Source organism: Haliotis rubra, unplaced genomic scaffold, assembly GCF_003918875.1.
Source record: "Haliotis rubra isolate DU_JTF1 unplaced genomic scaffold, ASM391887v1 Scf167, whole genome shotgun sequence".
In the NCBI taxonomy this organism is placed as follows: Eukaryota; Metazoa; Mollusca; class Gastropoda; order Lepetellida; family Haliotidae; genus Haliotis; species Haliotis rubra.
In genome coordinates this window covers 870900-976486 of record NW_025765636.1, presented here as the reverse complement: position 1 = coordinate 976486, position 105587 = coordinate 870900, and the positions used below count along the sequence as shown (strand labels likewise).

The following is a 105587-nucleotide window of genomic DNA, read 5'->3' as shown; positions in this document are numbered from 1 at the left end:
CAAACATACTGCACAAGTACTACCGCATGAGAAACAGCTGAAGCGTACGTACAAGTGAAATAAGGGAGATGACTCTTGTTGTCATACGCTACAATTTTACCTGTGCGTTGCCTGGAGCGGAGTCTGGTTGTCCCATTACCGCCGAATGTCCATCTCTTTCTGATTCAGTGGCGTCGGTTGTCGTCATAGTAATGCACTATATGTGCACAGTTGGATGATGATGTAACAGTGAAATAACATTGTCAAACAAACGTTGTTTCCCAGATTTCGTATCTATGCTTGAAACACTGCCAATGTTGTTTGTACCTGGGGTATGGCAAGCATGGTACGTGCCACAGGCAGATCCAGACGGTGGGGTAGGGTGCACAGGGGTACGCACCCTCCCTTTTGTCCTGAACGTTTGTTAAATGACCATTGAAAATCTCGTTAAAACGAAGTGTGCGCGCACGCACGCACGCACACACACACACACTTTTCTCAATAGTGCTATTATTTCACGTCAACTTCTTCCAATCAGAAAAATTGTTAAAACATCCAGATCGACTGCTATGCTTTCGATTCAACGAAATATACCGGCTAAGTCATTAGTTCTAATCCACGACCTGCGGATCCTGCCACTGTCCTGCCATTACGAGTTTCGTTCGGACTATCCTTACTCATTGTTCGACCTTCAGCACTCGTGAAGATCCGGGTTAGAATTGATCTTCAGTAACCCATGCTTGTCGTAAGTGGTATCCCTATTGCGTAGATCGATGCTCATGCTGTTGATCACTGGAGTGTCTGGTCCAGACTCGATGATTTACAGACCGCCGCCATACAGATGGAATGTTGCTGAGTGCGGCATAAAACTAAACTCACTCGTTCAATACTTATTGTTCAATTAAGGAAAATGTTTCTTTAAATGATATTAGCATGGGATCTTTCGCGATGACAAAGAGTCTAAAAAACGTCTGTAAGAATGTGATCACCTCTGTCACCTGCAGTTTATTATCATACTGAGGCTGCAGATTTCGACAGCGATTTTACAGTTCGTGACCATTCGTATGCCTTCCGACAGAAGCCGAAGGAGATGCTTTACAACTGTACCAACATCCGTGTTAACTGGGGAAGAAGGTTGTGATGAGGAAGTGTGAGTTGTGTGTGTACTGAAGCAGTGTCATACGTCGTGCAACAATGTTTCAACGGTTATACAATGTACCTGTAGATTCTGTAAGGGGCAGTAGTATAGTGTGTAGCATTTAGACTTGTATTAGGTGTACACAAAGTGCCACAACGAGCTTATTCCAGAACACACGAGCAACGAGCAAACTCTTCATCAAAGTGACAGTGTTGTTCTCAACGAATGTTTCTCACCACCAAAATATTTACCTGCACCAAAGATACAGAAATTCTCATATTGCCCACCTGCACCAAAGATACAGATTCCTTATTCTCATAAATGCCCAGTTTGCAAAAGTTAACACACACATACACACACCCTGCCCCCCTTCGCAGGTAAGTACGTCGGATATTACGTTACGGCATAGAGACCGGGTGGTGGTGCACGGACCTGCATCTGTATGTAAATATATCAGCTGTTAGATAAGACCGGGTGGTGCACGGACCTGCATCTGTATGTAAATATATCAGTTGTTAGATAAGACAGGGTGGTGCACGGACCTGCATCTGTATGTAAATATATCAGTTGATAGATAAGACCGGGTGATGCACGGACCTGCATCTGTATGTAAATATATCAGTTGTTAGATAAGACAGGGTGGTGCACGGACCTGCATCTGTATGTAAATATATCAGTTGTTAGATAAGACAGGGTGGTGCACGGACCTGCATCTGTATGTAAATATATCAGTTGATAGATAAGACAGGGTGGTGCACGGACCTGCATCTGTATGTAAATATATCAGTTGTTAGATAAGACAGGGTGGTGCACGGACCTGCATCTGTATGTAAATATATCAGTTGTTAGATAAGACCGGGTGGTGCACGGACCTGCATCTGTATGTAAATATATCATCTGTTAGATAAGACCGGGTGGTGCACGGACCTCCATCTGTATGTAAATATATCAGTTGTTAGATAAGACCGGGTGGTGCACGGACCTGCATCTGTATGTAAAAATATCAGTATGTAAATATATAGATAAGACCGGGTGGTGCACGGACCTGCATCTGTATGTAAATATATCATCTGTTAGATAAGACCGGGTGGTGCACGGACCTGCATCTGTATGTAAATATATCATCTGTTAGATAAGAGCGGGTGGTGCACGGACCTGCATCTGTATGTAAATATATCATCTGTTAGATAAGACAGAGTGATGCACGGACCTGCATCTGCATGTAAATATATCAGTTGATAGATAAGACCGGGTGCTGGTGCACGGACCTACATCTGTATGTAAATATATCAGTTGTTAGATAAGACCGGGTGGTGCACGGACCTGCATCTGTATGTAAATATATCAGTTGATAGATAAGACCGGGTGCTGGTGCACGGACCTACATCTGTATGTAAATATAATAGTTGTTAGATAAGACCGGGTGGTGCACGGACCTGCATCTGTATGTAAATATATCAGTTGATAGATAAGACCGGGTGCTGGTGCACGGACCTGCATCTGTATGTAAATATATCAGTTGTTAGATAAGACCGGGTGGTGCACGGACCTGCATCTGTATGTAAATATATCAGCTGTTAGATAAGACCGGGTGTGGTGCACGGACCTGCATCTGTATGTAAATATATCAGTTGTTAGATAAGACCGGGTGGTGCAAGGACCTGCATCTGTATGTAAATATATCAGTTGTTAGATAAGACCGGGTGGTGCACGGACCTGCATCTGTATGTAAATATATCAGCTGTTAGATAAGACCGGGTGGTGGTGCACGGACCTGCATCTGTATGTAAATATATCAGTTGTTAGATAAGACCGGGTGGTGCACGGACCTGCATCTGTATGTAAATATATCAGCTGTTAGATAAGACCGGGTGCTGGTGCACGGACCTGCATCTGTATGTAAATATATCAGTTGTTAGATAAGACCGGGTGGTGCACGGACCTGCATCTGTATGTAAATATATCAGCTGTGAGATAAGACCGGGTGCTGGTGCACGGACCTACATCTGTATGTAAATATATCAGTTGATAGATAAGACCGGGTGGTGCACGGACCTGCATCTGTATGTAAATATATCATCTGTTAGATAAGACCGGGTGGTGCACGGACCTGCATCTGTATGTAAATATATCAGCTGTTAGATAAGACCGGGTGGTGCAAGGACCTGCATCTGTATGTAAATATATCAGTTGATAGATAAGACCGGGTGGTGCAAGGACCTCCATCTGTATGTAAATATATCAGCTGTGAGATAAGATCGGGTGGTGCACTGACCTGCATCTGTATGTAAACATATCAGCTGTTAGATAAGACCGGGTGGTGGTGCACGGACCTGCATCTGTATGTAAATATATCAGTTGTTAGATAAGACCGGGTGGTGCACGGACCTGCATCTGTATGTAAATATATCAGTTGTTAGATAAGACCGGGTGGTGCACGGACCTGCATCTGTATGTAAATATATATGTTGTCAGATAAGACCGGATGGTGCACGGACCGGCATCTGTATGTGAATATATCAGTTGATAGATAAGACAGGGTGGTGCACGGACCTGCATCTGTATGTAAATATATCAGTTGTTAGATAAGACCGGGTGGTGCACGGACCTGCATCTGTATGTAAATATATCAGTTGTTAGATAAGACCGGGTGGTGCACGGACCTGCATCTGTATGTAAATATATCAGTTGTTAGATAAGACAGGGGTGATGCACGGACCTGCATCTGTATGTAAATATATCAGTTGTTAGATAAGACCGGGTGGTGGTGCACGGACCTGCATCTGTATGTAAATATATCAGTTGTTAGATAAGACCGGGTGGTGCACGGACCTGCATCTGTATGTAAATATATCAGTTGTTAGATAAGACAGGGTGGTGCACGGACCTGCATCTGTATGTAAATATATCAGTTGTTAGATAAGACAGGGTGGTGCACGGACCTGCATCTGTATGTAAATATATCAGTTGTTAGATAAGACCGGGTGGTGCACGGACCTGCATCTGTATGTAAATATATCAGTTGTTAGATAAGACCGGGTGGTGGTGCACGGACCTACATCTGTATGTAAATATATCAGTTGATAGATAAGACCGGGTGCTTTTGCACGGACCTGCATCTGTATGTAAATATATCAGCTGTTAGATAAGACCGGGTGGTGCACGGACCTGCATCTGTATGTAAATATATCAGTTGTTAGATAAGACCGGGTGGTGGTGCACGGACCTGCATCTGTATGTAAATATATCAGCTGTTAGATAAGACCGGGTGGTGCACGGACCTGCATCTGTATGTAAATATATCAGTTGTTAGATAAGACCGGGTGGTGCACGGACCTGCATCTGTATGTAAAAATATCAGTTGATAGATAAGACCGGGTGGTGCACGGACCTCCATCTGTATGTAAATATATCAGCTGTGAGATAAGATCGGGTGGTGCACTGACCTGCATCTGTATGTAAATATATCAGTTGTTAGATAAGACCGGGTGGTGGTGCACGGACCTGCATCTGTATGTAAATATATCAGTTGTTAGATAAGACCGGGTGGTGCACGGACCTGCATCTGTATGTAAATATATCAGTTGTTAGATAAGACAAAGTGATGCACGGACCTGCATCTGTATGTGTAAAATATATCAGTTGTGTAAATATATAGATAAGACCGGGTGGTGGTGCACGGACCTGCATCTGTATGTAAATATATCAGTTGATAGATAAGACAGGGTGGTGCACGGACCTGCATCTGTATGTAAATATATCAGTTGTTAGATAAGACCGGGTGGTGCACGGACCTGCATCTGTATGTAAATATATCAGTTGTTAGATAAGACCGGGTGGTGCACGGACCTGCATCTGTATGTAAATATATCAGTTGTTAGATAAGACCGGGTGGTGCACGGACCTGCATCTGTATGTAAATATATCAGTTGTTAGATAAGACCGGGTGGTGCACGGACCTGCATCTGTATGTAAATATATCAGTTGTTAGATAAGACCGGGTGGTGCACGGACCTGCATCTGTATGTAAATATATCAGTTGATAGATAAGACAGGGTGGTGCACGGACCTGCATCTGTATGTAAATATATCAGTTGTTAGATAAGACAGGGGTGGTGCACGGACCTGCATCTGTAATTATATCAGTTGTTAGATAAGACCGGGTGGTGCACGGACCTGCATCTGTATGTAAATATATCAGTTGTTAGATAAGACCGGGTGGTGGTGCACGGACCTGCATCTGTATGTAAATATATCAGTTGATAGATAAGACCGGGTGGTGGTGCACGGACCTGCATCTGTATGTAAATATATCAGTTGTTAGATAAGACCGGGTGGTGCACGGACCTGCATCTGTATGTAAATATATCAGTTGTTAGATAAGACCGGGTGGTGGTGCACGGACCTGCATCTGTATGTAAATATATCAGTTGTTAGATAAGACCGGTGGTGGTGCACGGACCTGCATCTGTATGTAAATATATCAGTTGTTAGATAAGACCGGGTGGTGCACGGACCTGCATCTGTATGTAAAAATATCAGTTGATAGATAAGACCGGGTGGTGCACGGACCTCCATCTGTATGTAAATATATCAGCTGTTAAGATAAGACCGGGTGGTGCACGGACCTGCATCTGTATGTAAATATATCAGCTGTTAGATAAGACCGGGTGGTGGTGCACGGACCTGCATCTGTATGTAAATATATCAGTTGTTAGATAAGACCGGGTGGTGCACGGACCTGCATCTGTATGTAAATATATCAGTTGTTAGATAAGACCGGGTGGTGCACGGACCTGCATCTGTATGTAAATATATCAGTTGTAAGATAAGACAGGGTGGTGCACGGACCTGCATCTGTATGTAAATATATCAGTTGATAGATAAGACCGGGTGGTGGTGCACGGACCTGCATCTGTATGTAAATATATCAGTTGTTAGATAAGACCGGGTGGTGCACGGACCTGCATCTGTATGTAAATATATCAGTTGTTAGATAAGACCGGGTGGTGGTGCACGGACCTGCATCTGTATGTAAATATATCAGTTGTTAGATAAGACCGGGTGGTGCACGGACCTGCATCTGTATGTAAATATATCAGTTGTTAGATAAGACCGGGTGGTGCACGGACCTGCATCTGTATGTAAATATATCAGTTGATAGATAAGACCGGGTGGTGCACGGACCTGCATCTGTATGTAAATATATCAGCTGTTAGATAAGACCGGGTGGTGCACGGACCTGCATCTGTATGTAAATATATCAGTTGTTAGATAAGACCGAGTGGTGTGCACGGACCTGCATCTGTATGTAAATATATCAGTTGTTAGATAAGACCGGGTGGTGCACGGACCTGCATCTGTATGTAAATATATCAGTTGTTAGATAAGACCGGGTGGTGCACGGACCTGCATCTGTATGTAAATATATCAGTTGTTAGATAAGACCGGGTGGTGCACGGACCTGCATCTGTATGTAAATATATCAGTTGTTAGATAAGACCGGGTGGTGGTGCACGGACCTGCATCTGTATGTAAATATATCAGTTGTTAGATAAGACCGGGTGGTGCACGGACCTGCATCTGTATGTAAATATATCAGTTGTTAGATAAGACCGGGTGGTGCACGGACCTGCATCTGTATGTAAATATATCAGTTGTTAGATAAGACCGGGTGATGCACGGACCTGCATCTGTATGTAAATATATCAGTTGTTAGATAAGACCGGGTGGTGCACGGACCTGCATCTGTATGTAAATATATCAGTTGTTAGATAAGACAGGGTGGTGCACGGACCTGCATCTGTATGTAAATATATCAGTTGTTAGATAAGACCGGGTGGTGCACGGACCTGCATCTGTATGTAAATATATCAGTTGATAGATAAGACCGGGTGGTGCACGGACCTGCATCTGTATGTAAATATATCAGTTGTTAGATAAGACCGGGTGGTGCACGGACCTGCATCTGTATGTAAATATATCAGTTGTTAGATAAGACCGGGTGGTGCACGGACCTGCATCTGTATGTAAATATATCAGTTGTTAGATAAGACCGGGTGGTGCACGGACCTGCATCTGTATGTAATTATATCACATGTATATAAGGCTGGAGGTGTGCGCCCATAAAGATGAAAAGTAGGGTGTCTTCTCGTGCCCGGTAGGTTCAAATCACAGACTTTGTTATTTCATGAAGCAATGCCATCACTATAAGAAAAGTATAATACTTTATGGATGCCATCACTGGTTATCGAATTGCCAAGTCCGATCTGCCGGCCTCACTCCATTGTTTCTTTTGTCGAACCCAAACCTGTCCGACCAGTCACTGTGATATTTCCTTTACTCCATCGTTAGGCGGGATAACAACGATTACCATTTTGTAACGTCTCATGGTATGTCATGGTCGGGCATCGAACACAGACCTTTCGTTCTCCATACAGTGAGTGAGTATATTTTTGCGTCGCTTTCGGCATTATTCCAGCATAATCATGGCTGGGGACACAAGAGATCGGTTCCACACAACTTTTCCGTGTGGGCATTCGAACCCCATCCTTCAGCGCGACGAGCGGACGTTTTAACCATAAGGCTATCCCACCGCCCCACGCTCTCCATAGAGATGGTGGACTGGATGCAGCTTGTGCCAACCGTCATCATGTTACAGTGAGCATACGTGTTGTATAGGCATTTCAATATATGCTGACATATTGCATAGCTGGCATGAAGTCACAGGCCCTCGTATCTTTACGAAGATTAACGATTAAAAAATTATTTTTTTGAGATGACCCCTGACTCGAAATGCTTCACAGTACAATACATTATGACCATAATGTATTGTACTGTGAAGCATTACGAGTCGGGGGTCATCTCAAATGTTTTGTTTTCTTTAAACATCTTTAATCCTCGCGCAGACACGAGGGCTTGTGCATGAAGTCCCCAGTTTAACGCCAAGCATCAATATGTATAATGTTATTCATAATTGGAAGAAAATGGATAACAAGATAATTCATAATAATAGGACAAAAAACCAAAAGTAAGATTATTTTGAGATCTATTTATTTGCACGTCAACTAGACATAGCGACTTCAACACAAATGCCAAGTAACGCTGTGAAACAATAAATTAATAAACCATCTAGCATTTCAGATCAATAACCAACACAAACGCCATACCGATGTAGGGAGATAGACGGGTACATCTACACGAAGCTTCTTCAGAATTACTTCATAACAGTTAAAGCCTCTTACAGGAATGTGACAATTCCGAAACAATTGCATTTATTTATTTTTTTTACTTTTATAGAATTTACTTTTGGCAAGATTGAAATTACAATGTCCACGTATTTTACACATTGACAGTGGTAGTTACAAGTCTCTTTCATTGTTATTGGACTTTTTTTATTTATTGCCCTAATCAATTTCAAGTCAGGTGATATGTACACCCCTGTCAATCAGGCATAATAATAAATATCGCACTCTCAATTTACAGAAAATACAAATTTATACAAAGGTGGTTTGTGATAGGACGCCCAATACTTACACTCCTGTACACATTGATATGGTGTTTTATTTTGAGGAATATGATTTGTTCATCAGAAATATTACTGTGTATAATTTGATTAAAGGTTTATCTTACTTTTCAATTTGACAGATTCGTGTGTTAAAAACAACAACCAACCGGCCTGATGCTGTTGGCCGCAGCTCCAAATTAGAGTTACTTCCCTTTGACCGTTTCTTCAATGTGCCACTGCGTTCATTTCATCGTCAAGACTGATACATGATCATCACAATAACGCATACGCCCTATTAACACGAAGAAAACTTATGAATGTATTTGAAGTTTACAAACATTCATTATATAAAGTAGTGATAATAATTACCTTTGGTGGGTTTTACAAATATTTGGCACATCGAATCTCACTACCGCTAAGTAAACAACTGTGTGTGAAATTGACATTTGAAATAGAACGCTTATTGCATACAACATGTACATCAAAACATTACAGTCACTTCAAGATGAATCTATCAAACAATGAAATCGACAAGCTTTGTCAAGTCTTTGTTTTCGAATAAGATACTGACATCCAAGCAATGAACATGAAATATGCAGTAAACGAGTCTAATCCAAATGCAACTTTAGTGGTTGAGAAATGACAACGATAAATATTGAAATGCATAATGAATGACAAATCTATGACGACGGGGTATAACTGTAATCACATTAACATTATAATACAAGACCAAGTCAACTAACATATACACTATAACAGCCGCGCACGCAGACAAATTGTGACCGCAATGGGCTTCCATATTTTATAGAGACTCACGTCAGCACCATATAGCTATACGATATATGCAACCAAACTAACAGGAATCAAAAATTTCAAATGTATAACAATCAGTTTAAGAAATGAAAAGAACCACAATCGATATCATTTTGTTCAATTCGATCGAGGAGTTATCTTAATTGCAGTTCACCACACAATGAACCCCCCAAAACAAAACAGTCATTTCATTGTCATTTAATCGTGTCCGTAATCACATACATCTATGACAAAAGTAACAGTGAAGATTGAAGATACATAACAATTTGAAATGATTCCAAAATAGTGAAATTACTACACCGCTGTCAATTTCACTGATTTGAACAATTATGTGATATATTTTATCCCCCTGGGAAAATCCCTTTCAGAGGTATACGTAAAGCCCACGAATAAACGTTTACTGTAAACAATACTGATAGTCTAAACTCGTGCAACACGGGTCACGTTTTAGCGTCACTGCTCAGACCACGGAGATGTGTTGTGGATCAAAAAGAGCAACACGCCCAAAATACAATAAATTGTTTAAACTGCCATTTGTTCAAAATACCAACGACAAGAAAAGAAATAGACAACGATGTCAATTTCCAAACACATGGAAAAGAGAAAGAGATCATGCAATGCAAGGGACAAAGTTGTTGTGATGATAACAAATTACGAATCAAGAATAAGAATCAGAGACAAACTAGGTCATATGAAACACATACATGTATATGTCTTTTACGTCCATATCCATGGTAACCAAACCGAAAGATGGAACAGCAATTTCAGTTTTAAAAAGTGTCAAACTGAAATTTACGAAAACGATGAACGCAAAAGACACCGAAACGAAAATGTATTTGTCGAAATGAAGACACGAGAATGACAGAATTCATACATACTAACTTCATCTAGATATAATAGATGCTTCTGAGAGTTGACATATTCAGTTAATACAAGTAATATATTCGTCAATAAAATTCATTATTGTCTCTTCTAGCCCCGTATTGTTAACATATCGGAAAAAATCTAAAATTCATAAATTTATAAGCGGCATGCATAGCAAATTGAAATTTGTTTCTATTATGACGTAGCTGCATTCGAGAATTAGAATGAGTGCCGTTTTGTAAAATACAACAAATTATGTTGAACCTGAAATTATGGAGAAAAGAAAGGCAAGACTAATTCTGTTGCTTTTTACTTTAAACAGATTTGTACAATTTCAAACAGAGTGAAATAAAGCACTCCCTTTAAATTTCAATCGATATTTTCAAATCTGGCAAGTCGCACGGCCAGGCTGTCAAATGAGCCAAGCGGCAGGATGCACGACATCCACGTGGACATTTTGACAGGCGGTTAAATGATTGGAAATTGACATTATTGTAAACATTGCACAATGACTCACCATGTCACTGGTGTCCATTTCGGTCATAAATACCACAGCGTCATTAACATTCCTCCTTGAGGATTCGGTCTAAAAACAATGACTTCCTGAAATAATTCATTTCTGTTTCCTCATCTTTGAGGTTCATCGGTAGTTCTTTTGATGTCGCTGGTATACCTTGATTAAGTGATCAATCACCACGTACGTAAAAATACATACATTGTAAAACCGATACGATATTCACCATAAGTGCCACAAAGACTACACACACAAATGCAGTAAGACTTTTTAAGTATCTCATCTTGAAGAAAAACCCGTACAACTGTTTCACAAATGTCTCAGTTTTTTCTCGTCATGCTGTTTTTCGCCGTCAACTCGTCAAGCAAAAACACGTCGTTTACCACTGCTATTATCGACATTCGGTTAATCAAATAATGTCAAATGTCTGCTTTGCCACGGTATGTACGTCTCGAGAACAGAAGTACTTAAAGGCCAAAATACGAACAGCCATGTAACTGGAGAATTGTCAAATATGTGGCCAATTCTTGGAAAATTGTCAAAGCATCTTTACAGTTAGCTTATGAGAGCCAAAAACACAACCTATGTTTACGTACGGTTATAGGAAGAATGTATTGCCACCTGTTTTCATTACAGGGTCGCGACAGGTACACGATATCGCCAAACTGTTAACACCAGACACCTAAATTGAATTTAGAAGTTTCATTGCCGTTTCGTCTGTTTTATCGCAAGGTTTATGTTATTTGAAGTCTTTCCCTTACATAAATGTTTCCCTTTTTCACTTCGCCAGCTGTTTGATGACTTTATCATATTTAGAATACATAAATTACACTCCCAATGAGTACAATTGCTATTTTTGTTTTAGAAAAATATTCCTTCATTATGAATGATTTAGAGGAACGAAGTAAGAACCTATATGAATCTATTGCAAGTTATTTTAAGAACCAATGTTGCAAGGTGGTATAAACATGTTGATATGAAAATTGTGTTACTTCTTTCTTTATGTTACACAATCTTTCAGTTGTAGAACCTCCAGTTAGTAGGGAAAACAAACCGCTTGCAATTCAGCTGAAATGGCAATGTTGATGAGGTTTTGTTATTCTTCCTGCACTATCACTTTCAGAAAAAACAGTATATTCATGAACCTCAAGCACCCATCAATAATTTGCTGTCACAAATGTACACGTTGTACACTGTCGCAGCTGTCATTGCACACGTCACTTCCGGCCTCACTCTCAACAAAGCGAACCGTGCAACTCTCAGCTTCGTGTAAAAACAGCTCACTTCCGCTCCGATCCATTCAGCACTTAAGCAATGTAAAACTGCGCTCATACAACTAATGATTTGGATTCAATGACACCGCTCAACTAACACAGCTCAAAAGTAACGTAGCACTCAAAATCTCACCAACATTAACAGACGTCAGATCAAAATTACGACCACAAGATCCAAATACTTTTGATTCAAAATGGAGGACATATCCTTCAGTCACACGTATCAGCGCTGATGATTGGCTGAACCGCTAGTCACGTGGAAGAGGAAGCCAGAAGAAGAAGCGGCGAGTTTCTCTGGGCAAACCTCTTTTGCATTGTGAGCACAGCACTGTAGCTATCCTGTAGACGTTCACTCTGACACTCCAGTTTCGCTTTGAGATCATGAAGGGTTTTGAGCAATATTTGCTTCCTGTGGATGTTCAGTTGACGATGGAATCTCATCTTTTCTTGCTGTCGTATTTTCTCTTCCTCCTGTGCCTCCTTGATCTTTTGCTCAACGATTCTCTTCTCTTGGCGAAGGAGGAAGACCTTCTCTTCCAGGCTTGTTTTGATTTCTTGCAGGGTTCGACCTGACGTTTCCTCTGGATATCGGTTCGTCACGTAACGCTCTTTCTCAGTGTCAAGGTCGTCCTCGACGGGAGGTACCTCTGGTGTTGGAAGAGCCTCGCAGACACACTCTGTTTCTGAAATACTGGTTAATGTGGGAGTGATCTTCCCTTGTTCTGGTTCCGAGGCTTGGCAAGGCTCTGTTTGCTGATACTGATCCGGCTTGATAAACTGGAACTCATCATCAAGTTCCGTTTGTCCATCTCGTCCTAAACTCGAATATCCTGTGTCAGTCGAATCCTGCATTATATCTCGAACACAACAGTATTTTACACATTCTCCACTGGCAAGATCGGTACTGCCTTCATCAGAACTGCCGTCAATCAGCCAGTCCGAGTCTTCATCATAATCCTCAAACTCAGTTTGAACGGCAACATCTTTCAGAGCATCATCATCCAGAAGATCTTGCAAAGAAATGTCTCTCTTCACAGACCCCTTTTCAAGCGTATCATCCAAAGCTTCCTCATACTCGAAACTTATATTATGTTCAGGTTCGCCAATATTTTCGTTACAGTTGCAGTTCTCCGTACAAGGGGAGAGATCAGTTGAGGCGTCTGTATCCCAGGCCGTGTAGGAATACGCCCCATCCTCTTTAAACGAGGGTAGATGGGAAAGATCGAATCTGCCGCTCCATTTGTCACGATCCAATACCCCAGCTGCCTCTGCGACGTCCCCCAAAGCCGAGTCCGGGGACGATGCTGACTGGTCTGTATCCATGAGGCTGTCGGAGGAGGTTGTAGACAGAGTACAGCTATCCTTGATACATAGCGACCTCAGCTTGTGGTGGATAGGGCTCAGGGGGGATGTGGTGACCGAGGAGGTGGGGCTGGAGGACCCCGAGGAGTTAGACGGGGTGCTTCTGGGAGAAGGTAGCCAGGGGTTGGTGCGGATCCTGGACCTGGTTTTGGGAACAGTGTTGAACTGTTTCTCACTATCGCTGCTTATGTTGGCCGCCTCATTTTTCTTGTCGGCCTCTTCTGTTTTCTGATAAGAGGAGAGGTCGTTGTAGCATGTGTATTGATCCTCTCCCAGGGAATTATTAACACGGTAATTGTAAGTGTCAATATTAAAGGTATCGATAATCTCTCCGCACACTGTTTTCACGGCCTGATTTAGGGCATACTCGCAGCTACCTTCTGGTGGGCACTTGTTGTTGTTGTCATGGCTACATTCCCACGATGCGTTGGCGTCTGGAACCTTGTTCCTGTTCTTGTTGGCGTCATAACGCTCGTTGTTCAGTGTACGCTGTACCTGGTTCTGTTTCTTCTTCTTGCCGCGGACCCTTGGCAGGGAGTTGGCTACAAAGTCTCGCAACTTCATCGTGCCGGGCGTCCCATGGGGGTCACGTCACCTGACCAGCGTCCACTACACTTCACCTGCAACAAGAAGAGATAAACATATATATACATGGAACCAACCTTGAAGAGTGACCGGTATATCGACACATTGTTCGTAACGATGACACTATACAATACGTCTATATGAGGTCAATGCCGTTGTACAAAGCTACAGTCATGGGACATAAGTATTCGTCAGTCGGCAAAATTCTCATAGACTTGTATGCTGTTTTAGTGTAGCTGTAATAATATTCGCTGATTCAGTTTTCGTTATTTGGTTGTCAAATTTTGCAGGTTGTTAGGAAATCATCTCGGTCACAGATACATAATTTCCGTGAAATGTTCCTTCGAGTATATTCCACACTGTGGTTACATGACCAACATATATACAACATTCTGTATTCTTTCCCCATAGACCACCATGTTAAAAAATGTCATAACCATGACACGTATCAATCAAAGTGTGATCATTCTTGAAATACTGAATGGAAAATAAAACGGAAATTATGTCTTTGCAGCTGAGATGATTCATGACACGTGTGCAAAATATGAATATGATCAAACGAAAAATAAATTCAAGATAATTTTTCTAGCTGCACCTAATTAACATGCAAGTCTATGGAAATTATGCACAGTGACGAATACTTATGTCCAGTGACTGTATCTTAGCGCTAAGGTGACCGTAACTCCCATACCTTAACATAGACTTAAGGTAGTCTTAGCGCTAAGGTGACCGTAACTCCCATACCTTAACATAGACTTAAGGTAGTCTTAGCGCTAAGGTGACCGTAACTCCCATACCTTAACATAGACTTAAGGTAGTCTTAGCGCTAAGGTGACCGTAACTCCCATACCTTAACATAGACTTAAGGTAGTCTTAACTCTAAGATTGTTTTGTTCAACAGCCCTAAGGGCCCCATTTCACAAAGAGATCGTAACTCCCATACTTTAACATAGACTTACGACAGTCGTAGTGCTTTGTACAACGGCACCCTGGTCAATACCTAAAAAGCAGTACTGACCGGGAAAAATAGGTATTAAAAGAATATAAAGGATATAAGTTTTATTGTGTATGAATGACAGACACAAGGACGATTCAGTACATTAAGCTTAGTTACCTAAAAACAGAATTAGGAGGTTTCACTAAACTGAGACACATGATTGGCTAAGACTTGAGTTACTAAAAATAGACGGGAATTACCCGCAGGTGTTATTCCAGTCTATTTTTAGTAACTCAAGTCATTACCGTAAATCATCATACCAAACTTGAAGTTCCCAATGAGACCGGGCCAATGAATATGGCTGAACGTTTGTAATATATTATAAGCCTCGTTGAGCTCTTATAATGAGTAACGAACTTGTTACCGTATATATCGCACAATGAATAATTGAGCATTCGTCCTCAAAGCAACAAAGGAACCCCATTGTCAAGACATATTATTGCAATTAGTGTTTTGAAACTTTGTCTAGAATCCACATTGACGGTACATGTTCAATGTTCCGTTTGATTGGGTAATTTTGATGGAACCAGTGTTCATCTCAAAGTAAAATCTACGTCTCCGATCTCAATAAATAAAGAACAACAAAGCAACCATCTTTAGGAATACTCCGGTATTTCCAATTACCTGTGGATCTCGGCAACGCTAAAACGGGACTATCCTGCTCTATACCTTTAGAATCCTAAAGCCTCTTGTTACACAGTAGCCCACACTGGGCATCACTGTAAATACACGATTCCGCTGTGGCCGGAAGCAAAATAACAACTTCCCGTATATATATATATACCCAATGTTTAAACCTTACCTCAGTGGTGTAATTTACGAAGGAAGAAGTCGCTCCAGAAACAAATTGGATTTAATAGAACCCGACTGTCATTTCATCACATGTACTGTGTATAAACGTATATACCTCCGTCAGTCGACGTCACACAGCGTCAAGTCACGTCAGAAGCAGCGACTACCGTCAGACTCCTCTTGAGGTCGCATAAACAAGTATCACAGAGTACGGAATAGCAGCCACAGACTACTGCCGTGGAAATCCGACCACCGACCGCATGTATCAGACTCATGATATTTCCAGCTACGTTTGACATTTGGAACAAAGGTTCTGGAAATCGCAGAAACCTACTCAGTCGATATCAAGGAAGTTAATAAACGAATGTAATTGTACACTGCATGTGTATATGTCTCAAGATGCGTGGTTGAAACCTGAAAGGATCATCAATGCGTTTTTCCATCAGAATGGCTCGTGTAACGCAGAGTATTCCGTCAACAATTGTTGTTCTTTTCCTTCCATTTTAAGTTGGTACTGGCAATTAACATGGATCATATTCTACAACGAAGGATCAGAACTTTGCCGAGGAGTAGTGTGTGAGTGGTTTGTGAGTGGGTGAAGTGAGTGAAGGATTGAGTTTAGGAGTGAGTGAAAGAGTGGGTGAGTGAAGGAGTGGGTGAGTGAAAGAGTGAGTGAGTGAGTGAAAGAGTGAGTGAGTGAAAGAGTGATTGAGTGAGTGAGTGAGTGAAGGTGAGTGAAGGGGTGGGTGAGTGAGTGAAGGGGTTGTGAGTGAAGGAGTGGGTGAGTGAAAGAGTGAGTGAGTGAAAGAGTGAGTGAGTGAAAGAGCGGGTCAGTGAAAGAGTGAGTGAGTGAAAGAGTGAGTGAGTGAAAGAGTGAAGGGGTGGGTGAGTGAGTGAAGGAGTGAGTGAAGGGGTTGTGATTGAAGGAGTGGGTGAGTGAAAGAGTGAAGGAGTGAAAGAGTGGGTGAGTGAAGGAGTGGGTGAGTGAAAGAGTGAGTGAGTGAAAGAGTGAGTGAGTAAAGGAGTGGGTGAGTGAGTGAAAAAGTGAGTGAGTGAAGGAATTGTTGAGTGAAAGAGTGAGTGAGTGAGTGAAACAGTGAGTGATGAGTTAAGGAGTGAGTGAAGGGGTGGGTGAGTGAGTGAGTGAAGGGGCTGTGAGTGGAGGAGTGGGTCAGTGAGTGGGTGGATGTTACAGAATGAGTGTGGTTACGTAACTGTAATTGAATGTGTTAGTGAATGAGGGTGTGAGTGAGTGCTAGTGTGGGTATGTTAGTGACAAAACCTTTTTCCAAGATCATAAGCAAAAGGACTCTTTTGGAAGGGTCAGATATAGCTAAAGTCGGTTATTACTAATCCATTTAAAACAAGCTATACATAACGAACTTAGGATACGGCGATGTCAACAGCGCTTGACCTTCGTTTTAGTCAGTCTGTTGATTACAGGGAAGGTTTAAATATAGAAGCTGACGGCTATCTAATATGCCAGCACTGACTTAGCTACTGAACACATCAGCAGTATTTCTACAGCCGGGCACAGCTTGACAAAGGTGAGTCAGTCGGAGGAACGTATGCGCAGCTCATTGTGCCTACCTTAAGTAACAAGACAGAGGTAATGAGAATCCTGCCCCATCTGTTCATCCCATGAGGAAGTAAAACTACAGATGGGGGCTGAGGTGCCTGTTTTCTCCTGACGGTCTTGAATTACCGTAAGATCGAGGCAAATGGATTGTACACCATGCTCATTAACAATGATGTATCGAGGGTGGTCGTGCAAGGCCGTTGGATTGTTTGTTCCCTATTAATCATAATTGTATTCTTCAACGCGAAACCATAGAAGCAGTTTCCGTTGCTACTTGACACTAAGCTCTCTATAATGATGATACAGGAAAACACATTATAACAGGCTAAGGAAACCATGCTGTAACATGGTCGATAGATCCATACAATGAAAAAGTAAGATGTGTAAGTGGGGTTAAGAGGTTACAGCCGTTCCGTTCGTGATGGACAATGTTAGTTTGATTTATCGCCGGATTGAAGAATGGTATAGTTGTCTTCTGGATGGGATGATAATACCAAGATCACAGGTCGTACATATGTACCACTTTGGTGATACATGCATAGGCAAAAGTTCAAACTTGTTCCGAATGTGAGAACTGGTACCAACAGTCCTTGGAATATATGGAACGACATTTCTGGAGTACCACCAGCTGACCTTCCTTGACCTAAGCAAACAGAATAAATGTTCCTCGTCGATCACTGATATTCCACAGCAAACTTTATGGATAACAACTTCTTTATTTCGTGAGTGCTGGAAGTTACTAAGTTCTTAGCACGTTCTAGCACTCAGGAAGTTGTTATCCATAAAATTTGTCTATATTGCAACGAACCTATATATAAGTACCAAGTAGGAGCAACACGGTAGCAATAAACCCGTCCCAAGCATTGACGTCGGATTAAGGTAGGATTACTGCCTCGCGTGAACACCCTTTCTGGCAGGCGATCAACTTGAGCAGACGACACTCATCGTCTGCAAGCAAGCATTTGGCGGGAAAACGTCAAACCAGAAGGTGAGAAGGTGCTAATATACAAGGATAACAAATATTACGGAAACGACAAGAGTTGCTGTTGTATACACCTTGTCTAGGAAAGTGAGCATTACTTCATGTTTGTTGAAGCAGCCAAAACCCCGACAGCAGAAGTCAACAACAGAAGATGGTTTGGACATGTGGCTAATTTGATTGGAAGATACATGTCTAATAAATACATTATTGATGAGACTAATAAAGCAGATACTCAAATGTTGTCCGTGTACAAACAACACTTCTGGGATAGCAATTACTGCATCCTCGACCATCAAGGGTATATTATCTTATATTTTATTATGAGATATACGCGGCACCAATTCATCAAGTCTCGCTTCGGAAGTGACACCAACATCTTAATTGTTGCCTCTCTTACAGACGCAGAATTGCACTATTGTCCCCCCCCCCCCTACCAATCTCTATCACCCTATTTCTTGCATCACATCGGGCTTTCCTTTGACATGAATACCCAAAACGGCGTTAAGCACAAATCACTAACAATTTTTCTCACTCTTTTCTCATCTGTTAAATAAAGTGACGTGGTTTGATATTACTTTATTTTATTTGACTTTATCTTCGGAGGCTATGTATCTACATCCATCAATCCCATCACAACTTCGCACAGACGTTACTAGTCTGTCTTAGACCCTGAACCGAAATATTTTCCCTTCAGCCCTTTCGGCAATGCTAAATCCCTAAATGAAGGAAATCTAGATTTCCTCAGATTCTGAAACTCCCTTCTCACTGGGGCTTTTATCAGCTTAAATGGAATTGTTTGTTTTTATCAAAATTATATATATAAAGAGACTTAGCGTTAGTCTAAGACGTTACCTCCAATCTATCTGATTCTGTGGGTAGTTTGACTGTACGGTCGTTTCTTTTCCTTTATGTATTTCGCCAACTACACGAAACTATTATTTTTTATGGATCCAGGGCATTTAAGAAAAGAGAAAGGAAGTATATTACAATGAGGATGTAACTTTGTTGAATATTTGGCACGATCCATACTGGCGATTTGTTGCCTCGTAGTACGAGTTAAATATGACAAACTGCTTCCCGTCTAGACCAACAAGATTATGATGCGAATAAGAATTGGCATAAGTCACTTCTATGGGATACCAAAGCTCAGACAAAGGACTCGTACAAGCATAAATACATCAAAAGCCCACATCGATAGACTTTCGTAAAGTGTATAACATACAATACACTGAAAATCTCTTAGATACATGTTCAAAGATCTTCCATCGCGTCTGCCGCTGTTAACTGGCTTCATATTTCGGCGAGGAGATAGACAGTCTTATTCGTGACTACAAAGGTGACCCAATCAACATTGCTCTCTCCGAAACATTTCCCTACAACTATCGACAGATTCTGATAGATGAAAGGGGTTAATTCAATGCAGATATTCCTCCTAGACAAATAGGTCGAGACACTGGCCCTTCCGAACGTTGATGCATCAGCACAGAGTAATTCCAGTAGCACTTAAAAGCAAGTGGTCTGGTAAAAATCGAAGAGCATTAATCACATATGATACTGTTTGGCAAATAACATAAATTGGGGGCGTCTAGAGAGATGGAATCTCGACATCGATATTCAGAAATTGGAGTCTGTAGTGACAATATCAAGAGGGCTATTGGGGCAGAAGAGACTTGGATTTAGCGGAATTACGGAATCACGTCTTGAGTTGGATAGATCTGTAGGAGTAGTATTGATACAATGTATTTCTACCCTACTGAACTCTTGTCTGGAACCATCTCTGCTTCTGTACTTATTTGGGCTGAAATTGCTTTGATGGTTTTATACTAAGTCTTTTATGTTATTTACCCATTTGGTCGGGCAGCCTTTAACCGTTCTCGTAACATCGCCATCCCGTGAAGCAGCATGTATTTTGAAGATCACGACATGTATCTTTTATGAAGATCACGACGACCCGACACCGGATGTTGGTCTTGAAAGACCAAATTTTGAAGCATCAAAATCTTCTTCAATAGCAGGGGCAGAAAGTATAACTATAGGGTAACTCTGGTTCATTTAAAGGTCCATTTTGAAGCATCACGACCCGACACCGGTCTTCAATAGCAGCCTTATGGAAAGGTCTTCATATCAGAAAGTATAACTGAAGCATCACGACCCGACAGCCTTATTGAAAGGTCATTCAGGTGTCCATTTTGAAGCATCACGACCCGACACCGGTCTTCAATAGCAGCCTTATGGAAAGGTCTTCATATCAGAAAGTATAACTATAGGGTCATTCAAGTGTCCATTTTGATGAATCAGGAACACGATACCGGTCTTCAATAGAAGTATATGAAAAGGTCTTCATGTCAGGAAAGTATAACTATAGGTTCATTCATGTGATATTTTGATGAATCACGAACTGGTATTTGTCCTCACGAGTAACATATGAATAGGTCTTCATATCAGGAATATTAACAAGTACCGTTCATTCAAAAGTCTGTTTGGTTAATCACGAACCGATGCTGGTCTTCAAGAGCAGTATATGAATAGGTCTTCCTAGCAAGAAAGTTGAAGTACTTGTTCATTCAGGTGGTTTGTTTTATGAATCACGAGTAATATATGAATATGCCACATATCACAGTATTAACTAGTACTGTTTATTCAAGAGTCTTGTTGGATTTATCACCATCTTGACTTAGTCTTCATAAGCAATATATACTACCCATCAAAAGTTTAGACTCACTTAAAGCACTCACTATATGTTATGTATATGTATGTGGTTACATCGAAGATGAATTTCTCCACCAACTTGGGGGAACCAACTGAAAACCTTATGCAGATGAATTGCACAAGGATGATGCTTCAAATTGCGAAAGGCATGAGCAAATGTCGTGCATGTGAACAGATTCGTTTTGGTGTAAAGTTTTGTTAAGAATTCGCCAATTTTCACAGATTTTAATCATTTACTGAACTCATGACAATAATCTTTTCAATGTTACGAATATGTTTTACAATACACCAGTTCATAACCAAACAGTACCTTTAAACAGTATGGAATATTTTGCAAAAAGCTAGTTTAGAACAGTGGACAAGTAAGTGGCTACATTTACACTAGTGAGTCTAAACTTTTGATGGGTAGTATATATGAATATGCCGTGATATCAGGAAAGAGTAACTGCTTGTAGTGATGATTCATCCAGGCGTCTTCATGAATAGTAAATAAATAGGTCTTTATATGCAGGTTCATTCAGGCGCAGTTCAATAACACACATGTTCGACCTATACGTTCCATACCAATTGTTCAGTAAGTTCAGCTCCTGACTAACCGGGTACGGACTACTGGTGGTCGAATTCGGACAAGCGTTCCGGACAGTGCCCAATTCATTTGGACATACATTTGGACATGATATGAAAAACACTGTTGTCCAAGAGCCCAAAGCTTATATCATTAACTAGCAAACTTACTTGTCTGAGAAATGTTTTGATTTAAAACTTCAAAACAGCAAAGTTGTTAGTCCTTGCTTCCAAAATGGAACAATGGAACTCTCTTTCTTTGACACCTTTGATGGTTCAAAACATAATGTAAAATTCGCGTGTCAACTTTACCTTAACCCAGCTCAAAAAAGACCTTCTTGAAAGAAAGTGCCACTCTTTCCAAAGGGACTTTTCTCTCTGTGCAAGGTCTCTGCCACAATACCATGTTCGTGTCAAGATCTGTCAGCGTGTTAACAAATGTCTTTTTTTCTTTCCCAAACCCCCAGGAACCAAGCTCTTTTAATCACGTGATATTACCGAGAGGAACAATCAATTGATTTCTTTTCGTCTGCATTTACGTAATCGGAGGCCATCAGCTTAAGACCCACAGCGGGAACGATTCCTTCCGGGTCCCTCCAGGTTGATGATCCAGTATGGCCTCACTTCGGTGTAATGTCATTTGTGTGTTTTGAGAAACTAAGACATCGTCCTTCAGGAGAGACAGATTGACAGGCGAGATTGGACATGTTGATGGCCCCAGTGAAATGATGCAATAGTCGTCGCGGGCGCCAGACGTTGACTGGGATAATGGTAGAGAGTGGTGTCTCTGATTCCTGGATTCCTGGGCCCCGTTCAACAAAGCGACCTTAGGTCTGGGTTGATCGTAACTCCCATAACTTAGCATAGACTTACGTTTGTCTTAGAGCTGAGGTGGATTTTTGGAACGGGGCCTTGGGTCTATAACTTTGTGAACTTTGGAACAAAGATAAATGGTTTTGCCTTCTTGAGATAGTTATGCCTACATACATGTATAGTTACAATGCTAGAGAATAATCAGTCTTGGATATTTTGGCAACAGATCGTAAACAGGCCAATATGATAGATGAAAATAATGTGACAAGAAAAATGAAAAAAAAATGGCGATGTTGTAAAAACCGTTAGTGTTTTGTCTTCAGAAATGTTGCGGACATGCATTTGAGGAATATTACCTACACATCAGATATCTTACTCTGCTTTTAATGAGATTAGGCCAGCTATCATGCCAGTGTGTATATCTTTAACGTACAGTTACACCTTCACAAACACACAATGTCAACCTTTTCGGTTCCAGTAAAACGATAGCGACACTCCCATCACACCGCTTATCACGATCAACGGAGAACTCAAAGTTGTATTGAGTTGGCGACCTTCCATTGAATATGCTTGTCTTCAAATGATATAATCACGCGCAAAGCAAGACTCGGATATAACAAACTGACGAGAGGAGAATGACTGCAGTTATGTTGAAGACTCAACCAGTGAAGAACTTTGTGATGACAGAAATCCAACATTCCTTCATACGGAGAGCCACTCACTCACTAACAGCTGGATGCGGCGGTCTAAACATCTAAGATTCAGGTTCAACTTATTTAGGTTGTTGACTGTCATAGGCGTTCGAGAAATCTATGGCTGAAGGTTCGAATCCAGTATTCGTCCAGATTCTTCTTTTAGGTTTGTTAGCATAATAGCAGTGCTCCTTGATTCACCGAAAAATGGTAACTGTCTGATAGTCGCCTCAATTCTGATTTTTCTCCCCCAACCAAGTCGACACAACGTGGTGTAATTGAAATGCTGTTTAATGTGTCTTTGGCTTCGTAATAATCAATAATCGCTTAAGCTGTTATATTATCTTCGAAGCTGGTCATTGCTGAATCACACATTAACCAGAACCTTTGGACGATAACACACATAGCCCAAATTAATAAATTCAAATCTGATCGACAAGGCGTGCATCCAGGCTAAAAAGCTATGCTAAAGTTATGATTTATATAAAATATTCACCATCTGTAGGCGAACAGTTCACATGAGCACGTACATAGCACAAGCTAAAACAATTTACATTTCGCACTGAATACACACATTTCTGTTGCTAGGTAACATCGGCAACCCCGATCCATCGATCTTTGTCGTTATTTGATACGATTCTCATAAACCATCTACACTGAAACGCTCGATTTATTAGCAATTTAGCGTTGAAGGGCTTGTCTCTGTGGGATGGACAACCATTAAAGAATGATATCTCTGTAGATGATGGATGAAGATGGAGCAATTTGCAGGAACTACTTCATAGAAGAGGAATCAATTACAGCGCCATGCTTCATTAGTTTGGCCGCAGCTCTCACTTATACAACAGGCTATTAGAACTACTGGGTTATATAACGGTAATGGGTGCATAGTACTACCTTCCTAAGAGCTTATTTTGACTTTGTCTCATATTGAAGTTACAGGAACACTATTAGGCACGTAATGCAGCACTCGTCTGACAGAACATTAAGGTTGTCGCAAGGAAAAGGTTATAAAGTCCATATAACTATAATTGACATCCAGTAATATACCGTAGTTGATGTAGTTGGCACCCATCCCATGATAACAATCCATTACTTCCGTATCCTAGAGTATACATTATCTCGATGATGTGTTTCAAACCGTAATACCTTATGGCGGCAGGGGTTTTCTCCTCGACATATCTATAGTCACATGTTCGACTTGAAAATCGCCAAATGATGCCTTGGACACAGATCATTGCTAATGTTCTAATTTCGACTTCTGCTGGAGGTTTTCGATGACGCCAGATTATCTTGTTGCTGATTAAGATTTTGAAGGAGTCCTACTTTATGTTCTGGCTGGGATGTTTGATTAAGTGTTCGGAGATAGATGAGTTTATGTCGGAATTATTTTTATGGAAGCCAAGTGTTTTTTGTCTTATTATGTCTTCATACCAAGTCTCCGTTTGATAGGATGGATGGATTTCTTTTCGATAATAGCTGTCCTTGACATGCAATTATGATAATTAGTTATAATAAACCAAAATCATTGAGAGCATCACAACTGTATTTCTAAGCTGATGACATTCACACTATACAACGTGTACAGCCCCAGGTTGAATACTATTCATATGAATATGTATTCAACAACATTTATTACATTGTTTCTCATCTTGCTCAGTCAATATAGCCACCATGATTGTCCTGAGAATCTGAAAATTGTATATATTTGGGAGTTTCAGGACTCTGAGTAGTCATTCTTCACTGTTACTCTCTCCAACAAACGTACTCATGATCCACTCATATCTGCAGAAACGATATACAAGTGATACCGCGAATGTATTTCCATGCATCTAAAAAACACAAAAAACTGAGGTATGGCAAACATATTTGTACCCCCTTTCAAACATTAAATCCACAAGATACAGAAACAGTAAGGGGGAAAAACAACGCCCTTGGCGCAGATTAGTTTAACGTGCTAATTTCCAAACAATATTCGGCAAAATTAAGGCAGGGAAAATCTGTGGCTTCCTTGCCTCGGGGAAATGACGAGGCGATTGTCGCGGAATCTCAGAAATGTAATAATGAGAAAATGAATTGCAATCATTAGGCTAAAAATCGATTCCGAAAGAATAAGGCTAACGAAGCATGTGCTGTCATGTTGCTCTGTGGGCCTGCTCATCTCGTGAAGTCTCGGAGGTGGATGAGAGCCGTGTGAAGGGTCCAAATGTCACTTTGGCATAATATTTCTTGTTTAAAAGATTTTTTTGGACACTTGTAATCATAAGAGTAATTTGTATTTTAAATTACGTGTTTCGATGGAGTCAACAGAATAGCATAAAATTATAATTAAACCTAACACATCATTCGCGAATGATTAATTCTGTATCGCCAGATAACGTCCAGTGAGGCGCAGGTTTGAATAAAATGAAAGGTCTGATTAAATGACTGACATGGAAGTGAATGAAATTCAACAGATAACAACTAAATTTCCAAAACTTTGAACGTCTGACATGAAAACAGCCATCAATGTAGTTGTTGACTGTACCAGCTATGCTGATATTCGTCATATCACTTCGTTATTTCAATTTGACAAAACCGTCCTTCTCCACACGATATAACGAATGGCAATTGTTAAATGAATGTACAGGGAATTCGAATCTGGTCCTTGGAGCAGTTCCCAAATGTTCAGACAACAAATGATATCGGGGATATTAAATGGGTTGCCACAGAGAAATTTATGATTATTGACAGCATCAATGTGTCAATCCGTTTTTCATTCTTCGTGAGTCATAGCGCAGTATTTTGAATCATTCATTGTATTCTGCCACAAAACAGCTCAAACCAATTATTTTATATCAAAAGAAGAAACCTCACGTGAACTTCACACCAGATTACTAAAGCCATGAGAACCGTTAAGATATATTTGCTCGGTTCAATGGAAATACTGCATGGTCCTCTTTGTAGTGTTTCCGTGATATGACTGATTTATTGCACGGTAATTATCGACGGCTCTATCAGCAAATAAAACCATTAATCGAGATTGGATATTAGTTCTTTCGGTGTTGAAAAGTCGATAACACTATCTGATACTGGATGATGGGAAATCGATACAAAAATACATCAGTTTCTTTGAGTACAATGCTAACGTCAAAGTTGGTGTTCTCTTGAGACAAGAAACTTTACATTTAAACTGTTATATTCGATAGTTTAAACAATTTAATGTGAACATTGTCTTAAAGATATAGTTAACGCCTAGTATACAAATACACTACAAAAGTATACTTATGGTGCGGAAAGTTGATCTATATACACAATACAGCGAGAAAAAGCACAACACACTTCCGATTCAAATTTCATACAACCCAATAGGTAATAATCTCTCTAATATCGATACATGTACTTCAAACTAGGTGAAAAGTTGGAAATGTGAACGTGACGTCAAGACAAATTGTGACGTCATTGTGCACATGTTAACAATGATGTTAGTATAATGTGGAACTTATTTACAATGCAGTATCGGTTAGTGAAATCTGGATTACACAGACGATTCGTTAGGATTTTCAGATTTCCAACTCGCTTTCTCAAGCACATGAATATTAAATTAGTATCAGTATGATTTTACGCCGCTTTTAGAAACATTCCAGCAATAACAAGGAAGGGACACTAGAAACTGGCCTCAGACAGTGTATCAATGTAAGGAATCGAACCCTGGTCATGGGTGTGACTAGACCTCTAGGTTACCCTACTGTCACGAGACTGCTATGAGAAGTATGTAAGTTACATCAGTTGGTGGTAACAGGTTATTACAAGTGCTAATGAGGTCTTGAGTATGTATGATTTGATGATTATGTCCACATCTCTCGTAACAAAAAATGAGATGGTGTATAACGCTTCCGTTAGTTGTCCGTCATCTAATCTAACATATGTTATATTACGGACTACATTTGACCACTTTCTAAATGGCATTGCGTACTCACGTCATCTAGTCTGGATCACCCGCGTGGTCAACACTGCGAAAAATGACCATGACCGCTGACCGCTGACCGCTGACCATGTCACGCAATCGGTTTAGAAGGTCAAATCTTCGTAAAGAGATTGCACCCATCAAAGTATTATTTTATAGAGGTTAGGCATATGGAACACAATATATTCGCATCCGACCCACCTTTTGTACGTCTTTTACGACAGTCAAGTGCACTCGGATTTTTTCAGCTCTGTAAATGGCTTCGCACTTGGGAGCTTCCCCACACAAGTCACAGAGGTGTGTTTATCATCAGATTTTGCTGTCAAGGTTTTAAGATGCAATCAAAGAATCCTTTGATGTCACCATGATCCTGTGAGATTCCATGCGGTTTAATTCCATTACTTCAAGCATTGGTTGGCTACGAGATGTCACTGACTGTCGCTCCAGTCAATGCATGCTTATCTAACGTTATATAACATGGAAGGAATTATCCGTGAGCGGGTAAAGAACCTTAATGCTATTTGATAAGCCAGAGAGCCACTTGACAGATCGTCAGTGCTTGCTCATTTCATTGAAACTCACAAGGCAATTGACATATTACAATCAACAGCTGGTCCACGTTCCCTGTATTACATCAGTGTTAGCGCTCTATGAAAATTAATCATTCATCTTGCAGTCACCAATGGAGAATTTACTCTAGCAACCAACATCGTAAGCAAACTATCTCAATTACGCCAAAGCCGCTGAGAAAATTGTTGTGTAACATTTGCAGCGAGTTTGGGGGAAGTTGCCTGGCAAATGACGCTTTGTCACGGCATCATTGATTAGCTGTGGGGACGAGGAAGCTGACGTTCGCGCAGCATCTGAAAGTGGGTGTTTAAAGTATCAGTGGGAAGTTAGCACTGATACGTGAAACATTATCCCATATCACATAAATAAACCTTTCGCTTTTTAGAAGGATGACGGTTTAGGGGTGTGAGTCTTCTTTCTCCTGTTTCTGTTTGCGGTATAACGTTGCATGAAAATTTGATTGAAATGGTTCGTGTCGATCGAAACTGAGTCATGATTTCCCAAGAAAATTGAGGATAATCATAAAACCTTCTGATTCTGAAGATGGAAACAAGTGACGTGGCTATAGCTGGCTCGCCTTTAACGTAATGAACTGTGTATATGTCGAAATTGCCCCCACTGAACAACAGCGTTCAAGCAGCGTATCTTCATCGTCTTATGCAGATAAGGGTTGAGGATGGTGACGTTGGGCGAGATTGCGCTGAGAGTGGCTGGTTGTTGATAGACGTTGGGACGAGGTGATGTTGAGTACGGTTTGTTAAAATGGTGTTGGGCTGCGTTGGGGCAAGGAAAGTTTAGACTGCGTTGGGGCAAGGTAAGGTTCGGGTGCATTGGTGCAAGGTGAGGTTGAGTACGGTTTGTTAAAATGGTATTAGGCTTCGTTGGGGCAAAGTAAGGTTCGGCTGCCTTGGGGCAAGGTGAGGTTGAGAACGGTTTGTTAAAATGGTGTTAGGCTGCATTGGGGCAAGGTAAGGTTCCACTGCATGGGGGCAAGGTAAGGTTGAGAACGGTTTGTTAAAATGGTATTAGGCTTCTTTGGGGCAAGGTAAGGTTCGGCTGCCTTGGGGCAAGGCAAGGTTAGGCTGCCTTGGGGCAAGGTGAGGTTGAGAACGGTTTGTTAAAATGGTATTAGGCTTTGTTGGGGCAAGGTAAGGTTCGGCTGCATTGGGGCAAGGTAAGGTTGAGAACGGTTTGTTAAAATGGTATTAGGCTTCTTTGGGGCAAGGTAAAGTTCGGCTGCATTGGGGCAAGGTAAGGTTCCAATGCATGGGGGCAAGGTGAGGTTGAGAACGGTTTGTTAAAATGGTATTAGGCTTCTTTGGGGCAAGGTAAGGTTCCAATGCATGGGGGCAAGGTGAGGTTGAGAACGGTTTGTTAAAATGGTATTAGGCTTCTTTGGGGCAAGGTAAGGTTGAGAACGGTTTGTTAAAATGGTATTAGGCGTAAGGTTCGGCTGCATTGGGGCAAGGTAAGGTTCGGCTGCATTGGGGCAAGGTGAGGTTGGGCTGAGTTGAGGCGTGGTGAGGTTAAAATGCGCTTGGGCGTGTTCCCAGCTAACACATAACGTTTTCGCAACGTTGTGGGAGGGTTGTAGATTGGTAACGTCATGACACAACGTTAGTATTACGTCATTTTATAACGTTACGTCACAACGTTATAACAACGTTGCAAATTTACGTTGCAAATTTGAGGTTGGGCTGCATTGGGACGTGGTGAGTTAAGATGTTTAAGGGCGTGTTTAGGATGTGTTGGGGAGTTGTTGGGTTATCATACTTTGGGATGTGGAGAGGTTGGGCTGCGTTGGGGCGTGGTAAGGTTAGGGCAAGATGATGCTGAGTGGGGTTTGTTTAAGTGATACAAGGTTTGCGTGGTGGATACTACTGTATATTGGTACAGCGGCTGAGTAAGCAATGATTCAGAAGTTAACTCCCTACTCACACTAAAATGTCCGCACACCACATTTAAACACCCACTTTCCAAAACCAATTTTAAAGTCACATAAATCCTGCTTTCAAGTCCTAAAAACATTCAGACACCCAAATTACAGTAAGTCTTAGATCTGAGTATTTCGAAGACATTAAACCCTTCTAAGCAACAGTATTTCAACCATATTTCTTCAAACCTCCGCATAGAATATAGCTCCTTTGAAGATAGGAGCTCTTTAATTCCTTCAAACATGATCATATTATGTATTAACAACAGATGGCAGAATCCCTCCGTTTGATGTCCTGGTTCGTAGGAACAGATACGCTGACAAAAGCATTCGGATTTGATCGGGGGAACACTGCAGTATGTTCGGAAGTCTTAGCCGCGTTGTAACGGCAGTTCGATACGTACTTGAGGCCCCACAGTCAACACTGCGGGCGATATTGAGACGTGACGGTACAAATCATACGTTCATCAAACAGAAAGATTGAGATTAATATAGAAACGAAACCACTTTCATTTTGTTGAAATTTTGACACAGGTTATTCAAATATGAAAAGGTATTATCACATTAATGGATTTTACAAGTAATATTTCCACGTAATACTACGATTGTATTTACTTTACATCATTGTCTGCAAAATTATCAATTTTCGTCGTTTGATGTACATCCTACACATTCGGATTTGTTGATTTTGGTTTTATTCCCACTCTATGATGACGTGACTGAAGTAGAAATGTAACTTTACTGAAGTCTTCCAGTCTTTGTGCCTCTGTGTATAATGGATTTGTTATGAAGCAAGTGAGTTCAGTTTTACGCCGCTTTTAGCAATATTCTAGTAATAGCACGGCGGGGGACACAAGAAATGGGCTTCACACATTGTACCCATGTGGGGAATCGAACCCGGGTCTTCGGCGTGACGAGGGCACGCTTTGACCACTAGGCTACCCCACCGCCCCTTTTAGCTTCAGAGAGAGGACTCCTAATCATTACTTGGTGGAACATTCCACAAATTTATTGTGTCAGGAAGAAAGGATTAAGTATAAGCAGCAATCATTCATTAAATACATTGTACCTGAGAACTGTTTCTCAGATTTTAAATTTAGAAAAGAATCCTATAAACAGATCGCAAGGATAACATGCGGACAGATGATTAAACATTTTAAAGAAAATAGTTAGTTTATGACAGTACCTTCATCGGATAGCTACAGAACATCCCACAGCCAACCAACATCAGTACCGCAGAGACAAGGAGTGTGTTGGAATGAAGCCATATGACACATGGTGGAATACTGTACATCAAATACCTGCATGGGCTTGGGAAGGTACAGATTGAGCAAGACGGAAAATACTAAACAGATTACCTCTTCAATATGTGTATGTTTGAGTACACATGCTAGTCTCATTATTGTGAATTGCTTGTTGCCACTCTCAGCAATATTCCTGCTGTGTGACGGTGCTTTGTAAACAATTGAGTCCAGTGACTCATATTATGTGCATTGACCTACGCAGTTGGGACACGATGACATCTGCCAACCAAGTCAGCGAGCCTGACCACCCGTTCCCCATAGTCGCCTCTTACGACAAGCATGGGTTAGTGAAGACCAATTCTGACCCTGATCGTCACATGCCATCTATTGCATGGGAGTTTTAGCTATCAGTGACTTCACACATTATCACAGAAAGTACAAATAGAATATTTATGTCCCAGTCGGGAAATGGCTTGTTGAACACTTGCCTTGCCTTTAAATGTGTTTGTGATATGTGCCACCTGTGTGGCAGGATACGCTCACATTTTCGAGAACATCTGGTTTCATCACTATTTGATGAAGATTCTGAAACACATTTCCATGATCTTTTTCGGAATAGTAAAATGGATTTCACAGATGTGATGGAAAAGGTATATTGCTAAAAGCGGCTTAACCCCTTCAAGATAGAACTTTTTTCATATATAACTTTATCATAATTTGGGTGTGTGTTTACTTAATTTCCCTTACACTTGGTTCTCGCCATCAAAAGACGTGGACTAAGTGAAACACACTTCAAAATGATGAAGCATGCGACTTAATGGATGACAACATTTGTTCATTGCATAGAGTCAAGTTTCCGTTCAGATTCTTTCTACGGTATCAAGCTAAAGGTGCTTTCTTCCACTTTGAGCTTGATAACGGTGTATCACGGAGTATTGATAACGGTGTATTGATGACGTCGCTCAATGCAATGAACAATAAGTTGTCATTAATAAAGTTGTGTTCATTATTGACTCAACAACTTCTGGAATGTCGATCAAAGAAACAGTCCATGGATTCACTAGAATCCATCACTGTTAGATTAATGGAATTATACCAGTTTAACCCCTTGATCTAATTGAAACAAATGACTAACAGATATATCTTACTAATTCGTTTACTCCGGAACACATGACAAACCAGTCATGGTTAACCTTGTTGACTAACCACCTCGCCAAAGGTCACAAAGTTACTCATGGACTGTATACACAGTGTGTACACAAGATGCCTCTGAAACGTAATTAGAGGTCCGCAACCTAACTAGATTATCCACAAGTCAGTAAGTAGCTCCAGGCGATCCGCTGTAGACAGCACTATGTTGCAATTAACAAGTGTCAATATCAGTTGAGTCATATATGACGAGTGGTGGATATCGCCCCTTTTTGGTGTGAATAACGGCACACGTCACTCAAATAGATCGCTATCGTAGCAGTGCTATGCACACACCATCCATCAACAGTCAAACGCTGGCTCTTCCCTGATGCTAGAGGCTGATGCCTGCTGCGTCTATCGGGCGGTGGATGTCAGTATTATGTTGTACATTACATTTTAACAAGTTGTTGAAATGAAAGATTGACATGCAATATACATTGGTGAGGGAATCGTATCGTTGTACGAAAGAAGTGAATGAAGGGTATGGTAAACCATTATGTTCTTCAAATTAAAGTGTTTTTTACTTAAATAGAGATATATTTACATACTGAAAGCATTGTAGTCAACGGGTTTTAGTTTAATGCAATTTTGTTCATAAACGAAATTTGATAGATAAATGGAATTATCATTTCGAGGGCTTAATCGGTTTGAATGACACATCGGATGATGTATCTGTACAAATATATTATCAATTAAATCAATCATTCAGATAAAACATCTGGTCACCTATGTTTTGTTGGATGTTTAAACACACTCAGCAATATTCCAGCTATATGGCGGCGGTGTGTAAATAATCGAGTCACTTTCGTTTAACAATACACTTGTTCTAGACAACGAAGTGCCAGTGATTGTATACTCATGGTAACCAATCTCATCCTTATCAAATATACATATACATAGAAACATATTCCATCCCTATACCAATCCCATTCATACATCTGGGATACATGAACCCAGCACAACAGGTATTAAGTTATTGTATCATACAAAATACAAAGGAACACGTATTAAACCATCTTCAAGAGCAAACACCACCTCACTGGAAAAGCATGCAATGAAAGAGACCCGTTTCTATTCGATACTGACACATCTTGCAACAAACCAAATGGAATCAGTTGGAACTCACATCATACCCAAACAGGTACCTAGTTAACGAATTCGGATAATTACACGTTATCAAACAAACAGATAAGCATTTAAACACAATCTACATCCAGTTCAACAACGACTATATACCGCATCGAAACATATCAACAGCAGTTGGAATACCATATACAAAACGTTTCTCGAAAACGCCCTCGAGAAGCCTCGAGTGTTCTCCTACCTTGGCACGATCGAGCATACTCCCGCTCGTCTTCCGCCACCATTAGCACTGAACTCCTTCCTGAATGGCATTCCTTACACAGAGTAACGCTGGCTCGCCAAGCGAGGATTTCCATACTACGGGCTTACAATACCATCCCGTAGGTCTATGCCTACAGTCTCGCGGGTCAACTACATAAATATAACACAACCCAGCCCGTGATTCGCCGAGGGAGGAAACACCAATCGATACCACTGGCTTCCCCGGCCGTCTCTGACATCATCCCAAGCCACGAACCCCCCTCCTCAACCCCCTCCCCGATTCCCCGTCCAAATCTCAGGGATCTCCCCCAGAGGATAATGGAAGAAGCACAAGCAGACGACTTCCCGATCAATATTCCCGCCATTCCGATACACTTGGCGGAATCCCTTGCAGCAAATGGTGGCAGTTTGGTACTTGTTTCTTGTGGAATTCAGACATTGAAAAAATGAAGGAACGTCTTAAACTCGGGATGCGGGCATGATTTATGAAAATTTCTAATTGCCTTATTAAAAGACGGACATGATTCAATACAATGCCAGCGATATTGGACGTAACGTCCCAGTGCGTATTATACCGCTGGATCTGCCTTGATCGAGTAAAACGCGAATATCAGGAGATTGGGAGAAACATTAAATTTAATGATAGACATTGATATTTCTCCTGAATATAAAAGAAAATAATAAAGATCATTCGCTGTCTAGAATTGCCGGATCCACGTCAAGAAAAATGAAAGATTTGAAAAATTCAAATAATGAGACAAATGTAGATTTTACGTTCTAAATCTACCAGCTTAATGTTTCAAAAACGATTTTATCAATATCAATTTGCAGAACAGACATCTGCAGCTGATCTGCATTTTCTGAACAGATCCTGTAGTAAAAGCAGATCAATAGATCTCATTAGCATGAATTATTTATTATTGAATATTAATATAATACTCACTGGATCAGCAACAATGGCAATACTACTGCAGTGAGCGTTATGTCACAAGGCAATTAGCCTAGATATTACAGTTATTGCAGCGTCATCATATTAATCTGCATTTTCAAAATAATATTTCGCTTTGCAGCAATATATATGTTTTATTAATACGACAGTGAGCATAAGGTTTACAGTGTTTTTGATGATGATGTTTTGGTATTAGCATATGTAGACACTTAGAACATGAAATCTACATAAATATTTTATACATTAATTTGAAAGTGGTTGTGTTACAATAGATGTGACGTGGAATATTGGGACCACGTGTCCCAGCATACCCTGGAGACGTGGCCCACAATGCTGTATCTGTTGTTCAAGATTTATCAACATTGTCATGCACAGCACACTCCGCGCGGTGACGATTTAGCGTTACACCACTACCACAAGCTAATTTGCATATCACGTGATCTGACTTTTCCTTGTTTGTAAATAAACGGGTTTATTCTGGGACCAGGACAGACTGTTCTATTAGAAGCTTTATGGTGCGTTTTACATGAAGTTGTTTTGCATAATTATTCATATACGTTACTACAGCTGTAGTCGTGATGCGTATGACAATATGTTCCCCCATCAAGATGATCTTGTCGCAAGATCCGTTTACGGTAGTGCCGCGATGACAGCAAGCAGAACCGTAAACTGATGTAGTGAGTGAGTATGGTTTTAGGCCGGTTTTTGCAATATTCTAGCAATATCACGGCTGGGGACACCAGAAATGGTCTTCACACACTGTACACATGTGGGGAATCGAACCCGGGTATTCAGCGTGACGCTTTAACCATTAGGCTACCCCACCGCCCCCGTAAACTAACGTATATGCAGGAATGTCGGTAAATGGAGCTAGATTTTCACGTTTAAGGATATTATCGCAATGAAGTTTATGCATTTTATGACATATGCCTATTCAACTGGCTTTTCAAAAAGCAAAAATATGTAATTAGATAAATGGACAGGGCCGCTTGCACAAACCGATCTTAGCGCTACGTCTATCGTAAGCCGATGCTTACTTATGGGAGTTGCGATCATCTTAGCGCTAAGATAGCTTTGTGCAGATGATTTCGAAGCTCTTTAGCCTAAGATAGTCGTTCTACATTAACATTAACTTACGACTATCTAGCGCAAGAGGGTGCCCAGGGCTACAAATTCTAACCTTGGCACAGGGTGCCGTACTACAAAACAACCTTAGCCTTAAGACTGTCATAAGTCTATGTTAAGGTATATGAGTTACGGTCACCTTAGCGCTAAGATACCTTAGGTATTAGTTTGACCACAATGAACTCTGTCAAGGAGAGTGTACGTAGGGCAGATACACACGGTGTTTGGGAAATGAATAGATATAGGATCATGAGAGTCATATATTTCTAATACAGCGAAACCTCGTTAAACCGGACCCGTTTAAACCCTTAAACTGTGCCTTTCGGACAATGATAATGTCATGTCATTTTTATTGCATTCAATCCACCGAAAGTACTCATAACACACACAGAAATCGTTCTGAGTGGTTAGCGTCTGGTTCTTGTATGGTAACAAGGAAACAGTTGTGTGCTGCTTGAGTGGCGATCGTTGTCAGCCGCGAACACACTTATCAACCTACAAGCACATGGACACAAACTGGTTCAAGGGGGTCACATTTCAAAAAGGAGATATTGGGGCAAGGTGTTCCACTTAGCTAGAGGGAACGACCGCATTAGGAAACGAGTTTGTCTTAGCTACGGTTACTTGTTTAAGGAGGGACATTACTTCCTGACCCAGATTCTTTAATCCGGACATTCGTGAATCCAATCGATTTGAAACTGACCGCCTTCTGTCCGGAATCAAAGGGTTCCACTGTAATTCAGAGAATTCCGAGCTGGATGATGGTGATGTTGAGTGGTATAAGAAGGTATCAGGAACTCAAAACTATATAGCTACATCACATTCTGGTTAATTCCAACACGAAATATAGAAGTGAGGCGAACGATTTGGACATTATTACAGTCCAGTCTGACGAGTCTAAATAGGGTTTCATACAGAGAGTTGCGTTAACATCATTTAGAATGATATTCCAGTCACACGATGGCGTTCCATGATGGTGAAACCAACGTTAAAGGTGTGTTAATAAAATCCTAGCCTCTAAATGATGATACGAACCCACAACCAGTGGATCCTGACATCTAAGGGGAGAGAAAAAACTGTTTCAGAAATTTCAAAGGTACATGGTATAAATTAAATTTGTTTGACAGGCGGCTAAACAGACTTTCCAATATGGCTGCCATCGCGGCCATTTTTGAAGTTAGATCGGATTTCTTGGAGTATATCGTTAAACATCTACCAAGAGCAACCACAGCACATTTCAAACATTGTGGCGCATGTCGAAGCCTACAATGTCATAAGCTCATAATAGACTTTGGGTGAGTTGAATTACAATGCGGAAGCTCCCGTGAACCATGCTCCCATAAACCTAGCACCTAGTAAGAGATCAAACAGCAGTATATTGTTATTTCCTTCAAAGGTTTTATTATAAAACTACAAATACCAACAATTAAATTACCAGGGTGTCGATTGAAGGTACTTAAAATACACTATAAGATCCAATAAACATTAACCATATCACAATTTATCATCACATCGAGATCACACACCTATGAAGATATCCCTGTCGGTTTCTGCCGCCTGCAGCCGCTGAGAGCCGGCAACAAATGTGATCCGAGTGCTGAGCCATGCTCTCTTAAACAGCACGTCAGAAATTTTTACACAGCTTATGAATTTTTCATTTTTCGCTGTCGTGGCGAGAAATTGCTGTACAGACAGACATCGGACTTCAGAGGCAAACTGATTAGTTTTCAAAGGGAATGCCACAAGGTATCGGCCGAAAAAACAGCAACTGACAGTGTTACCCTAACACCTGCCTATCGAGAAACTAGGAAGCGTGCACTGGAAGGCTCGACGAGCCACGGGCAGGCGTACCGCCACGATCTTCTCCAGTTCCGGAGAGCGTTAGCCATGTTAAAGGTGCACGGCGGATTTGCGTTTGAGGGAGGCAGCGATCTGCGGTTTAACGACCGAATTGAGGAGAAATAAAAACGGTAATAACAACTTTCTGTGCTCCCTTGACAGACAGTACAAGACTATAAGGGCGCATTAGTCTCTTATTGCGGTTTTCCTATAAAACCTTAGACGAGGTCGTCACGAGTCCAGAGTTGCCACGTCGCATACAAACCATGAGTTCAGGATTTAAATACCAATTTTAGTGATGGTTTGTGTAGACGAACATTCTGCATAGGTTCTTTAAACGAGAGGGAGAGATTTAAACACACTTCTTATATGCAATACTTAGCAACGAGGTAAATTTCATAATTATGGCAAACTAAGCAAACGGACAGTATGATATATTATATGGTCTGAAGCATCACTGTAAATGATAACTTTGAATTTCGTATATCGAGGCGTTCGAAGATTTATGATGTGACTAGTGACTGTATTGATTCATTCCCCTTGGTGACACAACGTTCTCTATATCCTGGCATGGCTATCCTGACATTACCGTTATGTTCTGACCTGATTATACTCATGGGGATGATTTCTGAAGTGTGGATGCAGCAGCAACCTAACAGCCATTCAGAGAATAGCTAAACCTTTACACGACACGTACCAAGAGACACAACCCTGACGTTTTTCAATGTTTCTCACATACACTGAACAAGGTTATAACGAACTGAATTGAGCGCTTTCTTCAGTTCGTTACAACCGTCGTTTGATATACGCATGTCTACTAAAATATACAGCAAGTGACCTAAAAACAGTTCGTATCCATCATTTCGTTTTAACTGTGTTTGTTGTAAAAGTAGTTTATTGTAATGTTTTCATTGCAGATGCACCTTCCAACAAAGAAGCTTATCCTATTATCCTATTTAAATAACCTTTAACCACATGCGGGTCCAGGAATATCCAAAGAGGGTGGGTTGGGTGTCGAACCCCCACCCCCACCCCGCTCCGCCAGTGCACAACATCATCTTCAACATGGTGTATCGTCATTTTCAAAGGGCGGGGTTCGATCCCCTGAACTCCCCTTGCATCCTCCAATGTTTAAGGTACACTGTAGGTGAAGACTAACATTTTGACATTTAGTGCTAGAAAAACTAGTACAAGTGCTCTACAAAATGAAAAAAAATAATAATCCAAATGGAGCACAGACCAATATATTGTCAGACCACCCAATCCCGTTAGTCACCTCTTACGACAAACATGGGAAGATCAATTCTAACCCGGATCTTCACGGGTGAGTTAGCTTGGGAAGAAGTGGTGCAAGTCCCAGAGGTTTACCCCTTTGCTGAAATCCAAGAGCAAGCGGGTGGTGCTGACAAGCAAATAAACAACCAGTCCGGGATTCGAACCCAATACGCCTTAGCAACGGATTCCAAATACAGTTTGCAGACTTCACTCTGTGGGTTGACATTAACATATATTATAATAATGCGTCAATTGACTACAAAATGTTCAAATATAATATAATGTCTGCATTTAACGCAACAGGGCAAATGGAAACGGAAGAATATGTCGATATTACATGTAAATGTCAGTCATACCTCGAGTCATATCCAGACTGATTCTCCAGCAAACGTGTCAAGAGTTCGAACGTGAGCTCTAATCACAAGGATGTCTATTACAGCTGCCAATCACATCCACGTGTGTCTCACACCTCATTGTCCACAAGGAGACTAACTCCCGCCTTTCCACAGGAAGTCCGTTCAAATGAGGGAAACCACGATTTGGTTAGCTGTTAACGACATAACCCTACAAAAAACCAAAACAACTGGCTGAATGAAAGGCTAAAACTCAACTTCAAAAGTTAAAGGTTCACCATAAAAAGGTTTTCCGGCGACCAAAAATATCTGTCATGGATGCTCAAACAAATACCATCAAGGTTAAACTTTTTACAAACAGCAAACTGCTGTCCCTCAATTATCAGAATTAGAATGGTTTAAATATACATCCAACACGAGGAGAGCCAGTACCGGTGACTTCATTGTTACCAGACAATATTTAGCTCGCACGGAACGCTGGTGCAATTTAGAATTCTTGCCTCTGTTTGTTTCTAGTTCAATTCGTAAATGCCTTGTTTGAAGTTCGCGTCTCCGTGTGACATACTTGTCCATTGCACCACGTGGTGGTGTTTATTTCATCATCAGCTGTCTTTCAGTGGGACTGTCAACACCGTGCTATGAAACAATGACGATTCACCAACGACCTTCTGGATATAGACAGGAGGTTGTTGTCGAATGTTTCGCAAAACCGAAAATTGATAAAAAAAATATGAACGACATTTCATGAATGCTGGCAGTTATTCCGAGCACTTGCTAACTGGTTTACGGGGAAGGTGTTGTATATTTCACAAAGACGTTAAACCGATATTATTTTTTCAACTTGTTCGCGTAATTCGAAAACAAACAGAAACTCTTGCAACGCTTGTGTTCATTCATTCATTCATTCATTCTCTTGATAATGATAATACACTATCCCTTTGCTCATTAAGACGCCAATGCGCAAAGCCCATTTCTGGTGTCCCCCGCCGTGATATTGCTGGAATATTGCTAAACGCGGCGTAAAAATAAACTCACTCACTCACTCATTAAGACGGATTATATAAAAGGCTATCATGATAATATGTATGTATTGATTTAGGTTTTCAATACTTAATTGATTTAAATCGTTCGCAATAGTTTTATGCAATCGTTCAGCATTCTTTCATTCATCTGAGGGGCGGTGAGGTAGCCTAATGGTTAAGGCGTTCGCTCGTCACGCCGAAGACCCGGGTTCGATTCCCCACATGGGCACAATGTGTGAAGTCCAATTCTGGTGTCCCCCACCGTGATGTTGCTGGAATATTGCTAAAAGTGGCGTAAAATTAAACTCACTCACTCATTCAGCTGTTAATCTTCCACATGCGTGAAATATCAGCTCATCAGTCTGGCCAGGGACAGCGCTTACACAGAACTCGGTGATATGCCCAGATATAATTGTGAAACAGTCAGGCCACTACACACAACTGGTCGATTATATTGCAGTTAAAAAACAGTAAACCACTATATCTCAGCAAAGGACAAGGATGTTTCATTTGTTCCACAAAACAATTAATTTACCTTTCGACGTTATATTTCACGTTAACTGTTAAGATTTCCGATAAACGTTCTCCAACCAATACCATATTTTGAACACATATTTCACGTTATTCGACTCTATTGGAAGTATTAGGTAAGCTGAACTGATGAAAGCCAAGAAGCTAATGTCACCATATTAAACAATAAATAAATTAAACAAATAGGTGTTCCTGCTTATCCAGGTATCGGTCTCTCTGAGTCTGTGAAATACCTTGTTTACCCTTCTACCTAACCCCCGCCGTGATGTTGCTGGAATATTGCTAAAAGCGGCGTAAAACCAAACTCAGTCAGTCAGTTCTACCTAGCCCTTTCTGCAATGCAAAAAACCCTTAGGGAAGTCTAGATTTCCTTATTTTCTGTATCTCTGAGTTTGCTCACTGGGCACCTTCCTAATTATAATGGAGTTATTTGTTTCTATCACACTATTCAACTCTCTGGTGATAACATAACCAATCACGCAACAATAATTAACACCCTTATGAACGTAATACTCGAAGATGCTAAAGATATGCATAGACAGTATTCCCACGTCATATTAATCCCGATTACAAAGTTTAAAAAGAGAGCTTTGCGTGAGGCAGTAAAGGTTCCCCAACATAATCATCATCCAAGACAGTTTGTATATAAATTGCCTATGTCTCCCAAGATGCATCCTGGAATTGATGTAATCAGTCAGCGAAATGCACAAGGGAAATAAGCACCACTTCAACCAATACTCATACGGCCTACCCAGACTGTTGTTCATTGCTGCCAGTCTGATTGAGTGACGTCGACATTGTCAAAGCGCGCTGTCGCAATGAAATAGACTGCAATTGATTCGAAACTTATACGCGCTACATTAGGTTTTGACTTGATGCGGTTCGAGAATATATGTGCAAATTATGATCCGATATACAGCTCAGCGAAGAGCGGGTTTATGATATCAGACAGTTTGTAATATAAATCTCGTTTACGGAAATGGATGAATGTGACGGTTATGACAGAACCACGAAAATATAGACCGGGAATTTGATCTAGAGGAAACTAACTCTAAGTATACGGACTGTTATTACGCTCAATTTAGATGAATGTGGTGATTTGAAGGCCCTAAGCGACAAAGATAGAGTTGACACGCAATACAGTCCCCAGTTAACTCGTCATGAAATAAGATGGAGAAAATAAAGGGTAAATTTACGCCGAATTCGTAATGATGTCTTTTCCTGCTGTTTATAACACATGGCTTGTCTCCATTTTCAGCTTAAAACAGATTCTACTGTGCGTAAACAGAAAACTATGTTCGAAAATTATGTGAGAGAGTGGGTATGACTTTACCCCACTTTTAGCATTATTCCAGTGACATCACTTGCGGGGACACCAGATGTGGGTTTGATTGTGCCCATGCACACGGGGAATCAAACCCGGATCGTGGGCGTGTCGAGCGAACGCTTTAACCACGAGGCTAATCCACCAGAGACACCAGAAATAGGCTTCACAAATTGTACCAATGTCGGGAATCGAACCCGGGTCTTCGGCGCGGGCGAGTGTACGCTTTGGCTAGGCACCTCACCTTTGGGCTCAGGGTCTTATGGTTATACCACATCAAATGAGATTCCGAAGCTGATCTCAGTGCAGACTGAATCACGTGGCAGCTGTGACTGGGAGATTTTGTATAAACAATCCAGCAATTAAAACTGATGGTTTTTTAAAGATAATGACTTATGCTGAAAGTGACCACCGATATTTTTAACCAGGTGACATTTTGTGCGGAACTGGGGTCGGTCTGTTTAGCTTCCAGTACTTGGAAAAGGAACTGGATGAGGTTGTCATTTGGTTTGTTTTCATACCTGCTTTAAGACCAGACTATGCATACATATACATGTTTTAGCCGATGACTGGGCAGTTTATGTTTTAAAAAATATAACGTTACTGGTGGGTGGTGGAATTGGGTTTAACGTCGTGCTTGAGAATATTTCGCTCATATGACGACGTGCATGCGTGTGTATGTGTATGTGCGGCTGCTTGTACTAGCCCAGACTGAAGCTGGTTTTATAGTGCTAGCTCACTGAGATACCATGCCGCAGTGAAGCATGAATACCCCACTCAGACACATTATACTGACTCCGATCCGACCAGTCCTTGATGTACCCATTAATGCCGAGCGCCAGGCAGGGACCAACAAGTACCATATTTGAACGTCTTTTGGTATGACGCAGTCGGGGATCGAACCCGAGACCTTCCGCACTCCGGGCGGACGCTCTAACCACTACACCACGGATGCGGTCATATAACGTTAAGCCAAATACTTTCCCATTGACGTCCATGTAACGTTACTATGGATGTCAATGGGAAAGTATTTGGCTTTGTGAACCATATGTTTTCCTATACGGTATTACACGCATAACGGACGTGACACACGACATTCGTAAAACTACTGACATACCACCATTAGGAGCATGACATAAATCACAAATACCTTATCTCCTCATTTGTACATTCCTGTCCCCTACCTATCAATCTCAATGCATCACAACAGACATACAAACTGCATTACGGAAACCAGTCTAAGGAAGTCTGCTGATCTGCATTCATAATATTTAACATTTCGGAATATTGGTAATTATAGAATCCATTTCACTTCCCGAACTTTCCAGTTCTACGAACGGATGTTAGTGTGTATTCTGTCGCGATAGAAATGTGTATACTTTACCGCGCCATATGCACGTTTCAGTACTTAAGAGACATCATTCATCATGTTATCAGTTTCCATAAAAGTATAATGAGCTGAAAGTAGCTTTTCAAAACTATTTTAACCACCCAAGATATTTTTATGGATTAAACTTCTTTTTTAATTTTAACTTTAATATTTTAACCACGTCTGGATTAAACGTTAACCTAAACTGAACGATATCATAATTTCTACACGTAAGTATATAAGGAATTGGATTCAATGCCTACATTTTTTTATGTTCGTATTTACGTGTCTCCCTCAATTTCTGACATGTACTAACATTATGTTGATGTCATAGTAGTATGACGTCACGCAGCTAAGTTACAATGCAATGACGGCACAGTGTAAAGAACGTTTCGACGTTAATCAAATAAGATAGTCGTAAGTTAATGTTAATGTATGGCACTTACGACTATCTTAGCGCTAAGAGAGCTTCGAAAATCTAGGCCCAGTTTTGCCGTAATGAAATCGCGACTTGTCGTTAAATTTAATTAACTCACCTTTTGTAACGCCGTTTCGTTGACGTTTTGACGTATTTTCGATGTACCGCTTCTAATACACGTAAACTGTTCTACATGTCTGAAACACTTTTGATTCACGACAGCCAGTGTTGCCGACTTATACAAGACATCCTAAGTCTTCTCATGACATATTGAGAACTAAAGTAGTTTCATGTTCTTGGCGCGCGTTACCGTGATATAGACAACGTGTTTAATGTCTGTTTCATTCCCTGTATATCCCCTCGTGTCGACACAGATAACGCTGTCTCCCCTTTTCTCCCCAATCTGTCACCGTGCCTCCTTTACTCAATCCAGCGTTAAGCAAACATTGCCACCATGCTGGTTCGTCTTTGACCGGGAGACATGCTGCTGGTAGTCGGTGGCTTGAGCTTGTCTCGTGAAGGAAGATATGTGGTGGCGTGTTGAAACCAACATTTATCCCAATGATGTAAGCATGATCCCTAAGATACGTACAAGATTAAGTTGTTAATTTCACCACTTAGTGTTATACATGTTAAATACATGACATTGTTTATATGTGTAGGAGGGGTCGAAGGTAAAATATTTGTTTTATGTACCTAATAACCTTCTATTTGTAAAATGTTATTCCAAGGTATATTTTATTTTCTGGCGTAAAGTGAGTGAGTGGAGTGAATTTGGCTTACGTTGCTTTGGGCATAATTTCAGTTATACTACTGTGAGTCAGCTTAACATTGAACATTTCAGTTAAACCTCTGCCAGTTAGCCTTTCTTGAACAAAATTTCAGTTATACCACTGCGAGTCAGCTTACCACTGAACAACAATTTAGTTATACCACTGCGAGTCAGCTTACCATTGAACAACAATTCAGTTATACCACTGCGAGTCAGCTTACCATTGAACAACAATTCAGTTATACCACTGCGAGTCAGCTTAGCACTGAACAACAATTCAGTTATACCACTGCGAGTCAGCTTACCATTGAACAACAATTCAGTTATACCACTGCGTGTCAGCTTACCATTGAACAACAATTCAGTTATACCACTGCGTGTCAGTTTACCATTGAACAACTCAGTTATACCACTGCGAGTCAGTTTACCACTGAACAACTCCTCAGTTATACCACTGCGAGTCAGCTGTACTGAACAACACCTCAGTTATACCACTGCGAGTCAGCTTAACATTGAACAACAATTCAGTTATACCAATGCGTGTCAGCTTCCCATTGAACAACAATTCAGTTATATCACTGCGAGTCAGCTTAGCACTGAACAACAATTCAGTTATACCACTGCGAGTCAGCTTAGCACTGAACAACAATTCAGTTAAACCACTGCGAGTCACCTTAGCACTGAACAACCCCTCAGTTATACCACTGCGAGTCAGCTTACCATTGAACAACATTTCAGTTATACTACTGCGAGTCAGCTTACCATTGATCAACAATTCAGTTATGCAACTGCGAGTCAGTTCACCACTGAACAACAATTCAGTCATACTACAAGCTGTTGGTTGTATGTTGGACACGTTTACTAATGTACTCATGGTTTGTCTGGTCCAGCGTCGACCATTATATTTCGCCGAAATAAAGCAGCAATATTGACAAAGACGTTAATCAACATTCAACCACCCACCCATTCTCTCCCCACGGAGGTTACTCAAGTCCCTTCTGTCCACGTAACATGGGCAGATATGACTTAAATTACCTCTGTGGGAAGAGAATGCCATCCACCACAAAGGGATAAATACACTTTTATAGGAGAGATTCAACAAGTCTCTTTTACAAGGAGTGAGCCTGACAAGTACCTCTCGCAGATTCCGGGTTCGAATCGGTCATCAGTAACCTATGGCTGTAAACATGTGGACACGATTGTCAGGGCAAGTGGCTTGGTAGAGCCTTAATTTGTACCAAAACGTCGTGGATTAGTGCTCATAATATTGATCACTGAACTGAACCTAGATTACGCAGTTTCATGCTGAAAATGAAGAAAGCCTGGGCCTAGATTTTCGAAGCTCTCTTAGCGCTAAGATAGTCGTAAGTTAATGTTAATGTATGGCACTTACGACTATCTTACTGCTAAGAGAGCTTCGAAAATCTAGGCCCTGAATCTCCTTTTTCTTATAATCAATGACGATAAATTAGGAACAGTCGTTTTCTGTAAATATGTTCATTTCCGAGACTAAATGTTAGTCCTGTTAGTCTCTATCGAGTTAAATAGATGCGAGTTTAAGACGAATTTCTTAGACACAATATCCATTAATTGGATATTTTCCGACTAGCATCAACCGCCATTTTGAAATTGAAATACCTGTTACAATGAGGCTAATAAATACAAAATCATGCCCTAAGTTTAATTAAAGGGTCCATCGTGACGAGTTTGGCTCATGCAGAGTAATCCAATCTCCGCTTCGTGTGTTTTCCTGTGCGAGATCGACATATCATGTTTAAGGGACCAGCTGTTTAATGCTGCTGTGAAATTTCAATCTCGACAGGATACTAATTTTCTTACCAAAATCACATCAATGCAATGCAGCGAGCAACAGTATAAAAACCGGCGTGTGTGATTTAATTTGGATTGAAAGGTTTCAGTACATCAAAGGTTTGAAAGTTAATTAGAAAACATAAAAACTCCTAAACTAAAGCTACAGGACAAATGTGAAGATTGTCGTAATTTTGAAAATAATGTGAATTATCGAACAAAATACTTGGATTAAATATCGAAGTGCAAGTCATCTAGGGAACTTATTAGACATAATAGGACTTCATCATCATGACTCACTAGGGAGGGAAAATGCAACGATTCCTTTTACGGTTTTGTTTTGGTCTTTTATTTTTTAGGTGAACAGTTGACTTGTATTTGCGTGTGTTTGTGACAGATGCACCTGGTAGGGGTAGGATACCGTCATCCTTTTCAAACGATTGTGTTGAAAATGTCGCCTCTGTTTAACAGTGATCCATAAACGCATAGTTACGACGTAGTCGGAATCTTCGAAGAAATCTGCTCTTAGAAGATATTTCTCATGGATTTGGAAATTATTGTCTTTTTTTCACAAATACCACCTTAATTCTAACTAAATATATTGAATTCCTAAGGGCGGATGGTTGCCTTTGAAATATACAGCGTTATAAAAGAGTCTGTTGAAGCATGAGATGAATAGAAATACCCGCCAATGTATTCCCTTCTGTGTTATATGCAAGGTCAAGGACAACGTCAATCATTTTGTGCTGAACTGACAAATATTTTTAACGGATCGAAAATTTGCTGTGGATATGTTTTGGACATTTTATTTAACATGGAATATTATTAATTGTCGGAAAAGGGTTGACCTTTAGTTCCGAAGTCAACACCGATAGCCTGTTTCTCGCACTCTTGCTCAGCTGTTAAACAGTGATATATACACTGTTATACCATAGTAATCGCTATCGTGTTGTAACAAGATATAGCTAACGTGAATTACATAACCCGTATGACCGTAGGTCACCGCTACATAATCATCGGTAGCTACACATCCACCGGGCCCCATATATTATCTTATCATTTCGGAACATGGATACGAAAAGATAGTGACATTGACAAGCTGTCATGCGTTGTTAGGTACAGAAGCAGCTATCGTGTTCATTGCATCACGCCTTGTTAGACATATCCTGGATACAGTGTCAATTTCACCTTAACCCACATGTGTGCAGTTGACCCCGTTTCTCTTGGCGCATGAATGCTGCAAGTGGAATCGACAACATTTGTGTTGACAGCTGAATGACGGTTTGATTGTAGCTGTGACAGCTTTACATCCGTGCGCCATGCCCCGGTCATTCAAATTAATCTCAATTTACCTACTACAAATCTGTGTGTCTATACAGGTCGAAGTCTTGGATATGACGAACTGATTATTAAAGGTGTTCAAGATCGTTAAATCCGATGTTAACACCATCCAGAGACCATATACCGGTATATGGTCTCTGCACCATCCCATGCAAACTGACAAACACTATAATTATTATTATCAGCATTGTCCTCATTCTCATCAGGGGAGAAGAAAGTATAGCGAGTGAGTGAGTGAGTGAGTATGGTTTTACGCCGCTTTTAGCAATATCCCAGTAATATCAGGGCGGGGGACACCGGGAACGGCCTTCACACATTGTACCCATGTGGGGAATTGAACTCGTGTCTTCGGCGCGACGAGCGAACGCTTTAACCACTAGGCTACCCCCAGCCCCCAGAAAGTATAATACACAAGATATAGGTCGTAAGGACTATACTCAATATGTGTGTATTATTCATATCTAGAATGTCAAGTTAGAACAGTATATACCAAGGATCTGAAATATTCATGGAATATACATTTTATCATGCCATGAAAATGTGTCATGAAACTAAGCTCGCGACTTGTTAACTTCAGTGAATATACGAAAATCGATTTTCCAATTCATATCCAATTTCATAGGGTCCTCTAATATTTATTCAAAGGTAACATAAACCCACATAGAAAATTCGTGACCTTCGTTATGTGTGAATTCAGAAACCTCTTCATTCTAAATATAATACTGAAACTATGTTAAAGACATAAGAGTTACTTCTTGTTTTCTATCACCCAAGGACTCTGCGTTCGGTTCCTCTTCCGAAAAAAGAGGTACATGGTTATAGCCTCATCGAAGAATCTATACCAAGCATGTAAAACTCACCCATTTAAGCCTCATCCAAGAATCTATACCATCAAGCATATCACAACTCACCCACCGTCTCTACAAGCACTTGAAATGGAAATGGTCTGCTTCAGGCGGTGTACCTAAGTTTCCTGTTAATACAGTTATGTATATGCTAACGTGTTATAAGTAACGATATACACGATACATATCACGACCTTTACCACGTTAATCTATACATAGAATAACAGGGGAAAACACTAAATAATACCCGCGTGGAAAGTCGGTAGCATTATTCGACTTTGTCATGTTTGTAATCCAAGCCATTTTGTGTAGATAAGTACAGTCACATAAGTATGTAAACTAATCCATAAAATGTGCTTAAAGCGTTTGTGTATAAGTGTTACAACCATTTCAATCCGGTAACCAAATACTAACACGTGTATTTAAAATATTTATTTTGTTCTTAACACCGCATTAGCAGAACGTGAACTTCAACAAGTAATATATTTCGTTAATGATGAAAAACCTAATTTCATCTTTACTGTTCTACGTTTGTTGAGAGAATTAAGTTTTTCAGCTGGGTTGAAGCAACACTACAGTCGGAGACGAAAACCACAAGGGTCCGTTAGCGTGTAACGTACACAGTTGCAGACTGTCTTTAAATCCATTAACTGAAGGTACGGCAACTTCGATATGACGGAGCAACACTTTGCCAGACGGACTTCAGACACCCTCGATTACGAATACCCAGAACAATGAGTATCACACGTTACACAGAGAAAGCTGTAACAGAATTGGTCTGAACTTCATAAGAAAACTGTCAGCTGTTTAACTACATACCAAAATTACATCCGGTATGTATTTTCCACCTCAGTGCTTTAAACTATCTCAACTTATATTTGATGTCTTAACACACTCAAACAGATTAATGGAAAGTATAGAACGTTACTTATCTCGGACACAGTTTCATTTATATGTAATGAGACCGCCTCACCTATATGTAATGATGCGAGAAACTGGTATTAACCCCTACGCAACTCTGTAACATTCAAAACTTCAAAATGTAGCTTCATCATTGTTATTGAGTTGTGATGTACACTGCTTTACCAACATTCCAACAAATGTTTGGCTTCACAATTGTACCCATGTGGGGAATCGAACAGGGGAATTTTATGTGTCGAATCGCGACATACTGGGCTAATTTCAACGCCTTCGCAAATTTCCTTTCAATGATTCTAAGCCTACATTAGAGGTCCACAAACCCACAAGTTAAGACCTTCAATGAATATTGATCTGATATTTGATGGTTACCCTTATTTCATGCAGATTATGTCTCAGTTTGAAATAGGTTGTTAATTATACACGTCTAGACGAAGGACGAAAACAGAGCCGAGAACGTAATCCCACTCAAGTCTGTTTTGAAACCGACCATGTTATCACATTAAATCGGTTAGGATTCCCTGCTCATTGTACTGAACTAATCGATATTACCTCCATTGTTTCAGTCCGTCTGCAGGTGAGGAAGGTTCTGATTACAGGTGTACGAACGTAGCCGATGTGTTCTCAGTAGCCGGTAAATCACCGCAGAAAATCAATGTATTTCCCAGGCTTCGGAACTAGGTTGTCCTTCAGGTGAAGCGACAAATATTTGGTCGACACAAATATTTCGGTATCAGAGTTAAGTTGCTGCGAAGTGTGATGCGATGAAGTAGGTCGCTGTTCCCGAGAGAAGGCCCACCTAGCGTTACACTGAACACTTAGAGATGTAGATTTCTCCAGACCAATTTCAAGTTCAGTTGTACGACAGTTCAACAACTCTTCGGATTGTAGGAGATTTCAGGTCTGATTGACACAAATCCTGTTCTTTACAGATCCAATTAAACTGCCACTTGTAGCTTCGAGAGTTTTTGTCAGATGAATGAGATCCCAGGGTATCATAAACTGAGAGTCCGGCCTTGCCGATCCGTACAGAAATTCCTCCGTCAGCAAGTATAATCCTATATACCACAGACCTATTAATCAAAGCTCGAGAAACCATGGGATTTACTCCACGCTAAAACTGATAACCCCGGTCATTGTTTTTGACACACACATGAATATCCACACTCCCAAAAGTCATCACCGTACATAGCACCATCAGCAAGAGCACTAATTTGAATAAGGACCCTTTCAGAGCTCAGACTACCATGTCCTCCGACACAACATCAGAAACCACGCCATGTTGATAGTCTGCAGATTGTCCTTGTTTCCTGGGTTGTATAATACTTTCAACCATTCCAAATATCCAGCAGGTACTAATTAGCTAGTTCCTGAAAGCCAGGTGGGTAATGCCAACATCTGAAGCAACAAGCACCCAGAAGCAGCTCCTCCTGATGAATGGTACATCGGAACAATGAGGTAGTCTCTGGCGTGTTTCAAAGGTTCCCCATCAGGATCAACTTTGTATCACCTTTTAAGCCAGCTCTCAACCGAACATGTAAGGCATGTCAATTTGTTAAGCCGAGTCGCGGATGGCTTAGTTTTCGTCGTATCATCCGTCAATATTGTCATACACGGTTGCTAGGAAACGAGCAGACGATACACCGCCTGACCGTCTGAATACAACATCTGAATCGTGGCTTGAAACAGAAATGCGGACACTGTGGCGACAAGAGCTTAGAATTATCCCTTCAAACAGATTTATCATTGTATTCATCAATATAATAGCCCTAAACGTAGATACGCTGTACAAATGTTACGTCGCTTGAGATGCTCTCCTTTCATTCAGGTAACAATAACCCTCTCGTTTCAAAAGCAAGAGTTAAATGCAGAACATGAATGTTTAAAACCGCTGCAACACTACACGCTTTAATTCAGCCGTCGGCTCAATTATGTATGTAATGGTGGTCGATTCTAAATGTCATTTCGGGTTCCACACAACAGCCACAGGACAAACCACTCCTGTTTAAATCTTTAAAATTTGATGTTTTTTCATTTACTCGTTGACATTTCAGTCTTCAATAGAAGTATGTCAGTTTTTTACGTCTGCGATGTCGCGTTAATGTCGGAAGCAGGCCTATCTAAAGACATTTCAATTCAATATATATATGCTTATGTAAGCTGATAATTAATGTGCATATTTCTAGGAATTATTGCGAAAAGGTTGTTATTCTCATGAGCATATACCTGAAGAATACCTGAATAGGAGGTTCAAGGGCGTTTTACACAATCATACGAATATTTAATAGTTGTGATACTCAAAGCTTTGTTATCGTCAGGGAGTGGTGGTTTTCTCGTGAACATTATTCAGTTATGATAATTTCTCTGTTTGCACTGTTTTTACTGACGACGTCGAATACCAAGTTGTCACTTCCATACAACGCACTGTGCATTATATCACTTCATTCAAGTGGCAATCGCATGAGCGGTGTTTCATGCTGCAGTAAGGCAATTGTGGGCATCCTGAGCGTTCATATTTAGAGCTGAGGGCTGATTTCAACAGTGGGTGATATACCGTCCAATCTCTGTACCAATGGACGGGATTGTTTGCTGTTGAATGCTGCATTCAGCAATATTCCAATTATATGGCAGCGGTCTGTAAATAATCGGGACAGTCCAGTGATCAACAGCATGAGCATCGATCTACGCAATTGGGATAAGATGACATGTGTCAACCAAGTCAGCGAGCCTGACAACTCCCTCTTACGACAAGCATAGGTTGCTGAAGGCCAATTCTGACCCGGATCGTCACGCAGGGGTGGAAATAACTTCAAAATTGCTAGTGTGCTCTGATACAGTAGCACATGTAAACATTTTCCACTATACCGGTCGATTTTCTTGTTGATTTCTTAAATAAACAGCATAATTAACATTGGAAAGTCAACTGGACACCGGTACAGCATGATATACACATTTGCTTGCCCGAAAAAAAACCCAAAACACTGGACTCGGACGTCGGGCAATGGGTTATTTCCACCCCTGGTCACGGGTCCTTTGTACCAATGTCAGCACCAGGTAGCGGGTCTGAGTGCTGTGTGTAAAACAGTAGAAACAGAAAAATGCACTCACAAAAACAAAACTCAATGTTGAGGATTAACGTAATCTAAAAGCCCCGAATCTGTGAAACAACTGTTGCAGGCAAAAGATCACTCTACATCACGTGTCACACTAGGGAGGAGGGTGGGTGGTAGAGTAGTTAAAGTGTTCGCCACGTTCATGACGCAGGTTCCAGACACCGAAGTGCTCCACCAGGACACCGCTGGGTATACTTAATCCATACATCGTAATACTGACTGACTGACTGACTGAGTTTGGTTTTACGTCGCTTTTAGCAATATTCCAGCAACATCACGGCGGGGGACACCAGAAATGGGCTTCACATATTGTACCCATGTGGGGATTCGAACCCGGGTCTTCGGCGTGACGAGCCAACGCTTTAACCACTAGGCTACCCCACCGCCCCTACATCGTAATACTACTGTGGAGACTCGAACCCGTCGGGATCTCAGGTAGGAGTGTAGGCCATCAACATCATCTGTATATGCTTAAAGAGGCCACGAACTGGATCGGATGGCCGGGCCCGGCTGATTGTACAACATTGGATCGGTGCTCATAGTGTCAATCACTGGATCGTCTGATCCAGACTCGATTATTTACAGACTGGCGTCATTTTGTGGACAGCAAACAAAGCCTTTAGTACGGTGTGTTGTTCAAGACGGTGATCTCTAAAAACCTGGTTATAACCTAGTTTTCTCATTATTGTCAATACACTTCTTGTCTCGAACTATGGAGAGGTCGATGTATTGTTGACGGAGGTTTCGGCGTGACAAGATAAGGCAAAGGGTCCACGGCCTTTATCCTAATAAACCCATGCAGGCTGTTGTCGTACATGTCTCGTTATATGGGATAAAGGCTACTATAGATTGACATTTGATTGACAAGTAACAATAACGTTCATCACATATAAAGACGCAAGGCAACGTACTTCAGCTACAACAGGTCCGGATGGGGTCAGGATCAGACATCCTCGTACTGCAGGCTCTGATAGCATGACTAGGCACTCATGTTTGTAGCTGCACTGTTGGGTATGATAGCATGACTAGGCACTCATGTTTGTAGATGCACTGCTGGGTATGATAGCATGACTAGGCACTCATGTTTGTAGATGCACTGCTGGGTATGATAGCACGATTTGATTGTCATACGTGAAGGTGCACTTCTGAGTCTGACAGCATAAAATGTCACTCATGCTTTTAGGAGTATTTCTGGGTTTCATAACATGACACCTCACTCACGTTTGTAGGTGTACTGCTAGGTCTGATAGCGTGACACCTCACTCACGTTTGTAGATGTACTGCTAGGTCTGATAGCGTGACACCTCACTCACGTTTGTAGATGTACTGATAGGTCTGATAGCGTGACACCTCACTCATGTTTGTAGATGTACTGCTAGGTCTGATAGCGTGACACCTCACTCATGTTTGTAGATGTACTGCTAGGTCTGATAGCGTGACACCTCACTCATGTTTGTAGATGTACTGCTAGGTCTGATAGCGTGACACCTCTCTCACGTTTGTAGGTGTACTGCTAGGGTCTGATAGCGTGACACCTCACTCACGTTTGTAGATGTACTGCTAGGTCTGATAGCGTGACACCTCACTCACGTTTGTAGATGCACTGCTAGGTCTGATAGCGTGACACCTCACTCATGTTTGTAGATGTACTGCCAGGTCTGATAGCATGACACCTCACTCACGTTTGTAGATGTACTGCTAGGTCTGATAGCGTGACACCTCACTCACGTTTGTAGATGCACTGCTAGGTCTGATAGCGTGACACCTCACTCACGTTTGTAGATGTACTGCTAGGTCTGATAGCGTGACACCTCACTCACGTTTGTAGGTGTACTGCTCGGGTCTGATAGCGTGACACCTCACACACGTTTGTAGATGTACTGCTAGGTCTGATAGCGTGACACCTCACTCATGTTTGTAGGTGTACTGCTAGGTCTGATAGCGTGACACCTCACTCACGTTTGTAGGTGTACTGCTAGGTCTGATAGCGTGACACCTCACTCATGTTTGTAGATGTACTGCTAGGTCTGATAGCGTGACACCTCACTCACGTTTGTAGATGTACTGCTAGGTCTGATAGTATGACTTGTCTCTCATGCCTGAAGGTGTCCTGCTAGGTCAGGGGGAATGATTGGTAGATTGAAGATACTAAACCGGCAGAGGTTTTGACTAGTACAAACATCAGCAGACACGTGTGCATGCACGTCGGTATATTACATGATGGAAATATTCTTGAACGAACATTAAATCCTGATTCCCTTCGCCTAAACTAATCTATGCTAAGAGGACTAGGCCCTTGCACGTACACGATCCAGCGTGTGCTAATAAGGTAAGTACACACACTGAATTATAAGCTATACCTATGGCGTTGACCTTTTGACCAGCCTTTGAAATAAGAATAATTACATTACGATACTTCTTATCGGAATGTTATACGGATCAGTGTTAGGTAGGCTAGAGACATTGCCACTTGACAGAACAATTACTTTATGAGGAGGTAACAAAATCAGGCTTGCTTAACAATATGAAACATGACATTTACCTCGTCGTTAATGACGTTATTTTATAAGAAACAGTAGCAGTAATAGTAAGTCCCTTTCTTTCATCATCATCATTGTCTCCATCATCATCATCATCATCATCATCATCACCACATCATCATTGTCTCCACCACCATCATCATCATTGTCTCCATCACATCATCATCATCATCATCATCTCCATCACATCATCATTGTCTCCACCCCATCATCATCTCCATCACATCATCATTGTCTCCACCACACCATCATCATCATCATCATCACCATCATCATCATCATTGTCTCCACAACCACCATCATCATTGTCTACATCACAACAACATCATCATCGTAATCATCACCACTGTCCATCATCATCATCATCATTAAAAGACATTTCACGAGTTGAATTCATCATAAACATCTGTTACAAGTGACACACAATATAATTCCCTTGCTATCGTTCATGGTTTAACAAGCCATGATTTGACCGTTTTTTTTCAGTAAATACTAGACTAACACATTACATTTGAACTACGGCTATGTACTTACAGCCAAACATGTCCTTTGTTGCGACGTCATGGAGTATATTTGTCCATGTCAAGACGGAGCCAAGTTCTTGACCACATTGTTATCCCTGACCAAATGACTTGACTGGGACCTCAAAGGTCATCTTGGCGTTGCGAGGCTGGCTAGGGGGTGCAGTTTCACTGGTCAAGCTGTGTGTAAACTGACCGCAACACCCTCCACATTACTGGCCAAGACGAACCGTTTGGCAAACATGTCGTCTGCTCCAACCCCAGTAAATCGGACCAAGTTCTGTTCAACCTTTTCACTGAGGCAAAGAAACCACTAGATAAACATACCAGAATCCTCCCCGTGTGACCCCAGGTCACAGGTCAGAGTTGAGAGATACAGGTCATCTGGTTTGGACTTCAAGGTGCAAATACAACTGTTACTTTAGCAGTGGAGCATGAGCTGAGTTTGTTGACACAAAATCAGGTTTAGGGCCGGTGAGCTGCATCACACTGCCCTCCATGAGCATATTAAAAAGACAAGCTAGTGTAACTACACCAGGAAACTCAAATCCATTATATCCTTTATATTCATATTCAGGGCCATTAAAACAGCAAAAATGGCCCTTGACGAGTGTGAACAGACAGAAATAAGTGTGTTAATGAGACAAAGACACGTCTCTGTTTCTAATCACAATCTCTCATTTCATAAAGATCAAAGCCAGTGCCCCCACACATGACGATATCAGTCACAATTATAGTTTTGTGGTTTTATCCACGCGAGGAAAGGCCCGGCTAGCCTGGCGGGCCCTGATGCTGGATATATTGTTGCGGTTAAATCAGCGGAACAATAACACACAGTTTAAAATATAATAGATCGGATAAATCCACACAATGAGGAATCTGTCTGGCAGCAGAGTTACAGGTATCAAATATCCCCTGCACAGAGGCAACACACCTATTGATGACATGTGGCTATTTGTATCACAATGTACTTGTTATATATCTTACGCGTGAAGGTCTGGGTTAGAATGAACCTTCAGTAACCCATGCTTGTCGTAAGAGGCGACTAACGGGATCAGGTGGTCAGGCTCGCTGACTTGGTTGACACATGTCATCGGTTCCCAATTGCGTAGATCGATGCTCATGCTGTTGATCACTGGCTTGTCTGGTCCAGACTCGATTATTTACAGACCGCCGCCATATAGCTGGAATATTGCTGAGTGCGGCATAAAACTAAACTCACTCTCTAGTATATATCTCCGTAATGACTAGCTGACCTAGTTACCTGCAATTATAAGTAGTTAACGGGGGAATGTAATATGTCAAAGTGAAATCTCGTTAATACGGAAGGTGTTCTCCCTGATGTAATCCGACTGAAAACGGGGTCCTCAGGATAAACAGTGTCCTTATTACAGAGTTGTTACCATTTTATTCATGTAATGGGTCTATGAAAACCTTTTCTGAAATTTGAGTGTTCAGGTGAACGAAGTCTGGATAAACGAGGCCAGTCTGTGCAAGGTTAATAATGGGGATTATAACCTTGATCGCAAACACCATCACCCATTTTATTACTCGATTTAAACATTTGAGTATCGAAAACGAATAATTTGCATTACAAATACCGGCATAAAAGTGTTCAGATGATTTTCTTCTAATGATATCTATTATCAACGGTTAATTACACTTTTGGAAAAGTATTTTGTTCAATTTAGTTTTGGTAAGCTAATCTGTTCAGAAAAAGAGGTCAGCAAAATAATCAATTTATAGATATGAAAGGAGGAGACGATTCAAGCGAACAATTTATTAATTCGTTGTGGGGTTAACGATGGCATTTAAATCTAACAGTACGATGTAACCTGATCATCAAAACAACAAGGTATTTATTGATCGTCGTTGAATACAAATGTCACCTTTGATTTGTTTCTTACGATAACACAAACACAATATCGCATCACATCAACTTTCACGTTGAGAAATGACAGAAATGTGAGACGTATATTATATTTGTCACAATAATTCCCTATTATACTACTATAATTGAAGGAATACTCGGTTACTTCATATTAGTATTGTTACTCTATCATTTCAAGACTGATCAACGACAGTAATGTGAAAAATCGGATTTTCTTTAATTTTTGTTGAGCAGTATATAACTGATACCTCATTAAACATTTATAATTCAATAATTTGAAGCCTTCAGCACACGCCATGACATCAATGCATTGTATATTGATGATTCTGTCTTCTACGTCATTAAATGCATGACTTGATGTAAATTACACGTAATCACAACACAAAATTGTCATTTCCTCTTACATTATTAAACACCACAGACATTTCTTTGTGTGTTTCAAACCTGCTTATCAAATTACTACCACGCTCGTACACAACTTTGTTTCCAAAATCGAACCCTTTCAGAAGAGCAAGACCCTAACGACCATGATACGTCACGTGATCAAAGTCTCGCAACGGCGAGATGTCCCGATACTCAACAGCATTACAAATTATGGTTATTACAGGTAATTACCTGGCGTTCCTAGAAGACTTCAAAGATGAACGCTGATAATGCTTTCCACTGGTTGCAATTAATTATTGATAGCCAAACATGCTTGAGACACTTATTGCCCATAAGTCCTTACATTGGCACAAAATGGCACAGGTAGCCAGAGCATTACAAACCCTCGGGGAAGGAGTAATGGTCCTTGTTTATGAGATATTCATATTTTGACCAAACTCTGACCTGTGCAGATAGCGACAGCCATAAACGGGTATTTAATACCTTCCTTTGTAAACGCAGCTGAGGGTGAAAGTGTATCGAATTATATATCTATGTTTTCAGCATTCTTAGAGCATGCCTTTATGCCTTGCTCTACACAATGGTTGAAAACGTCATGCTACAACCAGAAAATATAAGGGACTTACTTCAGAGATTTCAGGGATTTGAATAAATCGCACTATAATACTAAAATACTGCAAAAAGAATCAGTTGACTATTTGCTAATAGACTAACACTTAATCTCAGAATATATAAATTTTGATAGAAACAAAGAATTTCTTTTAAACTGAAAAGGAGCCCCAGTGAGATGGTAGATTCAGAACCTGAACCTGGGGGAATCTAGACTTGCTTCATTTAAGTTTTAGCATGGCAGAAAGGGCTAGGCGGATTGGGAGATAATGCGTTTCAGGGACTGCGAGACAGACGTATATGCTATAAGCAGTACCATCCCTTTATGTCTAATGTATACCTTAACATATCAGAGCAAGAGAATAACCAGTCTTAATTATTCACCTAAACAGATTATATTGGGATAAATGAGTGAGTTTAGTTTTATGCCGCTTTTAGTAATATTCCAGCAATATCACGGCGGGGGACACCAGAAATGGGCTAAACACATTGTACCTATGTGGCACTGGGAAATACTACTACTAGGCTGTAGAAATTATATGAATGGATCGCTGATCATTAGTCATGACACTTAGTGTTCGCGACAATGCAGCACCAAACAAGTCAACTGTAACGTCGACGGCGTTTTTAACGTTACGTTCATAAACGTGAATCAGAATATCAACAATATCCCTTGAAATGACAAGAAATAAACTCCGTTGAATAACTTCCACGCATCAGTGTCTTAATTATTGGTAAACCACGGCTGATTAATTACAGAAACCTTTGAATCAATAGCAGCCCTTTAGCAATAAATGCGTGGGTGGTCTCCCCTTTGAAGGCTTGGTTTATTGTGCATTAATGATAGTTTCGTTCAGTATACGTGGGGTCCCAGACCACTAAGACGTTTTAGCGATAAGTATCGGCTAACATTTGTCTAAACCGCCTGATACCCGTCTAGATTCACTGCACACCTGCTATCACGACAGCAAGCGCCGTTTTTTGTTTTCCTTTTCGACTCAACTGTTCACGCCGATTGAGAAGTAGGTTAATGGAATGCATCGTCTGGGTCAGCTGAAAGCAAACCTCACTGCAGTATAGACAAGTACTGGTAGGTTGATTGTGATGTAGATGTTAGAAGTAACCGCTAACGCCTGGGATGGAGTAGAGTGGGTTAATGTTTTTACGACGTTTTAAGTATTTTCTCACAAAGGGGGAGGGGTGGGGACACCAGAATATGGCCTCACGAAATTTTTATATTCATGTGGGGGATCGAACTAGGTTTCCGGCGAGACGAGAGAACGATAACCACTAGACTACCCACATCTCCAAATGAAGAGCTCATGACAGATTTTATACAGTCGTTGGAATGTTGCTGAGCTTTCCCAGTAAACACTGTGTGCAGATATGATATCTACCGATTGTGCATAATTATATGGTGGTGATGGAATTGGGTTTAACGTCGTGCTTGAGAATATTTCGCTCATGCATGCATGTGTATGTGTATGTGCGGCTGCTTGTACTAGCCCAGACTGAAGCTGGTTTTATAGTGCTAGCCCACTGAGATACCATGCCCCCTCTAATGGGCAGATTGATCATGGAGTTGAGGTGAATTTGGTTTTAACGTCGTGCTAGAGAATATTTCGCTCATTTGACGACGTGATACTATGCCGCAGTGAAGCATGAATACCCCACTCATTATACTGACTCCGAGCCGACCAGTCCTTGATGTACCCATTAATGCCGACCAACAAGTACCATATCTTAACGTCTTTTGGTATGACGCGGTGGGGATCGAACCCGCGACCTTCCGCACTCCGGGCGGACGCTCTAACCACTACACCACGGAGGCGGTCGCATAATTATATAGCTACGATAACAACAATTAGGAGATAAACGTACTGTGTTTGATCACGGCGGGGACACCAGAAATGGGCTTAACGTACTGTTGGTTGGTTGGTTGATGTTTAACGCTGCACTCAGCAGTATTCCAGCTATATGGCGGCCGTCTGTAAATAATCGAGTCTGGACCAGACAATCCAGTGATCAACATCATGAGCATTGATCTACGCAATTGGGATACGGTGACATGTGTTAAACAAGTCAGCGAGCCTGACCACCCGATCCCGTTAGTCGCCTCTTACGACAAGCATGGATTGCTGAAGATCAATTCTAACCCGTATCTTTACGAGTGTAGTGTGTTTGAAAATAAGATGAACGTTAGACCGAATTATTAGTCCCTAAATTCATTTGAATCTGAACGCGTTTGTATTGTTTTTAATGGATGGGCAAGTATATAAACCCTCATTAACATGATGTCCTCGGAAGAATCTGCAGTAGGTTTCGATAAATGGCACCCATCCATGGAATCGAACCTAGGTCTTGGGACAAATATGGCGGCGGCCTGTAAATAATCGAGTCTGGACCAGACAATCCAGTGATCAACAGCATGAGCATCGATCTGCGCAATTGGGAACCGATGACATATGTCAACCAAGTCAGCGAGCCTGACTACCCGATCTCGTTAGTCGTCTCTTACGACAAGCATGGGTTACCGAAGGCACATTCTAACCCGGCCCTTCACGGGTATTATCTGGGATAGTACCCGATGATACAAGTAAAAATTGTATTACCTACACTGCACGCACATTTCAGCAAATGTTCTGAACTCAATACTCCCTCAACACATACTCCATCTTGACACAGGTTGCGAGGAGACTACATCGACGGTGACCTCTGTCAAGATCGCCGTTAAACCCAAGTATGTTTACAATTAAGTTCATCTGTTTACGATCCCAGCCACGATGGTCCCAGCTTTCACCCCAGAGTTATGACGACACACTGTTGACTTTTGTCAGACAATTGCTCTGAATTCGGAAACCTCTGTGTTATAATGTGCAATAAATGTGCACAATCGCTCTCTTAAGGATGAGTGGGGCAAATATCTGGCGCCAAAGAGCCTAACTTCTTCTATCTAATAAACACACGAAACAAGGAGACTATTTCAACCGTCTCAAAACTTGGTTAGTCAGTATTGTTTATTTCCCCATGACCCTCTAACACATCTAATCCCTCTTTATTCCTCCGCCAAATAGATAAATCCCTCCGTTATTTATCAATAGACACACTCAGTCACAGTCTTGGCCACGTGACTAAGTTTCGTATGATTCCGTAAATAATGTGAACGGCCCTAGCAGCCATGGACTGAACTATCGCAATCTCTCTATGTTTCGAGGTAGTTGCACAGAGATTTGAATCAAATCTTCTGAGCTTACGAGAAAAAGGTGCCAAATTCTTGACGGCAATTTCAGGCGGTAGGTACCGTCTGCTGCAGTTCACAGCGCCCCCTGTCGTGACCTCCATTCGCGAAACTAAGCAAGGGTGGCATTCCAAGTCGCGCTGTCGTAACATCAAGGTCAGGAAGGTCAAAGAATGACATCGACGGCGTGCCCTTGGTGTGCGATTAATTAAACCGAAAAAGAAGTCACATGACCCGGTATTGAAAAAGTCATTTAAACATGAATCGGACAAACTCAAACAGTTAGTTTGAAACTGTAGAGGTAAAACAACAACAGCGGCTTTAGGACGTTTGGCATATCATTTCGGCTTCAACATTTGTATCTTCCTGTCACTATTTTAAAACCGAAAAAAGATAAGCTTCATTACTGTAATTTGCAATTTGATTATTTTCATTAAGGGTCCACGCTTAAGTCAACGAAAGTTCTAAAAACAATCAAAATGGTCGCTTTTATATATTACTGATTATCATTATTATTTTACGATATGGCATAGTGATTAGATTTCCTACCTTTATGTTAGATTGACATGACCAGAAAATTTTGGCTGTGGTACATGGTGCGATGCAGAAAGGGGAAGTAAGGATAAATGGCAGCTGTCGGTCATGTTGAGATTCAACTCTATCAGAAAGGAGATGTAAAGAATGGTAGTTGCAGACCACGGTGTGATACAAGTCTAGCGGAAAGGAAAGACAGTAGAGGAAGATGATGGCTGCAGTATGGTGAGTAGACTAATGCTTAGTCTCTGAATATATATAAATTTTCATAGTAACAAATAAATCCATTTAAATAGAAAAGGAGCCCCGGTGAGATGGGAGAACCTGAGTTAATCTAGGAGGGCTAGGCAGTAGGGAACATACTATGGTTCAGGGACTGTGAGACAGACTGCAGCAGAGGAAGCAGAGGCAGCAGAGGAAGAAGGTGGCTGTCGTATTTTGTAAGATGCACGTGTAGCAGAAAGAGGAAGTAAAGGCAGATGGCGCCTGTCGTCCATGGCGATAGGCAGATGTAGCAGAAAGAAGAGATAGTACAGTTCGATGGTAAATCACTATTCATCTTTTATTGGAACCTTAAGAAATAGATGTATTGATATAGATACACAAACTTGGTTTACACGTATTCATTCCTATCCTAAACTGAATTTATATTGTGACATTAAACTTTCTATTGAGAGAGAGGTGTATTTAACCAGAGACCATATAATCTATTATATGGTCTCTGATTTAACTTGTCTGGATGTACCAGCTTATCGTAAGGCTCTTAGTATATTTCGCTGTTCAGGCCATCAGTTAATGATAGAGTCTGGAAGAAAATCTGGTCTGACAAGAAATTCTAGATTATGTCCATTTTGTGTTACACCTGTAATTGAGACAGAATATCACATGTGCTTGGAATGTCCTTTTTACTATAATCTCAGACATACAATTTTGCCTGTGTTCTATTGTGCTCATCCTTCTCATGATAAACTGGTATTACTTTGCACATCACACGATTCAGGTATTTTAAATCGTTTAGCGAAGTTTTTGTTCCTTGCATTCAAACAACGTAACAATTACCTTAACAAAACTTGTACAACCCATTAAGTGTATGTTTATTGATGTATCTTGTACAGTGCTATGGCGCTCCAGATTTTCCACTTTCATGATATGACTCATGTAACTGTATAATGGGCCTGTGGCCCCTTTATTGAATAAACCAATTATTACTTGCATGAACAACTTCGCATTTCAAACAGGTACCTTTTCATTCAAACTGTCCCAAGCCTCGATTTTCTTTGCATAGAAGACAGGATGAACTGTGATAAAAGAACACTTCAATCTGTCGAGATTGAGAAACTTAAAGACATTTGGGCACGGTTTGAAATGATCATTTCACTGAAATGATGTGTATACTTCGAGACGAGGCAGTTGTGCAAGAGATACTTCTGATGCAATGAAGTTGAAGTTTGGGTCATAGCGTGATGTCGTAGATGTCATTTAGTGTGTCGGGACAAAAGGAAATTACAATGTATAAGACACATGGAAGGTACGTGACTTAGACTTAGACACTAAGTGCAGCAAGGCAAACGTTACGAAAGCACAGGCTTAATACTAAGTTCAAGAAGATAAACGTTACGAAAGCACAGACTTAGGAACACTAAGTGCAGCAAGGCAAACGTTACGAAAGCACAGGCTTAATACCACCAAGTACAACAAGATGAACGTTACGAAAGCACAAACTTAGGAACACTAAGTGCAGCAAGTCAAACGTTACGAAAGCACAGAATTAACACCACCAAGTACAACAAGATGAACGTTACGAAAGCACAGACTTAGGAACACTAAGTGCAGCAAGGCAAACGTTACGAAAGCACAGGCTTAATACCACCAAGTACAACAAGATGAACGTTACGAAAGCACAAACTTAGGAACACTAAGTGCAGCAAGGCAAACATTACGAAAGCACAGAATTAATACTAAGTTCAAGAAGATAAACGTGACGAAAGCACAGACTTAGGAACACTAAGTGCAGCAAGGCAAACGTTACGAAAGCACAGGCTTAATACCACCAAGTACAACAAGATGAACGTTACGAAAGCACAAACTTAGGAACACTAAGTGCAGCAAGGCAAACGTTACGAAAGCACAGAATTAACACCACCAAGTACAACAAGATGAACGTTACGAAAGCACAGACTTAATACCACAAAGTACAACAAGATGAACGTTACGAAAGCACAAACTTAGGAACACTAAGTGCAGCAAGTCAAACGTTACGAAATCACAGAATTAATACTAAGTTCAAGAAGATAAACGTGACGAAAGCACAGACTTAGGAACACTAAGTGCAGCAAGGCAAACGTTACGAAAGCACAGAATTAACACCACCAATTACAACAAGATAAACGTTACGAAAGCACAGACTTTGGAACACTAATTAAGTACAACAAGGCAAACTTTACGAAAGAACAGACTTAATAATTGATAGGACCGTGACCTCTGAAATATTGTCAAAATGCAACCAATGTAGACACTTATAGATAAAACCAGTGAGTATGACTGTCACTATACAATATGTCAGCAATATGACGTGTTATATATTGAGACGCGTAGTAACTTACTAGTAAGCACCCTGCCTTCCACAATTCAGACAGATGTAACCAGTGACCATGCCTTTTAACGTTGAGTATAATTTTCCTTTAATCGTCTTGACTTCAGCGTACACAGCCGATCAACAAAGTTTATACAGATGAATTACTCTTACCTTACCATACACAGTGCACGGTCACATGGAAGCGTAACATTTGCAAACTCCGTACAGACACATTTCCAAGCCTTTCAACTCCAAAAGCTCTTTGTTGCGATTTTTTCAACGACTTTAAAAAGCGTCAGCCTTTATATACCGATCTCCCAACATACTCGAGTATTTTTTTCAAATTCCTTACCAACCAAATTACATGTAATTACAACGCCAGTGTTTTCACAAGAGTGTCTGATTCACTGTCCTGACTTACAGTGTTAACATAACCAGGCTCCAAGTTGGGTTGGTACTAAAAGTTGTACTAGAATAAACTTAATCACCAGGAACACGGAATATTTATGCCTTGACTCCTGTTTCATTTGTGAGTCATCCGAGCATTGTCTTATGCAACTACGTTCTTCACGTACGGCCCAATTTAAACTTGTTTACGTTTCGTGATCCGAGCACCTTGAGCTATTTCAAGCAAAGGTCGCGCAAAAACATATCATTTGTTAACACACTGAAGACCAAAATATTTACTTTGGACGAAACGAAGTAACGTGCACAGAATAACGTAGTGAAAAGTAAATCAGGTGATGGATGTCAAAAATGTCAAACTTGTAGGAAGAGGTTTGCGAGCTATTTTCCTACATGCACAAACAGTTGAGACATTCAAGGTAGATTTGTAGGACGTGAACAAAAAGGCTCAAAATAACAACGGCAGCAATTAAATGTGAAGAGAAAAGTTTATTCCGATTTTCCGTGTGCACGCGCGGCTTGTGTGAAGGTTCTCAATGGATTCATTCACGTCCTTATATGGAGCATTCGTGGATTCTGTGGAAAGTTAAAGTGAGTTGGTTTTCACGCAAGCTTTAGCAATATTTCTGAAGGACAAAAGCCACAAGAAATGGGCTACACATATTGTAACCATGTGAGGAATCGAACTCGGGTCTTCGGCGTCCTCTGCAAATCAGCAGGCTACACAACCGCCGCTGTGCTTAAAGCGTATCATTAATGGACTTATTTCAAGTCCCATATCTGCTGGCTGTATGAGTTGAAAATTCAAAGTGAGGTAGGTCCTGATGTTCAGATGAAACTAGTGTGTGGTACCCGTGAAGTTCCGGGTTAGAATTGGTCTTCAGCAACCCATGCTTGTCGTAAGTGGCGACTGACGGGATCGGGTGGGCAGGCTAGCTGACTTGGTTGACACATATCATATCCCAATTGCGTAGATCGATGCTCTTGCTACTGATCACTGGATTGTCTGGTCCAGACTCGATTATTTACATATAACTGAAATCCTGCAGACTGCGGCGTTAACCAACCAACAAACAAAGAAACAGAACAAAAGCAGTGTGTGGTGCCAGGTAGTGGTAGGGCGAAAAAGGAATTCAAACCAAATGACAGCGGATCCTGGTTGCTAAGACCGTACAGCGGATCCTGGTTGCTAAGACCGTACAGCGGATCCTGGTTGCTAAGACCGTACAGCGGATGATGGTTGCTAAGACCGTACAGCGGATGATGGTTGCTAAGACCGTACAGCGGATGATGGTTTGCTAAGATGGTTGCTAAGACCGTACAGCGGATCCTGGTTGCTAAGACCGTACAGCGGATGATGGTTGCTAAGACCGTACAGCGGATCCTGGTTGCTAAGACCGTACAGCGGATGATGGTTGCTAAGACCGTACAGCGGATCCTGGTTGCTAAGACCGTACAGCGGATGATGGTTGCTAAGACCGTACAGCGGATACAGCGGATGATGGTTGCTAAGACCGTACAGCGGATGATGGTTGCTAAGACCGTACAGCGGATCCTGGTTGCTAAGACCGTACAGCGGATCCTGGTTGCTAAGACCGTACAGCGGATCCTGGTTGCTAAGACCGTACGTAAAGAACGCAGTTGCATAAGACAATGCTCGTATGACTCACAAAAGAAACACGAGTCAAGACATATATATTCCGTGTTCCTGGTGATTAAGTTTATTATAGTACAACTTTTAGTACCAACCCAACTTGGAGCCTGACTATATTAACACTGTAAGTCAGTACAGTGAATTAGCTATTGGACCCTTTTGCGTCAAAAGTGGTAATGATTATCAAATGAAAATATAGGGTTCCTGGATTTCGAGCAAATGTTCAGCTGATACAGGCATGTATTAGAGTTAAATATGGCAAGGTTGAAACGGTCGTTTCCTCTCCTTACTTTAACAGAGACTTGACAACATCTCTCAATCTACGCTAACATTTCGAGCCTCTCCCTCCGTAACGAATCAGAATGCATTTGCCATTATCCAAAACGAGTGGTGATAAAACGCCGATGTAAACCTAATGACTGTCTGGGTTTCTGTTTGACTGAAAGTTACAGACAGTCCGCAGAAACATAAAGGATGAAAGCAGAACGGATATAAACCTCACATGGTACCGATGGCGTTGTTGTTTGTTTGAATGAAGAATGGTGCATTATACTGTGACATAAACAGAGCTGAGAGAATAAAAGCAACTAAACCCTTTCCACAACCATACCAATTATCTTGTAAAGAAGAATTGGTTCTATACAAAGACACACAGTGGTCATAGAAGGTGACTGGATAGAGTGGCCAGGCACAATGCTTAGGTTCATAGCTCTTCAACGTTTCCGTTTGTTCATAATATCCATCACTGGATTGTATGGTCAGGACTGAATTAACTACTGACCGTCGTCAGGTAGGTGAAGTGAGTGAGTATGGTTTTTCGCATCTTTTAGCAATATCCCAGCAACAGCACGGCGGGGGACACCGGAAATGGGCTTCAGACATTGTACCCATGTGGCGAATCGAACTCGGGCATTTGCGGTGACGAGCGATCGCTTTAACCACTAGGCTACCCCACCGCCCCTCAGGTAGGTGGAATATATCGAGCACAACATAAACATGTATTACTAACAATATACCACCATAACTGTAAAATTGTCCCGTAAACCTCAACATTCATTCATCGAAGTTTCAGGTAATATTGCTCACTGAGAACTTCGGAAACGCGAGTAGATGAAGGTTGTTTTACGCCGCATGTCGGACATAACTATATCATAGTATTATAAATAATAGAGTCGAAGCCCGACTAACCTGTGAATAAAACTGACAGAACATATATCTCTGTACTAACCTTCAGCCTTGGTAATCCTTGACGAGTCTTCAAAGATCCGTCTGCCTCGTCAGTTTCCCTCTGCAGAGTCTCCTTCTCTTAGATTCCATTTCCTAAAACAAACAGTCTCACAATATAATTCAGCCTTTCATAGACGTTCCAGGAAGATGAAGAAATGCTGACCAAACAAAAATATTCTTCTCATTAATAAGCCCCAGACGCTGACACAGCAACTTGTGATTCTAACGGGTGGCAAGCAAACAACCAGCGCGCAGACGATAACTCCAATTGTCGTCTGCTCTGGGTAAATCACACATACACCACTTCAGACACTCTAACCGATATGTAAATAGTTTCATACGAATGCGCAATAGAATGCGCCAATTAAGACTTCAATAGCTTCTCTTGTTGCAGCGTTTCGTGCAAGGTGTATTTTTGTGGTCTAGAGGATCAGCGATAATGGACGGTATTTTACAGCTTTGAAACATGAAGGCCGGAACGTAACGTAGTTTCGTGTAAGTGCATATGCCATGCGTTGAAACGCTTGTAGAGAGTCACAAATGTGTACTTCAGCTAAATTGTTCCTATTTTTGATAAATAAATCATGGATAAGTGTTCATCGCAGAATTTACAATTTTCTTTTCACAAACACTAAAGACGGTCGTCAAATAAGGAGGATAGCAATGCTGAGATAACATATTTTATTTCTTTGATGTTTACCTTCATAAGTATTCAAATCATCTGTAAATAATCGAGTTTGACCCAGATAATCCGGTGACTGACGTCATGAAAAGCGATCTGGGTGACGAATAAGCAAGCCTGACGAGCCGATCCCGTTAACTGCCTTTTTGACAAGCGATACATGGCATGCAATCAACCAATTTGCAAGCCTTATCACCCAATCAATTCGGACGCGGGGCGGTGGGGTAGCCTAGTGGTTAAAGCGTTCGCTCGTCACGCCGAAGACCCAGGTTCGATTCCCATATAGGTACAATATGTGAAGCCCATTCCTGGTGTCCCCTGCCGTGATATTGCTGGAATATGGCTAAAAGCGGAGTAAAACCATACTCACTCACTGGCTCTTCAGACGCTTCCTACTACAAGTATAGGTTGCCAGGGACCTACATTCTCACCCGGCAACCACACACACCCCCACCCCTTCCCCGTGCGGAAAACAATACTGTACATAACATACAATGAAATATGCCAAGTGAGTGAGTGAGTTTAGTTTTACGCCGCACTCAGCAATATTCCAGCTATATGGCGGCGGTCTGTAAATAATCGAGTTTGGACCAGACAATCCAGTGATCAACAGCATGAGCATCGATCTGCGCAATAAGGAACCGATGACATGTGTCAACCAAGTCAGCGAGCCAGACCACGCGATCCCGTTAGTCGCCTCTTACGACAAGCATTGTCGCCTTTTGTGGCAAGCATGGGTTGCTGAAGACCTATTCTACCCCGGATCTTTACGGGTCTATGCCAAGACATGTCTCCTGTTAATTGAAACAAATGAAACAAAGGAAGTTTCCCATATTAATGATAGTACAGGATGCCGGTGATGCGGAACATAAGTATATGTGAGTCTACGTGTGTGGAACTAAAGATTAATGAATACAGAAGGATGGCATCTCACCGACCTATATGGAATTGTAGAACCTAAGAAAATTGATAGAAATTGATAGAAACTGCATGGATATGACTCAAACTTCAGGAAAGGTTAACGCAAGGCTCCAGGTAATGACGATTTGTATTTTCTCTGCAGAGTTGCATCCATTATGCGCCTCAAAACCTTATAATGGGGAGTTCGCGTCCCAGATTCAGCGTGACTATTATTGGTGTTCAGCACAACAGCCGTGCTGTTTGGTTAAACCAGGGTGGTAAACGTACAAGACCTGATTTTGAAACTTTCCTACCTCGTCAGACGCTCTCAGATGAAAACTGAAATACTCTCCAACGCAGCGCTAAAGCACACGGAACGCATTCGTACCATGTCACGCTGACACGCGGTGAAGTAACTGAAAGAGTATGTCATTAAGTCGCTCTCTCATCAAACATAAGGTTGACGCGTGGTGCTAAAGATGAACTACTGCTCAAGCTTCGCTTGATTAAAGTCGCCTACTCATTAGACACCATGCTGACACGTGGTAATACTGCTGATCATGACACGTGGTCATATTGCTGAAATACTGCTGACGCTTCGCTTGACCAAACTCAACCCTCCCATTAAACACCAATCTGACACTCGGTGCTGTAGATAAACTCACGTCCAAAGTCAACCCTCTCATCAAACACCAATCGGACAGATGGTGCTATAGATGAACTACTGCTCAAGGTGCGCTTGACGAAAATCACCCCCTCATCAGACACCATGTTGACACGTGGTGCTAAATATGAACTACTGCTCAGTGTTCGCTTGACCAAAGTCGCCTACTCATTAAACACCATGCTGACACGTGGTGGTGTAACTGAAATACTGCTGAAGCTTCGCTTGACCAAATTGAACCCTCTCATTAAACACCATGCTGACACGTGGTGGTGTAACTGAAATACTGCTGAAGCTTCGCTTGACCAAATTGAACCCTCTCATTAAACACCGATTTGACACTTAGTGCTGTAGATGAACAACTGCAATGTCCAAAGTCAACCTTCTCATCAAACACCAATCCTACTCTTGGCGCTAGGGATGAACTACTGCAATGTCCAAAGTCAACCCTCTCCTTAAACACCAATCTAGTCTGTCTCACAGTCCCTGAACCACATTAATTTCCCTACTGCCAAGCCCTGTCTGCAGTGCTAAAGCCCTAAATAAAGCAAGTCTAGATTTCCTCAGGTTCTGAATCTCTGGTCTCCCTAGGGCTCCTTTTCAATATAAATGGGCTTGTTTGTTACTATCAAAATTATATATATTCAGAGACTAAGCCTTAGTCTAACACCAATCCTACTCTTGGCGCTACGGATGAACCACTGCTCAAGCTTCGCTTGACCAAATCCGCCCACTCATTAAACACCATGCTGACACATGGTGCTAGAGAAGAAGTCTGCGCTAGACCAAATTCGCCCACTCCTCCCATATCAAGCTGACACACCGTGACATAACTCAAATACTGCTCAAAGCGGCATTGAAACCAACTCACTCACTCACTCACATCTCTCCACCCCACAAAATTAGGTGTCGACACGCCCTCTCCCTCTGACCCGCGCACCAGACAGGGAACCCTCAGTAATTTAGCACGCACAGACACTGTATTAAAATGTAATACGATTCCACCATCATACCTAAAATATCGGAGACACTTACATGGTGCTGTTGCTGTTGAAAACAATCAGATGGTGCCCGGAGTGACTTGGACGACCCATACTCGTGCCCAATCAGGAGTGTGGAGTGATTTAATGAAATAATTAGGACAGTCCACGGGTCGGAGTGGTGACAGTTGGCGACAGCCGGGGGGAGGGGCGCATGCCGAGTCACTTATTGTGTAAATTACACAAGTCTGTCAGACTCTACCAGGCATGAGGTCTGAGGATCATCTCTGAGTCAGATGTCTCAGTAACATGCTGAGGACATGCAAGTGATTTGTGAGTGAGTGTCTATAGTTTTATGCCGTTTTTTGGAATATTCCAGCCTAATGACACCAGAAATGGGCTTAACATTGTACTCATGTGGGGAATCGAACCCGGGTCTTCAGCAACAAGTGATGTGATGGTCAACCCAGCTACAAGTGATGTGATGGACCCAGATCCTTTAACCACTAGGCTACCCCTATCGCCTCTACAAGTGATGTGATGGACCCAGATCCTTCAACCACTAGGCTACCCTATCGCCCTACAAGTGATGTGATGGGTCTTCAGCTACAAGTGATGTGATGGACCCAGATCCCTTTAACCACTAGGCTACCCCTATCGCCCCACAAGTGATGTGATGGACCCAGATCCCTTTAACCACTAGGCTACCCTATCGCCCCACAAGTGATGTGATGGACCCAGATCCCTTCAACCACTAGGCTACCCTATCGCCCTACAAGTGATGTGATGGACCCAGATCCCTTCAACCACTAGGCTACCCTATCGATCCCTTCCCACTACAAGTGATGTGATGGACCCAGATCCCTTCAACCACTAGGCTACCCCCCAAGTGATGTGATGGACCCAGATCGCCCTACAAGTGAAGTGATGTGATGGACCCAGATCCCTTTAACCACTAGGCTACCCTATCGCCCCACAAGTGATGTGGATGGGCCCAGATCCCTTTAACCACTAGGCAACCCTATCGCCCTACAAGTGATGTGATGGACCCAGATCCCTTTAACCACTAGGCTACAGACCCTATCGCAACCGTATCCCTACAAGTGATGTGATGGACCCAGATCCCTTCAACCACTAGGCAACCCTATCGCCCTACAAGTGATGTGATGGACCCAGATCCCTATTCATGTGATGGACCCAGATCCCTTCAACCACTAGGCTACCCATCGCCCTACAAGTGATGTGATGGACCCAGATCCCTAGATCCCTTTAACCCCAACCACTATGGCAGACCCTATCGCCCTACAAGTGATGTGATGGTGATGGACCCAGATCCCTTTAACCACTAGGCAACCCCATCGCCCCACAAGTGATGTGATGGACCCAGATCCCTTCAACCACTAGGCTACCCCTATCGCCCTATACAAGTGATGTGATGGACCCAGATGGACCCCAGATCCCTTAGGCTAATCGCCCACAAGTGATGGGATGGACCCAGATCCTTTAACCACTAGGCTACCCCATCGCCCCACAAGTGATTGGATGCGCCCAGATCTCTAATCGCTTCGTGCTGGTTAAGCCTTGAAGGCATATCTAATCACTGATTCCAAAGTCTTGTGGAAGAGAACGATTGGTGACATAACTGGAAACCATTCTAATTGAGTCTTGTGGAAGAGCGGTGACATCCATTCTAATTGACGGCGGTTCCGTTAAGCCAGTAGAGAAAACCTGAGTGCAAAATCTTGGAAAGATCGAAAGCTGATAATCGTAATGTCATCTGTAAGGGATTTTGGTTCTTTTCGGTAAAATATACTGGAGTCATTATTTGGTTTATGAATGCCAAGATTGTCCGGATATTAAAAGATATCGTTCCTTGAGTAGACTATTCCATCATGGTGTCTGACGGGTTTCAGTTTAACCCATTTAACTTTATTTTTTTTCACTTTAGGCAGTTATACACATATATTTTCAATTCATCTTCTGCAGCTGTGAAACACATGCCATTGTACACGACCATGTCTCCAAATATTTGACAGTTTGATACATCAATAAATATCAAAACACATTTGTTTTTCTATTGTCTTAGGAAATAGAATACGCTAAGGGGCAATTTTTTGCAAGGCTGAAATAATAATGATATTACGTGTCACTAAGCTTGGTACTGACTCTATACTGGGGGACAACGAGGCGTTTATTAATAAACAGATGAATATTTCTCATGAGGAATTAATTCCTCCATGAGGAAAACGTGTTGATACGTATTATACCAGAATGTCCGTAACATCAAAGATACGAGAAAAATATAAACTGTCGCTTCTTCCATCAGACAGAATTTACCGGGGATGTATTACAACACGATGGCGACCAATAGCTAATGGATCCATTGAATCTCAATAAAGTCGGGCAAGAATGAACGAAGAGAAATTGATGAGAGAAAAGTAAACGGAAATAAAAGCTCGCCAATATCTTGTCAAACGAGCGTTTGAGGATGTCAGGGACCATTACGAAATAATAACACTTTTCGGCGGACAAATGGACCAATTTTCCGATAGAGGATTAAAAGGATGTTCTACTCCACAGACAAATCAGGACACGTCCCCTAAGCATGGGCCCATCTCTTACACATCAAAGCTATACGCAGTATTAATCCAGGGAAATCATTAGCGAGTAAAATCCAAGATTGTTTGTATCCAAATTGGATCAGAGAACGTTGTGATTAAAGCCCCGGGCGATAGGGTTGGAGGGAGGGGGTGGGGGTAGGGAGGGGGAGTTAAATTAGGGAAAGGATCACTTATCTGATTTGTAATAACCATGACTAATTTCCTTAAGTAAATATAGTCTTTAATTCAAGTAAATTATAGAATATAGCGCACCCGTACTCACACTATCGCGTTGAATGATCAATTATGAATGTATATTATAAGGTTAACTATTACATTCATGCTTCCATATTCGTCGCTTGTTTTTGTAATGTATTGAATAACGTGTTTTGATTTGATTTGATGCTCATTGTCGATTTGACAGCAGCTTTTTTCAACGGAAATAACCACATCAAAGGATACGTTTGTGTCCAGTTACACATGTATGGTATCATTTCAAACAGAGACAAGATTAATATGTTCTGTGTGAAACAATACGTTTGATCTCTGTTACACAGGACGCTAGAATATATGAAAATACATAACGTGTTTGATGTCAAAGAGTATTGAATGGGGATGTATTTTCAAACTGATATTGATTGACTATGTTTATTCTTTGAGTTAAAGTAGAGGGCACTGGTTTGGTACCTACAAACATATGTACATGGTTGGCACCAACGTGTCATCAGAACCCACGAGAAACGGGTCCTGGTAGAGCCACAGCCACACATTTCAGTGGTGATGTTGATTAAAAAAATAAAAATAAATACGTTAAAATCAGAACATGTTTTGACACAAAAATGTCCTCTATTTCACTTTAATTAATAGAGGACTAAATTTATATAATTTTGTATTTGACTGGCATTGGTACATAACCGTCAGAACTCTCAGTGAGTATTTAACGACTGGTCTCTCTCAGACACAATGGCGTCGTATTATTCACGGCCTCAGCCCTCAGATCACCGCCATGCATAAACCTGGACATCAACGCCTTTCTTGAATGAAACACGTGGATACCATGTTCCTTAATGCCAAAGTGAGAAACGGTAGGGATGAAATATGTACTGGCATGTCAAACCGCTATATCAAAGTAATTCAATATGGTCAGCAATAAAAAAATCTGTCCGTTGTAGAATCTGTCGATGTGACACAGGTCAAGCGCCCCTTTGAGACGCTTTGTCCATTAAGCCTATCGATCCCGACACTGCCGACTATTCATATGTCCGGTTGCTGGTCAGTCGCGTGCAATCCATCAACAACTGGTGCTGACATGTCCGGCACACACTGCCACGCCAATGTAGGAAGTCGGAACGTGGAGGCCATTGTCACAGACACGGCCCGCCATGTTGTTTCGGGGAAAGGCTGGCTGGGTGAGATGAAGGCAGATGACTGTTGCTTCTGGAAACGCCTTGGGCCTGAATTCTCATAGTTGACCTCAGTGGTGTGAAGTATGAAGGAATTAGGTTAACATGGCGATTGAAAGATTTTAAAGATGAAGATGATGTGGAGGAATTAGCATTTAACAACGTTCAAAGGACAACTAATGTAATGCATGTGCAATGGTATGCATTATTGCATTTTAATGCAAAGGTGGTGCTGGGGGTGGAAAGGGTTAAACTAACAACTAGTCTCTGAAATAAACATATTTTACAGAAAAAGTAGTTCATAGTAAAAATACAATATAATGAAATGAGCCCTGAGACGTTCTTCATTTTCAGAAACTGTGGAAATTTAGACTTGCCACACTTATTCTAGACTTGCACGGGCTTTCTTGGCTATATTTGTTTTAGGGTCTGTTTGACAAACTAGACGGGGGTGTGATGGGGAAGTAGATGGTGACAATTTCACAATCAAACAAAGGTGTACAGGCGTTTTGCAATAATACGAAGGTATTTCAAAATGTACGTATTGTTTTTTAAAAGTTTCATTTTAATTTATTTTGAGGGTGCGAGTGTGAGGGGTGTGTGTGTTTTGAGGTTGTAAGGGGCGGTGGTCTGTTTGGGGAATGTATGCAGTCAAGAGTCTTAGGAACGAGTGGGTGACAGCACGAACAACTATCCGCGCCGTTGGGCAACGCTTATACACAATCTTCGAAGTCAGACGTTGTGAAAACACAATCCTCTCCCACAAAGCTTGCACTGTTCGGCGAAAAAGTCATCATGAAAATGATTTCCCCGTTTACAAATCGTGGGTTCGTAGTAATGTCCCTTGAATACACTCAACATAGCCAACAAGTAGCCATTGTCCAGGCGAATATTGGACGGTGTGAAACTATACGGAACTTTCACTGCAGACGTTTCTTCAAAGCAATCTTCCAGGGAACTCTGTTGTTCGTAAAACTATTCTGTGGTGCTTTATTACTTTGATGGAAACATTCTCATAATCTCTCTCCTCTCAGGACACTTCAGAGTGCACTTGTGAACCAGTCGTCTAGAGTGCCAGCAAATCGTTGTGGAAGGTTGCGCCTCGTGGACATTCCAGAAACCTAGATTGTTTCTAGATTTGTCAGCTCCATTTTCAAGGGTTTCATCGGGGCGATGGGGTAGCGGTTAAAGCGTTCGCACATCACGCCGAAAACCCGGGTTCGATTCCCCACATGGGTACAATGTGTGAAGCCCATTTCTGGTGTCCGCTACCGTGATATTGCTGGAATATTGCTAAAAGCGGCGTAAACCCTTACTCACTCACTCAAGGGTTTCATCAAAGTGGTAAACGTCTGACACCTGAATGACTTCGGGGTTTCCTCCCCCCATTAACGTGCCACACCTGATATAAGTCGTCTTAAATCCATCTCACCCACTCTTGTTACTTCACCATGCCACATAATGGGCTTGTTTACATCCTCTAAAGTGCTGTCATATATGAGAGGAATCACTGTCATTGCTTAACCAAAAACATTTAGAGGCAATTACTCTTCTGATATTGCCCTTTATGTATTGCCATTAAGACCGGTTTAACGCAAACATATAGCAGTTAATTCTGCGTAATGACATCCACAAACAAACAGCCAGACAGACTGAGACAAATGGCTCAGTTCCCGTTTATCCCAAACCATAAACTGATAGTGCTTATTGATAAACACCGTCCACGTGCCAGACATTTATACACGTGCTGCCTGCTAAACGGAACTGTTCATCATTAGACCCCGTTTCACAAAGCGTTCTTAGCGCTACGACGTCCGTACATCTACGTCAAACAACGGGCGTCACAACAGTAGCAAACCTGCGATCGATTTTTTTATAAGGAAATTCAGAAAAACACAGGTAGCGGTACGGATGGTAGGACAATGTAACAATATGGAGTTAAGACCATCTTATCGCTAAGCTCGCTTTGCGGAACCTACACACCATTTACGAGAGGGCTACGTTTGTTGTACGTATGAGTTAAACAATAGATGAGAAAATAATGTAGTGGAGAATCTACGACCGCAAAGCTGGTTAGATTAACATCTTGTCTCTGAACTAACATATTTTACGGAAAAAAACATTTCTAAAATATAGTCATTAATTATAATAAAAAGTAGTCCGGAGACTTTATTTTCAGTCTGAAACTGTGGAAATCTGGACTTTCCACATATTCTAGACTTACATGGGCTGTATTAGGTATATTTGTTTCAGGGTCTGTATGACAGACTAAAAGCCGGTCTCTGTTGTGTGTTTGTACTAAGTTGTAATAGCTGTAACAATAAAGTTAATACTTGAGCATGAAACTCGGGACCTGTCGTAAAATGAGCCCTTAATCACTTGTGTATATTACGCCGGAAAGTTGACGCCTTGTCCTGGTTCATCGCTGCATAATGGTGATCAACCGGTTAATAAACTCGCTATACAGATCAGTATGAGTGAGTTCAGTTTTACGCCACACTCAGCAATATCCCAGCTATATGGTGGCGGTCTGTAAATAATCGAGTCTGGACCAGACAATCCAGTGATCAACATCATGAACATCGATCTGCGCAATTGGGAACCGATGACATGTGTCAACCAAGTCGAGCCTGACCACCCGATCCCGTTATTCGCCTTCTGTGACAAGCATGGGTTGCTGAAGACCTATTCTACCCCGGATCTTCACGGGTCGGTCAGTATGATCTTCAGCCAACCAGGAAACAAAACTCCGTTGGTGGGCGTGACATACTTTGTCAGTTTATGGACCCAAGAACGTAAATAGAGCACGATTGTGTGGAACACCAACCGAATTCCACAGAGTTACTTCCAAATGATATATTTACGTTTGATTTACTCCGTTTTTTATTGACTCGTGTTACTGGTATAAAGACTAGTTATATTTTCAGTGTTTCAGTCCCCACTGAATTGGATCTCGGGACAAACACAGGGGGCACATTCCGTGTTTCAGTCCCCACAGAACCTGATCTAACTACAAGCACAGGGGCGCAGGCTGTGTTTCAGTCCCCACTGAATATGATCTAGCGACAGAGGGGGCACATTCCGTGCTTCAGTCCCCACAGACCCTGATCTAACTACAAACACAGGGGCGAAATACTAGCGGAGGGAGCACAGGGCGCTACAAACACAGGGGGCGCAGGCTGTGTTTCAGTCCCCACTGAATATGATCTAGCGACAGAGGGGCACATTCCGTGTTTCAGTCCCCACAGACCCTGATCTAGCGACACATACAGGGGGCACAGGCTGTGTCTCCGTCAAAACAGAACCTGATCTAGCGACAAATACAGGGGCACATGCTGTGTCTCCGTCAAAACAGAACCTGATCGAGCAACAAACACAGGGGGCACATTCTGAGTCTCAGTCCCCACAGAACCCGACCAAGCGACAAAAGAGGGCACAATCTGTGTCTCAGTCAATCTGATCAAGGTACAAGCACTGAGTACAATTGGCACATTCTGGCCCACTGCCCCAACCCCCGAATCTGACTTAGAGACAAACACATGGCACGAGACACACACTGTGTTCTGGATCAAGCCGTTCTTCAGACAGAGCAGGTATACTTAATGATAGCTCTGTACATGCAGACAACAATTAAAAACCGATCACCGCTTCCGTCGTTAAAGTACACTAACACGTGCACCACGGACACAATGCTGTCAGTACTTAATACCAATCCGTCTACAGGCCTTAATGTCATGTCCCTGTAGATACCTACAGCCCTACACATTGTTCACTTCAGTGCTTTGATGAGCGGTTCTCGGCCAAAGGAACTAACAACTTCCTAACCACTGAATCGGCGCATTTAGACGTCTCAAGACTCGGGCGGTAAATGTCAAAGACTATTGTTCACCAGAGTAGGGAGAAGAATACCACAACTCAGGCCCTTAAGTGGGAAAGCCTGCCTTGTTGTTAATGTTATCGATACCTTTTGATGACTTTCCACCGCACGATATAGAGTCATAACTTACTGTATTACCATAGAATACACCAGAGCGTTGATGTGATAATTACATATTTGTTCTGTAAACAGATATGGTTTATACATGAGAAGTCTGTGTATACCATGTTAACATCCCTGTAGTCGATGTAAGCCGCCTGTCTGACGTGTGTTTATATGAATACGTAGCGTTTGACGTTATGGCTAAATCTATAACCTTTCCACGACTGATTTCACACCCTGGGGGCGAGGAAATGTTAAAGTAGGAAATAAGAGAAGAAACGAATTGGACACGTATATATTTTCGTGTAAACGTACAAGTGATTCGTCTCTTTCGCTTCGTTCAATTATTTCAATGGTGTTGACGAGAGTGGAAATGTGTTTCCAATCAGACACATGCTAGAAGGCATTTGTAAATTGCTGTTACGTCTTCCTGCAATCTCCACCACGACACATGCTACTAAGAATAATGACCACTGGAGTCATCCGCTGATGGCGTACGTAGACGCCTTCAGCAGATAGACATATACAACCATCCCCACAGACAATAAATCGAGCGAGGGAAGAGACTGACAGACCAGACTGAACGATAGTGATTCTCGTAGGACCTTTCAGCCAGATCCTTTAGGATCAATGTTTACACCTTACGTAATACAAAATGTATCTTTGCAGAAATACATGGAGGATATTGAGATGCTAGTTTAAACTATGAACGTTGAATGTTATGGTGAATCAAGCGTATTCAATGTCATTGGGAAGGGCTGGTAAAATGGGGACTAACTGCTGGGAGTATGGACATATATACTCATGGAAATAAATAAGGGAACACACGAAAGTCAAGTATTCTATTATTTTATTTCCAGAATTTCAGTCACATTGCAATACAAAGCATGCGAAGAATCCCGGTAAAAATATAGGAACATTTTCACTTTCATGTGTTCCCTTATTTGTTTCCATGAGTATATTTACACGTCCAGAGCAAACCTGAGGTTGATAGTCGTCTCACATTGTAAATATCCTCGGGCTGATTATCTCTTGGTACAGGAAATGGGAAAATGGAATACATCACGAAACATACTGCTACGTTATGTTCTAAAAACATTACTTGCTTGTTTAATTTGAAATACGATTTGTATTACAGTCAGCTACTACTGGTAGGGTTCGTCTTTATCACACGAAATTTCCGTATATCGAAACTGATAGTACAACGTCCTTACATCGCCATTTATTATATGTCGAGAAAAACTGAATAGCTATTTTAAACCTTTATGTCGAAATTGACAAGACAATGGCGCAACTCAATGTCGAAATTGACAACACATTTACGTAACAATGCCTCATACACATACCGAGAAAACGGGATACGGTCATTAGAATTCTAGAAAATGACAAGAATGTGACATCAGATCATATTTTATCACATGCTTTCGAGTTAAGGTTATTCTGTCGTCATCAGTATAGAGAAAGCGTCTTGTTTGAGTAAAGCGTTTACAGTCTTCAATAGACTAAGGCTTAGTCTCTGAATATATATAATTTGGATAGTAACAAACAAGCCCATTTATATTGAAAAGGAGCTCTAGGGAGACCAGAGATTCAGAACCTGAACCTGAGGAAATCTAGACTTGCTTTATTGAGGGCTTTGGCACTGCAGAGAGGCTTGGCAGTAGGGAAAATAATGTGGTTCAGGGACTGTGAGGCAGACTAAGTCTTCAACTACACATGCTTGTCGTAAGAGGCAACTAAAGGGGGTCATCGTATCCTAATTGCGTAGATCAATGCTCATGCCATTGATCATTGGATTGTCATTTACAGACCGCCGCAATATACAAGCCTATTGCTGAGTGAGACATTCAAGAACTAACAAAGAAACGTTCACATTCTTTCTAAAGGGTCTACCATTCCTCCCGCCTTGTTAAGAAATACCTGTATCCCCGACATCGACAGACATCAGACAGATCGACAACCCATCTGCTAGCACCAAGCATCTATACACGTGGACAATGTTGACATTTGTTTATTCGCCAGAATAGCGTTGACGTGCGTCTTGTTCATTTCACTCCATTTCATCCTGACTCATAACATACCGCAATAGACGCCATCCCACGCTTAGTTAATCCACACAGTCGGCGCAGTAAGTAAACGTATTACTGAAATGAACATGGCGACTCCACATTGGACACGGTAATGAAATCAGCAGGGTGTTGTCTATTTCACAGATGTTGATATCAACACGTGGGTGGCGGAACATCGCGCGGTAATTAAACACGTTAGTTGTTAATTAACATTACATAGACACACTGATTACGTCATATTTAACACCGGTTGTGGTTCTTAAGGAAATATGATAAGGTTTAAGTGGAGATGTCAGTCATTTCCTATATGTTGAAAAATCATTTATGTTATCTGTTTGATCTCTCGAGAATTTGGAATGCATCACTTATATTATCTAGTATAAGGATTGTTTTGCTTACAGAAAGAACATAGTTCACTTCAGAAAGTATGCATATATTATATATTTTTTACATACTTTCTGCGTTTTTGTAGCATATGAATGTATTGGTCATTATCATTGTAAGTAGTGTTACAATACGTATCAGAGAATATGTCTGCACTAAATATATATGATATTAGTATGGTTTGGTTTTACGCCGCTTTTAGCAATATTCCAGCAATATCACAGCGACGGACATCAAAAATGACCTTCACACATTGTACCCATGTGGGGAATCGAACCCGGGTCTTCAGCGTGACGAGCGAACGCTTTAACCACTAGGCTACCCCACCGCTCCAAATATGATATGAACAAACGTACATTTCATTAAAAACAGACTTTATGTTTTATCTCAAACATATCCTTTAGGTCGAAACCTACCAACATACACGTACTTGAAAAGTGAATAAGTGAATATGTCACGAAATACACCACCAGAAATGAACTTATATATACTAGTATAGGCGGGGAATCGAACCCAGGACTTGGACGCGTTAACGCCTACCCTTCCCTAACACCCCTTACCTGAATAGGTTGGTTGGTTGATTTGTTGTTTAACGCCGCTCTCAGCAATATTCCAGCTATATGGCGGCGGTCTGCAAATACTCGAGACCAGACAATCCAGTGATCAACAGCATGAGCATCGATCTACGCAACTGGGACACGATGACATGTGTCAACCAAGTCAGCGAGGATGACAACCCTATCCCGTTAGTCGCCTCTTACCAGGCATAGGTTGCTGAAGATCAGTTCTATCCCAGACCCTCACGGAATAGCAGTACCACAGTGTATCATCAGAGATCTGTTTAATCTGAACCCTTGAACGCATGATACAAGCCATTAACCAAACCTTTTTCCGTCCTCTTAATGCGTATACCAGTCAACCAGCATATACATCATAGAACTCGCTTGTTACAGCTGAACCTACGAGAGTTAACCTTTAAGTGACGAGCCTATTTTAGTTACAATCAAAACATAATATCCCAACCTTTGCCATTTGGAACTTTCGATGAGTCGACAAAACCTTTTCTGCAGAACGTACAGGCTTTGACAGTGAGTGCATGAAGCATGGATCAGTTGCATGAGACAGTAAATATGAATCTAGTAATCTGAAACATGAATACTTTTCTTTGCCCTTCGATGTATTTATAGATTTAAGACATGAATACCTTTCTTTACATTTCGACTTCAATGTTCTCTGAGAAACGGACTATAACTACATAATGATACCATTTTCACTGCTGGTAGTATGATATATACCACATCGCAATGGCATATTCCTCGCTCATATTGCATTCAGCTGGAGGGAAAGGGAAATATACATCACGTGAAATCGACATCTTGCACATGAAATCGACAAGGCGTGCCAACTTCGTACGTAATGCCATGGAATATATTACATGCTTCTCCTGCAGATAGCCATCAGCCAGTTATGCAATAGACACGATGCGGGTCGGGGTCAAGGACATGGGCAGGTTTCCGGTTTCAGTCATAACACGTTTGGGATCGGGACATAATTAGGAACACGTAGACTAAGGCTTAGTCTCTGAATATATATAATTTTGATAGTAACAAACAGCTCATTTATATTGAAAAGGAGCCCCAGGAGACCAGAGATGAGGGCTTTAGCACTGCAGAAAGGTAAGCTAGGGAAATTAATGTGGTTCAGGGACTGTGAGACAGACTAAGGAACACGGTATAACGCGTGCAGCTGCTACGGATGAGAATAACGGTCTGTTCTGTCAGAGACCATAAAATGAACGTTTATTTAAAGGTCTATGGTACTATGGAATCGAACCCGGTTTTCAGCGTGTCGAGAGAACGCTTTTGCCAAAAGACCACCACCGCTTTTCAACAATTACTGTAATGTAATGAGTGAGTATGGTTTTACGCCGCTTTTGGCAATATACTAGCAATTGAATATCACAGTGGGGACACCAGAAATTGGCATCACACATTTTACCAATGGGCGAATCGAACTCGGGTCTTCGGCGGGACGAGCGAACGCTTTAACCACCGGGCTACCCCACTGCCCCTGTAATGTTAATGAACAACCATCGCGGCACATTAGGTGTGTGTGAGTTCAGTTTTACGCCGCATTCAGCAATATTCCAGCTATATGGCGGCGGTCTGTAAATAATCAAGTATGGACCAGGCAATCCAGTGATCAACATCAACAATTGGGAACCGATGACATGTGTCAACCAAGTCAGAGAGCTTGACCACTCGATCCCCTTAGTAGCTTGTGGACCATTAGACTCAGTGTGCTGGATATGGGGTACTCAGTGAACTTGGCTCTCTACCACACAAATAGCTCCATAAGGACAGGTTAGTTTGCATAATGGTCAAATATGGTGCATCGAAATATGTAGTTTTTAACTGTGCTTAAAATATTAAAAATACTATCGATAGGTAGGTATTGAGAGTCGATCAGTTTTCAAACTGTAGTAAATATTTTTATGAAGTCTCAATATCAGCACTTCTAGGGAACGAATGAATCTTTATAATTATAAATGCAGATGAAGATGTCAAAACCTATCTTTTAGGTAGTGGTACATCGCTTACTTCTCAGGTTACGCCTAAGACCAATGTTTCATTTGCAACACATGTACAGTGTATCAAGCCAATTCTTTGGATTGTACGCCATGGTATGGCTTGTGCTACTGATAAAAGAGGGATAAAACTCACTCACTCACTCACTAATCGTACGGGGTATATGAAAAGTATACTCACCGATCTGTCACTAATCATATATTTCAGACAACCAATTTAGAATAAACTGATTGACTATAAACCCAGATGTCGAAATGACACATAACATCATCTCAGAACGTTTAGTGTGTTGTTCCCTGAAGGCCTTGATGCAACGCATTAACGACCGTCCCCGTTTGCCTACAACCTGAGCGTTGCCTAATGGGTTAATCCGATCTCCTTACAGCAAATATGTCAGATTAATTTGTATATGTGTCAAGAATAACTCTATAAGGATTATAACACGGATACAAAGATGTCTGTAAATATGTCCTATGTGTTAGGCAATAAGCTATACAGCTAGTTAACCCTACATCCAAGAGAGGGGATTATGGCCGACTTATACTCGAGTTAATGATGTAATTGAAGGTAAATGTTAAGATTGACTGGATAATGTGATCAGGATCATTTATGTACCAGGATCGGGAAGGCACAGACACTGATTGACAACAGAGTGTTAACATATGTATATCTGAAGTTCAAACGCCACCAGAGACGCGCAGATTAATAGTTTCACACCTTGGGTTCAAGATGCCATTGCATTTATCTGTGGATTGTGTTTGCTAGATTTTTAAGCTTTCATTTTCAGATATAAATGTATACTAAGAATTTAAATATTTCATCCGTGACGAGAACAATTTACATGTTAGAGTGAGTGAGTTTAGTTTTCGCCACTTTTAGGAATATTCCAGCAATATCACGGCTGGGGACACCAAAAGTGGGCTTCACACATTGTACCCATGTGAGGAATCGAACCCGAACTTCGGCGTGACGAGTGAACGCTTTAACCACTAGGCAATACCAACGCCCCTTACAGATTAAAGATCCATCAACACTGCTTTGAAAATTGTTTTAGACTTAGAAGGGACCTTCTTTGAGTGGCATTTTAGAAGTTGGGAAGTACAAGAAGTTTGGGCGCGACTTTTAGAAGTTTTAGAAGTTCGTTCTATATTGTTAGAAGGGTACGTAACTTTAAGTGGGAATGAAGCTTCAAGGACCGAGCTCGTAGACGTTCACGAATTTCGAGAAACCAACGAAGACAGTTTTGCTGCTGACATGATTCTACCTGACAATTAACGTGAACTTATAACCCCAGCTCTAATAATTACGTAGCTGCAGTATTGCGAGTCTCTGAAATTCCTCTACGGAATTCTTGAAGTCGAAACTGTTGCGCCATCTAGCTCCAAAATGACCAAAGACAGGTGTTAATTATGATATTCCAAAACGTTCAATATCAGAGTATATTACTACATTGACAAGGAGATGGATTCTTCAAGATTCGGGGGCGGTGGGGTAGTCTAGTGGTTAAAGCGTTCGCTCGTCACGCCGAAGACCCGGGTTCGATTCCCCACATGTGTGAAGCCAATTGCTGGTGTCCCCTGCCGTGATATTGCCAGAATATTGCTAAAAGCGGCGTAAAACTATACTCACTCACATCAAGATTCGTATGCCATTTGATTTGGGTTTAAATACCAGTGGCATTGCTACAGGTAGAAAAATCACCTATAATCATTATATAACTGTGTGCCTACTTCCTGGGTTAATCATCTGCTGATTCATCTTGAACACACATACACTCCTTCTAAACACCGACTCACGGCAACAGTTTTCACATTATCCTAATCATTGAATACATATTCAATGACACAGAAGATTCACGATTAGAGACATTTTGTGAGCGTTTTAACAGATCATATTTTTCATCAGAATAATGACAAAACAATTACAAATATCAAACAATAATATCAATTTGTAGGATGAGAAATTTGATAACGGAATGACATGTATGCGATTTAAATAATGTATTTCAAGAATGCCTCGTAAATAAGCTCACTGCGTGTGTCAGCAATAAATATTCTGACCAGACACGCTACACTGAACCTACTGTTGTATCTCCAGAGCTCTGTTTTGGTGAAAGGGCGTATTCATGAATGCATGATTCACTAATCACTATGTACATCTAATTAACTCAACGCAACTCCATTACCATCAGAGAGAAGCATTCACGTATCTATAAAATCCAGCGTCTGGGGAGACGAAATATCAACGATGAATTATTAAATGCAATGAAGTCATTCATATATGAGTATCACCAATGATATTTGATAATAAGAGAGACATTTGGTTAAAATCTACTCCAAATTGAAACCCGACGTAAAATTGACAAAACCCTTTTTTCAACGTTTCAAAGACCAGGTTGAAAATAGCCCAGGCCTAAAAATAAACAAAACGAACTTACTGTGCATGTAGGTATACCGTTCCACAAACGAACATGTGCCACCACTGCGCCCAGCACAAAGCTGCTAAATGTGGCGGGCTGTTTGCAACAGACGATCTCCCCACTTCTGCTTCAGCATAGCAGACGATAGTGGGCGAAAGGCGGGAAAAAGCAGACGAGAGTGAAAAGCTCCGAAAATGTTGAGCTATGATGACACCCCTGGCTTGAAGGAGTTACCTGGCGTATTTCTCTCCTGACAGGAACTTCTGAAGTTATCGCCGGGGCTAATTTCGTTTGGTTAGTGTGGGTTTCGGTTTACTTATCGTCTGCTTCCAGTGAGGGACACATCTGCTCAATGGCTTCACAGTTTTACGTTCGCTGTGCGTAAGAAGAATTACTAAAATGCAACTTTTTTCACGGACTGTGTGATGTTTGTACCATTCCACGCGCACGCTTTTTACGTAGTGAGAGGCTAAATGCGTTTAATGGCCGTTTCAGACCAACCTATTCTTCGTGAGGGAGCTGTTGACTGTTCAAACCGTCTGTACCGCCAATCTGGACTTGACATGACTCGAGTTTATTCGACTAAACGTTTATATAGGAGACCTTATCAAACAGAAGTTGACATTTGATTCAGATTTAGCATGCATGTCTCCCTTTACATGAGATCAAGCTGGAATACGTTAACGGCGCGTGAGTGTTATTTATAAACTACGATACTAAATACTCACCAAGTTATTGTCGCACTAGTGAACTCACTTATATTCTCGATCTCCACAGTAGGTACTTGATTTAATGAGATTTGAGGTCTCTACCTAACTGTTCCATGCCACTACTAGCCTGTCTCACAGTCCCTGGTCCGCATTATTTTATCCACTTCCTAGTTCCTAGCCCTCCTTGCAATGCTAAAGCCCCAAATGAAGCAAGTCTAGATTCCCTCTGGATCTTAATTTCCCATCTAACTGGGGCTCCTTTTCAATTTAAATGTGATTATTTGTTACTGTCAAAATTATAAATATTCAGAGACTAAGCTTTAATCTATGCGGCTTCGAAGAATGTTTAAGGGATGATATTGCAAATAGTTTGCACATGGCGAGCGCAGTCTACATCTTGTGTATATCCATGTTAATATACGAGAGGTAGTGTAAGAGAAGACGTAAACAACACTGACGATGATGTTAATAAATAGCCTGGTACGGAGCCAAGGTTCGAACAATGCATGTTTTCCAGTCCCGGTTTGAAGGAGCTCGCATGGACTCACCTTTACCCACATTCAACTAAACCATTTATGTATTGACTCATGGTGCATTTCGCAAAGACGAGTGGGTGAATGTTGCCTTAGGCCACATGTCAGATATGAGTTGAAGATTGTAAATAACTGAACCTGGACCTGTCAAACATGGGAATAAAACCACAAGTGTAATGCCATATGGGAGAAACACAAAAATCGAAGCAAGCGTTTATCTACGATAAGATCCTGGCAAGCCAAAGGGGCGCAACTCGTTTAACGACATTATTGACGAAATGCGAATCTGCCATGTGTCACCATGAACTATAGAGGTGGTTATTTTCCGTTTGGCATGTAGCATATCTATTGTAATTGCAGCAAGCTTTCCTCGTGAAAGGTCTTCTTCATCATCCTAAACCCGCTGTTTCCGTGTAAATGGCAATCAATACCCGGACAGAATGGCGTCAACGTCAACACTAGGCGTTACATCACGGCGTTATTCCTACCACCGAAACGTGTAGCGTCACTTCGGTCAATAGCTTGGAAAGGAGAACATGTTCAACCTTGAATGGCGACTTAATGCTTCCAGTTCCAGATATTGATATGGACAATGATTTGGCAGTTTTATGAATGTTTTGGACGTCATTTTTATGATGACTTACGCTCAGACACGGTTGTTCCTTTTAGTGAGGCTTTGAATCGGCAACAATAACGGGGTTGGTGTTTGGGATATTCTGCTGATTTGAGGTCAAGTTGGGGCTTCATATAAAACGAGGTTTTTATAGGATATATATTCATGATGTACAGGATATATATTATACATGATGTACAGGATAATGCAGAGCTTAAGCGTAATTCACAGGGAAGAGTATGATGCAAAGGTACAGGGTTATGCAAAGGTACAAGGTAATGCATAGGTAGAGCGTAATGCAAGGTAGAGTATAATGCAAAGGTTAGTGAGTGGGTGAGTTTAGTTTTACGCCGCACTCAACTATATGGCAGCGGTCTGTAAATAATCGAGTCTGGACCACACAATCCAGTGATCAACAGCACGAGCATCGATCTCAATACGAAGGTTAAGCGTTATGCAAAGGTAGAGTGTAATTCATCGGCAGAGTGTAATGCAAAGGTACAGGTAAAGCAAAGGTACAGCCTAATGCAAAGGAAAAGGGATAATGCAATGTATAAAAGTAAAAGCATAATGCAAGGTAAAGCGTAATGCATTGATTGAGCCTAATGCTGTCAGGCAGAGCGCGCGTAAGGCAAAAGTAGTGAGTGAGTGAGTTTAGTTTTACGCCGCACTCAGCAATATTGCAGCTATATGGCGGCAGTCTGTAAATAATCGAGTCTGGACCAGACAATCCAGTGATCAACAGCATGAGCATCGATCAGCGCAATTGGGAACCGATGACATGTGTCAACCAAGTCAGCGAGCCTGATCACCCGATCCCGTTAGTCGCCTCTTACGACAAGCATGGGTTACTGAAGATCAATAGTCTAATAGTCTTCACGGGTTGGCAAAAGTAGAGTATAATACACGGGATAAGTAACGAGTATCCGTCTCTAAACCAAGCTATGGTTAAATTGATAAATATTGTTGAAAAAGAACATGTTGAAAAAAAAGCTTTTTTATACTCGTATAGTCACTTTTCTCTACAACTGTCGGGTGAAAAGGGTAAGTTGTCAGTCATAACAGCATGACCAGTTTATGCTAAAACTAATAGCTTTTTTAAAAACGACAGCAAATGTTAGAATATTTGTATATTGACATTTAAGGAATTGGAACCATAATACTGAACTATGGACACGGTGGACATACGCGGCAGATACATAATGGATTATCCGGCTGGATCCTCGACATGGACCCTTTGGCATTTAAGTCGGGAAAAACCCCTTATATGATTGATTGTTGTTTGTGTGGCTAAAACGTAAAGGCTTTTATCCATGAGGCAAGCACTGTATTAGTTACATTACTTACAAAGGAAGACCTAAATGTTTTAACTTTCAGCAATTGTTAAATCTCAGTTTTGTACATGAGAAGAGTAATCCATTCTCTCAACGAACAGCTTTCATCCCAAATAACTCTTGTAAATGATATTTTGGAATTGCACCGACTCATTACATTAGTTTTTTTACTTGAAAACTTAAAAAAGTAATCCCAACTTGATCTACGACTCGTAGATTGAAACTTGTAATACTGTTCCAACGTCAGAAATGACATTTTATACCTCGGGTTTTAATCATGGTACACAAGTTAGGTAAATTTTCAAGACAATATCTTTAATGACATCACTGCGCACAAGGAGTGAGTGAGAGAGTGAGTGAGTTTAGTTTTACGCAGCACTCAGCAATATTCCAGCTATATGGCGGCGGTCTGTAAATAATCGAGTCTGGACCAGACAATCCAGTGATCAACAGCATGAGGATCGATCTGCGCAATTGGGAACCGATGACATGTGTCAGCCAAGTTAGCGAGCCTGACCACCCGATCCCGTTAGTCGCCTCTTACGACAAGCATAGTCGCGTCATTGTTGGAATTGAACCCGCGAGCAGCGTATCCGGATACGGTAAAGGGAACGTACAGCGGCCTCGTACGACGACTTTCTGGTGAAGATAAGTGTCTATATAGAGAGACATAAATGAAAGCTTGAGCTTAATTTCTGAACGAAAGTTTACGTTGACCAACTGACAAGGTACCGGAGATAAATAGATGTTAGTATTTTTGTCAAAGGAGTTAAAGGATGACAGTTCATGCAGTGTGATGTGATGGAGTCTCTTTCGAAAAGAATGCATCATGAGGATGCAATTTGGGATGGTGGGGACAAATAAAGGTGCATCGTAGGTGTTAACCTAGGATTCGAACTCAGGACCAACAGATCAGCAGGATTTAACCTAAACACAGAGTTGTTTCCACTTTCCGTTAGACAGCCTTTACATCCTTAGAAGAAAGCAATAGGTGTATCATGTGATTAAAGTCGGCTTCGCGTCCCAGCATGGTCTTAAACTGAAATAAACAAGATTTTGTTGTATATTCTTTGGGTGCAAAAATGGAGTTTTGTGTGGAAAACATACACTTATGTTTGTGAGATTTATTAGGAGATAACATGGGACAATGACAGGGCATTATAAAACAATGTACGCATTGAAAAACCCGTTAATTGTAAGCATTTGCAAATACAAAATGTGAAATACGTACTTATCGGTGAGAAATGTCGACGTCTTTAAGATATTTCTCTTAGCATGGAAATGATCCTGACGGCATTTATTCAAACTGCTTTAAACTAATTTAAAAACGTGTCAGAATTTTAAATTCTGAATATTTTCCTCTTCCCCCGTGTGTCAGTTTATCGAACTTCGAGCATCAGTTTCAATTTAGTTTCTTGGAAAATTAAAAAACACACCTTAAGGCATATTTCGTATGATTCGAATTTCAAAATTTCAAAAATTTTAACAAATCACCAGAGAGAAAAAAAAATCATATAATTACATTCGTAAAACTGAATTTGAAAATGTTCACTTGAAGCCTCGCGTGCCCAACCAATCGATTTAAACTCGCCTAAAAAAGTTTGAAATAACTCGGAGAGAGCGATAGCCGCCTTTGATCAGGGAAGAGCTAATTTTCTCAATTCTGGACCTTTCGCTCATAGTTGAGGTACCTAATTATGCATTTAATGAGTAAAAACTGTTGAATCGATGCCCGCTATCATTTGATAAGTTCGGGAAAAGACCACGATAATGAAAGTCGGTAGGAAAAAAACACCCCGTGATTGGCAACCATCGGGAGACCTCTTGTATCTTTTTCCGCCAAACGTGATTATGCTAAATCGATTTAATACTACTTTAACCCACCCTTTCTGCCAGGAGAAAGTTCTCTTTCACACATGTGTGCTTGCATTGTAGTCTTATTGTGTTCTAGTTATCCAAAAGGCAGCATCGGATATATCGAACCGTAATCTTTTAATTAGAACCTGATTCGATTTATCCGAAATTGCATATTCGGACTTAAACGAAGTATCAAACTTCGTGGTGTAACTTGTCGGATAATTTAAATACATGGACAGCTGTAGAATACTGTAAAGGAACCTTTCGAGAGAAGAGACGGTTAGATAGACATTCGGGATAAGCGTAGTTACGATATTTGTATTGATCTTCGATAAAATGGTGCTCAGGATTACTATTTCCGATGTGATGGTTTGAGATTAAAATATTTATGGTAAAGCCGTCTTGACATATTAATGAGAGACTATATTTGACTTAACGCTAGTAGTGATTTCAATATTTCGAGATAACGTTGGTTGGGATAACACTGTTCGAGATATTTGTGGTGGAGATAACTGTATTCGAAATATTGTGGTTACGATAATTACAATTATATTTTTTCGGTGGGATTATTATTGCAACATGTGGATATTTGGGTAACGTTGTTCGAGATAACGGTACAGGAGATAATATAGCTGAGATAAAGGTTGGTGAAAAAAGTTATCTCGAAGGCAACTGTCCGTTGATTACTATGTCAACGATACTATTTCTTAATATAACTAACTTCGAGAAAAAGAAATAAGATATTGAGATCAGGAGTAAAAGTAAACAAGGCTTAACACAAAAATTACACATTGAGGGTCAAAAGCCTGGGTCACACCAACCCTCGCAACAAACGAGACTTGTATTTATCAACTTTAAACCAATCAGATTGCAGCATGAATAAACGCAAATACACCTCACAGCACGTTATACTGATATGTTCAATATCCAAGACTACGGGTAATAAATCGCATAACGAACCAGTACAAGTTTGTATTAAATTTGTGATGACCAGTAAAGTTTTGCTAATCTTGTGATGACAGTCTCGGTAGTCTTAGCTGTTAGGCAGAATCCTCCCCACGCTTGTAACATATAGGAGTAATGGGAGCGTATTTCAATCATATGTGTCAGTATATTCCATTAATGGCTCCAAGAAGCTGAAATGGTTGTAGAAGCTTTGGCACTGGAGACGTAAGTGCGTGGTGCCGTTATTTCAAAAACAACCTCATGGGTGAGTCTCAGGTCTGAAGAGACAACGTAATATTGGCGTCCTAGGTCTCGTCTCGGAAAGAAGATTTGATATAGCAATTTTCCTTTCATGCCAAGCCTTTCCTCTCTCCATGTAGCGCTATAGTCATTCAAAGCACAGTCTCATTTCCATAGATTTTACAGACTTGAATTTCAAAGACGGTAATTGCAAATTTAGATTGAGGCGTTTTTCTGTAAATGATGCAAATATGAGGTGATTGATATATACTGTGGTTACGTCTATGCCCGGAGTCCGAGGATTAATTGAGTTTACAGATATCCGTGCGTTTCATACATATTTAAAGGTTCAGAAATGCCTCATTAATCTGAAACATGGGATGCGCTACATGTTAGTCTGCCTAAACAAAACGATTCTTTGACCTCTGCTGAGCAATGTGATCGAGACGCAATACCGCTAAGAGTCTGCGATATATACTGCTCGAACAAAGGTTTGGTTTGTTGTTTTACGCCGCACACAGCAATATTCCAGCTATATGACGGCGGTCTGTAAATAATCGAGTCTGGACCAGACAACTCAGTGATCAACAGCATGAGCATCAATCTACGCAGTTGGGATACGATGACATGTGTCAACCAAGTCAGCGAGCCTGACCACACTTTCCCGTTAGTCGCCTCTTACGACAAGCATGGGTTACTGAAGACCAATTCTAACCCGGATCTTCACGGGTATCAAAAGAAAGGAGTAGGAAGAGGTCTGCAGTTGATTTGTTATGTCATGTCACTAGTGTTGAAAGCAAGAGGGGGACAGTCAGACTTGGGGTCTGAGTAGCGCCCCTTAGTGGTGTAAGGATTCGGTAGCCGTTGGTTCGAATCCGCAGATCGCTTTGTTAATGCTCATTTGCTCTGCAAGTACAAAACTTATGCTCCTGGGTTTCCCTGGGTTTCCCAAAATAATGAACTTTTAATTTTGATCATATCACTTACATGCCTGGATACAACTGGAAAACTGGTCTAGACAGAGCTGAACCCAACCCACTCGCTTGAAACAACCCACGTGAAAATCTGGGTTTGAACTGTTCAGTGTTCAGTGACCTAATCTTGTCGTAAAGGGCAGTTACCAGGCCCGGGTGGTCAGGCTCGCTGGCTGGGTTGATGCACGTCATAGTACACCTATTGTGTAGATTGATGTGCATGATGTCAATCACAGGACTTCTGCTGTTAAAAGGATAGTCAGTTCGGAAATAATGCAGAAATAGTAGGTTGGTAGTGGTGAATAAAAATTAATAGTTACAGAAATAGTAGGTTGGTAGTGGTGAATAAAAATTAATAGTTACTGTTTGTTTTGTGGGAAATGTTGATTGCATATAGTTTGTTCGAAAATACGAGGTGGTTTGTGGTCCTGTGCATTGAGCGCAGGTCACAAATCATTTGAAATTCAGCAACATTGCTCACGGAGAGTCCTTGGATGGGTGACCGTGTTAGGCAGCTTGTTTTGATAGCCTGAGAGTTTCTAGGACTTCAGTCCTGCCCCACAACGAAGCACATGTGATAGATGTGGTCTCGGGTGAGTTTGTTCAAAATTGCTTCTGTTCACCCAGCAGAGAATGGGTACCCGGTGGGATAAATCACGTGACTATTAACCTTCTAGCACCTCACAGGCAGCTTGGGTTATCCGAGGATAGTGTGCTGCGCATTGATTGTTAGAGCTATGAGCATTCACCTACAGCGTGTACAGCTATGACCTGAGCTACTCAACAATTGCATGACCCGGGACGTCAAATGGCACAAACGGCAGGTCGAGTTAACTTCATTAAATAGGGGAGCAGAGAATGTTATTAATGTTTTGCCTAAAACCCCGAGTCGGGAACATTAAACCATCTGTAGTTTCATTTTTTTTTAAAAGTTTGGACATTGCTCAAGATTCCTCACATAGAGATGTCAAACGGCGACCTTGTCTCGGCTGTTCGGACATGTTGACAATCAACTGACAAAGGTGCACCCCTTCACAATAATAGACCCAACCAGTTGTGACACGGTCACGCAATGCATAAGTATTCACTTGATCAGGTCAAGCCGAACAAGCTGTAGTGAATGGAGTTTAGCTCATTATAAATGCACTTATATACATGTATAATCATTATTATAATGATAAGTGGTGAATACATGTTTCCATACTCATAAACAACCCATTGTTTCCCCTCTAAACCTGGTTTCGAGACTGGACCAAACCAAAGACATCGAATACTAAAGACAATTACTGTAATGGACAATTAACGTTCGTATTCATATTCACACTCAGAGTAGGATCCATTTGAAAAACCATCAGAAACAGGAACTAGGTATTGTGACATCAACCCTGCAAATATTGCGCTTATAAGAAACACCAGTCATCAACCCCAAGCGTATATAGACGGAACTAGGTTAAAGTGAAATGTCAAAGGATGAGAGAAGTGACATCTGTAATCGACATATCTAATTACGCTGGAAGACAATCTGTGGCTTCTTTGACTGTTGGTGGGTTTGTTTCTTAGCAAATGAAGTTGTTTCACATTGAGACTAATCATCCTATCGAAGAAACGCGTTTAGCGGTAATTAATCAATGTTGATTTTCTTTGAAGATGGTTTTCGATTAGAGGGCAGATCAGATAGATCAATATGTTCAACCAAGTTGATAGATAACGTTTATCAGTAGACGTGGTTGTTCAGGGCCCCGTTTCACAAAGCTCTCGTAAGTCTAAGATCTCGTAACATTGACTTAACTTTTCTCGTTGTTATGGCGATCGTGTAGTTGATCGTAACTCACATACCATAACGTAACGGCAGTGAGGTGTAAAGTAACAATCTCTATTTGAATGTCGTTGTTTTTGCATACGGTTTTTTATGGAACCAGTTACGCCATAACACGGCTTTGAGGTGAGGTGAAATTGGCTTTAAAAGGTCGTGCTTGAGAATATTTCGCTCATATGACGACGTGCATGCGTGTGTATGTGTATGTGCGGCTGCTTGTACTAGCCCAGACTGAAGCTGGTTTTATAGTGCTAGCCCACTGAGATACCATGCCGCAGTGAAGCATGAATGCCACCCACTCAGACACATTATACTGACCAAGCCGACCAGTCCTTGTTGTACCCATTAATGCCGAGCGCCACGCAGGGACCAACAAGTACCATATTTTAACGTCTTTTGGTATGACGCGGTCGGGGATCGAACCCGCGACCTTCCGCTCTCCGGGCGGACGCTCTAACCACTACACCACGGAGGCGGTCCATAACACGGCACTGACAACATATTCACAGTGAGGATCAAGCTTATAAAACCCAGGCCATGAAGAATCAATGGTTGATAGCATGGGCACCGTCACGTAAAGTAACCATTCTATCTGAATGTCGTTTTACGGTGCAGTCAGCAATAGTTACGCCAGAACACGGCGGCCCCAGAATATAGACAGTGACGATCGAGACACAGAACCATTCAGATCACACGCTGGGATCTTTCTATGCACGTCAGTGAATTAAAATAGCCAGTCAGTATTTGCACGCGGAGAAATCCAATTGTCTCGAGGTCATAGAAATCAGATGGGACTGTAGGTTCGAAGTTTGAGAGATTGAGTGGTTAAAACTTGCTCGTTACGTTATCTCGAAACATTGATATCACTACTAGCGTTAAGTCAAATAGTTATTTAAAAAAACAATTATCTCTCATTAAGAGGGGCGGTGAGGTAGCCCAGTGGTTAAAGCGTTCACTCGTCGCGCCGAAGACCCGCGTTCGATTCCCCACATGGGTACAATGTGTGAAGCCCATTTCTGGTGTCGTGATATTGCTGGAAAATTGCTAAAAGCGGCATAAAACCAAACTTACTCACTCACTCATGACCTTGCCTTGCTTGAGACATTGTTCGTGGGTGAAACATGCCATGAGACGGTATGCTGAGTGTCAGTGTTGGTTGGTCATCCATTAAAAAGCCAGCATTATAATACCAGAATTAGTCCAGACTCGAACAATATGGAATGAACGTCTCTATATAATTTTGAACGTGACGTTACACGTCACCTCTCCTCTCCTCAAATTGAGATGAGCTTACAATCAGTGATATAACTATAAACCTCCGATCAGATGAAGAACGTCTCTTGCAACTGCTATGCTACACACAACGGACTTTTGGGAGACTAAGAACCTGAACATATACTCATGCCAATAAGTCACCCCTTCAATATTTTTAATTGGAGAGGGGGAGTGCAACCGTTATTGGCATTGTATATATAATTGTGATAGAAATTAATAATTCCATGTAAATTGAAAAAAAAGGAACCCCAGTGAAATGTGGGACAGAACCTGTGAAAAACTAGACTTGCTTCATTGAGTGCATTAGCATTGCAGGGAGGCTAGGAAGTCGGGAAATAATGTGGTTCAGGGACTGAGATTAATGTGATCTGTAAAAATGATATTAGGATATGTTCTAAATGTTAGAGGATGTCTTAAACGGCATGTTGAATGTGGTGGAAAGCCATCTTCAAGTTACAATCACATCGTTAATCGTGCCCAAAGTTAACAGTTTATATCTCTACAAGACTCACGCTTTTCCTTCAGATTACTAAAGCGTGTAAATGGCCATTGTGGCCTGTTCTTGTCTAAACATAAGTCATTGGTCAGCATTTGCCTTGACCCGAGGTCAGCGGGACACTGTTTGGTGTAAGGTCACTAATTGACCCGAGGTTCAACTTTGATAACATTGTAATAACAGCGATGGGTGTAGTCGCCGAAAATAAACCATGATTTGTGTCAGTTTAATGCCTTCGTAATGAACTCATACCGCCACACAGAAAATTTATTGTTATGCTTTTGCTAAACCTTTCACCATGAAAATTGGTTTTCACAGTAGGGAGGTCAAAGGTTAAAACAATAAATATCATCTCGGCTATAGCAGCAATCGTAGTCTATATCTCATATTTAATCCAATTTCTCTGTAGACATGCGTGTCTACATTAAGTGAGATGTACCTGTGAAAGGGTCTAGTAGGGCTGGGCCCCAGACTCACATACGTCACATTCCAAGGTGTTTTCGTGACGAAGGACCAGACTATCCATCATGGACATCTTATTGAATCCAACTGTTCGCAAACACTCGGTGTGATCTCTTAATTAAATCTCGTAAATCTTGGCATATGTTTTATAAAGCTGTTGGGGCGGTGGGGGGTAGCCTAGTGGTTAAAGCGTTGGCTCGTCACGCCGAAGACCCGGGTTCGATTCCCCACATGGGCACAATGTGTTAAGCCCATTTCTGGTGTCCCCCGCCGTGATATTGCTGGAATATTGCTAAAAGCGGCGTAAAACTAAACTCAGTCAGTCAGTCAGTATAAAGCTGTTGGGTCATACATGAGTGGGTGAGAGAGTTGGATATTACGCGGCTTTTAGTAATATTCCAGCAATATCACGGCGAGGGACACCAGAAATTGGCTCCACACATTGTACCCACGTGGGGAATCGAACCCGGGCTTTCGGCGTGACACGCAAACGCTTTAACCACAAGGCTACCCCACCACACCGGGTCATGCATGGAGACTGTATTGATTACAATGTAAGGTAGAAAAGGAAGCACATCCACAGCATCGTGTCAGCCTGTTTCGACATCTGCAACAGCTGTTGGGGCATTAAAGGGATGCTATTATTACTGTTTGTTTGTTGTTAGTCTGTCATACAGACCCTGAAACAAATATATCCAAGAAAGCCCATGCAAGTCTAGATTATGTGGCAAGTCTAGATTTCCAGTTTCAAGAAAATGAAGAAAGTCTCAGGGCTCCATTTCATTATATTTTAAATTGTTTTATTATGAACTGAATTTTTATGTAAATTATGTTCATTTAGTTGTCAGTCTAGTTTGTTGTTTGACGTCACAGAAAGCAATATTGAAGTTATATTAATGTCATCAAGTCTGACCAGAGATGCCAGTTGTCAGTAAGAGCAACAGGTCACACAGTGAAGGTACGGTAGCTCGCACTGGATTGTGGCTACCCGATCCATTTTCCGCCTTTTATGCCTGGCAGAGTGAGTGAGTGAGTTTTACGCCGCTTTTAGCAATATTCCAGCAATATCACGGCGGGGGACACCTGAAATGGGCTTCATACATTGTAACCATGTGGGGAATCGAACCCTTGTCTTCGGCGTGACGAGCCAACGCTTTAACCACTATGCTAGGACTACCCAACCGCCCCTATGCCTGGCAGAGGTAGTTGGGGATAGTAGTGATGTGGATGTGGTTGCAGTAGTGACGTGACAGTGGTAGCAGTGATGTGTTCGTGGTTGCAGTAATCATGTGAACATGGTCAAGTGACAATGCCTACAATAGCCATGGGACACTGTTTGCTGTAGTAATGAGTCATTGGTTGCAGTAGTCACGTGACCAGCTTGCAGTGATGGCATCATGGTGATGCGACAGTGGTTGCAACAGAAACACAGTAGTACAACTTCAACATCTGTTGCATCATATATTGCAGTCGTCGCGCTGCTGATATTAAAACAGGATTACAACACTAGCGATGAGGAGAACAGATTGTGTGTTTTCAGACATACATGTATACATAAAGCAGGCCAATGGCCACTTTGTGTGTTACATATGTGTACTTTCTGAATTACCCTCATGCCACAAGGGGCGGTGGGGTAGTCTAGTGGTTAAAGCGTTCGCTCGTCACGCCGAAGGCCCGGGTTCGATTCCCCACGTGGGTACAACTTGTGAAGCCCATTTCTGGTGTCCCCGCCGTGATATTGCTGGAATATTGCTAAAAACGGCGTAAAACCATACTCAGCCAGTCATGCCACAAACTTAACCTAGTTTTAAACCAGTGTATCTAGCCGAACACGGCATTGTCTTTTGAAAACTCGATGGATTAGCAGACAAAGGGGGTTGGGATTATCTACAACACACGTTAAGGATTATCCGCCAGTTATATTTCCAACTGACGTACATTGTCGCCATCGAGTGAGCTGTGGCTAGCTTTGTAATCTCTCACGACAACAACTAGTTGTCTGGCGGTAAGACGGGATAAAGCCCTACTTATGACCATCCCTGTGTTTCCTGTCACGGGGGTGTAGATAATGTAGGTGTGTATATATATATATATATGCTTTATTGGAAACACGGGGTCGGTATACTAATGTCTCTCCGTAGTTACTATCACCATGCAGGTAGTGAAGGGCAATGTAGGTCCTCGGTAGCCTCAGCTGTAGTAACTACATCACCTCGTCTCTGAGGTGTCTGAATTATATAATGTTGAAAACAAATCACTCCATTTAAATTGAAAAGGAGTGAGTTTGGTTTCAGGCCGCTTTTAGCAATATCCCAGCAACATCACGGCGGGGGACACCACATGGGCTTCACATATTGTACCGATCTTAGGAATCGAACCCGGGTCTTCGGCATGACGAGGGAACGTTTTAACCATTAAGTACCCCAACGCCCCAAATTGAAAAGGAGACAGAGTGAGGTACAGTACAGTACAGTACACAACCCTGTGCGCTTAAAACAACCCACGAATCCGTTGGTAGATGACCAGATTGTGGCCACATGAATACGTGCAAACACCCAGTTGCAGGTACAGCAACGTGCAGTGAACTTGGACAAAGTACTGTGACTATGTGTCCCAGTCCACCCAGCTGTGAATGGGTACCTCGTAAGGATGGAAAAGCCACATTAACTCGGTGCGCCTAGTAGGCAGCAAGAGTTGTATGATCCCCAGGGAGTTGAGATTGAAAAATACGATGTGCCGTTGTGATGGATATCCAATGATCGAGGGAAAACAAAGTGCCTTTGAGCAGTTGTACTGGATATCGGCGCTATACAAATGTTTGTATGTATGTATGAGGTGAGAGATTCAGGACCTCAAACTAGGAAAGTCTAGAGTTGCTTCATTTATGGATTTTGCATGACAGAAAGAATTGGGCAGAGGGGAGAACAGCCTGGTTCCCTGGGTCTGTTGCGCCTGCGCTACGCTCCGACACTGTGAGTGTCGGAGCGTAGCGCAGGCGCAACAGACCCAGGGAACCAGGCCGAGGGGAGAAAGGAGACCACAACTGTCAATCGTTAAGGAGGAGAAGGAGATCAGATATTCCAATGTAGGATTTGACCATGATTCATTATATGTAACATATGTTATATTTGGGTTTACACTTTCTCAGTAAAGTATAATTCTAGTGTTATTTTGGGTTGGGTTCCATCCGGGATTCGAACCCACACCCTAATCGTAAGACACCACATAGCAAACATATAAACTCGGCGGTCTAACCCACTCAGCCGTAGTTTCTTCCTGGATTATATGTAGCCACTCGGAGATCTATAAGTGTGACGTAAAGTCTACAGAAGGTCTTGACGGTCGACTCCTTGAAGCTAGGAAAGAAATATATTAAAGAATGCGTAGATGCTGAGATTGAGAACCCCATCTAAAGTAGCCAATGCTTGTATTAACGTAGCCTAAAGTGAACGGTAAGTCTTTAGATGACAAAGATGGCCAGGTGCCATCATACTCCAACGAAGGAGATCACCGCTCATTCTGTCAACCACTGGATGCTTGGACCACACTCGGTAATGTCCATCCATCAGGACATAAACTAGGAAATTGATGACTGGGGTATGAATCACATTCACTCACGTCAAAACGTGAAAACAGAATTATATCTGAATACTTTTGTACCGTCCCCTGAAGTTCCGGGTTAGAATTGGTCTTCAGCAACCGATGCTTGTCGTAAGAAGCGAATGAAGGGACCGGGTGGTCAGACTCGCTGACTTGGTTCACATATGTCATCGTATCCCAATTGCGTAGAACAATGCTTATGGTGTTGATCACTGGATTGTCTGGTCCAGACCCGAATAGTTACAGACCGCCGACATATAGCTGGAATATTTCTGAGCGCGGCGTTAAACAACAAACCAACCAACCAACGCAGTTTTGTACATCAGAGAGACACCTGCCTTAATAATTCCCGACCAGACACTTGCTTCCTTTCGATCGCAAACTGACACACAATCACGTTTCCAAAGACAGCGAAAACGGAAACAATGAGGATCGTTTAGTCCTGTAATCAACCGTGAAATGGACTAATAGGTGTTTAGTTATATGAGCTATACACATAGCATAGGCGGATCCAGAGGGGGGTGCAGGGGTGCGCACCCCCCTTTTGTGGTGAAAGTTTGTTAAATGACCATTGAAACTCAGGTGAAAATGAAGTGTGCACCCTCCTTTTCTCAATAGTGTGCACCCCTTTCTCAAAAAGCTGTATCCGCCTCTGCATAGTATCAGTTTCATATCCACAACACTGCAAATACATACTACTAGTCTGTCTCACAGTCCTTGAACCATATTATTTCCTCTACTGTCAGCCCTCCCTGCAATGCGAAAGCCCCATATGAAGCAAGTCTAGATTTCCTCAGGTTCTGAATCTCTGATCTCCCTGGGGCGCCTTTTTAATTTAAATAGGTTTGTTTGTTACTATGAAAATTATATATATTCAGAGACTAAGCGTTAGTCTAAAATACTACCTCCATGGTTATTCTTAGAGACGCCATTCCTCGCGAACAGCCAACGCGAGATGAAGAAACACCGTGCTGCTGTTTCAATCCCCTCTGCAAGAGCGTAACGCCATGCATTAAAACGTTCAATTTTTACTGTTTGTGTGTTATTTGTTTAACGCCGCACTCAGCAACAATCTAGCTTTTTGACGGCGTTCTATAAATAATTGAGTTTGGAGTGAATTATCCAGTGGTATTATGAGCATCGACACAATTGGAGTACGATGACGTGTGTCAACCAAGTCAGCGAGCCTGACTTCCCGATCCCGTTAGTTGCCTCTTACGACAAGCATGGGTTACTGAAGACCAATTCTAACCCGGATCTTCCCGGGTTGCTTAACTGTAGTAAAGCATGTATGACAAAAACACTTTTTAACGACTTTTGAGTTGTATAGTAATAACTATTTCGCTACATTTCTGTTTAAATACATATCGATATATTTCGTCGAAACATATTTGTCCCTAAAGTTAGCAGAGAAGTATGTGTGTGGGAATGATGAGACACGTTTGTGGGATGGGTTCGATGAATTGTGTGAGTGAGTGTCCAAAAGGTTCGCAGAGTGAGTGAGTGTTCGTTTACATAACATCGATCAATATACCAGCTGCATGAAACATAAGTAAACTAGTGGTCGATAATGTGAGTAACAATGTCTGGTTACAATGACCAAGAGAGGGTACCAGCATCCGGATTATCTGTTAATGTTTCTTGGCATCCAGTCTCCTGGGACGTCGCAATTCCTGTGTCTACTTGGGTCCCGTGTGGCCGACAGAACAATATGACTGGGTTCGAATCCCGTTCCATGGTTGTGGCTTTCACCAAAGTGATAAACATCTGCAATTTGCAAACCCGTGAAGATCCGGATTAGAATTGGTCTTCAGCAACCCATGCTTGTCGTAAGAGGCGACTAACGGGGTCGGATGGTCAGGCTCGTTGACTTGGTTGATACATGTTATCGTATCACAGTTGTGTAGATCAATGCTCATGCTGTTGATCACTGGATTGTCTGGTCCAGACACGATTATTTACAGACCGCAGCCATACAGCTGGAATATTGCTGAGTGCGTGAAACAACCAACCAACCAACTGCAATTTGCATCACTTCCGGCTTCTCTCACACATTAGGCTGATGACACACCTTATATATAAATACTGTTGAAAACGGCGTTGCACTCACTTACGTCACCACAATAACGTTTTATTTCACGTATAGTCCTGTTTCCTCGTAAAAAGGGACAAGTGTCGGACATTAAGCGGTTGTTAATGTATTTATGCCTCTGATAATTAGGGTAATTGCATCATTCAAATAGGCGTGACTAATGTATGACAGTGTGGACAGATCAGACAATCTTGGGGACCTTTATGTCATATCCGGAGACACTGTTATGATAATATTTCTTTTCAACTTACGTTCTGCAATGCAATGACATCAACGCGCAACACCGAATGAACGAATCAAGTTTATGTGCATTTGGAATCATGGATCAAATCTCGGGGTTATTTCTGTCATCTGTTTAATTTTATTAAACTCGCGGTTAATGCTAACCGAAATTAATTTGGCAGTAATGCGATTATGCGAATTCGTGACGTAATTCACGAGACAGTTGAAATTCCTGCTGCAACAGTTATGAATTACTTGCACGTGCTGAGCTCATTTAGACCCGAGGGGAACACAAACAATTAAAGGGAAAGCTGATAATTGCGCTTTCGATTAGAACAAACAAAGGATCGGTTAACTAAACAAAAATGGACACTCGATTTGTTTGTTTATAATCAGATTTTTTTTTCTGAACTATCCCCTGGTGATTTCATATTTAAAGTAATCTTTGGTTGATATTTTTTATATGTCAAATGTATAACCTTGTCGTTCTATGATGCACATTTAGAGAAAAATTACAGTTCTTCATTAACATAAATATTTAAAGAAGATTTTAATCATCTTCATTCATAGCTTCGATAACTTCAGGACATATATATGCATTAGTCATTGTATTTTATACCTTAATTAATTATAATTCGACACTGAGATGCATATAGACAGAAGGGGAAAACATGTTGCGAAGTAATCTTTAACTCAAACAAACTATGATACTTCATTACAAATTACTGAAATTAAGTCCGTTGGTATTTGAAATATGCGGGCGATTTAGATTTGATTTTCGATCCTAATACTATCGAACATGATGTACGACTTATTAAGTTGGAATAAATCTAGATCATCCACGCAACAAATTTCAAGTTCCAGCAAAACAGTGAACGGAAACAATGACGAATTGCTCGGATAACGTCCACAGTCTGAAAGTGATGACCTGCCTGGTGGTTGTAGCGGGTCATCTAATCGAATTCGGCTCTAATTTCGACGCGTTCAGACAGCTCGTTACGTCATATTATTAACCAGGCGGCCATTTTGATTTGATTACGTGAGCAAACATGGCGCGTGTCCCCTGATCGATGGGTTTTTTTTCGTGATGATTCAGGTCGGAGACGTTGCTCTTGAGTTACAGTCAGTTAAACATGAGCGGAGGGTCATGTCCGTTTCTCTAATTGTTGGCAAACCGCTGATAACGCCATCGAGGATGTTTTCGGTTTGATCGCCCAGTTCTTATTATGCACATTGGAATCCAACCCGTTGAATTCTCTGGGGCTCGTTTTACTGTTTGCTGATTTTGCAGTTGAAAAACTTCAAAACCGAACAGCTAAACACAAGACAATCCCCGCCTATACCTCAATGAGTAAGTGCGTGAAAAGTCTTCGCACCAGGAGGCAATATTTTGGCTATTCGCAGTGAGATAAAAATATTGCTAAAATGGAACAGGATGATTTTGGGATAATGAAGTTCTTAAAATATCGGCATATTGTCAGGATAAACTGATTTAACAAAGCTGCCCTTCATGAAGCAAACCTCTTAGAAAACCTGAAATCTAAATTACCACGATAACGCTAAAGCGATTGTTAATTTAAGATCGGTTGGTTAAAGTTATCCCTAACTCAAAATCAATGAAGAGTTGACAAAAAATGCTCGATGGATGAATCATATTTGAAATTGGGTGTATTATGGAAGGACTGCATATCCTTTAATACAAAGTCGCACTCTATCCATGATGTCCAAGATATAAAAGTTAACAATGCAATTTTCTCCCGAATGTCGGTCCACTCAT

At 41.4% G+C, this 105587-nt stretch overlaps 1 protein-coding gene across 3 annotated transcripts; it reads right to left on the bottom strand.

Moving 5' to 3' along the window:
- Window positions 1-8153: 8153 nt before the first annotated feature.
- LOC124272188 lies at window positions 8154-86949 on the bottom strand. 3 transcript variants are annotated; one of them, XM_046707327.1, is made up of 3 exons: window positions 86660-86949; window positions 67975-68066; window positions 8154-14071 (listed from the first exon to the last, which is right to left on the bottom strand). In XM_046707327.1, exon 3 carries the CDS (start codon window positions 14013-14015, stop codon window positions 12342-12344), a length of 1674 nt encoding a protein of 557 aa, XP_046563283.1. In that variant the 5' UTR covers window positions 14016-14071; window positions 67975-68066; window positions 86660-86949; the 3' UTR covers window positions 8154-12341. The 3 variants fall into 3 exon arrangements, with proteins under 3 accessions (XP_046563283.1, XP_046563286.1, XP_046563285.1); XM_046707330.1 differs by lacking the exons at window positions 67975-68066; window positions 86660-86949 and adding an exon at window positions 49835-50953; XM_046707329.1 differs by lacking the exons at window positions 67975-68066; window positions 86660-86949 and adding an exon at window positions 33373-33563.
- Between the last annotated feature and the right edge of the window lie 18638 nt (window positions 86950-105587).

What these genes read in the sequence shown, in the direction of transcription:
- LOC124272188 (XM_046707327.1), bottom strand. Translation starts at nt 14,015, where the DNA reads ATGAAGTTGCGAGACTTTGTAGCCAACTCCCTGCCAAGGGTCCGCGGC.